This window comes from Centrocercus urophasianus, unplaced genomic scaffold, assembly GCF_019232065.1.
Source record: "Centrocercus urophasianus isolate 14NV4802_14NV808 unplaced genomic scaffold, USGS_Curo_1.0 seq_15, whole genome shotgun sequence".
Lineage (NCBI taxonomy): Eukaryota > Metazoa > Chordata > Aves > Galliformes > Phasianidae > Centrocercus > Centrocercus urophasianus.
Window position 1 is genome coordinate 36,252,626 of NW_024884697.1, and position 144,179 is coordinate 36,396,804.

General features: G+C 41.3%; 2 protein-coding genes across 2 annotated transcripts; one reads left to right on the forward strand and one right to left on the reverse strand.

Moving 5' to 3' along the window:
* The first annotated feature begins 22,839 nt into the window (after nt 1-22,839).
* Nucleotides 22,840-87,015, forward strand: ZDHHC17 (zinc finger DHHC-type palmitoyltransferase 17). Its single transcript, XM_042815715.1, has 17 exons — nt 22,840-22,927; nt 39,720-39,823; nt 47,624-47,746; nt 50,622-50,699; nt 52,047-52,191; nt 57,727-57,791; nt 58,534-58,696; nt 62,885-63,010; nt 64,263-64,405; nt 66,884-66,984; nt 74,378-74,502; nt 77,373-77,435; nt 78,279-78,372; nt 81,514-81,597; nt 81,986-82,143; nt 84,243-84,337; nt 85,722-87,015. Exons 1-17 carry the CDS (start codon nt 22,865-22,867, stop codon nt 85,858-85,860), a joined length of 1,869 nt encoding a protein of 622 aa, XP_042671649.1. The 5' UTR covers nt 22,840-22,864; the 3' UTR covers nt 85,861-87,015.
* A 5,306-nt stretch (nt 87,016-92,321) lies between these two features.
* On the reverse strand, nt 92,322-100,461 carry CSRP2 (cysteine and glycine rich protein 2). Its single transcript, XM_042816219.1, has 6 exons — nt 100,401-100,461; nt 97,319-97,437; nt 95,639-95,807; nt 94,531-94,663; nt 93,779-93,872; nt 92,322-92,617 (listed from the first exon to the last, which is right to left on the reverse strand). Exons 2-6 carry the CDS (start codon nt 97,428-97,430, stop codon nt 92,541-92,543), a joined length of 585 nt encoding a protein of 194 aa, XP_042672153.1. The 5' UTR covers nt 97,431-97,437; nt 100,401-100,461; the 3' UTR covers nt 92,322-92,540.
* Nucleotides 100,462-144,179: the final 43,718 nt, after the last annotated feature.

Genomic DNA, 144,179 nt, shown 5'->3' on the forward strand with positions numbered 1-144,179 from the left:
GCAGAATGCTGCCAGGAGCTTTTATAATTTATTGGTGTGACCACGTAGAGAACTGGGGCCTCTGTATTTTTAATGCATTGCATATTCTCCTCTTATGTAGGATACCTTGAAGTAGGTATCTGGATGAGTTACTGAATTTAGGATTTGACACTTCATTTTTGATTTCTTGGTTTTCTGGAATGTTCACTTTTGCGTTACCATGACTTTCTGGAAGGGTACAAAATACTACTTTTGGCAATTTAGCCTTAGGTCATCCAAGCTTTTAATCACTGATTAATAAATTACTTTGGGTTATTTGTGGTTCATCTTGGCTTTTGTTATGAGTAAGCATTTTGGCAGAATGGTAGAAATCCTGGGGAAATTGGTTCAAAAAACTAACCATATTAACCTTAAATAAAATTCCAAATCATAGAATCATGGAATGGCTTGGAAGGACTGCAAGGATCAACTTCCAGCTCCCCTGCCACAGGCAGGGTGGACAGACAGTAGATCAAGTACTAGATCAAGTTGTTGAGGTCCCCATCCATCGTATCTGTTAAGAACCCCATTGTCAGACCTTTACACTAGGAGTAAAGCTGTGATAAAGGTAAATAGTATTGGAGGAGTTGGATTAATGCTAAACAAGGAGGAAAAGAAGAAGAATGAAAGGAAAAGGAGAAAAATGTTAGGCAACCTTGCAGAGAAATGGTGCACTGTGTGTAGGTCTGGGCCCCAGTACAAGAGAGACATGAACATACTGCAGAGAGACCAGTGGAAGGCCACCAAGATCAAGGGACTGGGGCACGGGCAAAAGCTTCCCAGAGAGGCTGCAATGACTCCTCCCTGGAGATCTTCAGACATCACATGGACATGGGTCTGGGCACCCTGCTCTGGGAGTCTCTGCTGGGCAGGGGTTGGAGCAGATGGACACAGAGAATCTGCCAATCCCAGCCATTCTGGCACTTTGAAATTACACTGCCTAAGGTGACTCCTGAGTTTCCGGCTGGAATATTTCTAAAGACATGGCAGACTGTGTTTTCAGCAATGATGGCTTTAGGTCTTCACCCACGGCTTTAGTTGAATTTGGGTTGAATTTAAACTTGGTATTCATTCAAGCAGTATCGAGCGCAAACGTCTACAGCAGCAGCTACAGAGACCGCCTGACTGCTACAAATACCACTGTTGCTGCTAAACACAGTCTGATAACTCAGACAACTAAAAGCCAGCTGTAAGCATGGTGCCAAAAGGCACTTCTGTTCACTGGAGAATGTCTCTGTGTCACATTTCAGCTGCACTCTCCATGCCTTTGGCTGTTAGATCTGTGCAAGAAAGGTTGCTCTAATTTTCTGGAACATGTGACTCATCAGATGATGGTGACCAGATGCTCCCTTGTGCCGAGGAGCAGCAGATAGAGCAGAGACACCCTCCTGCAGGAGCAGTGGTGTGAAGAATGGAGGTGGGGGAAGAGCAGTGGGGGCTTTGTGTCAGGAAGGGTTTTGGTGAGCTGGACCTGTTTTGTAGTTGCTGTGAGCCCTTGTTCTCTTTCCTTCCTTTCTATAAGGAGCAAGAGAGGTGGCACATGGGGTTAGGAAGCACTGCACATACTTGACAGGCAGTCCCAGGACATGGCAACACTTCCTTCCTCTGAGTATGGAAACCTTCACGTTCAGAAGATATCTATGCTAAGCTTAAACCTGTGGCCTTGCCTCCTTCAGCAGTGCTTGTCTCCTGGACTTCTCTGAGAAAATATGCATGAAAGCCTCAGAGAGTCTGACGAACCCAACTAGTGATTTCTTGAACAAATCTGGACCAAGGGAGATGAGAACAAGGGATGGACATTTTTGCAATGATCCCCCAAGGAATGGAACAAGAGATCAACAATGAAATGACTTGCAGAATGCTTTTTACATCTCACAGTGTGAGAACTGCAAAGTGGGGGGGAGGGAGGGTGAATTATACAGCTTCATTTCATCAGTAACCTGTAGAATTACACCGATGGGAGAATTTCTGAGGTGAATAAAAGCCAAGAAGTGCATCCTGTAAGGAAAAGGTGAGAGTGGCTGTTGGCATTACCCATCACAGTGAGTGAGTGCCTGTACTGCTCCAGGGAGTATGGGCTTGTGGCCAGGCAGTGCAAGCCCGGGGACCAGGCTCTGCATAGGATCCATGCTTCAGGCTGCTGCCACCATCTGAGGTGGAGACAGAGACAGGTAAGTGTGTGCTGGGTGCAGGCTGTCCTGAGGGATGAGTGGAGTTCTTAATGCACAGGGAAGAGTGTGGCGTTTGCACCAATGCCATTCTCCAGATAGCAGTCAGAAGGCAGGCTGTTTTGTCAGCAGGAGGCTGTAAGGGATGGGGAGGCTGGTGTCAGCTGTAAGGCCACAGTGCTCAGCAGCAAGGGATAACCAATAGAGAGCAGAGGGAAACACATTCAGGTCCTTTGCCAGGGGTAAATTAATGCCCAGGGTCAGTGAATCATCTTGCCAGGATCTAGGCCCAGCGGGAGAAGGGCTGCTAAGTGCGATTATCAACACTCACCAGCTGCAGAACAGCAGTTTTGGAGTCATCAGGTTTGCTGCAGACACAGAAGTGGTGTCTCCAGACAGCTTGATGCAGATCTGCTGCCCCTCTGCTCCTGGTGAAATGTATACCAGAAGGAAAGGATCCCACAGCTGTAAGGATGTGATAATTACTAAGATTTCAGTGATGCCTCAGTGGAAATGAGTGCCCACACACTCCCATCCTTAGCAGAAATGGCCAATTAGGAGTTTGGTTCATTTAGTTAAGCTTTTCCTTGTCCATGTGTAGTGAGGCAAAAGACATAGGTTGGAGTCTTGAGAATGACGAACGCCATATGAATAACAAAAACTAACTGGGAGAACAGTGTAAGGCAACACTCAAAGTTCTTTGTGCTATCACAGTAACACGGAAAGGCTGCAGTCAACAGAAGGTTTGGACTTAGCCTTGGATTCACCCAAGGCTTTGGGCTCAACAGTGCTGCACTCTGAGGCTGAGGGTACTCAGGCGCTGGAACAGATTCTCTGAGTGTTATGGGCTTTTGTCCTTGGAGATGTCCAGGAGGGGAATCAACTCTTTGAAAGGGTAGATAACAGCAGGACAAGAGGAAATGGTTTTAGGTTGAAGGAGGGAAGATTTAGGTTGGATGTCAGGGGGGAGTTCTTCACTATGAGAGTGGTGAGGTGCTGGAACAGCTGCCCAGAGAGGCTGTGGATGCCCCGTCCTGGAGGTGTTCAAGGCCAGGTTGGATGGGGCCCTGGGCAGCCTGGGCTGGTATGAAATGGGGAGGTTGTTGGCCCTGCCTGTAGGGGGGGGATTGGAGATTCGTGATCCTTGAGATCCCTTCCATCCTGTGATTCTGTGATTAAATATCCAAGACCTGATAGTACCCTAAACAGCCTGCTCTTACTCTCTTCCCTGAGCCAGCAATTGCACCAAGTGACCTCTAGAGGTCCCTTGTGACTTGAGACGTACTTCCATTTTTCCATCCTGTCAGAAAGTCCCTCACTGCTGGATCCCCTTCAATGTGCACACTGATTTTAATTACAGGTAAATAAATAAAGAACAATGTTTTTATTCCCTTATTTGTTGGAAGTATCCTTGGTTTCTTGCAAATATTTCTCTCAATAACAGATGAATTTTATCTAGGCCCACTTATAGAGTTGTCTAAATACAGCACCAGAATAGATCGTTTAATTTCACCCCCGTATGCAGATCCTCTGTAAGGTGGTGCTGGCTCTTCTAGTTTTCTCCATTACCAAGGCTTGTGCTTATGTTCCAGTCTATCTAATACAATAAATAAAGCAGCAGATGAGATTCTGAAGAAATCCTTGGCATTTTAACAGCAGTTAAAATGCAGTGGAGTTCCGTCTAGGGTAATGCTGGACCTATTTCACTATCAGCTGGAGAACTTCTCAAACCAAGACCCCAATTAAGTACACAGTATTCAAGAGCAATATCTGCATTGTTTATAGAATTGCTCTTCATTAGTAAATACAATTTTGTACCATGGTTAGTGACATTTAACATAATAGTATTTAACATAATAACATGACTAGATGATTGCTTCTGAGTTATAACAAAAAGTTACTCTGAGATTTGAGATAATGACTTTATTGGAATAGTACTCCTCTATTATTTTTTTCCCAATTTCCACTAAGTCCATTTTTATTAAAATACAAGGAAAAAAAGTAAATTAGTTGTTAAAGTTGTTAACAAAGGTGCTTTGGTATCACTGTAAGGGACTGCTAGCTTTGCTATGGCTGGGGGCTGCCCTCTGCTTTCTCTGTGTATGCACAGCACAGATCCACCTCACTCATCCAATTTTATCAGAGCCACCCATGTGATTAAACTTCGTCAGGTGATTTCTCAAACTGCTCGCAGTCACATTTCATTTTAGATGCTGAGGTCTAAAGTTTACTCAGCATTTCCATGGCTTATTTCAGTTTACAAAATAAATGATATTTCCCATCCTTTCAGCAAAAATAAATCTTCATGCACCCCTGGTTTCTCCCTGTTCCGAGGAAGCAATCCTTAATCTGAGATCCTTAAAACCAGTATAAGCAGTAAGCCGAAGCCAGGGGTAGAAGTTCTAAGCACATTTTTCATGTTCTTTGCTGGAGATTCAGGCCACATTCCCCTTTTTGCTTTAGTCAGCATGGGGCTTACTTGAGGATGATTCATGGTATGTTTTCAGAATGACAAGCTGAAATCTTTCATCTCTTGTTTGTACACAGCCACTACAGCTTGTCATAAGCAGTTTGGATGTTTCCCAATTCTTGCAATGAAATGTCATCATTTACCATGTACAAATAATGGTATGTTAATTACATGTGGGTTCCAAGAAGTTTGCTCATTTTGATTCCATTAATTTCTCCCCAGCTTAAAAGTGCTGTTTTGTTTTAATTATTATTATTATTATTTACATTTCAGATCTTTAACGCCGTCTTTGTTGACTATAACACTATAACAGCCAGTGCAGCAATAACAGCAAAGTAGCAAAGTTTTAAGCTACAGCAAGTGACGACATGCTTAAATACAACAGTGGACACAGAAACAAAGAAAAACCTCTTCTTAGCCTGAAAATGTTTCAGCTACACAGGGATCTGTAACAAGATAACCTCACCTCCTCTGCCAACTCTTAAACAAGGCCTGGGATGGGGTGGATCCTCACTCCACCCTTCTGGTCACTGAGGTGCACTGCATGCACCTGAGCTCCCATGGGTTGGCCCTGCCTTCCCACTAGGTGCTCAGTCACTGCTTCAGGCTGTGACTCAGCATTTCTGCTGCATTGGGTCACCTCTTAACCAAGCCATCTTTTCAGTTTATTGCTTAGTAATGCTTTGTAAGTATTTTCTTTTCCCCTTTTCTTGAGCTAATGCAGTGGAAACAAAGTTAATGGTATCTTTTAGTTTTCTTGTCAGATCACTTGGGATGTTCATAATGGCAACCAGCAAGAGAGAGGGAAAAAGCATAGGCTACTTTGATCACATTTTTGCTACAGGTACTTCATGAGGAGATAGTAAAAAAACAAACCAACCAAACAAACAAACAAAAAAACACAACAAAACAAATCAACCTCCCCCACCTCCCCAAAAAAAGCAACATTTCAGTTTGGAGAAGGAGAGGTCCAATGCATACCGGTGGATTTGGGAGTAATTAGCACAGAGACAATATTCAGAACGTTTTCACAAGTAGTTGCTCAAACTGCACCAAACTTTGTGGAAGCAAAGGGTAGGAACTTTTATTGCCTAGGGAAAAAGTGCACTATGCTTAGGTGTTAGAAGCACTTATCTGCAGTATGGTGCTGTTTGCTGAGATTTAATGTACCTGGTTTCTCAGCAGAGCTAATTAGCCAGTGAGAACTCAGGATGTGCTCTATGCAGCTGGATCTGAGTCCACAGCAGCACACATGCACCACTGGGCTGCTCAGCACCAAGAGACTTCTGAAGGAGCATCTGAGGGACTCCCTAAGGGGATCTCTGGCTGAAAGCAAGCGCTAAAAGAGATGATGCTCCACCACAGGAGAAAATGCAGGAATAATCTGGAAGGAAAACACAGAGCTTACATGGAGTGATACAGAAACCCTCTACAGGGTTTTGGAAACAAGGTTATGTTTAGCGACTCTGATGGGTGGTACTTGCTAATTAGGGCCAGATACAAATATCTAATGTCTGTATATTCCAGTTTAGTAGAGAATAAGAGGAGAAACAGACTGAAAAATGTTCACTCTCAGAGTAAAACAGAGCATCCTATCAGTGCTCAAAAGGCTCTTGTGCAACCAAGAATATCCATGGAGAATGGAGGAGCCATTAGGAAAGCACCATGCTTTTTGGCAAGGAGGGCAGCAAGATGATGGAGGTCTGTGATCCAAAAAATTGTCATTGCAAACAATGATACACCTGAGAGGGAGAGAAGGAGAGAGATTGCTAGGGTTGTACTGTTCTTAATACTGCTAAACTGGGGGAAATAAGGCAACCAAAACCTACCAAAAATTCAGTGTGGAAGTCGTACTGGGTGGTGCTTCCAGTATATGGTCTTCCTGCTGATGGAGAGGTACTTCAAACAAGATATAACTCTCCCAGTCTGATTATTTATCCTTTGATAGGAAAAGTGCAGGCACAAGGACATCAGTTAAGTACATAGTTAAGAACAGAGACATGGCTATTACTTTCTTAGTTGCTGTTTTGCACCAGAAGATGATAGTTTCTTATGAATCCAATAAGAAAGTCTCCCTATTAGAGTTAACAATATAAAGAAAGAGAAGGTAGTATAGCTAACCACATGTCCCTTCAGATGCTGGGAGCTCCAAACCGTGCAGCATCAAACAGGACTCTGATCTGCCATAAAGACCCCAACCACGGATGAGTTACACCGTTTTCAGCCAGTCAGTCCAGTTACATGATATTCTTACAAGAAAACAACCCTATTCATCATTTCTATGTTGTCAGCAAAACATCGGAACATGTTGCTGCAGTTTTAGATAAAGGGAAGGACATGCAGGTGGTGTAATTGTGGGGACAGTGGAGGAACTGTCTGCAGGCTCCTCTGGTAAAGTCATTTGTCTTCAGCTTGTCCTGCAGCCAAGAGATGAGTGCAGTGTGGCACATGCCTCTGCCTGTTCAGGCAAACTCTTACATGGACCACCAGCTCCTCAGTATGCAGTTGTCTTCTGGTCAGGAGCACTATGGCTGGCTGTGTCTAATTTCCCTACTCAACAGCTACATTAAGCATTTCTGTTACCATACCTTTATTTAACTTGGTAACTTTTATGAGCAAACCAAATAAACCACGACCACAAATAGAAAACACTGTATATTAAATAGGGAAGGTATTTACCTAAGTCAAGCATGCATTTTGCTCAGTAGGATGATGTAATCTGCATGCATGGAGAGAGAACATTAACTGAACCATTAAGGCTGGAGAGGTTAAACATCTGAAACATGGTTGCTGGCAGGATTGGATGATTTTCTCTGGAGACCCTTTAGTAAAATGCTTCATATATTGGTCTACTTGTGCCATAAATATGATAACTGAAATACAAGTTAATTAGGAAGCACTTATTCTACTTCTCCAGAGTGTATTAAAATAAAGAGTTTCACGTTCAGGCTACAACTTCCTCCTTTCCTTTCCAGCTCCACTCTTATGCTTTTTAATTTCTGAGATTTTCTTCTCCATTCAGTGACAGGGCAGTGCATCTAGCAGGCGTTCCAATGGAGATCTATTTCTGTGCTGAGTAGAAAAGGTCATTGCCTGGGAAAGCAGAAACAGAAGTCCTTCAGGAAGTGTAACACTGGTTTCTTCATCTACCCTATCAATTTCCTCTTGGTCCCCTTCCTTTAAGTAAAAATACATATCTCCTTAAAATACAGAACTGGTAGAAATGGGCTACCTCCAAGTAGAGCTACAGGATTCACCTAATGCAGAACTGACATTAATTGTCTGCTAGCATTATTAACTGCTCCCTGCTGGGAGCCTAGCTCCTCTATTGCTTTGTTTGGTGTGCCCAGTAAATTTGAGCAGTGAATTTGCTGAAGAAAACAATCTAGAGAGACCACATAAATGTGTTTAACGGCAAGCAAGCTGCTTGGAAATAGGATGGTGATGGTAAAGAGTGACATGAAATTACATCCCATCTTGGCATTCTTTGATATTTTTGTGATAAAAAAATGGATTTCTCAAGTTCTTATAATAAAACCAAACTCTAGTACAGCATCATCCTTGTCTGTGTCTCAATTACTGAAGTGATACTTCACCTTGGGCTGTGATCATAGCTTAAATCTAACATAGACTTGCTTGAGCTATTCCATACAAGTGAAATCTTGGCTCCATTGAAGAGAGTTGGCTTTTTACTTCAGTCAGAAAAGTGATTGCATGCTGATTCTCTTTCTATTCATCTGTACTTGTAACCAACAACTCATCTTTCTTGTCCTTGTTTGGATACCACAATTTAGGGAAGAAAAATGTAGGCTTGTGTCAGGCTGGTCTGTCTGATTCTCAAACTTTCATATTTTCAAATCTGGAGATCTGGAAAGGACTCTGGCCTTTTTCACTATTCTTAGAAGTTACGTATCAAGAGTGTGTTTGCCTTTGGAGCTGGAGGGACGATGTTGCCAGTAAGAGCATTAAGCAAGACAGTTTTCAGACTGGATTAAAGGGCGAGCACTGGAATATGTTACTTGGACAGGTGTGATGGGTGGGGAATGATGGCCTAAGGTGAAGACAGATGTTGGGTTTATGGTTTCAGTTTTGCATGTTGAGAACCAAAGGCTGTGACTGCCCATAAAAGAAGTATGGGCTGGTTTTATTTTATTGGATTGCTTGGGTTGGCTGGGATTGGTGTGCAAGGTAGATTTTGATATCTGAATTAGAAGACTCCTGGGTAAGTGTTGCCATAATTTAGTCTCGAGAGAACTCTGTTAGGAAGCTTTCCTGCTCCCAAATGACCAATTAGGTGATGGGGAAAGGGACACAGACTGTCTCAGGTGTAGTGTTGGTGCAGCAGTCACTGCATCATCGATCATTTCACCAGGACAAGACTTTGGCGCCAAAGCACAAATCTTCCACTCCCCTGCTAGCCTTATGAGAGTGCTGCAGCTCACACGTCAGATCTTGAACAGGAGAGAAGGAGGCAAACAAAGAAAAACTTTATCTTGTATATGTCACAGAATTTGAATTCTGTATTGCTAATATCCTCTATTAGGCATATTAGGCAGTTGTGATGCCAGGTATGGGCAGAGAGAAAAGTCTATGGATCTGCTTTCTTAGACACGTCATATATTGGCCACAATTAGAGCTAGGTCAGGGCAACAATCTGACAGACTTCTCAGGTTGCCAGTTGCCATATCTTGTTCATATTCCCCGGGCTAAGCAAATTGACAGATTTGGGGTTAATGTGAAGATTAATCTTTTCCTTGGTGTCAGATTGGCAGAGACTGAACAGCTTTTCCTTTCCTTTGGGGGCATGATGCGGAGTCCATCTGCTCGAAATTCTCCAGGGATATTTCAGCTAATGGCAGTGCTGTGCATGTCTTCTGTTCACTTTCTGAGCAATAGTGAATTTTTGAGGCTTTCTGCCTGCTGTACTAATGGCGTTGCAGTTTCTACATGCTATCAGAGACTACTCTGCGGTACGTGATACAGGTGGAGCAGCAGACACTCAGAGGATCCACCTGAGCCAAATGTCAACATCATCACAGCATAACTGTGACGAGCTGCATTCAGGGACCCTGGAGCTTCCCTCTTCCCTCCAGCCCTACACTCTGCCTCATACCAGGTCAGCTCAGACAGATGATTTGTCACCCTTTTCAGTCTTATTCTCCTGTCTCTCTGCTACTCTTTAGTTTTCTCTTATGTGGATATATCTTCTTCTATCTGCTTATGAGACAACCTAATAATATATAGGCAGTAGCCATTAAAAACTGGTCAGAATTGAAGTGAATCAATGTGAGCAGAGAGGACGTTAACAAAAGTAATGTGATTTTTATTTTCAAAATCTCATGAAGCACTTGGCCTAGAAAACAAACTGCTATACGCCTTTGGAGGGACGGGATGGATGACTAGCCTTCTTGTGACATGAAGCATTGGCTTCCGTTCCTACTGATCCCAAATCAATAATCAACGACTTCAAATTAGGAAAACTTTCAGGCCTTTTTCTGGCTGGAGCAGATTTTTTTCTGCATCTCATGTACCTTTAGACCACCTACCTGACATTATTCATGTGAAATAAATCCACCCCACAGGAGTAAATAGAATTTGAAGAAAATATTTTTTGTTCTCCTAGCGTGGGAGAGTAAAAAATGCAGCCATAGACGCATAAAAGGAACTGTCTGCATGAGGCCTTCTTCTGAAAGGCTCACACGTGGAGCGTAAAGCTCTTCTTAATCACTCACTTCTCAGGCGATGGTACAAACCACACACTGTGCACACAGTCTTCAGTTTTGATAGCATCAAGCGTGGGTAAAAAGGAGGATCTGTTGCTTGATTTTCTAATCCTGCCTGCACTGTTTTTGGAAACGTTATTTCTGCAGCTCTGGGGAAGAAAGGCAATTCTTTTCTATTTTTTTGAGAGCCTGGGATTTGTGAACCCTAGAAACAGACCAAAACCTCGATGCCATTTTTGACATTCCTAAGTCAGAAAAGCTCAAATACTGCTTAGTCAATGAAAGAATGAGACCCTGTTGCTTCCTTGCTCCCTTGCCCCAGCCTATAGGCTATATGCATCGTGTGGGAGAAGATAGAGCACAACTCAAAAATTAGATTAAATAACAGCAACTTTACAATTAACCAAAACTTGATAAAATTAAACATTTTTCAAGGGATAGTGAGTAAGAAATGCCCCTTTTTTTTTCTCCACCTACCTTTTGCTTCTTTAATAACCTCCTTTCTTTATCTTTACTGCCTGCTTTGGGTGGTAAATTGTCCCCCTGCCTGCCATTCTCTCTCTGTTCCCTAAATCTTTACTGACTCATGCTCTTTCCTTTCTACTCAGAGCTCTTTTTCAGTTGTTTTTTTTTTTTTCACATGTTCCCAGTCACCCACTCTTTCATTTTGAACCTTGGCTTACTCTGTTCCTATTTCTACATCTCTACCTCCATATCAAGGTTGCTGCCAACTTAAGACAAGGCTCTGAGCAAAGGGCAGGACCTGGCTTCACTCCACGAGTGAACTCTTGAAAGAATGAACGGTTTGGGAAGCCAGTAGACTTCAGAAATCTGTACTATGTCCTTGTAGACAAAGTGTTGAAGTTCCTTAGTGTCTAATGCAGTAAGCACAAATACAGACTGATAACACCACTGGAGGAAGATGGGAGAAAAGGCTGTTCACAGTGTATGGAGTGATGGAAATTTTCAATAATCCTATTGCTATTAATGAACTCATACTGTCTATTTCAGTGCTTGCAAAGGTACCAACAATACTCACTGCTCCTTTCTCTTAAGAAATGATCCCTGCAAATACTGAACCTGATTCACAGCTATTTTTGCTGAAATTTTGCACCAGTGTAAGTTTGTTGCTTTCATTGGAAACAGGCCAAGCTTAGCAATACAAATGAGATCAGGAGTAGTAAACCTAGCCCGTATATTTCCCTCTGAATGCCTTCGAAAGTCTTCCATTGTGTTTTGAGAGTCTCTGCGTTTCCACTCAAATTCAATTATTCATGTTTGACAGAACTTGCTCCAGCACTGTTGTGCTTTAAAAACTGGAAACTCCTCCAAGGTATAACAGAAAAAATACCCTCCCCCTATTGTCCTTGAAGGGAACACTGGAAGGTTGCTGGTTCTGTTCTTTCAAGCAGACTGATGGATTTTCATCCTATTGTGTCAGTTCATGGTTGCTGAATGTATTCTAAAACATCTCAATTACTTTCTACTATACAGACGTTTTTATTAGATCTATAATCTCATGCCTCATATCCTTAGAGCGTCCTCAGTGTTCTGCCACTGCTAAGCAATTACCAAGGGGATGTATTTTTTCCCCTGACGGATTCTAAGCTTTTCTTCCAGAGGCTGAATTTTATTGTAGATTTTATGTCAGGACAGCAGAGGCTTACTGTTTCTTCTTAATTTTTCCCACTAGAAATCAAAAACATAAATACAGAAAGAACAGCCAGAGAGATAATACAGGCAAGAGATAGAGTGGTTTTAGATGTCCAGTATTCTCATAAAAATTCATTTCATGTTCTTGCTGACCTTCGTCTTGTTAACTCATGACAGATAACGGAATGCTCCTCTCATTTTTCTGCTGTTGTGATGCATCACAGAGGCCAAGCTCATCTCTTACACACTATCTTTACTACAGAATAACAAGCTACAGGATGGCAAAGAGTTTTGCATATCTTCATACTTTGTTCTTTCTGCCCTATCTCTATTAATTCAACCTCTTTGTATCCTGAAAAACTTCATCTGCTTTGCACTTAGGTGCAAAGAAACATACAAACAATTTCTCAGCCTTACAAATATGGCCGTTATGTATGTTTATTAGCTTTCTAATTAATCTCCAGTTCCAGGCTTTGCTTCCTATTTTTCTTCTGGCCTTGAAAATCAGGATGCCAAAAAATGGTAGGAGAAATTTTCTTTACTCCATAGTGAAGTAGCAGTGTAAAGAAATGCATGAGTTCTCAGGAATATTGCATATGACATTCTGTGCATGTAGTGGACATTCTCAGATATTTCAAGGTATACACACATTAATGAATTACAAGGTAGCAATTGAAGGAATAAGTCTAGATTCATTGTATTATGGGAGATATCTTGCCAGCTGGCAGCTTTGGGTAACCAACTCACTGAAATTACAGGCTGCTGGTGTGCTTTGGTCTGAAAGAAGAAGGAGTTTTGGGAAAAGAATGAGCAGCTCAGCTGCAAGGCTGAAAACAGACCTGCTCAGTTAATACCAGTGGTTCCTGAATTCGGCGGACTCATGCACACAAGAGGATAGAGCGAGTATTTTCACTAAATGCTGATCACTACGACGACTTCTCTTATTTTGGCAAAAATTATTCTGAGATCTACAGAATTCTCACAGTCTGAATCAATTTATGTATTTGTTGATTCAGCCATTCTGAATGCTTTCTTCCCCATGCATTTGACAAGCACTTGAAATACCACTACTAAATAAATGCACATGAATTCAAGCCAGCATCCTTTTGTATAAATATAGTACTTCCAAAGATTCTGTATCATTTAGGAGCCAGGACAATTTTTAAAATGGATCTCAGATATCCAAGCAATTCAGATGCCTTGGAAAGTGAATTCTAGGCTAGATCAAAGATAATGTCCACAAAAATTTCTTACAAGCACAAAACCCACAGAGAGGCAACCTCTTTAGATGACTACAGGTGTGTTGTGCTTCTACCAGCACTGCTACCTTTCCAGAATAAAGCAGAAGCAGCTGGGTCCTTTCAGTGTATTTTCCACTTCTGCTTGGCCTTCTGTGTGGATTTACCCACAGTTTAGAACAGGAAATGAATATTTGCAAAGGGCAAACTATGAGCATGGAGTGACATTCCAATTAAACAGCACTATGCTTATACAATACAGGTGACTCCTGGTCATTATTGTGTGAGGCAACTCTGGATTTCTGTCTGCGAAGTCTCTTCATTTTCTTCTTTATATCAAAGACCTGTTTTGATTTGTTGTCTCTATCTACAGCAATTGTGTAAAACCAGCACAGTAAAAATCTTCAGAGCTTGGCTCTAGCATACATCTCTGACCACAGGCAGCCTGTGCTGCATGTTACCATCCCCAGCTGGGAGGGGGCTGGATGCACATGCTGTGTGCACTGATTCTGCTCACCCCAAAGCCTTAGGATGCTACGCAACCTGCGCCTGCAAAGTACCAGGGGCAATCCCCAGGCCCACATGTCAGCCACAAGGCCACAGCAGGGCTCCCCACGGCCTGCCCAGAAAGCAGCAGCTCTGCTCCTTTGCCTCAGCACGCAGAAGCTCTAAAGCGTGGTGCTAAAAAGCATTACTTAGTTGAAAACTAAGAACACCAGACATGAGCAGTCAGGAAAAAGGAAGACATTTCTAAGAAATTAAGCACATGGTGCTGTGGTCTGCTTTATTTCTCATTTCATCATTAGAGAACAATGCTGCATTTCTCTCTGAAACCATTAGTGTTATACAGGGGAGCTCACATTCATACAGCATGGAATGGGCTCACCTACAAATGCTGATCTGCAGTTCTATAACTGAAATTGATTATTTTTGCTGTTAGCCCCCTCCTTCCCTATTAAAATTCAGTGTTACGGTGCAGCATTCCTGATAGAAGTGTTCTGTCATTTTTTCCCAAGCATGCTGGAAGCATGTATGTGCTTCCAGCAAATGCTGAAACCTAAACTAAAAGGCTTATGAATTAGCAGTGGCAGGCTACACTACAATAAACTGCTTAAGCTTTTGTTGCCGTATAACGTGTGACCATTTGTAACAGTTTTAAAGCCCAGCTATACACCCATCTATTAAATACCATTCTGCCTGCCAAACCTTTTAGTTCTGCTGTATTAAATGTCCTTTTTTTTTTTTTTTTTTTTTTTTTTTTTTTTTTTTTTTTGTATGCTGATAAAAAAGTCAGCAGTAAATTAAGTCCTAAGTGACCAAGGTCTTGATCCTGCTAGTTCCTGAGCACTGCACTGCCCATTAACATCAAGCTGTGCAGTTAGAGTGCTGGGAAGTCTCTCTTTCAAGAGACATTTTGGCACTTTTGAGAACAGGGCCTTTGCAGCAATTCAAGGGAAATCTGTGTTAATGCATCATAGGAGCCATCTATGCTATTTTGTTTGTGTTACCTCAGCATATAAAGGAAATAACAAACTCACTTCATTTAAAATGTCTTAGCATCTAGAGACCCTTTTTTTTCAGAAAAAAAATGGGGAAGAGGATTAAATCACCCACCTTTTTGGAATTATCTGCATTCCCAACATTCTGTAATGTTTCTGACCACGTATGATTTTTTATTTTCATCTGTACTTTCAGAAAGGCAGCCTTGGAATAGTGCATCTGTAGGTTATCATCCTCTCCTAATCCCAATATTTGTACAGCAGATTAGAGCTGTGCAACAGCACTTCAGTCTTTGTATGACAGCTTCGTTCTCTCACATTTATTCTAAAAACAGTTCATTTCTTACCGCTTCTAAGCTTGATTATACTGGCTATACACTGCCTATACGTGTCTCTAGTGAGTCCCAAGCATGCTGTCTAAATGTACCACTCAGTAGTCTGCATTTTTTATTTTTAAGAATGAGATTTCATGCAAAAGTTTAATATACTAGTATAATATACCACTAATACTGAATATCAATCATAGAATCATAGAATCATAGAATCATAGAACGGCTTGGGTTGGAATGGACCTCAAGGATTATCAAGCTCCAACCCCCCTGCCACATGCAGGGCAACCAACCTCCCCATTTAATGTTAGACCAGGCTGCCCAGGGCTCCATCCAACCTGACCTTGAACACCTCCAGGGATGGGGCATCCACAGCCTCTGTGGGCAGCCTATTCCAGCACCTCACCACTCTTTTGGTAATCATGCACATGAAAGCTTGAGTTTGGAATTCAGATTGGCCGTTTTCATCCAGTAGTTGCTCTGCATTTTAATTTAAAGCCTAACTGTGGGGATTTATTCTTCATTTGGTAGCTTCAGTAGTCTGGCAGATGTTATAAGAATATAATACAGGAAATTCAACCCTAAAACCTCGTCCATTCTTCCCCCTGCTCTATCAAGGAGACAGTGGAGATTGCTGCTCCCTGCATATCCTTGCTTAGTCAAGTACAGCCACTGGTTCTACCCCTCTGTCGACTGAAGCATAGCCTAGATCACATCAGCACCCTGAACAGAGTACTTGCCTGCTTGTAACAATTAATGACATTAATAAATATTTATTCATCACAAATCTAAATAAGATGGTAACTCATGCAACACTTTCCATCACAATTTTGAAGCTTTTCATGAATGGTGTTGGCTTCTTATTTACTGTTCTTAATTCTAGTGATATAATAAATCTAAAATACCTTCGTGGCATGATTTAAATACTTCAAACAGCCAACAGAATTTAAAACACAGAGAAATAAAGTATCTCCCACAAAGAGCAAATGGACAATAGGAATAGCAGGAGGTTTCTGGTTTCGATTTTTCATTTTCCTAATACTTCAATGAAAGTATTGATCTTTTATATTTTGTTCCTGATGCTATTCCTTTTTTTCTTTTACACGAATGCAAACAACCTTCCATGCTCAATCACTGAGCAGGTTCATCTCTGGCAATATGCTGCCTCTCACAATGGTCTTTAGATGTTTATCTAGATGACTGTCATGATGCTCATGACTGCAGTTCCTGATTACGTGTGTTACAGAAAGTATTCCATGATCATACTACTTATAAAATTGTCTTATTATTGTGCCCAGCATGCCCAACAAGTGCAAAAAGAGTTCTGGGATAAGAAATGGACAATGAAAAATAGCAGTGGATGTTTGTGAACAGTAAGTCAGCCTTCAGCCCCAAATGTGTTCATCTTGCCTTACTAATATTAAACATAATCCAGTATCAGCTGTTGCACAGGGCTGGTGTAGGTTTGCCCCAGAGAATGAGCACAGGCAGACATTAGCAGAACAAACTGATATCTGCAGCGTGTTCCTGGATGTGTTAATAAAAGAGCTGCAGGGTAAAGCTCAGAGGAGACTAATAAGTACATTAAAAATATATATTTTAGTGTTCCTTTCAGACATATTTAAGAATTAGGCAGTCTAAGCACTGAGAACATTAAGTAACAGTAAGTTTGGCTACAGTGAATAAAGAAAAAATAGATTATGCTCTGATAGCAGCAAAGCCATCCATGAATATGATATGATATCAAGATCAAATGTTCAAATTAAGATGAGTGGGAAAGATATGAACACTATCCTAGAGGGGAAAATAGTCGCATAAGAATGCTAAATAAGATGAAGCTACCCATTTTTCTATACTTCTAAATCACTATGAATCACTGATGAATTTGTCAGCATGTGGAGTACTACCAGCAAAGGCTCCCTTCAAGTGAAACATGTAACATCCTTTAACATTGAAATGGGATTTCCAGCTTCTTTTAAGACTGCATTCTCCTCAAGTGTTTCCACGGGAGAAAAGCAGACTTCCTTGGGCAGATTTTCCCTGTTTCATACTTACAGTCTTGCAGAATACCTGTTACCTGCAGAGCAATAGCCAAATCATGGCTTGCTTTCCCATTAAAACAAGTTTGCCTCCAGCAGATTTGCACAGGGGCTGTGGAAAAGAAAGCAGCCATCTCTGTTAGTACCATTGTCCATGTCACAAATTACCATTTACCATTACATTTCCAGTGGTTAACAGAGCACAGACATCAGATAATAGTTAAGCTGAGATTTTTCTACCATTTTCCCTCTGTTCTGGGAGGATCACTGCATGGTATCTAAAATTGCCCTGTATGAAATGTGGTAGTGTATGGGAGCTACTGAAGGTAGTATAGACATTGTATCTGACTTTCCTCTCTTCGCACCATTGTAAATCAAAACAAACAGCATTGAAATTCAGAAACCCATCACTAGAAAGCAGGTGTAAGAGAAGTGCCAAGCTCTCTGGCGTGATCTGCAGAAACGAACAGTCTGCCACAAGTGCCTAGTGCAGCCACTGTGACTATTTCTCTTTGCTGGCCGGGCAGAGAAGAGGAGCCTGACAGTGCATGGCAGTAAGGCAAAGCACAACACTCACTGATCTCTCACACTCAGAACTTTGACTGACGGACGGTGGCACATTGCAGTCACACAGCTGAGTTGCTACTGTCCCCAGTCATCCTCACCAACTCTTTGATTTCTGATATGAGTGAGTTCTGGATACTTAATATCCCCCATAATGTGCTTGCTTTGAGAGCATCCTCATCTGGGTTATAATCCTGAAGGCAAATTCCATGGAGCTGTTTGGGCAGAAGGAGGCTTAAAAAAGTATCTTAATTTCCCCACCAACTGTGGATTTCACTTGGATTGTTCTTACAATGACTGGTTCTAATTTGAATTCAGATATAACTCCCTGCCCAGTACAGGGGAAGAACTGTTTGTTGTCAGTTTAAATATTTTTTCTGATTTATTAAACTGTGCATTTCGCGATATCGCAGCCCATCTTAACTTCAGGAAGGTGTGAAAGGAAATTCAGTAATACCAGCATGATCCTGTCTGTGACATTCATATGTAAATGGCTTCTGCTGATCACTAAAGACATTTCTCCTCAAAAAGAAAAATGCTCATACCAGATTTGTCCATGTTGGTCGGAAAGAGGTCACTGACAAGAGATGAATGGAGTTTTTTGTTGCTCTCTCTCTTATTGAAAGGGGCTCACTAATTTCATCTGAAATTTCCCTGCATTTATCTCCTGTTACACTGAAGTAAGATCTAGCAACTTTAGAGTTTCTAAAAAATGTGAAAGGCCTACAGCATGGGATTCAAAATGAAATTACTGAAGCAAGTTTCACTGTTTGTGCTAGGCTGGCTTTTCAGTAGCAAAAACTGAGATGGGAGACATTCATGAAAGTAAGTATGTTAGGTTTTGTCATAGCCAAGGGAGAGAGACAGATGCTAAAAAAAGGAAAACGTGCTGATCCTCACAGAGAAGGAAAAGCCATACAGTCTTTAAAGAATGGTGTGATTTTGAGTCCAGCATGTACCTAAACACTCAGTAACATGGTAGTGCTGGATAAAGGTGGGTAAAGAATTGGTTGGATGGTTGGAATCAGAGAGTTGTTGTCAATGGCCCTGTGTCCAGGTGGAGGCCAGCAATGAGTGGTGTCTGCCAGGATTCTGTCTTGGGATGAGTGTTCCTTAACATCTAAAGCATGAGAGCAGATCCGCTGAGAAGAATTTGGGGGTTCTGGCGGACAAAAAGCTGGACATGAACCAACAGTGTATGCATGCAGCACAAAAGGCCACCATTGGGCTGCATCAAAAGAGAGGTGGCAACAGGGGGAGGGGATTGTCTCCCTTTACGCTGCCCTCATGAGACCCCTGCTTCCAGGCCTGGGGCACTCAGAACAAGATGGATGTGGAGCCATTGGAGCAGGTCCAGGGGGTGGGAGGGCTGGAGCACCTCTCCTGTGAAGATCCAGCATCCTGCCCACGCATGAGAGTTGGAGCCTGATGGTCTTCAAGGTCCCTTCCAACCTGAGCTATTCTATGATACTATGATTCTGTGATGGTGTGCTGCAGTAGCTTGCCCTGTAGAAGTACCTTCACAAAGGTTTCAGAGAACTAGAGCCCTGAATATCTGAAAAAAGGAGGGCACCTGGGAGTGGCTGTACTTACGGGTTGTTGGTGACCCAAGCTGGTCAGCACTGCTTGAGAACTGGGTGCTTTCCACCTGGAAGTGAACACTGAGAGTAAACACAGACTTGGAGAAACCCGAGCAGAATGTCATGTTTCACGTGTTCATCCACATTTAGATGGGTGGATGTAGTTATCAGTTGAGAAAACACAGAGCACACAAACTAACAAGATTAGAAAACGCACTGCAGAGAGCTAATAACAAAGACGTAAAACATAGGGTCACTGCAGTGCTGAGGATGTCACTCTGGCAATATTTCATTTTTCCTGTGTTAATTACATTACTCATTCTGATCATAGCTGCTCTGCAAACACACCCAGAGAACAGGAATGCGATAAGTCTTACGCAGATATTTTAGCCATTGTCAGTGAAACTATTTTTTTGGATGACCGAGGAAAGGGACATTTCAGAGAGGCCTCAATATGGCGGTAAATCCAACCCACGGTGTTTTAATTAGAGTAGGATTGGTGAAAATTACAGGTGAAAAATGAAGGACAAATGCAGTTCTTTTAAAGATATTCATTCTTGTAGAGTTAGGAAGGGTATTCTTGACTTAGTACTTATTTTTGCAATAATGCATTTCCAATATTTTCACTACAAGTTTTTGCCTGCCAAGAGTGCAAACATTTGCCTTGAGCTGTGGTATTTAACTACAAATATAAACACTGTTCAATTGCACTTTTAGTCATTTCAGTCATACAAAAATACTACTAAGACATATGCGTTTTATTTCATGTTTCAAAGTTTAGCAGAAGATACACTGTAAAATACCTGTACAGTCATCTATAGTGACAGGAACTGTATCTGGATGCTTATTTTGCAAATACACTGTGACTTGTCTCTGCCAAAGATTTTTTATTTTTTTTTTCTAATAGCTAATTCCGAAAATTGAAATTCATGCTGTGTAATAGAGAATCATAGGAATTTGTGCTAATTCCCAGTTAAGCTGGGAAGTAGGGAAGAAAAAGGAAGATGGAAGAGAAGTTGTGGGTCCATGGTATTGATGAATTGTGTTTTCCCTTCTTTTTTTTTTTTTTTTTTTTTTCAGACTAAAATCTAGAAGCATTTTTCAGTGCACACCATGTTTGGTCAATATTATAGACTTGTCCCTCCTTCTAGAAAGTAGCATTGGATAAAATCTTTGGTCAATATGGGAAACATTTCACATATCAGCAATTGATCATTCTATGAAACCAACCAGAATAGCATTTTCTGCTATTGGTCAACAGTAATTCCTGGCATTTACAAGACATTTTTAATCTGAGAATCTTGTATTGCTCTGCAGTAACCTTCTAGCCCTCTACATTTATGCAAAGGAGGTGCAAGTTTGTTACCAAAGCAGGTCATTAGGTTTGTACCTGCTGCTCAGTTACTCTACATAGTTGTTAAGTGTATCTGCAGTGACAACATAAGACAGTAAAGAACCGTGTTTCTGAGCAACCGTATTAAAGAGTAGGAAATGACTGGGAATAAAAGAGAGATTCAGTTCTGAAGAAGGATATAATGGGTGGCACATGAACTATATACACAGATAGAGCTTTAAGTGCAATGGCAAACATTCTCTGTGCAGATATCCTTGAGAACAGAATCAGTTACAAAAAGTGTGGATCTGTGAAGAACAGAGTATAAATAAGGAAACGTCAGGGCTTGCATTTAATCCAGTTCAGAGCAGAAATTGAATGTGCCATGGAGTGAAGCACAGGTTCTTTAGACTTCTGGAGAAATACGACATTTGTAGTAAAAATGCTATCAAGATTTTTGGTTGCTTTATGATCCTTTCCTTTATTATGCATAAGAACAGCAGTGATTTACAGGATTTCTGTTTCTGAGGTTTGCAGAAGGTTGAAAACCCTTTTCTTTACACAAATCAGATTGCAAATTATATCTAAACTCCCATACATTTAACAATATACACAGTTAAAAAAAATCCTCTTCTGTATATTGTGCGTTGTGTTCTGCTCTTTCAGCACTTCAGTACCTCAAGCTTTAAAGACTATGCTTTCATGCTCGTTTCATAGTTCTGGTTTCTAAATCTCATGTCATTCTTCTTCTTGACAATTGCAAATTTACCTTTATACAGCAAAAGGATATTTACAGCTTAACATTTTAATAACGCTGTAGTCAAATTTTATTAGTGATTCTCTGTTACATTTTATATGAGACAGGAGAGTAATCATTGCGAGTTTTTAGGCTTACAAGCTTAATGTAGTATGATATAACAAAATGTATTATATAAAGTCCCTTTCTCAGGAAGGCAAGTGAGAGCACCATAGATATGACAACATAAAGCTGCAATCGAACCAGCAATAACATTCTGTAACTGGAAAAACATTTTTTATAAAACATTAAAGGTATAAAGGCAGATAATTTTTAAATAAAGAGCTTTCAGATTGCCAGCATTGGCTGTACGCATATTACACAGGTAGTAAGAACAGAGAATACAAATAAAACAAAACCTATTGCCTAGCAAGATCTAATGTGGTCTCCAAATCTGCAGTAGGCAGCTTGTCCATCTGGATAATGTATGTGACAGGATGTAAGAAACCAGCAGTTCATCTCAGTACCAGCAATCAGAAAGAATCCTTTGGAGACTTTCTTAGAAAGGTGAGGAATTTTCAGTAACCTTAGAAATCACTCTTGATTTCTTCCTATGCTCTCTTGGCTACTTCTAGCCATGAACATAACCTCCAAAGAGAGCTGGACAAGCATTACTTTGTTTGGAAACAAATTAACATAAACCACAGAGGAGTCCTTGTTTTGCTTTCATTACAAATTAGAATGAACTTAATTAAGTCGAAATTTCTCCCCAAACCTAAATTACAGTAAATATTCCTTTCAAAAGCACCGGCATGAGGACGTTTGCCTCCCCTCAGGCATGAAGGGCAGCCGGCTGTCGGTGTGTGCTGGCAGCCACTGGGACAGGCCTTAAGGCAGGCAGCCTAAGGGACAGCACACCGGAGTTCTTCACCGCCAAGCTGGCTTTGAACCTGTTGGCAGGTTCAGTCCACGGAGTGGCTGCTTTGAGCCTGTTTGGTCACTGACTGATTTTAAGGATTGCGTTGGAGGAGCTTTTGGTTCCCGGTGGGCACTTGCACATGTGGCCAAGCTGCTACAGAGAGTGGCAGAGCAGGCAGCGAGCACTGCCACGTCCGGGCAGCCTGTGCGGCAAAGCAGGAGCCTGGTGGGAGTGAGATGTGAGAAGCACCGCATGGAATGGCTGTCATGAGCACCACACACTCATACTATGGCCATTGAAACAGCAGAAGAATATTTGTTTCAAAAAATGAAAAAAAAAAAACCCAAAACTAAACACATAAAGAAAACGCCACAGGCTGGCCCCGACGCCTGACGCCGAGCAGAAGCCCACAGGGCGCAGCCGAGGCCTGCGGGCTCAGGCCGCGCTCCGGCCCCGCACGCCCCCGCAGCGCAGCGCGGCGCAGCGCACCCTGCCTTCGCGCGGCCCCGCCTCTTTCCCTCAGCCGCCGCCGGGGGCGCGAGGGGCCGCGCGCGCGCAGTACCCGGCATGCAGCGGGCGGGCGGCTCGCACCAAGATGGCGGCGCCGCTGGACGAGTATGAGAAAGAAGCGGGCTGCGTCCCCATCCTGCATCCCGAGGTGAGGCCGGGCCCGCCGGACGTGGCGGCGAGGTGCGGGCTCGGGGCGCAGAGTGAGCGGCGCTCGGCGCCGCGGGTAGACGAGGCGGGCGGGCCGGCCGAGCGGGGCGCGAGAGGTGCGCGAGGTGCGCCGCCGCCCCCCGCTCCCGGCCCGGGTGTGCGCGGCGGGGCGGGATGGGGCGGGCCGGGTGGAGGAGGGCGCGGATGTCCCTGTGCGTGTGGTGGAGAGCGAGGCGCGCGGCGGGTCCTGCGCGGAACCGGGCCGAGGAGGGGGGCGAGGCCCGGCCGCCCCCGGCCCGCTGCGACCGAGCCGCCTCTCCTCGGCGGCGCCGCCCCGCGCAGCCCGCCCGGCCCCGCCGGCCCGAGGGAAACGCTCCGGGGGCGGAACGGGCGCTTCCTCTGGCTCCTCGGCTCTGCCTGCGCGCCGCTCTGCTCCCATCCAGCCGCCGGTGCGTGAGTTTATATAGGAGCCGGCCTCGTTCAGTGCCCGGTGTGTCGGCCGGGCGGTGGGAGGAGTGCTGACAGGTAACGTGCAGAGGTCGTTTCGTGTCGTGTTTTTCTTCTCCTTTGTGCCACCCGCCTTTGTCAGCGGCACCTATGTTTTCTTGAGGACTGCTGTGATTGTTTTAAAGGGTGTTTTGAACGGTTTCTAAAGCCTTATATGTGAGCTTCTTACCTGATAGTCCCTACCATCCTCAGCCTAATTTTTCAGCCTACAAACAAGAGGAGTGCATATGCTTGCCTCCACTTTCTGCTAAACAGATGGCAATCTTTTTTTTGTAAACAACATCTTAAAGGCACTTCTAGTTTCCTTGATGACTGAAGGGGCTCCGTAGGCATCTGTATATGGTTGTATATTCTCTGCCTCTCCAAACTGTGCATACTTAAGACTTTGAAATACAGCAGTCTATTTGAAGATTGATGCATGCACTCCTAACGTGGCTGGATGGTTTCTTAAAATTTATTTTGAGTGATGTGCAAAGACTGGTGCTGTGTGTTTCTGTAGAGTAGCAGGAGAAATACTCTCTTTTCGTGTTTTTCAGAAGTGAGAGAAGTTGACAGTAACCATCCAAACTGATGTCTTTATTTGAAAGAAGATGTTCTGAACTTGTTGAAAGCTTAGAGGGGAGGATGAAAGCTATAAAATGGAGTAACAAACACATAGCGTGTTAGAAAGCCTCATTGTTTTTAAGACTGAAAATTAGTATTCAGTAAATTAACTTTGAGTAAGGGCTGCAGAGTGAAGAAGTATCTTAATGTAAACTGATGGAAAATTCTGGGTGAGGTGATCTGGTAGAATGTGATGTTTATATACTGAAGGAATATGTTTATGATAGATGAGGAAGGAAGTTAATCTAACATATTGTATACCACAGCACCAGCCCTGATTTGTTAATGTGCAATAAATACCACTAGTCTAGAGTTTTTATAGATGGGTCTGGCTGGAAATGCTGAGCATCTGACTATACTGACTGCATATCTGACTATCTGACAGCACTGAAGGGGAGTGTTTGCATAGATTTCAGTGGGTGTTCCCTTAGCCTTAAAATTCCTTTATGCAGATTAACTCTCAAAGAGGAGGATGCTTTCAATGTTGGTGGTGATGGTTGTTTAAAGTGTTTCTGTTTGATTAATTTTATTAGAAACTTGAGGATTCTGTCCCATCACAGGGCTGTATTGTTGCAGACCTGTTCAGTGAACAATGTAGTGCCATCTGTGTTTTTTCTTCTGAAGTTCAGATGCCTTTGTACTCAATGACTTCCACTTTTTAAGGAAATAGCACCATATCCTTATGTAAGTGGTGACGTTGGAGCACATAATCTGTTCTTACGTTTGTATACACAGAAAACGATGCTTTTTATAGGACTGTCATAACCTTTCCCACTTTCTCATATTTCATGCTAGTGTTAATCTCAGCGTCATGCATCGTTTTCAGATATCTTTTTGTGCTTTCAAATTTCCCTTTTTTTTTTTTTTTTTTTTTGGTTTTTTTTTTTTGCTTAATTTGTACTACTTTCTAAGTTTAAGGGGCTTTTCTGAAGAGTAAAGTATTTTTATGCAAATAGTTTTGCATTTTCCTGTGAGGTGTTTTTGGACACTGTCTGCGAGTGATGTAGGAAAGGTGGTCTTAGAAATACAAATTACTTAAATACTCAAGTGCTGAAAGATGTATTTATTTGTGAAAGGAACAGCAGAAAGTGACTCCAATAATTTTTTGTTAAGAAGGGGTAAAAACCACTCTGAAAGTGTGACTGCTGGTGATGGGATCTCTTTTTACATGGATGTGGTGTTTTTTTTAGGGGAGGTGATGTGGGTGTTGGAATGGGGAGGGTATCTTGTTGACTGTGTATAGGAGCTGTTGAATCATGGCCTGAACCTCTGATTGATCACCTGAGGTGAGCACTGAGTCAGCTGCCGGAGCACAGGTGAAGGCGATTCAGCTGTGTGACTGGAAGGAGTGGAGCCTGGCTGCCCCCCTCCTAGACCCCATTGAAGGGCTGACTGCCACAGAGGAAGGATCCCTTCCTGGAGATTGCTCCCTTTGGGATTTTCTTGGGAGCCCAGGACACAGTGAGCATTTTCATTTATTTTCGATTATCCTTTTCCACTGCAATGATGTTTCTAGCTATACGATCTCAAGATACCAGCCTAACCACACCATTGCATTTTTGTTGATTATACACTATCATTGTGAGTCTCCCTCCTTCACTAGAAAGGCGGCCTGATTTTTATCAGGAAAACTTGTTTCAATGGACGTTCTTTTTTTTTTATTATTATTTTTATTTTTTTTTAATAATCAAAGTTCAGATCAGTGTTGCTGTGTGGAATCATGGAATTGTTTTAGGTGGAAGAGACCTTTAAAGGCTGTCTAATCCTACTCCCTTGCAATGAAGACAGATCCCTACAGCTAGGTCAGGTTGCTCAGAGCCCCATCCAGTCTGACCTTGAGTGTCCCCAGGGATGGGGCTTCCACCACCTCTCTGGGCAGCCTGTTCCAGTGCCCCACCACCCTCACTGTAAATGACTTTTTCCTTACATCCAACCTAAAACTGCCTGGTTCCTCTTGTCCTATTATCACAGACCTTGCTAGATTCTACTCTTCTGCTAACATAGTTATAAAACTAATAATGCAATAAAGCATATAAACATCTTTTTTTTTTCACAAAGTATGATAATTAATATTCACTTTGCATTGTATGAGCATTACATGATCCTATAGCAATAATAAATGGATGGAGTTGGCTGGCTAACCATAGCTTCTCAGAAGTGGTTGAATAGAGGGAAGTGTTCCTGAAAGTCTTATGGGAGCAAATCTACTAAACTTAGGACATTTTTATGAATAATTTGGGAGGAATTACAAAATTATCACTAATGCAACTTGCAGATGAACAGGGCGGGTAGATATTAGGCAGTGAGGACAAAACAATGACACAAACCCATCTAGAACCCATGTTCAAGCAAAGTCCATCTTTGTGCAGCCATGTTCTAAATCACATTGAAGGTGAGGGGTGTGGGCACGGGGCTGTCAGGTGGTGCTGTAACCAGGTGGATGTAGATATGAACAAGCAGTGCAGTGTGTTCTGTGGTTAGTTTTAAAGGTGGTTTACTGATTAGGAACAAGGTGTTTTTTGGCTAAGTGTGTAATAATGCAATGAAGTGCTGCACTGAAGATTTGGTTTTAATGTTGTGTTACGGTGGAAGTGTTGGAAAAACTGTGCATGCTATTAGAAATAGTGAGAAGTGACTTCTGTGCAGCACGCTTAGTGAGATGCAGTGTTTAGTGTATACTTAATAAGATCAAGTGGCTGGAAAATGAAAACAGATGGGATCAAACTGAAAGGCACAAGTAGTAAACAGTGAGGGTGAGTGACAAAGAAAGAAAGGAAACAGTGCCTTATCCATCTCTCGATGCTTTCAGATCAAGTTTGCATGTCTTTCTGGAGACTAGATGCAGTCTGTGAATTTGGTACATGAATAACTGGTGTTTCAGATCCGTGGCTACAAAGGAGCTGTACCACTATGGGCTGGCTCTGGTTCTCTGAGTGAAATGTCACTGCTTTCATACCCATGCATCCTTCAGCGTGGTCCTGGGCTGTGAGAGCTCTTCTCTAGGAGATGGGATGTGTGTGCAGAGCACCCTGGACAGCACATACATGGTTGGAGCAGGCCCTGCTGTTTTGCCTGCACCTTTCAGTGTTCACCTTACATATGGCTGTCACAGTGGCAAGCAGCTCAGCTTCCAGCTGTGCCTGTAGCTGTAGTATGGGAATGGTTGTGCTGTTTGTACTGAACGATTGTAGTAGTCCTTCTGACCTTAAATTCCTTGGAACTTCTGATGGTTCTTGGATCCCTGATTGGTTCTGTAGTAGGTAATGGTAGGCTTAAAATAAAGGAACTATGAGGGAATATTTAGGAACTGGCTTTTGTTTTTACCATTCCTTCTCTTTGTTTGCAAAATATTCTTAGTGTGCGAGCTGATGCTGCCTGAACTGCCAAAGGTATTTCAGCTGTCCAGGGCTGTACCTGTTGTCAGCTGATGGAGAGGAAGCTCTGCTTTGTTACTGCTATGTCAGGTGCTTTGCAGCTCTGTTTGTGCTGGATGTCTGTGAGAGAAGTGGAAGCTGTCAAGTATTGCCAAATTCCTTTGGCACTGGGAAAGTCTTGACTGTGAATTTAGATTATTTGTTGTTTAATCTGAAGTCAGAGGCAAATCTTCCTGCGAAGTTGAAAGAAAATTATAAGAGTTGTGTGTTCTGGTAGATATTATCCCAGTTGGAAGTATGTTATGTTTAGTTTAGTTTTTGGTTTTTTGTTTTGTTTCTGTCCCTGTGGTACGTAACAAGGTAGGAAGTCAGAAGCATGGAGGTGGGTAAACCTACTGCAGCTAACTTTGGCTCTCCTTTTTTCCATCTTAGGAAATAGATGATTTTCACAGTCCGAGTCTATTTGCAGTGAGATTTGGTTAATGTCATTGAGGCTGTGCTGGGGTGCTCGTTGTTCTTGCTTGTCCTGTAAATGAGTGGAAATTACTCCTTAATTTAGTCAGGGACTCTCTGGGAGCTAAACATCTATTTGTGATCTTATTCAGACCAGTTATTATTTATTGTGTTATTTTTGGGAAGAAAATGGAACCATGAAGTCTCAGGCAAGTTAGCATGCTTAATATTGAAAGTAATCCTGTCTTATTTAATGTATCACAGTTGGCTCATAGGCTGTGAGGCCTGAGGGGACTGAAAATCTAATCTGACCTTCTAACACAACCATTGAAAGGTTTTCTTCAAGGAAAAAATTCTTTTTATAACCAGGATACTGCTGCTACTGTGAAGAAGAAAATAAACACAATTTTACAGTAACAGTTATTCCTGTATAGCTGGGCAAATTGCCCCTAAATTTAATTATTCTGTTAAATACTTCAACCTGCCTTTAGAATGAATTAAATTTATTTCAGATCACTTGGTCTTGAGTTATATCTGTCCAAACACAGATCTGTCTGTATGTAGTTACTACTTGCATGATTATCAGATCCCGAATTGCAGTTACGGTCTGCAGTCATACTGAATCTCCTGAGTATCTTAAGATTAGAGTGTTTTTTCCTCCTTCTTTAACAGTTTTCATAGTGTTGTTCTTAGAACAGTCTGGTAGTGGACTCTGGAGCAGCAGTGGGTTTGAGAACAGAGCACTTTCCTGGCATTTGCATGGGGCCAGGTGCAGCTGTAAAACATCTTCATGTTCTTGCTCGGTATGTATAGGCCATTGTAGCAGTCTTGTTGGAAGCTTGTGCAGGTGATTTCTGACTGATTTGTTATCAGTTCTTTTGCTCACCATCAAAACTTGCCTGTAAGTTGTTTGTTCCAGGGTTGTAGAGAAACATGAAGAAGAATGGGATCAAAATACAAATTGTAAAATGCTTAGTGCCATTTAAGTGTTTTCACATTGGCGTTCCATGGAAGGTTTAAAAATATGTATGAGCTGTTGACCAGCCTTCTTTTGGCCCACACAGTTAAGGACAGTCTGTATAGTACTCAAAAAGTGAGCAGTAAATCTCATTGATCTAGCTTTGAATATGTATGCAACATTTTTGTGTTGACTCCATTTGTCTTTGTGTGTTGTACACACTCTTAGTCTCTCTGATTACATGTAATTCTTGTCTTTCAACAGCATGTATTTCACTGTGTCTGTGTACCCTTCTGCTCAGGAAATCAGTGGGGCATAAAAATTTGGGAGAGGGTAACACTAGGGTAAACTTCACAGAAGTTTAGTTTAAGGGAATAAGGTGGAAAACGCTTAAAAGGTTTGTTGGTTGCTTAAAAACTAGCTAACATTGTTATTGATGCTGCCATGTTTAGATGTCAGTGTTTGCTCTATCCTGTGCTGCTTTTTAAAGATGATATGAAATAAGAATTCAACTTCTATAGCATCCCTGTAGTTGAGCAAGACTCTAGAATTTGTTAGAAAGGAGACTGCTCAAAAAACTTGTCATGTTAGAGGGGGAGTCTGTCTGAACCATACCCCCAGGCCTGCTATGTGATATAACATTAGATTACAATTTGTCTCGTACAATCTTGAGATCTAGTAATTCCTTCCTATGCTCCTAAGATGCCTGAACAGATGTCTCTGTTCAGGAGGGAGGTACCAAGACTGGAGAGCAGTGAGAGGCTGCGGTCAGCTCGGAGGGCTGCTCGGGTCACATCCAGGGGAAGATGACTCAAAGGGGGACAGTGGAAAGGGAGAGAGGTCAGCAAAGCGTGCCTTGAAAGCCCCTATTGCTGTACTGTGCTTAAGCTGATCTAAAGCGCAGAGTGATGCACACGCAGTCCCTCGTTCTTCCTCTTGCAGTGTGTGGTCAGTAGGTGAGCTGGGGCACTGATTGCTTTATGGGTGTGTGGTCTGGTCCGACTGTGCTGTAGGGAGAGGGAGGGGTGATGGAGAATGGGTGGCCAGGACCATGAGTGAGCACACCCCATCTGGTGGCAGGGCAATTTTAGCTGGACTTAAGTCAAGCTTGCCTTTAAACAATTCTGGCTGCATTCCTCTGTGTCTTTGACTTATCATAGAGTGAGCTAGTTCTGGGAAGTAAATTCAGAGAGGTTTAAATCCATACAGTTTAAACCGAAAATCATGAAAAACAATGTGAGTTCACTAGTCCTGTTTATTGTAGAATCATAGAATGGCCTGGGTTGAAAAGGACCACGATGATCTCAGTTCCAACTTCCCTGCTATGTGCAAGGTCACCAACCAGCAGACCAGGCTGCCCAGAGCCACATCCAGCCTGGCCTTGAACGCCTCCAGGGATGGGGCATCCACAGCCTCCTTGGGCAACCTGTTCCAGTGCATCACCATCCTCCGTGTGAAAAACTTCCTCCTAATATCTAACCTGAATCTTCCCTGCCTCAGTTTAAAACCATTCCCCCTTGTTCTATCACTATCCACTCTCGTAAACAGCTGTTCCCCTTCCCGTTTATATGCTCCCTTCAAGTACTGGAAGGGTGAGATGTGCTTCAGTACTGATAGAAGAACGAAGGAAGAGTGGTGTGACCAATTTGGAAAGTGAGGAGTTAGTGAGACTGCCCACACACAGCAGCACCCCGCAGATTTGTTGAACTGTTACATACCTGACCTCTGGCTACCTACCAGACTGCAGGTACCTTTCCTGTGCTTCTTGCTTCAAGCAGGTGAATTGGCCTGTGCTTGTTGTAAATGGGAATGAGAAGTTATGCAGCCATAGGTCTGAAGGTCTTTTTGCTGAGTGAGGATTGGCCATTTGAAGTTTTCCGTGAGGGCTTACTGCATGTTGTACTAATGGTTTTTTTTTGTTGTTGTTTTCTGGTATGTGCTAAAGAGAAAAGAGGAGGTTCACAGCTGGGCAGATGGCTGGTTCTGTAATGCTCGCTTGCCAGTTTGGTAATCCTTGATTTATTTTTTTCCCTGTTTCTCAGAGATGAGTTAGTTACAGACTCACTAAGTGGCATCACTTACATTTGATGTCTGTGCCTTGGCAGCCTGTTGAATAAGACAGAGCTTTCAGTATGCTTTTTTTTTTTTTTTAAAAAAAAAAAATGATTTTTTTATGATGTAATGGTAGGAGAGTTTAATAAAGAATCAGAATCATAGAATGGTTTGGGTTGGAAGGGCCTGTTATGATCACTAGTTCCAATCCCGTGCTATAGGCAGGGACACCTCCCTCTAGACCAGGTTGCTCACAGCCCTATTCAGCCTAGCCTTGAATGCTTCCAGGGAGGGGCATCCACAACCTCTGTAGGCAGTCTGTTCCAGTGTCTCGCCACCCTCACAGTAAAGAATTTATTCCTGATATCTAGGCCAAAAGAGTCTAAAGAATCTTCTGATTGCTCCTTTCGGGGAATTTTGAAGGGTTGTTTTTCTCTAAGTCGTTGAGTGTCAGGATTCAGCTGCATATGTGCTTAAGTGCATTTATGAAATTTGAACTTGGAGAGTAAAAAAGGAGAATTTTTTGTTGGTTTTAAGTTACTCTCACAATAGCTAAATACTAGCGCTGGGTCTCTGGGGTGTGTTTGATGTATGTTGTGAGGCCTGCAAACTCTCATGCTCTTGAGACCTGGATATGTTGAAATTACTTGGAAAAATATAATTTCATTTCTGTTAAAATGTTCTGGTGGTGGATGAGAATACAAAGCAAAACTTTTTGAAAGGAAAGCCAAGGAAGATGGAGGCATGTTTTAGTAGAAACTGCTAAGTAAGGCAGCAGCTGTATGGACTTACCTTGCTAGGAGGAGGAAAGGAGTTAGAACTGGTAATATCAGTGGACTTTGAGCTGTGAGTATCTGTAGTTATTGCGGTCTTTAAGGCAATTACGTGACTTGATACACAAAACAAAGAAATTGGTAGCTCAGGAAATCCTTATTCTTTTCAACATCTTATTGCCATGTATTTATGAGAATCTTTGGTTATTGATATGAAGTCCTGTAAGTGCATAAATGTAGCAGGGATCCAGAGAGGAGCTTCGAAGAGTCAAGTTTGAGATGAAGATTTCAGCATGCATCTGGTTGTGGCCCAACCTCCTGTGGCACCACTGCTTCTGGTGGTTATTGCTACTGAAAGGCTTCACTATTTCTCACTGCTAAGAAAAAATGTTTAGAGTAGAGTATGTAGTCAATTTAACATTTCCTAGCACTCAGCAGTTATATTTTGCCTGGGTTTATTCACTTTCCTAGCATATACACTGGATTTTTTTATTCTGATTGAACAGCCTTCTCTCCAGCACACTTCTGTTGCTGGGTTTAACTGGTGGTGGGACAGTTTCATGCTGAATACTTTATTAGAGAAGCTGCTACTGCTGAATGGCAAAGACATTTTGTTTTCATAACTTAAAATGACAGAAAACTCATTTATTTGTAATACGCTCACCTATAGAAGGACTGAGGAAATAGAAAAGCGTACAACTAGAAAATACCACAGAATGTGGGATATTTGTGCTGTTCAGATAGCTCCTTACACCTGTAAGTAATGTAGCAAAGCACTTCAACTCACACTTCTCTTAGTAAGTAATAATTTGTACGTACCCACAATTGGAGCTGGTTATTGGTATGGGGTACCTAAGAATTTCTGTACTGTCAATAAACCTGTTGTATGGGAACTGTTGAGTCACGGCCTGAAGCACTGCTTGGTCACCTGAGGCAAGGACTGGGTCAGCTGTGAGAGCGCAGGGGAAGGCAAATCCTAGACCCTATTGAAGGGCTGACTACCACTGGGGGAGGAGCTGTTTCTGGAGATCCCTCTTTCCTTCGTGAGCCTGAATCTTTGAATATGGGTTAGCATTCCCTGTTTCTTTCTGTTTCTCCACAATATTCTTTCCAACTGTAACGCCTGTGTTTACTGTTTTTGAGAACTTAAAGGCATTTGAATGGGTAATAGTGTGATTAAGTATATTTTAAATGATATTACTGTAAGTTTTTAATCATTTTAACTATTTCAAATGCTAGTAAACCTGTCTGTCTTCATGCTTTCTGATGACACAACCTGTGCAAATGGGAGGCGTTCTGATTAGCCTCTGTGTGAAGCTGATGTGGACAAAAAGGTAATCATCTTCAATTCAGAAGCACCTGTAAGTAAATGAGGAGGAAGCGGCTGGCTGGTGATGGACAATTGCTTTATGCAAACAAGACTGAGCTGTTGCCAGCTGTGCCTTCAGTCCCCAGATCTCTGACCTCTGTGCAGTGGTTGGATTAAAGGCTCTGTCTGAGCGGCTCTGGCTCCTTGTTACGTAAAAGCAGAGGTTTGCATTGGACTGTGTGGGGTTATTCACTCGCACGATGGCTGGCTGTTGTAGGTGGAACTCTGCAGCAGCTTCACTCTTCTGCAGCTGCACAACTTCGTTGTGTTTGAGATGAGGCTTTGCTCAGTTTATCTCCCCTTTTAAAGAAAGCGCCATCTTCAACTGTAACTTGCTTTCCAAATACAATCAGAATGTTGTTTTAGCCTCAGGATGTTTTTCCATTGTGTGTTAATTCTGTAATTACCTTCTCTGGGGATTTCCATAAGTTATCTCGCTTTCTGTGGGCATGCCAAGGATCCATGCAAATGGGGCAAATTTAAGAAACCATGAAACAGACTTAACAAGATGCTGTCAAATGTGAAAAGTAACAGGAAACGGTGACGGAATTGGCATTGAGTGGAGAACTTTTGTCAAATCACATGAATTTTGTGTAATTTAATGCTGTTTTGAAGGGCAGTGAGAATCCCAAGGTACACTGTGCGTGTCCAAGTAAAAGATGGCTTTTTTCTAAGGTGTTACTTGGCTAGTTAAGGTTCACGTGAAAGTGGCATTGAACATCCTCTCGTGGGCAATGCAGACTGGTTTGGATGAGAGTTTTCTGGCACGTATTATCTGAATGGAAGGCGTGTGCACACATCACCCCAGCTCAGCAATCAAACAGCTCATAGTTGTGTCCTGCAGCAGATGAACCCGTACAGCCCTGCAGGCTATTCTTGTCTGGGTCTTCATGTGCATGAATGTAAGAAAGATGAGGCTCCTGTTTGATGGCAGTCAGCAGTTAGGTTAGCTGTACACCTGCAGTGCTAGCACTGTTTCTGGAGAAGAAGAGACTGTGCTGATGTGATTCTGCCTGAAATCAAGGCACCGTGACTTCAGTCCCTGTTTCTGTGACTGGCAGCATTAGCTGAAGGGGCAGGGAAAGGAAAGTGTCACCTGTGTCTAGAAAAGAGACTTGCAGTAAAAGTCTTATATCAGCAACATGATCTTTTTTAGTACTGTTATTAATTGATTTGATTTGATTCTTTTGTATTTTTCTGTTAATGTGTGAGGGGCTGGCTAAGGGGCATGTGTTAAGACACCACTGTGAGTCTGTATGTGTTACATGCAGTCAGTTTCAATCTATTGGTCTTCACAGATTCCTGCACTTAACAGTGGGAGGAGCATTGCTGTGAAGAAACTTTCCCAGTGCATTCTAACGAATGGAGAACATAGAAGTTGAATATATAATGTGGGTGAAGGAATTCATTAGTATTAACTCCTAATGGTCTGTATTAAATATAGTAAACACACACAAGAGTTGGTTCATTATTTAGCTACCCTGATTGCCTGGCTGCTGTCTGTGATTTTATCAAGATTTTTTCAATTGCAGCCACATACAACATGTGTATATATAAAATATATCTGACTGCCTAAATGTTATGGTTTTTTTTCTCTTTTCAATTTAAAAACACAGGAAATAGCACACAGTATTTTATTGCTGGTAATGCTTCCATTTCTATGTTTTTATTTTGGACCTTGTTAGTATTTTCTTTCCAAGCGTCTGTTAATTAACTTGGTTCCCATTCAGAATTTGACTGGCTGACTTCGATCATTATATCTCTTCCTTGCAGCAATATTGCATAATGTTAAAGGAAAAGCAGCCCTAGCCATCTGCTGATGCCTACCATAGCCATATGCAGCAACTATAAGCAGCAGTGTTTTTCTCCCTTCCTTATGTCCAAACAGGCACACTGACCTATTCGTATCCTCCTGCTAAATATAATTGAGAATTAGGAGACAAATCAGAACAATTCCATCTTTGTCATCTTATTTTTTCACACATAATTTTTTTTCCCCTGCAATTACTGTTTTTGGAATTATCTTTAAACTTATGTCACGTTTGTTTTTTTTAATTGGAAGAGATTAAGATTCAAGTACTGAGGGGAAATTGGCATAGCTGGAGCCCTTGGTGATGAAAAGTGAGCAGGAATGCTGGTAATGCTTGCATTTGGGAGTCATCCTCCCTCACCTCCTCCTTCCCTTCTAGCCATGTTTTCCATATTTTGCTCTATTTTCTGTTTCCCCAGCTTATTGCTCCTGTTTTCCAGAGGAGATTCCCTTTTCTCTCACACCCTGTTTTTTCTCTGCGTTATTCTTTCCTCACCCTTCATTGCTTATGTATCTGTGCATGCAGTCTGCACAGTTTGTGACTAATGAGTAATGACAAGCTAACCACAGATGCATGCGAGTCATTAGGGTGCTGTCAGAGGACACTCATTGAAGTGGGAAGCTCGTCTCAAATAAGTGCCCCTTAGAAGTAATGAGGGAACTAAGTTCAATTATAAAACAGAAATCTGTTTCTCTTGCATCCTTCCCAGCCGATCAACTCGTTCTTAGATGCAGCATCGTTCTGTTCATCCTGTCAGCCCAGTGTCCTTCAGTATTTCAGGCTTGTGTAAGGTCTCTGATTGCTTTGTCAGATACAGAGTGGCAGCTGCCAGTTGTGCTCTTGGTGCCTTCTCTTTCCTTGTTTCTAACCCACCAGTGGCTGTGGATCTTGTATCTACAGCAAAAAAGGAATCAGCATGCTGCCCTAGGAGAAGAATCAAACAAGGAACAGCAGAATCGAGTCTGTTTTCCTCTCATAATGGCACTGGCTGATTGTGGCAGTGATGTGATGGACCCAGGCTGGCTGAGTTGGGCTCAGGGAGTGCATGGCCAAGAGCACCAGGGAGGCTGGATGGAGCGTTGATCTTTCTCTTCTAGAAGTGCTGTCCTTCTCCTTTGGCTCCAGTCTCTCAAGTCCAGCCCTTGGAACTGGCTGCTTAAAACAGGGTGCAGTAGAGATGTAGCATTTGCAGCCTGCTTATCTGGAGGCAGTAAAGTCAGGCCTCGTCTCTAATACCTCGCATTTAGCTTTCCTGGCATTCAGGCTGTGTACAGTGGGAGATGGGAAACCTGTTGACAGTAGATAGCAAAATAAATATAAAACAAAATTTCAGTCATGTTTTCATCAGTTAGTTAGCTGATAGTGGTTTTTAAATGGATATTAATACAGTTAATGATGTTTCTTGAAATAACTGTATATTACTGTTACATATTATTTTACTCTCAGTCTGTCATGCTTAGAAATGATTAAAAAAACATTCTCACTGCAAAACAAACAAACAGCTGTAGTGTTTGCAAGGATTTTATCTGTTTTTGTTTGTGAAGGGAAATGACAGTGAAAGGGATAAAACAAAATGTTCTATGACGTGCATAATGTAAACAGGGCATCATTTTTCACTTGCTTTAATGGTTTTTCCCGTTCCTTTAAAAGTGTGTAACTATATCAGAGGGGGATTTCTAATCAGAGCTTTCTCTTCCAACAAGTCAAAGGAAATAATCTGTATTTTTATGCGTTTTAATCTTCTTTTGACCTCCAAAAATAGATGTCTGAATACCAGGACTTACGATTTCTTCTATTGTAGAGTGACTGGTGTTGGGAAATTCATCTCTGGTATACCACCACTGTAATCAGTCTTACCAGGGATGAGCAGGACATAGCACATCTTTATTTGAAATTGGGTTTTATTTTTGCCCTCCCTGATCCATTTATATATTGTCCTTATGAAAGCAGAGGTAGCGTGGTTGAGTTCTGTTGGTCAGAGGTTGGAATATCACAAGTCAGGAAATCTGAGGTGATTAAATACAACAGCTTATAGTTTCCTGAGAAGTTAGTGTTCAGTCTAATGACGCACTGGAACAGGCTGCCCAAGGAGGCTGTGGATCCCCATCCCTGGAGGCATTCAAGGCTGGGCTGGATGTGGCTCTGGGCAGCCTGGTCTGCTGGTTGGCGGCCCTGCACACAGCAGGGGGGTTGAAATACGATCATTGTGGTCCTTTTCAACCTGGGCTGTTCTATGATTCTGTGATTTTAATGAGTAAGCAGAGACGTACAGAAACCAAACTGTTCACTGAAATGGCTGAGGCTGGTAGTGAGTGCTAAAGCAAAAGGTGGAAGTCCAAGGGAAGCTGTGTTCAGTAGACTGAGGCAGTCCGTGTTCATGGGTTTTGGGCTCACCTGTTGAAAACAGTGCAGAAGGAGATACTGAAGATTAAATTTCCAATGGTAACGACAGTGTCCTTAACATTTTAAATGCCTAGTAGACCTAGTAGGTAAGTAGGAGTAGAGGCTAATAGATATAATTTTTCACTTTATTTTTGATATGACATTATTAATAATTAATATTCAGGCTTTTGCTATGTGTTTATAAACCTTTTTGTGAAAGCATTAGTATCATAAGGCTGTGGTTTCATGGTCACTTGGGGCTGACACAGTCACCACTTTTAAATGAGCAGCTCTCTTGTCTGGTGTGGGCTCAGGGGATGGGAAGCCTGATTTGTGTGCTCAAAGTGCTCGGGAAAATGCAGCTGAAGAGAAATAGGAAACACCTAGTAAACTCACAAATGTCTGAACATAAGTTTCTCAGTTTGCTTTTAATACCTGCTGCATAACAAGATGGCAGACTTATTTTTTTTTTTTTTTCCCCCTTTTCAATATCTGTGGAAGGCTAAGAAATGTGCACGTGCTGTAGCGGGCCTGCTTTGCAGGGGGATTAGAACTCGTTCTCTAGAGGTCCCTTCCAGTCCCTATAATTCTGTAATTCTATGAAATGTGTCTCATCAGGGTATTCCAGGACAGCAGATTTCCTTTGTTCTGGCCTCTGCCTGTTAGATTTTTCCTTTAGATTTTAAAGATCTGAGAGTTGTTGTTCGAAAAATACTGGTGTGATTTTATAGTGTAACAGGAGAACAGAGTTGGTACAAATCCTGTTTTTTCTAATATGAGGAGAAAGAAAAAATTGCATGGCACATAATAATGAATTTAGTATGCTATTATGTTTTGCTTTCATTGTAATATCTTCTGTTTGGTGCTTTTTGCAGCTTTATTTCAGAAGCACGCTGGCTTATCTAGTAGCTGGAGTGGAGTGGGTTTGGTTAAGCTGTTGCTGCCTTAAAATGAAGCAGGGCTTTTGGGTAGTAAGAGAGTTGGTTGTGACTTGCAGTTTGGATGGCAGCAGATGCCTTGTTACAGTTTTAGGTTTTATCCTGTAGAGATGGCAACAGAGCAGCCTTCCTGCTGGGCTGGCAATGCTTAAGTGGTTAATCTAGTTAATTTTCAGGCTTAGAAAAACAATGAGAAGATTGAGCACCACGGAAAACATTGCTGTCGTGTATAGATGTTCTCTGGTTGTTTGAGTACTGAGGAAAACTAAAGAAAATCTTTCTAAAAAGGATTTACTAAAAAACAAAAGTCTATGAACAGGAATAAATCTGTTTTGGTAATTGCATATAGAGGTCATTTGTTCTTGAGATGATACTCCTGATGCAGTCAGTGGGTGCAGTAAGGAGATGCTAATGCTTCATTTTCCAGAAGTAAGTGCAGAGATGAGAGAGTGTATGTAGTAGCAGAGCTGCTCATCTTGATAGCAGCATGTCCCCAGGGCTGATATATCTTCAGTCACTTAGATTAGCTGGAGAATGTTTGTTTTCAAGAAGTTTGTGGAGATTTGAGACTGCAGATCTTTCTGTTAAGTTTAGGTGTGTTGTAGCATGATTGTCTTGGCTCAGGACAGCTTTATTTGTAAATAGAAATCTGTCTCGTGTGAAGAAAAAGTCAATTACCAACTTTAATAACCTTTCAAAAGGCATTTCAAAGTGTCTCCGTGTAAATACATTAAATAAACAATTTCTGCTCATGTAAATACTTGTGAAGAGAAACTGAATAAAAGTACAGGTATAAGAAGGAAATAACATTTTATTAAAATCAGTTCAAATACATTTTTTGAACTTTCAGGGAGCTTACTACTCTATCTGAATGCCTTACTGTCCCAGTTCTCCTATTTTATGCAGCTGTGCTGAACTGAACAATTGTTACCCAGCGCTACCAATTTATGTGTTACTTGTAAGATACAGAAAACTGTAAACTGTATAAAATCCACTCTATTTCAGCTTGCTGATTTGTCTGAATTTCTACATGCGTTCAGCTTTTAAGGAAAAATGTAATGTTGCTACTTGAGTGATTTGTCAGTGCAGTATTTTAATGTAAATTCCACCAAGGGAAACGTTAAGGGTTGAAGTGTTTCCATTCATCAAAATAATTAAGCAAACAGGGAATGCTATGTGACAAGGAACTTCATACTGATGCCATCTATTTCTGTGCTGAGGAGCCCTGGCAAAGTATTAAATTCCATTCTTTATGTTTTGCATCAAAAAGGGACCTGTTGATGAAATGTGCACGAATGACCTCTGAAGCTGGGACTTGAGCTGAAGAATCAGTGAAGTATCAGCAGATTCTAGGCACTATTATTAACTGTTTAGTTAGTATTTAGCTTACAGGAGATACTTGACTGCAATTCGGTGTCAGTTACAAAATGAAGAAATTTGAGTAGTCATCTCCCAGATTCTGGTAGATTTACAGCATGTATAGGGTACTACTCGCTTATATTTCATTTTTTTTTTTTAAATGATCTTTTAGCTGTGCTGATTTTGGTGTCCTAACAACACATTTCTTTTCTAGGAAATAAAGCCTCAAAGCCATTACAACCATGGATACAGTGAATCTCTTGGACGAAAAAGCCACATTGATGATTACAGCACTTGGGACATTGTCAAAGCCACACAGTAAGCTTATTTTTGAGCTTTAGATTTGTCTTTCTGTGTTAGTTGAATAGTATTTTTTAACGTGAAGGCAGTTCAAGGCTGACTGCATTTGTGTATATAGTAATGCAAGATCTTGTAAATGAACTGTATTGTTTAAGATCTGTAAGCACTGTGTGAAGCACTGGCGTTAACTGTAAATACAGGTGGTTGCTGGGAGGATTGTTGGAAAAGAAAGCAATTTTTTCATGTTTGTGCTGGAGTTTTTCTCTAACTGACGATTAAAAGGTAGGTGGGCAACATGTTGATAAGCAGACATGAGGATTTCCTTCATTTCTTGGCATCATTTGTAGGTTCAGATATGTTACGTACAGATGAATTCTGTTTCTTATTTGGCAGTTTCAACACTGCTATGAAACTGAGTTATTGTTAAGAGAAAGGACTATAAGAACAAATGGAGAGAAAATCTAACTTACAATTATTTTCTTATACAGATTTGTCTTCTGTAAAGTCCTGTAATAGTTCTTATTTGCAAGACATTCTGAAGAATTGTCATTGAGCTACCTTCCAACTTTCCATTATTTACTGTTCAGAAACTACCAACATCACTTCCATCTATCTTCTTCAGTTAGCTGAAAACATGATAGTTTTACAAAAAGAAGTCTTACATTATTTTGAATGCCTGCATGATAATATATATTGCCAAGCTACTTGCCTCTTATGTATATTTTTATATACATTTCCATTTATTTCCTAAAAATTATTTTTAATTAGTACATTTGCAGCTCATTTCCTGACTTATGCCACATTTAGGTGTAGGAGATGTGTGCTTTCCTTCACTTTCTGAATGGATGGGAATTTTTAACTTCCTGATATAAACGTTGACTGAACCTACGATTGTAACTCTAAAGATTTAAATAGTAATACTAACCTGTAATCCTATTAGCAGGGGATTCCTTGAAATGAAACCATTGGTATAACATGAAACAAGGTGCTTCTTAAAGACATGGGACTGTGACAGCAGAAGTGATAATTTTGCAAGTTACTTTCTTCTGTTTTTCTGAGCTCATTATATGCTTGAAAACCCAAAACACATTTGTTAGTTATCCATTAAATTTAGGTTGATCTGTGCTTACAGCTAATGGATTTTAATTCTTTTCTGGTCTCTTCTAACATACAACTGATAGGCCTGTTAATTGTTATCCTCCTTCACAGTACTGGTGTGATGAGGTTGGTGAGATGTCTATATATGCAGACTGGGGGATGAAGCACTGGTGAGCCACTCTCACCAAGTAGAACATGAGTCAGCAGTGAGCCCAGGCAGCCAGGAATACCAGCCATGACCTGGGATGCATCAAGCACAGCATCACCAGCAGACCAACAGAAGTGACTGTCCTGTTCTTCACTGCACTGGTGTGCGCTCATCTGGAGTACTGTGTGCAGTTTTGGGAGACTGAGAGAGCCTCCAAAGGAGGGATGCAAAGATGAAGAGTTTAGAGGGGAGGATGTATCAAGAGCAGCTGAAGTTCCTTGGTTTGTATAGCCCCGAGTAGAGGAGACTGGAGGAAGAACTCGTTGCAGCTTATAGCTTTTCAGAAGGGGAGCAGAGGGGCAGCACTGATCTATCTGAACTCTCTCTGGTGGTGGTGATGGGACCTGAGGGGGTGGCATGGAGCTGCATCTGGGGAGGGTCAGGTTGGGTGTTACTTAAAGGTTCTCACTAGAGGGTAGTCGGGTACTAGAACAGGCTGCCCAGGGTGGTGGTCATGGTGCTGAGCTTGCCAGAGTTCAAGAAGCATCTGGACAATGAATTCAGTTGTGGTCTGATTTTTTTCAGGTGGTCTTGTGTTGTACCAGGAGTTGGACTTGATGATCCTTATGGGTCGCCTCCAATTCAGTGTATTCTACTATTCTATGTTCTCTTACCTGCAAGAGAGGATTCTGTTTGCCATCATAGCTCAGGGATAGGTGGCTGTCAGCATGGGTGTATGATCAAGTTATGTTAGTAGTATTCCAAGGAAACAATCGGACTAGAGGGAAACCTCACCTCTACTTTGTCTTCACTGGGTTAAGTTTTTACAGCAGTTTGAAAGCCCTGTTACATAAAATGTGGGAAACTCTGAAGTTTAAGACAGAAAATAAGCTTACCAAGTATTGTAAGGCTTGGAATAACATAAAGCTGCTACTACATTAACTCAGTGATAACTTATGAGCAACAACCAAGTCTTTAGAAATACGGTGTCCGCATTAGTATCGAAAGTGAAGTTTCACTTGATGAGCAGCTATTGGGAAGAGGTGCAGCACTGATATTGAAATGAACAGTCTAGTAACTTTAGTAGAAATATAACCTCTCTCACTTGAATGAAAATAGATGACCTTTTCTTCTAGCGCTTGTCCTCAAAACTCATTGTTCATTTTGATTAAAATAAGTGGCTTAGTTTACTTTTCAGTTCATTGCTAATGTGAGTTAGATGCCACAAAAAGCTTTGCTAAAAAGTAAAAATACAAAAGAATGCTTATCTGTCTTCTAGACCTTCTCTAACTAAATCAGTAAGTTCAAGGAAAAGGTAGCAAAACAGAATAGGATTTATTTTCATTCGTCTAACTTCTGGTGGTGGTTTGCTGGCTTTTTTGTGTTTTTTTTTCTTTGTTTTCATTTCAGTGTTTTACATTGAATGCATATCATTCAATGCAAGTTGGCAGCACATTTTTTTTTTTTTTTTCCCTTTCAGAACATTTTCAACCTCCCCTAGAAGAATGTTATGATTTTCATAGCATGATAACATTGAATGATAGCTGGGGTGCTTACTGTTAGTGGAAGAATTTCAATTGCTCTCAGGACTGATTGGATAGCTAATTATAATACAGTTGCATGTCTTGCTCTTTCTTTTTAAAACAAAATAAAAACCCACAATGCTTCAAAAGACAAATATGTCATCCGAAATACTTGACATTTAAAGTAAGGCCGTTGAAACTGTAGGGTTCTTGACAGATGGAAAGTGCATTTCAGTGTAGAGTATAACTGTTGGCTCTCAAGTTTGTGATAATCCATGGAGAAAGCAGTCACAACTTCTGAGTAGCTAGTCAGTTATTTAACTTACTGTCAGTCGTTGTTCATGCTGTTTTTCATGTACTGCACTATTAAAAGTTTCTGCTGTGAAATCAGCTGTTTGTTATTGTACAAAATTGAAATGAGAAACAGCTCCTTAAACTACAAAGTTGATTAAAAAAATGAATGAAAATGTTTTAGTTTCTCTGTATTCTATATATGCTGTTTGTAAAATTTGACTTTAAAATGTTGACTTTCTTGACTCTTAACTACAGAGAAATAAAAGTGTTAGTAAAATGATGCATTCAGCAGGTGAAAATGAAAGCCAAGGAACCACCTCTGAGACAATTTAATCCAGCTATGCTGGAAGTGTGTTAAATAATATTCTGAACATTAATGTTAAACATTAACGATATTAAGAACTACTTTCCTGGGTTCTACAAGATGGATTCCTTGTTCCCCAAGTATGATTTTCCTATTGCAAGATTAACTTAGTTTTAGCACTGAGATCATTCAAAATGTGATTTGTGTGCGTTGTGAAATAGTGTGGTGCAATGCTTGCAGAATCTGTGCTGAAGCTTCCTGGGGAAAAAAGAAAGTTGGATATATTTAAGAACATTCACAGTATACTTAAGAAAGAAAAAAAAATCCTCCAGAATAATGGAAATTGGTGAGGGTTGGCCAATGTTACAAATATCACTGTTATTTTCAACCATTCAGAGGACAGGATGGGCAGACTTTGACAGAGGCATGCACGCGCTTTACCTGCTTGTTGTTTTAGCCTGTGGATTTTTTTTTTATGTGTATATACCCATACCATTTTCAGCAATATAATCAAAGCTCAAATGGAAGGGTGTGAATTTCCTGTTCTGTAAACCAATTACCAATATAACTACAACTACCTACCCTCTCTGAGACTTCGGAATGCATGCAACAACTGAATTTCTCATTTGTCAACATCATTGTTTGTGGTTCATTAAGCAGCTCTTGAGTTTGCTAAGGAGCAGCTTTGCTGTTGAAAACAAAGCTGTCTTTCTGTTTCACATATTCCTATATTGTTTGTGCGTTAATAACTGCCATCATTCATGGAACGAGACTTGAAAAGATTAAGGGGAAAAAATGATCGTTTCGTTACTGATTGCATTTCCAGCTAAAATAGCTTTGATTGAATTTGCAAAGATAGCAAGATGAGGGAGTAAACTCTTGGCTTGGCATAGTGATGTGTTCTCTGAAAAGAGATTCCTTGCTAGTATTGTGTACTTTGTGTTGATCTTATGGCAAAGCTGGCAGTGTCTGTTTCTAAAACTGTGCTTGCCGACAAAAATGGATTCCATATTTAAAATGGAAAGGGATTCTACAATACTATTTTTGAAATGAGTTTCTAATTGAATTTAGATATCTTTGACTCATGAAAAATGAGATATTACATTAGTTACTGCTGACATTAGACTGTAATAACGAAATGAGTTTATGCAATGTTATTCTTGCTCTAGAAGAGCTAGTCAAATTTTTCCCAAGAACAAGACGAGCTTAGTAATATACCTTCATAATTACACTCCATTGATATTTACAAATATCATCCTCTAGAATTCACCCAAGCGCAGAATTTGTTATATTGATGTACAGACCTCTTGTGAGATTTGAATTTTTTTCCTCCTTCCTGTTTCTTGAAAGGAATTGCCAGAACAGGTTGTTCAGAGAGATTGGGGATGCCCCATTGCTGCAAGTGTTTAAGGCCGGGTTGGGTGGGGCCGTGGGCAACCTGGTCTGGTTGTTGATGTAATGGCTGGCAACCCCACCTGTGGAAGGGAGGTTGGGACTTTATGATCCTTGAGATCCTTTCCAACTCGAGCCATTCTGTACTCCTTTATAGCTACATTGGGAGTGTGGTGAGTATAATGTGCATTTTGTAATCTAACAGTGTGTCATGAACTTTTGCAGAAGATAGTGCCAGGTCAACTGCAGCAAACTGATGAAAGAAGACTAGCTGTTGTGTAAGAGAGGGGTGCTGTGCTTCTAGGGCAGAGCTCAAGAAGCCAGAACTGCATCAAATTCACTGTTTTCTTGTGGAGAGCATGCTTTTTCAAGGAACAGGAATGAATTGCTGTAAATTCCTGATCTTTTCTGCCTGGTGATTTTTGTATGTTTAGAACCTTACGACCTCTTGTGACAATAAATTATAGAGTTACTAAATCACTCCTCACATTAAATCTTTTATAATCAGTTACAACCTCTGAACGTTGTAAAATGTCAGTGTGAGATAAGCAGCTCTGGGAAATTCCTAAAGCATGTTGAAGACTATTTCCTGTTACAAGTACTTAGTGAGCTAACCAGGAAAGGTGCATTCCTACATGTGCTGTTTGAGAATAGAGAAGGCCTTACGGGAGATACGAAGGTAGTTGGCTGTCTTGGCCACACTGATCGTGAAATAGTTGAGCTCAAAGTTTTTGATGTAATGAGAAAAGAAATCAGTTGAGTTGCCACCCATTTTAAGAGAGCAAGCTTGAAACTGGTTGAGGAGTTAGCTGTAGGTGTGCCTTGGGAATCACGCCCAGTGGGTTTGCAGGTCTCTTAGAGGATTGCTTTTCAAGAAACACCTTTTAAAAGCCCAGCGGTTTGCAATCCCACTCTGCCACAAATGAAGCAAGTGGGGTAAAAGACTGGTTTGACTGAATGGGGAACTCTTAGAACAAGGGCAGCGGAAGAAAATATGTATCTGGAAGCAAGGTCTTGCTTCACAGGGGCAGTACAGTGCTGCAGTTTACCTCTTCTGGGAGAAAACAAAAGAAGCCAGAGCTCAACTTGTCAGTATAATGTCAGACAGTGAAAAAAGGCAAGGTCTGAGGAAAACATTGGACTGATTCTGGATGGTCACCTAGGAAGTAAGGATGAGTAAAAGGCAGAGGCATTTAATGCATTGTTTTTTTTTTTAGGTTTTTTTTGTACTTCAGTATTTAACATCAATGACTTGGGATGCCTGGTCCTCTGTGCTGGAAGACCATGGGAGAGAAACAACTTTTCAGCTGCAAGGGACCATCAGTTGAATGTTCGTGGGATCTGATGAGATTCACCCCATAGTATTGAAGGAGTTAGTGATGTTTTATAGCTGGATCCCTCTCAATGATTTACTGCACCTCTTTGTAGGCTGGGGAGGTTCCCACTGACTGGAAGTGTTCCCTTCCAACTGCCCTATTCAATTCTATATACTGCCCTTACGACCAGAATTAGCTATCTTGCTTTCAGAAGCTCTGCTATCACCCCTCTTGCTGTTTTTTCACTAATCTTCATTTTTGGCTGATTTGCCTGTGGTTACCATAAACCTTTTTCAGTGGTGTTTTTGACTGCATGAACATCCAGGAATTGTATCTTAACCCATTTGAGCAATGACTTGTCAGGTCCCATTTTTTATCTGGACTTGAACTTCAAAGATTGGCCAGACTAAGAACCTTCTTGATTTTCTTGGCACGTGTCTGAGTATGTGTTCTAACTGATTGCATACTTCTGAGTCTTCATAAACCACGCTGTCCTTCTGTGCACCTCCTTCTCCCCCCACCTGATTGAAAACAAAGATTTATTGTCCAAATTATTCATGGCGTAGCTGCTTTTCTGCTAGGTCTGAGGAATCAAACTGTATCTGGTTGCAATTAGTGTGTGTGGCAGGCAGTGATCTTTGTCCTGTTCCTTGGCAAAGCTTTCGAAAGATTAGAGAAATGACAGTAGTATCTTGTTTTTTATGATTTCCAGTGTAAGTTTCCCTGAGAAGTTGAGAACAGCATGCTTTAGTAGGTTCTGTCTAGTACTTCTTTTTAATACTTCTTTTTTAATACTGTCCAGCTGTGGGCTTGGAAAGTGTTACTGGCTTTGACTTGAGTCAATTGAAATGTCACTGTGGCATTAATGTCTGGGTTGAAGATCCATTCAACTGTATTAAAGAAAAAGTAAGAATGGTAATTACCCTAAGAAAAAAAGTCTAAACAATAGTTAAACTGGCTGATTTAAGTAGAGCAAAGAGGCCTTCTGTTGTCTGTGTCATCTCTAAAAAGGAAAATGTAGAAGCAGCGTAAGGAAAATGTACTTAAATTCCAGCTTTGAGAGGATGTTAAACTTCTGCTTCAGCAGAAGTCAGATATTGCAAGGAAAGAAAGGTTTGGACTTGATTCCAGGTTTTGCTTTTGACTTGGGAAATCCCTGTGGGTTGTACAAACATTCCAGTGTAGTCTCTACAAGCCTTACTACATTGCTTTTATTGCCACTACGAACAGGACAAATATTTAATATTAGAGTTAGGTGCTCTTTGTTTGTTATCTAAGAAGACAAAATGGTAAATGTCTGAAATATGTTTGTTATGCTTATAGCTGATCTGATGATCTTGTTATCTGCTGTACTGATTTTTTTGGAAGATATTTTCATATTGGTTGGTCTAATTATTGAGGCCTTCCAGAGATGGAAAGGAAGGAAAACGGGCCTGTGAGAAACAAATACAGGAGAGTTCCTGGGAGGAGTTTTATTTTACCCTTCTTACTGATGTGTATTTCACCGTGTTCTGCTCTATAGCTTCCTGTGGAGAGAAGTCCTTCGTGAAGTCTTGAGTTGGTTCATGTAACTTCTACAAGTGGAAAGCTGTTGCTGCAACAGATCTGTGTTCACTTAGAAACTGAATATTTCTGCTTCAATTCCATTTTGTTGAAGATAGAGTATCATAATCGTTATGGTGTTTGTCTAATTCATTTTTTTCCCAAGATAACAGCTTTGAAAATAATATTTTCTTCTTCAAGGTATGGAATATATGAACGATGTAGAGAGTTGGTGGAAGCAGGTTATGATGTGCGACAACCAGATAAAGAAAATGTGACACTTCTCCACTGGGCTGCAATCAACAACAGGATAGATCTGGTGAAGTATGTACTATATATAAGGATTTATATAAACTAATTACATTCTTTAAAATGCTGATTTTATTTTTTTTTTAAAGACCATTAGGTGCAGTGGCTACTTCCAATAAACGTGTTGTCTAGTAAGCTTGGTATCACATAGGTGATGTTTAGGTCTAAGTGACCCTCTCTTGCAATAGCAGATCTCAGTGCCCATCTTACTAGCTGTGGACTATTTTAGGTCATCCCGACGAAGGAGTTTAGCAGTTTGTATGTGGAGAGTGCAAACCTGGAATTAGGCTTCCCTTGTTTCTTTGTGTTCTTCTGTTGCAAAACTAGGGGTTCAGCCTAGGTAGGTGTGAAGTCCATGGATGCTTTGTAATGAAAACTATGGAACCCTTTTTTATTTCTACAGGATCAGGGAAGAGTGTTCCATAAGTGTCAGACATCTATAATGTACTTCTGTTTAAATGACTGCACTGATTTTTTTTGTTTGTTTTTGACTCAATGTTATGAGAAGGCGAAATTAGCCGTATACCTCTACAGTTACCTAGTGACTGACATCAGATGCTGCCTTTAATATTCTCCAGACAAGGATCTGTCTTCTGCTTTTCCTCTTTCTGCCAATAGCAACTGCATGCACTTTAATTCTGCAGCTACTGAATCCAAGCATAGGCAGTTGTCAAGTGCTTGGCCAAGACTTAGTGATTCTAATGCGGAAATCACTGGAAGTATTTTCTTCCTAAGCCAACCTATCATAAGATCTGCTTGCTTTGAATGTAAGTAGTTTGCTTAAATAAGACTTGCACACCTGGCATGGATTTCTGAATGACTCAAGGAGAGTCGAATCATTTAGTTTCTCCTTTCAATAACATTCTCACCAAGCACAAAATTGGGAGATTTACCTAGGCAAGATCAAGTTATTTGATTAGTTTTGCAAAAAGCTCACCATCTATGTATACTGAAGTAGAGTGATAAATCTCAACTTAGTCTAGAACACCCTTAAATAAACATAAGTTATTTCAGTGCACCATCTGGCAGGAGATAGTTGCCTTATCTTTTCCCCGTTGTCAAACTGTAAGTTTGTCATTCTAAATAAAATGTACTAGCCAACAAGCAATGCTGCTGCTCAGTAAAATCTGAACATATTCTGCATTTCTGCGGGGACTACTGTTTGAAAGGAAACAATCTGTTTAATGTTCACCTCCCTATGAGTGGCTGTCACATCAGTGAGATGGATCCAGGCTTTGCCTGTGAATTTCTGTGTTGTCTTCTTCTCTAGACAGATTGTCTTGGAAGCTTCTTCCCCAAATGGACTAAATCTGCTTCTTGGTGTCTTTTTGAAATTTATATGTTGGTGTCTGAATCTTGCTTCACAATGAAATGAAGTCCCTGTAGCTTATGTAAGCTTTGTCTATTCACTTACATAGGACCAGGTCTTTCAAAAAATCCTGCTTGTTCTCGTTGAATTGTCCAAAAGCTTCAGCAGGGAGATACTGCAGATTTGTTCCTTTAGTGTCAGAAAGCAGTGAAGTGGACTGTACTGCATTGGTCAGGGTTAGGTAACCTGTTTGTCTGACACTGGCAAGTCTTTATATCTGATACCTTTAAACCTGCTGTGTAAAGGACTCTGCTTTTTAGCATGGATATTGTTAGCTGATGCATTCTTCAGTTACTCTTTCTGTAAGTATCCTCTGGACTCTCTTTGAAGCTTCAATCTGAGAATTGATAAGCACTTGAGCAAAAGAAGGTAGTTGCTTTGAGTAATGGTTTTCAGACTGTTATGTTTGTTGTCCTCCTTGCCATCTGCCTTGAAATACATACAGAAAATTGAGGAGTGAGAAACTCTGTGCTGAGGATTTTGAAGGACGGTTTGTGTGGGTAGAAGAGTAGGGTTCACACAGACCTTGAAGGTATTATGCTAGCAAAAAGTGTACAGGCACAGGTACCTGCAATGTGCAGGCACTTAGAAATCTGTAGGTAGGTGGCACTTTTCAAAAATCTATTAGTTGTACCTCTTTGCCAGTGGCACTTATGGTACTGAATGAAGAATCAGTGTTCTCAGCCTTACCGGAAAACTGTTTTTAAAAAAACATGAGTTTTTGTAATGTGTGCATTTTCTTTCACAAAGGAAAAATAATACTGCTGGTTTTGTGTGCCAAATAAAACAGCAAGGAAAGCAGTTTGCAGAAACGTTACAAATGACTATGAATATGAGTTGCTACAGTTAAATAACGGATTACTTACTGTGTTCTTACAAGTAGCTTGTCTGTTTTAAAATGTTCTGGAGGAAGAAACGAATTTTAGGCTGTCGTTTTAAAGTGTTTTTAAAGTACTCAAATATTTCTGTTCTTTATTTAGTATTGTACTTCAATAGAGAAAAGTGTAAAATCTTAAGACTTGGTTTAAAATGTAGCTTAAGCAGAAACTCTTGGAGCAGTGACATTAGCAGGGCTGTTCCAGTGGTGATGATACGTGCTGTGAGATGAATTACATATAGCTTTGTCATCTTTGCCAAATTTCTCTAAGTATGCTAGTCTTCTAGCAGCATTTCTTTTACTATTAATTCAGAATTATTTTTTATCCTAGTGAGCACCCCAACAAATTTAGAAGAAACTTTTTTTTTTGAGGATACTTATATGGTGGCATGGTTTTTATTAACATACATAGCAATTACTGTGTTTTGCTTTAGAACCTAGATAAGAAAGAGCAGCATGCTTAATATACAGGAAGAGGTATACCTATTCTCCTCACCCATATCAAAAAGGCAAAAAAAGGAAGTTTAAATGAAGACATGGTGTTTTCCATAATGTTGAACAACATGCCTACTGTGTGTCCTTTCTTTTGAAACAAGATGAGCATTGAAACAAGATTAACATTTACTGTTTTTTTTGTCATACAGATACTATATATCAAAAGGTGCAATCGTCGATCAGCTTGGAGGAGATTTAAATTCTACCCCACTCCACTGGGCAACAAGGTGAGGAAGAGTCTTGGGATTTTCCTCCGTGTTTTTCTTAACTTGGTATCCACCACGGATTGATTTATACAGTGGCTGTATTTTATGGGAATACTTGTGCAGGGATGAACTCAGTCACTGATGACAGGGAGTGCTGTGAATGTGGCATGTTTGATCTACAAGAGCTTTCAGCACGTGGTTTGGTTTTTTTTTTTTTTTTTTTTTTTTTTTTTAATTTTTTTCCTTATCTCTTTCTGATGCCGAGGAAGATTTCTGTGACAGGAGAAAATAAAATAAAGTTAGAGTCTGTAGTCACTTTGCTTTATTCTTATTTTGAAGATCTTTGCTTTATCAGTCTTTGGAAGATCAGTGTATGCCCATCTGGGGCTTGGGTTGATTTTGTGTGACACTGTCCTTGCAATTTTCTAGTATGTGTGTAGATATTTTAAGAGGCACTTTAAATCAGTCTTATGGTGTAGAAGGTGGTGTGAGGATGATGACTGGCTGGAAGAATTGAAGTCAGCCTTCAGTAGTGGCAGACAATTCGTAGCAAATAGGCAGGAAAGTAAAGAAGATGTAGAAAATCAGTTTGTATCAAGATAATTTCTTTACTAAAGATGAGAACTTTCTTATTAGACCCCTTTAAAAATCTTAGCTTGGGTATTTCTTGCTGGTACAGATCATATCCTACTTTCTATATGTTAATACACGAATGTTTGATTGCACTTCCTGGTATTCATAAGTATAATCTGTTCTGTGAAGCATTGTGCAAAGCTTCTTCTGACACACACAGATTGTTTTTTAGCTTATGTCGGTAAGTGTGCTCATAATTGTACACCCTATCTGCTGGAAGAATAAGTCTATCAAATAGATGAGATTCAAATGTATGGAGAAAAAGTAGGCTTTTTTCTCCTGTGCTGTTTTTAAAAGTAGAAAAACGATATATACTGCAAAAAAAAAAAAAAAACACCCCACAAATATATATATATTTATATATATAATCTATATAATTATATATATATATATATTATATATATAATCTGTTTGGCATCTTTTAAAACAACAGGTTTCAGATGTGGATGGGAAGAAGCCTCAATAGGCTAAATATCTGAGCTAATAACTTTGTTGTTGCTGACTGACCTTTTACAACACACCTTAGCCAATTGCATGTGATCTGTGTGTTGGCTGCATAGAATTTGCTCACGTGAAAGGATTTAAAAACTTGGTTGCAGACTCAGGTCATGGTGATCACTTTTGTCCAAGTATATATTAAAGGTCATGTTTGTTGTTTCAAAATATTTTAAAATTGCATGGCATACCTGTGTATAGTTATTCAGTTGTTTGTTTTCTGTGTTCTGTTGCATTTAGGCAGGGTCACTTATCCATGGTTGTACAGCTGATGAAATATGGGGCAGATCCGTCGCTAATAGATGGAGAAGGATGTAGCTGTATTCATTTGGCTGCCCAGTTTGGACATACTTCAATTGTTGCTTACCTGATAGCAAAGGGACAGGTAAATTTTAAATAATATCATTTTAAAGTAGTTTCTACTCAAAACTGGAATAATGAAACAATTAAAAATTGTATCTATCGGTCAGAAAGTGCAAAGCGTTCACCTGACTAAAGATGAATCAGTATCTTTTACTGTAGACTGCTGTATTTTACCTGATGCACATGTATCTGTTCACTTAATTTCCTGGAACAATGGTACCTTGGCTTAAATTTACATCTTACTGTAATATATGCAAATTGTAGAATGTATTCCTTTATCATTCTTTATTTCCAATTAAGTTAGTATTTAAATATTAACCAGGACTATTATAGCAAATATTTTTTAAATAGCATATATATATATATATATGCTATAATATAAATTAAATAGCAAATAATTTTAACAGAAACATCAGCTTAGGCATTGGTAAAGAGTTTAATAACGAAGAGTTGACATACATATTTAGATTTAAAAAAAAACAATCTTGATGCCTCTTGTATTATTGATAGATACAGAATCACAGAATCACCCGGGTTGGAAGGGACCTCAAGGATCATGTAGTTCCAACCCCCCTGCCTAGCAGGGCCACCAAACACACACATTCAGATCAGGTTGCCCAGGACCCCGTCCAACCTGGCCTTGAACACATCCAAGGACGGGGCATCCACAACCTCCCTGGGCAGCCCGTTCCAGGGCCTAACCACTCTCCTTGTATAGAACTTCCCCCTAACATCCAACCTAGATCTTCCCTCCTTCAACTTGGATCCATTTCCCCTAGTCCTGCTGTTGTCAGCCCTTCTGAAGAGTTTACTCCCCTCGTGGGTGTAGGTTCCCTTCAGGTATTGATAGGCTGCAATGAGGTCACCCCGCAGCCTTCTCTTCTCCAGGCTGAACAAGCCCAACTCCCTCAGCCTGTCCTCATAGGGGAGGTGCTCCAGCCCCCTGATCATCTTAGTTGCCCTCCTCTGGACCCTTTCCAAAATCTCAATGTCTATATACGTAAGATGTGTATGTATAGCACATGTGCTCACTACTCTTCACATTGTCTCCCATCTTTCATTCTCTGTGCTCAAAACATTATTCATTTTTTTGCTACTTGCTCTGCATTATTCTTCATAGATTTACTCAACCACAGGTATGTTCCTGAAGCACAGATTTTATTTTCTTTGTAAGCCATATAGAGAAGTCAAAACCCTTCTCTCTTTTTACAGTCCTGCTAATACTGTTCCAGTTCTGTATTGTACTTGTTCTTTCAAATATCAAGTGAGGTACGATCCAATGCGTCTGATAGAGTATGAGTATGAAATTAATTGATTTAGGTCTGTTTTCAGCTGCAAAGTGCTACTGTATTGTAAAACAAAACTAGATTTGCTACAGGAAGTGATCTGTGTGTATACAATTTTAAAAAACTGCATTTTGCAACAATCATTTTTCATCTTAAAATTGTTTGGTGAAACAGTGTTTAGGGTATGGTTGAGAGTAAGGTAGATACAAGAGGAGGCCAGTCTTACGTAATCACTGTTTTGCCAGCTAAATAATGCTCTTACCTTATCTTTGCAAGATAATAAAAACTCTTTGGTCAGGAACAAGTTTTATATTTTGTTCATAAATTATCTAAAATGAAAAACCCGTATTCTTACATCAGAAAAACCTTGCAAGTGCTCTGTATTTGCAGAGTTGTTTAAAGCATAGCATTAATGAAGTATAGATATCCCTTGTAATATTTTGTCATTATTATGAAATCTCACTGTGAATGTTTACTTGCCCTGATGTTTATATACAGACTTGCCCTATTTATTTATTTGAGCATATAATGCTTCACTATGAGAGAAGCTGTGTGTGTTGTGTACATGTGTGTGTACATGGGTGCAAAAATCTTACTTTAAAATTTGAGTCCTATTATCTTGGTAACAGGTTTCTTGACAATAACTCTTTCTTTTAAAGATAAGTCTTAATAAATTCCCCCCAGTGTAATCAAGCATGATTTCAGTGTCCTTTGCGTGCCTTTCAATGTTTGAGTTAACACTTCAAGCACTTCAGAAAAGATGAATTAAAGTTATATATTGATTTGTATACTTAAAATAAAATAAATAATATAATTATAAAAGATATAAATAACACTGTAATAACAATCCCTGAACTCAAAGTTTTCTAGCTATACTATGGTAACTGTTCAGCTTCTGTAGAGGCTATGTGAAACACATGATTTTACTTTTTATTCTTTAAAAGTGCATACCAGTTTGTTAATCATGGAATAATGGAATCGTTTGAGTTGTAAAGGATCATTAAAGGTCCTCTCGTCCAACTCCTCTGCAATGAACAGGGACACCTACAGGTAGATCAGGTTGCTCAGAGTCCTGTCTAGCCTGATGTTGAATAACTTCAGGGGTGAGGCGTCAGCTGCCTCTCTGGGCAACCTATTCCACTGCTTCACCACTCTTAAAAAAACAAACAAAAAAACCCAACTTTTTCCTTATATCCAGTCTGAATCTCGCCTCATTTAGTTTGAAACCATATTCTCTTGTCCTATCACATCAGACTCTGCTCTTTGCTGACATGAATATTTACTTCCTTTATAATGTAATGATTTGGATTTGGAAACTTAAACTACTTTTGCTCATGTAGACTTACCCTATTAGTCTTGTAAGCGTTTTTCCTTTTTCCTTGACAGAGATTAGGCTCTCTTACATTTCTGAGAATAGGCTTGTGTTTGTTCTGACCCTAACTGTAGTATCTGGTGATGAAAGGCACGTGGGTTTAAACAGAATCATGTTGGAAGGACCGTCTGGTCCATCCTCCTAATCAAATACAGACATCTAGAACAGGTTGCCAGGCACCCAGTCCATGCAGCTTTTGAATCCACAAGGGGGATGATTTCACAACCTCTCTGGGCAACAACCTGTGCCAGCTCTCCGTCGCTTGTCAACACTGAGCATCATTCTTGCAGCAGCACTAAGGCCAGAGGAAGCTGCTAACCAAGCGTTTACTTCCTAAACCTACACAGGAGTGCATTAGTTACAGAATTCTGAGGCCAATTATGATTCTTCTTTATGGCTGTTGAAACAGACTGATGAACTAGGCTCAGAGCAGACCTCTTGTGCAGAAGCAGCTTCTTTTGTTTGCCATACCTGGCTTGTTAAGTTGCCTGTCAGTCTGCACTGGATTTGTTTTACTAGAATCCTATGAAGTCTTTTCTTTTGGAGAATAGCTGGTACATCTTTCACAAATTAGAAAATGTTTTCAGTTGTACCTCCACCTTCCTGATAAATTTTCTTTACTATTTGCTTTTATGTATTCTATTTCTTTGAGAGTCTGTTTCATGTTCTCTGGCTGACAGTCCATGTGAGAGATCTTTACCTTGTTCAGATTCCTATTCTTCATAAACATATGATGGATCTTTTTATAAAGCCTATGAGATGTGAAATAACCAGTAATGTTTCTGAAGATGATCAAATTTCCAGTCTGTTTTTGTCCAATTCAGTGTATTTTTGGTTGGAATCCCTTTATGCTTTTTGTGCTTTTGAGAAGGCTGTATTCTAACACAGGACTGGCTTGAGCACCACTATTAAAAAGCCCTGGTAAGCAAAGTGTTGCTGTGATCTCTAGTGACTGTTCAGAAATCAAACTCATCAGCTGTGTTACTTTGGAAAGTGGTGTCAAGCAGCAGAATTAGTTGACACAGCTCCTTTTTATGTAAGAAGCTGTTTCCTCCCCTGTGTTTTCTACCCTTCTTGTGGAATCCTGTATTAATGCTGTATAACTAAAATCTGGCTAATCTTTAAAGTCGTTCTCTTTCAGAGCCAGAGTTATCCTATTTCAGATACATTTTAAATAATAACTGGTGTTGGTCTGTTGTGTTCTCTCATTTGAATTGTATACATGGCATATAAGTATACTTTTTATCACTGCATCACTGTATTTAGTATTGAAATCTGCCTCTTGTAATGCTCAAATTCCTGCCTTAGTAGCATGGACAGCTGTCCAAGAGCATTATCAGATTGACCTGTCACCAGGAGTTAACAAGAAGTTAATGCTGAGATGCCTGTTGGTTCACACAAGAAAAGAACAGTCTTCTGATGCATTATACGTTGTTTACTTTCTTGTTTACTTTTTTGCCTCAGCATTCTGATACAGAAGAACAGAACTTTCTGAAGCTTACTTTTTGTTGTATGAATGTAGCATTCATCTGGCAGAATGACGAATTTTTAATAGGAGCTTTGATAGACAGCATCTCTTCTGTGCATGTTGTGCATCATTTTATCATGCACATAAAACTGTGTGCGAGTCTTAGTTTCTTTTCAGTTGCTACATTTCCTTTGAAGAGGGATCTGCCTCAGCCCATGTTGGAGCGTGGTATGAGTAATAGATATAGCCTGCTCATCTAGTATAGTAATTTGGAGCTCATCTTCTTTTTTCCTCTTTTAACTGTAACCTAGTATGCAAGACATAATCTCAGTTTGTCTGGTGGTATCACTGAAGGAGTCTTTTTTTTTACCTCCTTCCAAGCAATCAGGTGTCTGTTGATCACAACACATTGCATTTCTGCATATAATCTAAAAATTAAGAGAGTGATTGTTTATGTCTCGTTAGCACACAAATGTTTAAAAACATGTGGTTCACACAGTGCGACCTGTGAACTGAAGTCATGCTTCTTAAGGATGAATGACCTTGAGGCTCAGCTGTGGTTCTAATTTCCTTCGCAATCTTGGCAACAGGAGCTTGAAGGGAGCGAATGCCAACAGTTGTGTGGCTTTAAGAGGTTCTAAAGAATACAGTCTATGTGCATACATAGAGGAAATAGACCTAAATATTGGTCTTAGTATGTACAACTTGTTTCTCAATATGCTGGGCAATCAAGTAGTGGTTTTCCTCCCCTCTTATCAATCGCTTTTTATTTCTGATTTTTTAATTTTATTATTTTTAACTTAGCAATTGAGTAAGAATTCTAAAATGCACAGGTATCTACAATCTGGCTATCTTTTAAAAGCAGTTATTTAGTTATTTAATAGAACTAAGTTGGATTTTCTGGATAACTTTTGTCTGTTTCAGGCTAGTAGCACAGTGGGTGGGAGTCCCAGACTGCTGAACGTTTGGCAGATACCAGAGCAGAGAAGTGGCAAGTAGAAAGCTACTTCTATATTTTGAGTTTCTCTCAAGAATTTCTGAAGCAAATGGTTTTATTAAAACACTTTCAAACTAATTTTCTTAGTAAGGGCTGAAGGAAATAACATAAGAGATACTGATGTAGCTCTGCCACCTCTAAGTACAATTGTTGCAGTCTTGAATTAAATTTAGTTTAGAGTAATTTTGTGCTGCCAGGCTGTGGAACTTGCTTGCATGTGCTTGAGGGTCTGATCTGGCTCTGAATGTATATAGGAGCCACCAACTTCCTTGCCTCACTATAGGCGGAGATCTGTAACAGGACAAAACACTGTATGTAGCAGATGTTTTCCTTTCTGATAGAAGTTAAACATTTTATTTCAGATGTCCTATGTACTGCTGTTTTATCTACTTGAACAAACATACTTATCTCAGCAACTTTTTTTTTTTTTTTAGGATGTAGATATGATGGATCAAAATGGAATGACACCTCTAATGTGGGCAGCTTACAGAACACATAGGTAATTCATATCCTCGCTGCAATTTTTACTTAATCTTGGTGTTAACTACATACATTGCTTGGAGTAATGACTGATTTTGAGTTTTTGAGAGTGCTTTGGTTTAATTAGTCAGTGTACTTTTCACAACTGCCACTTTATCTTTCTTAATTTGTGATCTGTTCCAGAGAGAAGGTACTATCCAGATATACTCAGTATTATGATTTTTTTTTTTTTTTAACTGAGTAGGCCTTCCTATGGAGACTGCTGGAACAAATTGGTATAAAAAGGCAATTCTCCAAAGAACAAGTTAGTTTGGATTAGTTTCCTGCTTGGAAACTAATTTGTCTCCTTTGTTTTTTGAGTGAAGCATAAGTAAGTTTTTGCAAATACTGCCATTTGCCACCAGCATTTTTAATGTGCATCTTTTGGAATGTGAAAGTCTGAAATATTTAGAACTTTGATATACTGTTTGATACAATCGTTTGTTTTCTTTTACAAATCTATGTTAATATTGTTGAGAGGCACGATAACAGAATTATGTACTAAATGTATTGCCTGACATTTCAGAAGAAACTCCTTTAGAATTCAACAAAATTGCAGTTGTTCTTTGGTGGGAGTAGAATTTGAGCCATTGATAATCAACAAATATGTCATTTCTACATAATGTCAGTGATGGATATTCTGTATAGAAGTTGAACTCAATAACAGGAAGTTGGAATGTATTGAATTCCTTTGTAGATCTAATAAGACTTTTCTTTTCTAGTGTGGATCCAACCCGATTACTACTTACGTTTAATGTTTCTGTTAATCTTGGAGACAAGTATCACAAGAACACAGCGTTGCACTGGGCTGTTCTAGCAGGAAATACTACAGTTATTAGTCTTCTGTTAGAAGCTGGAGCTAATGTTGATGCTCAGAATATAAAGGTAAACAGTCTGTTTTTATTGTAGGTGGTTTGAGATAGAAATCTGAAGAATAAATTATTCTTGTGGGTATGATGGGATCATGAAGATGGAGCAAAAATCATGCCATTAACTTTTATCCAAGTGTCAGTGTTTATTAACAATGATGCCTAACTACTAAATCTGAACCTTCAAAAGTACCCATGTAGACAATTTGTGAATGGTTAAGTACAAATATATTTGGGGTGGGGTGCACCTTTAGATGGCATGCATGATGAGCCATTTATTTGGATGAAAAAAAAATATCTGGCTGAACGTATTCTATGAAGTTTTGGGGTGACTATCTTTTTAAATATATTGAGATGTGGGAAAGTTCATTTCCCAGTGGCAAGGAAATCGAAGACTGGAAAATACCAGTAAGAGTAGATTACAAAAATGGGCTCTTTCTTGTATTGGAACTTCAAGTTGCCTGGTTATTTTGCCAGAAGCACTTCATGAAAATTGGTTCTGCACTAACTTAACCCATCCTTAGTATGTGTTAGACCAGCCACAAAGCTGCTAGGATTTATGTGGTAGGCATGGAGTCTGTAAGAGAAGCTTCTCTGATGGAGGGTGGGCCTATTCAATCTTAGCTCTGCAGTGTTTTTGTCCAGAGCCTGTCCATTACTGTTATGTATAGCAAATCAGATGTACTTTATCATCTAAGTTCTTTCTTTTTGTGTAGCAAATCAAATGTACTTTATCGCCTGAGTTGTTTCTTTTGTGGTGTCAGAATTCAAATTTAGAAAAAGAATTTTCCACTACTCCCTTTCTCTTCAAATATTTGTATTTCTCACGTAATATTAAATGTTAAAAATATTATAGGTAGACTGCAAAAAGACAGGTCCACACCTGCATTTATAAAAGATTAAATATCTAATTAATTTGACCTTTCACCGTTTTTCCTACCAGTTAAGATGGCCAGGCCTTACTTTAGTTGGAATAAGTGATAGAAATGTGCTAAAAACAAACAAAGCTAATCATCCATTTTCTTGAACAGCATGTAACAGTGTTTTTAGGGATGCATTTTAATTTACTTATAGCTTTCTGGGTTCTACATGCAATAGTTACGTATTTATGCAAATACTTTTCCTAGTTTGTAAGATCAGTTGTGAGACAAATCGTAATTTAGCCACACTTCTTGCAAACTGTTAAGAAGCTCAAGCTCTTCTCTGTGCCACCTAATGGTAAAAATTAGTAAGTAGGGTTTTTTTGTGGAAAAAAGATCAGTGTGTCATAACTTGCTTCCCATGACAAACTGATTAGTGCACCTGAAGTCCTCACCTTATCTACACTTCTGGACTCTTGTGAAATCTGTAACACAAGTTGATATGTTTGGCCAACTGAAATGATACCAGCTAGCCTGCAGCAGTTACGTTATTGACAGACAGCAGCAGTCAGTAGGAAAAATAGGCTTTTGAACCTGCTGGATCATGATGTCTTTCCGGTCATGCCAGAAGAGACACGTGCCTGGTTTCATTATCTGCAGTGGATTCAGGATTACTTGTATGCCTTCCTGTTGGTTTCTAGGATCTTCAGATGTCAAAATCCTTCTAGCAGAGTTGGTTTCACCATCCTGTCAGTATTTATAAAGGGTGTTGATTTGGGTGATTTAGTATATGTTCATCACAAGCACATAATAAACATGAAATTGTTATCAGCTCTAGGCAGCCTATGTTAGAAAACAGCATGTTGCTGGCTTTCTAGTTTTGGAGCAGGTTGGAATCAGTCATCTCAGTAAGGTGCTACTTCTGTGTTGCATGAGAGTTTGAATGCTATAGTGGAGAATTAAAGGAAAGTACAATCACACTATTATTCCAGAATAAATCTTGATAATTTGGAGGATAAAAAAAATAAAAAAAGAGAAAGAAAATGTGCATTCTGGAAGTAAAATTATATAAATCAGCAGTGTGGATTATTAACACCTAAACGTGTATATATCTTTGGTACGGTTGTTTCAAGTTAATCAAAGTGGATTTGTCCAGTTCTTGTTATTTATCCTATTTGTATTATGCTGTGCAAGAAAATAAGAATTTTCTTTTGGTATTAAGAAAGGGGTTTTTTTTGTTTTTTTTTCTTTTGTTTGAGACCCAGATTACAATTAGAATTGGAAGCTTTTTAGGAGTCAGGGGAGAGTTGTGGGTTTTTAAGTATCTTGCCTTAGTAGCAGACAGACTGGGCAGATGAGGACAGGATTTCACAACAACTCAGCTCATAATTGGAATTAAATAATTAAAATCTGTTAATAAATTGCTGAGTAGATATTAGGTGTAGTTTGTTGATTATGCAGCGTATCCATAGGTTTGACTGTGGAAGTCTACATGTAAAGTTCCCTATAGTAATGATGCTTCAGATTATTCTTTCTGTCTAATCACTCAAAATATACACTCTTGAAACCTTATTGCTTTCTGTCAGTCCAAGTTGTTTACTAGACCGAGATCCCTGATTTTTTTTTTTGATTGCTTTTTAAGCAAGTCAGCCATCCATCCCTGTGAATACAAGGAAAATATTAAAATACCCAGATGATTAGACACATAGTCAAAGATTTCTTTAAAGCTCCCTCAATCTTTTTGTCTAGGCAGTTCCTAGGTGTCTCATGGCCCTCTAGTGGAAGGGATGCTCAGCTGGACCCCAAGACAACTTCAGGATTTACTTGGGAGATGAGCTCCCAGAGAGAATTGCTTGTCCACAGGTAATCTTTATGGTCTGGAAATATAAAGTGATATTAAGAAAAAGAAAAAAAAAAAGAAAATTGCGTGATGTCTGGAGTTTTCCAGATACTAGCAGTTCAAAATGAGATGCCATTACATTTTGTGATGAAGCAGGCACCATAGTTTGATTTCAGGCATTTCTGCTGAGAATCAAGAGGCCTCAGTCTGTTTCTTAATTATCTATCAAAAGGATATTCTTTTTTTTTTTTTTTTTTTTTTTTATACCAATTTTGGTAGTTGAATTTTTTGGACAGGCAGCCTGCAAGATCCTGTTAGTCAGCAAAACACTTCACCTCATAATCTGTAGCTTATGTTGTTTGCCCTTCTTTTAGAGATCTGGAGCAGGATTTCAAAGGCAAGGATGACAGCTAAGTCTTTCTGTGCCATATAGATAGCTAACTGTCTTTTTTGTTTTTGACACCTCTTCTGTCTATAGTAATGATTGCCCTTTGTGGGTAATTTCAGTTTCTGGTACCTGTCTCACTTTTTTTTTAGGAAGGGGCCAAGCGATGGAGGATTCAGCCATTTTTCAAGCCTCCATGAGTGCTTTGTTTAGGAGGGGATTTAACTCCAGTAGAAGAGAGGAGGAGTGAAATGCAAAACTGAAGCTGGAGGTACCTGCAATTGGTTGTCTCTTGCCTCCTCTATAATTTTAGACCCAGTCAGTAGCTTTCATTTAGTTCTCTTCCTGGAAGTTTAAAAAGTAGTGATATCAAATCAGTCTGTTAGGCTCCTTTGGCCCCTGTATCTCTCTCTCTCTCTCTCTTTGCTTTGTCTGTCAGTTCTCTTAAGGTAGGGAATGTGAAAGCATGCACTGTTGCTGGCTTTGCACCTGAAGTATGTGAAGCACAAGCCAAGCATCAAAGCTCAGACTTATGGAATAAGTAGTACATGAGCAATCAGTTAATTCTTTCCCATTTTCTTCCTTGATCTTCATTAACTAGACAAGCTTAGAACAGTAAACTTTTGGAAAAAAAAAATCCTTATTTAAAAAATTCTATGTATTAGTAACCTCACTCTGCCAAGAAAGCAGAGAATTAACTCGAGTCAGGCTTTAGGCTGGGAGAGTTTCCGTGATCCAGTGGGTTATGAGTTCTATTTCTTTGCTGGATTTCTGCTGCCTGTCAATAGCTGAGGAAGAAGCACAGTCTTTCTTTTACAGACTGGTGGGCTGTGTATAGAGCAAGGAAACAGATATGTTATGCCAAAGGCAACAATTACTACTATGTCAAGACATGTATTGTCAGAATTATTTAATGTTCTGTTTGAACACTTGTATAGTTATGAGAGTGTGAAAAAGATCAAAAGGGATGATGAATGAATGATGATTAGTGTCAAATATGCTGTAAAGTAAAAAAAAAAAAAAAATAATAAAAATCAATGCCATAATTCTGTTTCAAAAGTGCACTGAATGCATTTTATTTTTAAATCGGATTTTTTCCCTCTTTTATGCTCTTGGCAGGGAGAATCACCACTTGATCTAGCAAAACAGAGGAAAAACGTTTGGATGATCAATCACCTACAGGAAGCAAGGCAGGCTAAGGGATATGACAGTCCATCCTTTCTGAGGAAACTTAAAGCTGATAAGGTGAGAAGTAGTATAGCATTTCTGTAAGTCAGTGTTACTGCTGACTTGGGTGGGAGGAGGGAGTCATGTTTGTTGACTGTAAGCAATTCAGTAATGTATGTTCCCCGTGTTTTAGTTCTAGGAAATGCTGTCTTTTTACACTAAAAATAATTACAAAAGAAAAAATAAAACAGCAGAGTAAACAACAACAGCAACAAAACTGCAACCCACCATAAGCCTCCACAGTAACCTTTAGCTTTTGTGCAGCTTAAACATTAAGGAAGTGCCAAGCAGTTCTGTTGGGGCAAATCCAAGATTATTTCAAAGCTGATTCTCAAGCATGTAAGAGAAAACAGTGTTTTATATACCCAGATCACTGATCTCCTCACTGTTATGTAGTATTTTGTGTTCAGTGATTAAAACAGTTGGTGTTGACAGTCTTATAATGTCATGAAAATCTTTAATGCGGAGGCCTTTTTCTGCTCAGGTTAGTATCTGATGCTGTGGAGAGGAGGAGACAAGAAATGAGGGTATAAAAGGGCACACTAGTGTGAGGAAATTCTGTTTGCCCATAGTCTGAGGACTTGTGTACTGTTAATGTTTTCTTATTGATGAAAATACTGTGCTGGGTATTAAGTGTTGCTGTAGTTTGTAATTGTTTCTTGATTTAAATAGACATTGCATCTTGGTGGTTACGGCACTGGCTACAGCCTCTGCTGTAACGGTATGGCCATACAGTAATGCAGCAGCTGGCCCTTATGTGATCTGTGTGTTGGATTATCTACGTGTGTGCACTTTCAGTGTCCAGAAAAAGTTGGAAGTTCCTTAAACAGGAACTGCACCTCCATAATATGACCTATCTTTCTTCACATAGTCTTCAGTTTGGCAGTCTCTTACAATACTTTTTTCTAGGCAGTTTAACGCGACCTGAGATTATCTGCACTATAGTCTATAATATCTCACTGCATTCCAGTGCTTTTAAAAAAGAACTGCTATTGCCTTTATTGTGGATTAGTAAAATCTCCAAAAGGTGATTCTTATAAAACAAATAGTTATTTTGTCACAGATTACAGGAAATTTTTTTTGCATATATGCTGCAGATACGCAAGTATATAATTATTATAAAATAATATAATTATTATAAAAAAATATAATTGATTTTTTAAAAAAAACTTGGTACAAGTTTTTGTGTCTGTCTTTTTTTATTATAGAATATTATTTTACTGCCTGTTCCTAAAAGCAGAATTACTTACAGCTATTTGTTTCTATGTAGGAATTCCGTCAGAAGGTGATGCTGGGGACTCCTTTCCTAGTTATTTGGCTTGTTGGGTTCATAGCAGACCTAGACATTGATTCTTGGCTCATTAAAGGGCTGATGTACGGTGGTGTTTGGGCTATGGTGCAGTTTCTTTCAAAGTAAGTGTTTTTGGGCATCTCATTTGTTGGATAGATAATCTTAAATTTGTCTTTCATGTGTGTTTTTAGATATGCTACTTTATTTACTTATTTGTATCATTATTCCTTGGAATGGACTCGTGCAGCTTTGCTCCACTGTCTTGCAGATACATATGGAATTACCTTGGTTGGATTACATTGAGTTTATAAAAGCTAGCAGCAAAGCAGAAATTCAATCATTCTCCAGAGGAGGGTGCTGAATGTCTGTCTGACAAAGAGTTACCAGTGTAAATTGTATAGAAAGCAGTCAGTGGAAAAGCTACAGGGACAGAAAAAAGACCTGTGCAAGTATACAATCAAAACCCTGTTTTTCTGCAAAGAGATGGCTGAAGAAAATGGCTGCTTTTTAATAGTGTTGATTTGTTAACTGATCTTAGAGAGCTTTAAATGTTTGTGATTACTTAAATGACTGTAGATGTACATAAATGTATACCTGCACAGGTACTCTGTAGATTTTCAGGATCTTTAGACTTCTTAATTTGTGCTTTGCCTTTCTTTGCCTTTCTTTGTCATGCGTGGTGTCTGTAGAAGAACCTGCTATATAATTGTACTTACAAGCTATCTCCTTTTCTGGCATTGAATATCATGGGGTTTTTTTAGAACCACTTGCTCTTCCTTCCTTTCTATGTAGAGGAAAACAAAATATTTCTGCTCCACAAAACAAATTCGTGGAATCTATATGTTAATACATATGGGAGGAGTGGTCATCAGACTCACGCCTCTGAAAGATCTTTGAGAAAATCTGTTCAGTCTTTTTGTTATCTGAGGCTGTTCAGTCTATGACCTCCTTCTACTGCTAGATCCCTTGGTAATGCAGATCCTCAACCACACTTCCTACAGGCAGGAATGACGTTTCAGTTTCTCAAGATGTGCGTTGGCATCATTTCTGTTCTATTTTTTATCTGCTTGATACCTGCTCAGGATTAACATTATTTCTCTTATCTTTTGCTTAATATTCAGTTATGCAGGATTTTCAAAGTGTTTTTCATAAAGTAGAGATTTGAATGAAACTTTTGCTATTATTCTAGTAATATTTCCTTTGCCTTTTTAAATTTTAGCAAATTTGCTTATCTCTGTTTCTTTTCCTCTCTATTCACCAAAAAAAAAAGTGTATAGGGATCACTGAAGGAATAATTACTGCTGTGTAACTGCTGTTTATCCAAATTTATATTCACGTTTTATTTGCCACCTTAACTCATCACCTTAGCATTTCAAGATTTTCTCAAAAGATTTAAAAAGCTTATATCAAAGGAGAGAGAGCTACTACAAAGGAAAACAGGAGTAAAATGAAAACTATTAAATGTTTGTTAGAGGAGAGTTACTGCAAGGGACTAAAGGAGTAAAATGGAGGCTGTGCAGTGTGCAGATAACCATGGCAGCTCAGAGGCACTGTCAGGACAGAAAGCCAAAAGCTTCAATGTAAGGATGTTTAAGCAGGAAGTGGAAGAAGTTTTATTTCAAGGAGTTAAGCAGTTTAGAAGATGAGTTTTCATATGTTTAGCAGCTCTTGCTTGAATATGGAATTACCAAGTCACTAACATAGTTTGTCCCAACTAAATTCAAATTCTGTGCAGAATATTCTTTAAAATGCAGAGAATGAGAAGGTAAGAAGAATTCTGATGGCTTTATTTTTGCTTTTGTTAATGTAGTAGCACTCAGGCTTGCAAATTGGCACATCTATTGTTATGGGAAATGCCTAATTTTCCTCTTATTTTCTAATGGAAACTCTTACAGAAGTGGAAGATTCAAGAATCAGAAATATTTCTAGTATGTAGGCTGATAACACCAAAGTCTCTTAAACCTTTTCCTTCTTGAAGTAATTTTAACATCTATTTTCCATTGTGTGGGTTTCTGAGTGTTTTTGGCATTGGAATCTTGTGTGTAAATGCAGCCTGCAACCGCCATCCATGATGTAGGTTAGGAATCTCACAGATGTGTAACTGCTATCAGTGTAGTTTTAGGTAAGTAAGCATTTCACATTTCTTGTGTAATTCTTGATTGCTGCAGTGCTGTTTGCTTACAAAGCATTATGCTCAGTGAACCATGGTACCTTCCAAAATAGCAACAGAAAAAACATGAGTTTTTCAATATTGTGAACAATTTCAAAACCAACTGAAGACTTTTGTTTTCCTGTTAAGAAGACCGATCGTTTTGATTTAATGTGTGTAACGAAGATACTATTTTTAAATCAGATAAGGAAATATTATGAGATTATATTAAAGTGGTGATGAGTCATTATAACCTAAGAGTTACTGATAGATTTTTCTTAAATCAACTATTAACATCTTATTTTTTAAAAAATACATATTTCTGTTATGGCTGTTATCTTGCCCAGGGTGTTCAAATCAGGTTTACCTCATTTATCTCGTACGGAGGTTTACTTAAAAAAATGAATGTACAACATTCTTATGTACTTATGACATTGCTTCTGCTTTACAGGTCATTCTTTGATCACTCCATGCACAGTGCATTGCCTCTTGGAATATACTTGGCAACAAAATTCTGGATGTATGTGACGTGGTTCTTCTGGTTTTGGAATGATATCCTTTTCTGTGTACAGTAAATTTTCTTCGTGTTAGTAGCATGAGGTAAAGCCCAGGGTTATTCTTCATGAAAGAGTAAGCATACGGCTTAAAATTTTGGAGGACCTGTCTTCATTAAAAATTGTTTTGTGTCTTCATGGTAATTATTTTTTTACTTTAAAAAATATGATATTGCTATGCTTCAGAAAGTAGAAGATTTTCCTCAAAACTGCCTTACTGCAGTCTGCAAAATCTCCTATGCTTTGCCAGTTTAAGTGGGGAAATGTAAGCAAGTCCATAAGATACGCCGTGGCTGTGAGCTGATGAATTTTAACTTCACAAAGAACAGTAGGCAGTAGATAAATTTAGTTTTAACTATTTTCAGTCTTTGAATATGGATGCATTAGCAGTACTAGATTACAGATTACATTACCCATCTTTTTATGTTTTTGAGTGTCTGCCTAGATATGAACTTACGTTTTCACTGGGGTAGAAATTGTTTCAGAGTTCAATGAAAAATGTCCCTTAGCCCCCTAAGGAAACATTGAAATTCTTAAACAACTTTCTTCTGTATTTCAAATACAGTAACTTAAAAACTGAATAGATGTTTAATGTTTTTTTAAAATGTTTAATGTTTGCACATAGTTGAAGTGAATTTTACATTTATGGTGGATATTGGTCATAAGCTGTGCAGTTTCAGGCACCATAATATAAAGACTGGAGAGCATCCAAAGGAGGGCTACAAAGGTGGGAAGAGGTCTGAAGGCAAGATGTGTAAGGAACAGCTGAGGTCCTTTGGTTTGTTCAGCCCAGGGCAAAGGAGCTGAGGGGAGGCCTCTTGGTGGCATACAACTCCTCAAGAAGGGAGCAGAGAGGCAAACTGAGCTCTGCTCTCTGACAGCAACAAGGGAATGGCATGGAGCTGTGTGAGGGGAGGATCAGGTTGGAGGTTAGGGGAAGGTTCTTCACCGGAGGCTGGTCAGGCCCTGGAAACAGGCTGCCCAGGGCAGTGGGCATGGCCCCAAGCTGGTGAAGATCAAGGAGTGTTAGGACAGTGCTCTCAGACATAGGGTTTGATTTTGTGTGGTCCTGTGTGGAATTAGAAGTTGTGGTGATCGTGGTGGATCTCTTCTAACTTGGGATATTCTGTCATTCTGTGATTTCCTGGAAAGGGTTTTTCTGCTTCAGAGAAATTATACCACGAAACAAGGTAGTAGCAGTGCAGTCATTTTATTATCTTCTCAGTATGTTCTTCAGTCTTAGCTGATAGTTTTAAGATGGAAGTGTAATTTTCCATGTTTGACAGAATGGAGTAGATAGTCTAAATACACCATGCCTTTAGAGTGAACTTGCTTTTTCTGTTATTTTTTGGTGAGAAAACATGCCTGACTTCTGGCAAGTAGTGAAATGGAACTTTCTCAGGCAGGTTTAACAACTGCAGCATCTCATTTCTGATCTCTCTATACCTTGTAGAGTTTGTTTAGGAACTTGTGGTTGAGTAGCAAATGCTGAGCTACCTTGAAAAGCTTTCTTGTGCTAACATAACATCATCTTGAACTGTATGTAAGTATGTGCTCAGTTTTCAGTCGGAGTCCTTCACTGGATTAGAATTGCTTCTACAGCTGGCATGGCATGGTGATGGCCTCCATCTTGATGTGAAAAGCTGTGTCTTAAGGCTAGCAAATTATAAGATATTTTTTCTTGGAGTGTATAGTTTGTTCATATTCCAGTGAAAATTGATGTCTTTAATGTGTACCAGCTTGCTCAGATTTTTATTTCTGATAGCCATCCTGGTTAATGTAACTTGGCATTTGTCTCTGGGTAATGTTCACTAGAAGTAGTGAGCATAGATAATTAACTAATCTGAAACTGTGACTTGAGAACACTGATAAAATACTGTACTGCTGCTGTAATTTAAGTTTGTATCAAAACCTTTGCAAAAGCTTTTTTAGACACAAAAGTAGTCTGAAAGATTCTATTTCTACTGATTGCATTCATTAGAGCTGACACAATTCTGTGTGACAAGCAGCTTTGGAGACAGTACTTGGGGCCATCTTCCTTTAATTGATGATTTTAAATTGGAATTCTTTGTAATAAGATTCCAGATCCATTCTTCTTCTGGAAAATTGCCCTGTAGCTTTATTAAAGGGAGAAAAAAAAAAAAAAAAAAAAAAAATTGCATGCTTGTTCTATTTTTATGGCATGAGGCACAATGCTGTGGTTGGGGAAAATATTCTTCTATTTTTACAGCTTTATATAATTACTTACAGCAGACCAGAGTACTTCTTTATACTCTGTAATGTTCATCCGATGATGAAACCTGTCCTGGTCATTTCATGAATTGTGACAATATTTTGCTCAGGAAAAATGTTTTGAACTTAAAACTGTCAAGTAATGCCTTCCTGGAACTTCAGATGTAATATTACAAATAATATAGAAGTCGTTATTGCTGCAAACATTACTTAAATATTCAAGTATTTGTTAAGAGTTCTCTTGTTAAGAACTCTCTTAACAAGAGAACTTTAGCAAGAGAACTCTTGTAGATTTGTTGAAGGTGTCTGAAACAGCATCCAGTTTGCTGGTTTTAATCCTAATGAGTCAGGAAAGGGCAGTAGAAGCAGCGTATCATAAAGAACATACAAAGCTGAAGTTGATCAGTGTAATTTCTTGAATTTAATGATTGTTGCATGGAAAATAAGGTCTTCTATAAGTTACATGACTTAGTGATCTGTCAGTTAAAGCCCAATCTTGAAAGTAAATTTGAACAATTTATATGACTGATTTGCTTAATTTTGTGCATGTTTCCTTTCGATTGAATTTTCCTTGTGATTTCTGAGACTGATTTATTTTTTAAAATAGAATACTTCTCTTTATAGGAGTGAAGAAATTCCTGAACCGTGCATTTACACTTCCCTTCTGCTGTTTTGCCTGTAATGAAGGATAGTTGTCCTATGCTCTTAGTTTATCTTCTGCTGTTTGTGGAGCAGGGTTATTATTAAATAATAATAATAAAAATCCTATACACAGAATTACCGTATTTTAATCTACTTTTATTTTTAGGGGGGAAAAATGCATTGAAATTACACTTACAAACAATAAATCTGTAGAGTATTTTATTCCTCTCCTTTAGCATTTTGTAGGTAGAATGCACTCTTGTGTCCTATAGAAATTCAGGGCACACGTATTGAATTCCTTTGTCAGTTGTTTATGCCATCTTCCAACTACAGCTGAACAAATTGAGCTTATTGTGTTGGAGGTTTTTTGCTGCTCTGGTTTTTTGTTTTTTTTTTGTTTTTTTTTTTTTTGTTTTAAGATTTCAGGGATTGCTATAACCCAAAATAATCACAGGACAATTTTTTTTGTTCTAATGCTTCCATTTGATGCAATTTTTAGGATGTAATTTTCTTTCATTGTGCTCCTTTGGTATGGCGTACCATTTGCAATGCTGAGGTAATGAGATGCAAGGCAAATTCAAAATTGTTAAAGAATTGTCGTTGACCTTATTGGTTATCATTATGACTAATGTGCTTCATGTGTTGATGTTTTTTAAGTGAAGGAAAACATGATTTCAATTAAACAGTTGTTAAAACTTGTTCTAGGAGAATGCATGATTATTTTCATGCTTTCACAGAGCTGTTACAGTAGCATACTCTGGAGGCCCTGAGGCACTGGCACAGGCTGCCTGGAGAAGCTGTGGGTGCTCCATCCCTGGAGGTATTCAAGGCCTGGTAGGATGGGATCCTGGGCAGCCTGAGCTGGTGTGTGGCAGCCCTGCCCATGGTGGAAAGCTGCAACTGGATGGACCCTGAGGGCCATCCTAAGGGGATTTTTCTTTATCAACAGAGGATGGAGGTCAGATGTAGAGGCCTTGCCAATCTTTAGCTGGTAAACATGGATATCATCTAATAAATATCTAGCCATATGAGACCTCTTGTGTACCTGTAGGTGTGGATCTGAATGTACAGCTGTTACAAATTGGCAGATTAATTAGCTTGTGTTGATCTGACATCTGATCCTAGCTGCAGATCTTTAGGAGAAAAGAATTTATTATTGGCTTTGTAGCTAGTATAAGGGAGCATCTTGCTATATAATGTGCACTCTGGCTTGGTTTCAGTCTATTGTACGATGTGTAACTGTGATACCAGGAATTGGCATTTGATTGGGCCATTCTAAATAGGCTGCAGGTCAGGATAAAATATTAGCTGATTGTGTATTTGCATCACTCAAGGGGTTTGGAATGGGATGGGGATTACTTGTTTGGTTTTGTTTCTTTCTAATGAGGCACTCTTTAGGTTCCAAGTGGTTTCCTGGAATGATTTTCAGCCTGTTCTTGTTCTTAAACAACCTTATTGACTGTGACTGAAGGTAGGAAGCATTTTGTGTTTGTTTCTGCTTCATCTCTCACAGTGTAAAGTGGGGAAACCTTACAAAAGGCAGAAGATTAGTATGGTGCCAGAGGTAAATGTTGTATCATGCTTTTTCAGCCATTAATATGGTAATGTTTTTTTTTTTTTTTTTTTTTTGTACAGTTGCAAATGAGGATGTTAGGTCAAAATGAGGCACTCTCTGGAGAGTCAATTCTCTACTGGGTAGCTAATGCAAAGTTACAAGGATTTTGTTATGTATGGAGAATTTTGAGAGATGCTTGTGATACAAGTTGCTAAGATCTCTTTGGCAGTAAATGTCAGAGGAGAATTCATGATTTAAAAAAAAAAAAAGAAGAAATTGTATGGCACTGCTTGTCTGACTTAAGGGCCTTAATGCTGACATTAGGATGTGGCTTTACTTTCTCTTGAAAGGTTCCTTCTAAACCCCTGTGCTTCTCTATGTTGCTGAGTGATTGAAGGTAGGTGAAGTGAGTCTCACGATCTGAGTTGTTTGTCTACATGAGATTCAAGAAATGTATTGGAAAGTACAATTCTTAATTTTCTTTCTCCTTCAGGCTGTGGCTGGTTTGTATCCCTGCTCCCCAGTTTGGTTTAAAATTTATGAGAAATATCTTGGGTTTATTTGAAGGTGCTGGTTTTCTTTCAGTCTTCCCAATTTATGTACTAATAGCTTGCCTGTACATAAATCACCTTTCTCATGTGATCTCCCAGCATCTCCTGTCTGTGGTATTTATCTGCCACAATTTATATCTGTCAGCATTACATTCATCTCATACCACCATGGTAGAAGGCAAAATTTAGAATCTGAGTTAGAGTTTCTTAGGCTTTCCCATGTATTTTATGGGGTAAGATGTAGGAAGGGCAGATGTAGAAAAATTCTGCATGCTGAATTTCCTGTGGCTTGAATCCATAGACATGCCACGCTGTACAAATTGTGATCAGTTAAAAAAAATTCAAAAAACCTTAATGTTATAAAACCATTTTACTAGATAGAAAATAAATTGGTTTTTCTCCTATCTTTTTTAGAAGTCTAGACATGACGTACAGTAATTAGGAATGGTCCATAACTTTTTTTAGTTGTACCTTTATTGTTTATAACAGCTGTCTGGTTAAGGCATTTTTAATGTGAAGTTTTCACTGTTGCAGCAAATAAAACTCAATGACAATATGAGTATTATATAGAAAACTTATTTTTTATAGCCTTAGAGAAATTAAGTTGAACCAGCTTAGTTTTGGCAGCAGGTAAATTTAGAAAAAAAGGGAAGAAAGTAGATGGTACGTATACTAAAGTCAGAGCTTTTCATCTGTAATGTATCAAAAAGAACATTGTTCAGTTTATAGTACAGCTGGTCAGTTGTTTTTTTTCCCTGGAAGCAGCTGTTAGAGGAAAGGTGAGTCTTTAATGAGACTCCACGACAAGGTTGGATGGGGTTTTGGGATACCTGATCTAGATGTCAGATCAGGTATCCCAAAACCATGATCAAGGAGATGTCCCTGCCTGTGGCAGGGGAGTTGGAGCTAGATGGTCTTTAAGGTCCATTCCAACACAGACCATTATTTGATTCTACGATTTCGTAAGTACAAAAGAAGTCCTAATTGCATTTACTGATATTTCAAGGTTCTTCCATGCCACCAGAGTGTTGCAGAAGGATTTGAGAGGCTTACTGTTATTCTTCAGAACTTTAATTTTCTTTCAGTTAATATTTGCTTATATCTGTGCCGCATAGATTTATTTACAAATGGTTTTTATAATACTTTTCTAATGCTTTTTAATGCCTTTCTTAATCTGTTTTTCCAAGAATACAAACAGAATAGAATACATTTATATAGTGGAATATATTTGAACATCTAGGTTCAAAATCAATTTTTGTAAAGCTTGCAAAAATGCTTTTATTATGTTGCTTTTAAAGCCTTATATACTAGTTCCATACAAGTTGCCACATGATGTTTTCAGCTTTATAATGCTTTCTGCTTGTATGCAGAGTTTTTTTTTTAACACAAACAGTTCCATATTAAGCTTTAATTACGGAAGTCTCAATGACTACCAGAATAGAGAGTAATATTCATCCAGGTAACTCAGAGTAACAAAATAATTTGTGCAGTGCTTTCAGATATAGCATCACGTTGCATTTGTGAATAACAGCTGGCAGGTATCGTTAGTGTTGGTGAAGTACTTCATAGGGTCACTGAACAGAGTAAATACTCAGTTTTAGGGGCAGAGGCATATCTGAAGGATTTGCTTTTCCAACGTCATTGCTAAGAAATGTTCTAGTTCTGTGAAGAAATGTCAAATGTTGCAAGACTATGCATGTTATGGAGAATCATTCAACACAGGAAATATATTTTAAACCTAATGGTTATTTTCTGCCTTAATATGGTAAATTGACTTTATAAACACTTCCAGGGACCTCTGAGTCTTGTGGTTGTTTTCTTTTTTTTTTTTAAGCATTAGATATATTAGTATGTTAAAGATAACTTTCATTGGTGTGAAATATGGGTAATGCCTTATGACAGGACCAGGTTTCAAATAGTACCTTTCTTGGAGATAACTGATGGTTTTGACATGATTTGTGATCACAGTCCAGCATTGTTCTATTTAGTACTGTTCCTTAAAAGGCTGGAAACAGGCGTTTTTGTCATCTAGCTGGAATTTCAAGCCAATGAAGACTTATTAGTCCAATGATGATTTTATAAATAGAACTTTGAGATGTTTGTTGTGAAAACAGGAAGTACTTTTGAGAAGATACATTTAATGGAATTTATTTAAAGAGGAAAATACTTACAAAAACTTAACTATCGTTATTCATTTCTAGAGAACTAAGTACTTTAGAAGTATCTCAAAGAGAGCATTTTACGAGTTTGGGATTTTGAGCAATAGAAAATGCTGAGTACAAAAAAAAAGATCAACATTGTGTATTGTTATTTCAGACAAGGGCATCATCTTAATTTCATTTCAGAATTATTAGTGGGTGTTTTCAAGAGGAAGTTCGGTTTTAAACTTTAAATTCCTTGACTTCAAACACATCTCAATTTTTTTTTCATCCATCTTCCATTCCTTGCTAATAGCGTTGCACTTTTCTACAATTTTGGAAAATCCTGGAAATCTGATCCAGGAATCATCAAAGCCACAGAAGAACAAAAGAAAAAGGTAAAGCTGTGAGCATGTCAGACTTGTTCTTCAGGTGCCTTCTGCCAGTTGGTTGGAGTATGCAGTATAATCCATGACTTTTCAATGAAGTGTTGTGTAAGAAAGAATCTGAAATGTTGAACATTTCGCTTGTCTCCCAGGTTTCTCTCTTCTGTTCAGAATAAGCATTTAAGCCTAGCTGCATTTAGGTTGTTCTCAGCGAGAAAAAAAATATATATATAAATTTTCAATTTGTTTTCAATAGGAAAAAGTTTAAAAAATCATTGGATAAAAATGTAAAGGTTTAGAATTTTACCTTTACTGTAAGAAGTGACTCATTATGGGTTAAGTGTTGCTGGTTTGATGCTATAAAAACTTTCCAGACTTTAAAGCACTTTTCTTTCTTCTTGCGTTTGTAATTAAAAGCGTGAAGTTGTTGAAGATTTCAAGTATAAAACAGCCCAAACCACTGGCAGTCTTGCTTTTTAAATAAATAAATAAATAAATATTAGAGGAATTATTGATGATCTTATGAGATCTAATGTTTTTCATCACTAATGACATTACCTCTAATTTCTGTGCATTCTCGGCAGCCAAACTGAGCACTGACCATGCCAAATGCACCAGAAATGTGGTTGTTTTTTTTTGTTTCATTCTAAGTTTTCTGGAAGCTCACATATCACCAAAAGCTGAGCTCTGTGTTTCTATTTTTTGCTCGCTTGTGACAACAGCTGTGTGGATTACCATAAAGCCACCTGGAGTAATGGCCTTGAGAAGTGAGGAGATATCAGCGACTTTAAAAGATGGTTGTGATGGCTTGAATGATTTTCTTCTCATAGACTATTACTGAATTCTGTTGATCGGTGTACAAGTTTTCTGTTATTGCAAATTTGCCAAAGTGAAATCCAGGCTAAATTCTCTTTCTTCAACAGGGCTAAATTAAGTCCACAATTGCTTATGGGTTCAGATTCAGCAAATTGCACAAACATGCAATTCATTTTATCCACGTGCACCAGTGGTTATACATGGGTATGAAAGCCTTGTTGAACTGTACAGGAATTGTAAAAGACAACTTCCTCATTTAGATGCATATAATTGTTAATGTGCTAATGCAACTAACCCAAGTGTAAACTGATTTATTATTGGGGGCATAAACCTCTGTAGGATATGTCTTAATGGAGTGCACTGTAGTATTTTCTCATACTTTAGTACTCATAATTTGTCTCCAAGTGTGTTTACACTAAGTTTGCCTTTAACTTTTCAATAAGTAAGCAAAAAATTCTTTTAATTCCAGATGACTGAGTTAAGGATGTTTGGAAATGTTGCTGTAAGCAGCATTTTCAGATGTTTATTCTTTGGATGATATGTCTTTTTTTTTTTTTTTTTTTTTTAGCATTTCTATATTACAAAATAACCTGAGTTTTTCTTAAAGTAAGTCAGTCACTTTTCACAATCAAATGTTAAAAATTTGAAAGCACAGAAGGTAGACCCCCAGGTCTCATGAAGCACAAAAGTATGTTTGTAACATCTCCTCCTGGATCTCTCTGTGTTGTAAGTTCAAAGGAAAGCTTGATTTGAAAGCATTCTATATGACCTTTTCAGCTCTGTTCTCATGAGTTTTAGGATGTTGCTTGTGGCTATATTGAACTCCAGTGTTGATCATCGCATGTGAATTCCTTTGTGTATCTTCTCACTGGTGTGTAGTATAGTGCAAACTCCCACTGAAGTCAGAGGAACTACTTGTGGTTGCGTGGAGTGAGAGTCTGGAAGGTTGCTTTGATGGAGATGAATTCTGCATCAAAAGCAATCGAAGCACAGCAAGCAAAGCAAAAGAAAAGTCAAACTTCCAGAGCTTAGTTAAGAAATGTTAGAAAATTGTATCAGACTATTCCTCATTCATCTGAGATCAGCAGGAGAAGCGCTAAGACACTATTTACCCCTGGACTGTTGACTGTAGCTTTTCCCATCTAGTTTGAGGCTAAGAATCCCATAAATGTTCCTGGCTAATTAAGTGTAGTACTGTGGGGAAAGCTTCTGCACCTTTGGTCAAGTTAGTGCTTGTCATCTCATTAGGGAAGTGACAATTCTGTTGCTGCGATGAAATAATACTTGTAAGAACCATATTACTCCTTCTCCAATGAGAAGCTACGTTGATGCGTAAGCTATGTGTTGTTCGAAAGGGAGCAATAGATCTGTTTACTGTTAGGCAGTTTATGCTGAGTGAATTCCTTCTGGATCAAGGAAAGCTATTTTGGCAGAAGATGATTTCAGGATATTTTCCATATGTGACAAGCATCATTTAAAAGTCTCATGTGAGACAGATTTCAGCTGCTGAATTTTGGAATTTGTTGGAAAACGTATCATGGAGTTGAAGGTTTCTTCTGTTCTGTGAATGAAGCAGATACTGAGGGAGTGCACTAAATAAAAAGTTACCATTTAGTGTGAAGGAATAGGGATGCTTTAGCTGATACCTCTTTATGTTCTTCAGTTAAGCCATGAGTATAATATAATATCTGCAGAAGGTTTGGTTTGTGTTCTTTTCTTTCCAGAAACTTCAAGGTTTGAGGAAAGGGGTAAAGGCAGATTTAAGATTTTTGATGTGATACCTCTAGAAATGGTCTTTTTTAGACTAGCTGATCCTGCTACCTTCCTGAAAGGTCTTCATTGTGTTCCCCTGTAGAAATTTAGAAATCAGGCTTGAATTAACATTGGATTAACAGAGTATGTTTAAAATCAGTTTCAACTGAGTTTAACTTACTCCTGTATGTAAAGAGTACCTGAAATTCATTAGAGTTCACAGCCTTTGAGTCAGACACATTACAGTTCTTGTCAACATTTGTTTGTATGCTAAATCCTATTTCATCCTCTTTTTTCTTTTTTTTTTCCTGCAGACAATAGTAGAACTTGCAGAGACAGGAAGTCTGGACCTTAGTATATTCTGCAGTACCTGCTTGGTATGTATATATATATATATTTTTTTCTGTGCCAAAACTGGATGATCCCATACTGAACACACTCTTGTCTTTACTAATTCCATATAAAGGGCAGAATTTATTTGCAGTCTTTGATTCATGCAGTATTTTCAAGGAACAAAAGAATTCACACAAAAAGCCTTATGCAACAATAAGGAAGGAAAGTATTCATGGTAAATGAATGTGTTTCTTTTTTAAAAAAGGCAACTTCCTAATTATCAGGGCAGTCAGTATTGCGCTTTAATGATCTGAGCTGTGTAGAACATGAATGATGTATAGTCTTAAAATCAAATTTGGAATATGATAGACAAAGGCAGCAACTTAAAATTGTGTGTGTATCTGTGTATGTCTCCAAATAGTTAATATCAGATCTTTTTTCTTCGTTGCTATTTTATATTTCTTTCAAAACACGGACTTGAAAAAAATAGTTGAGAGTAATCGAGAGTTTTGAGTTGCAGTTGCTGAATAGCATTCCTGTCTTTAGAAAATAAGCAGAACAGTTTAGGGCTTCATTATGAATACTGCTGACAGAATCGTGGAACTGGAACTCGTTCTGTACATTCATTGCTGAAAAGCTGAAATGAAACTGGTTGCTGTACAAAGCTCGAGCTGGAGGGGATAGAAGAACTTTGGGGGGAAAAAAAATCCTTTATGTAAGAAAATTAAGGTTGCAGTCTGTGTGTTTGTGTTAAATAACATGTAGGTTTAAGACTGATAGCTAAGATTGAGTTAAAAATTGAAGCTATCTGGGGAGTTAACAAAATAAGTTATTTTGCATTCAACTGTTCTTTTGGTGTTGTTAACAAATGTTAATAAACATTTCAGATACGGAAGCCAGTGAGGTCTAAACACTGTGGTGTATGCAATCGATGTATAGCAAAGTTTGATCACCACTGCCCATGGGTGGGCAATTGTGTAGGTAAGTAATCTGTTGAAATCTGTAATAGATCAAGAAGGCAAAACCTTCTGGAAATGATCCTGTGTGTTGTATGGGATTTGGCCTGTTCTTCTTTCATGGTGGAAGTGAGTTGGCAGAAAAACCGTAGAGGACTTTTGGTAGAAGGAAGATAATTTTTAATGTTGGTCTTAATTTTTCTTTCTACATCTGATTCGATGTCTTATTTTTACCTGTAGTGTCTGTTGTATACCCAGACTCAAAATTGTTTTCTGTCTAGTTCAGTTTCTTGTATGTTTATTTATACTAACTTAAATTCTGATAATTTAAAAGGTTAGTTAAGCTTTTAATCCTTTCTACACTAAGAACATCTACTGATTCCACCACTGACTGCTTATCCATTTGCCTAATATAAATTTTTTGATCTTTCCTAAGAATTTTCTAGTGGGAAAGTGTACATATTAAAAAATGCAATTGCAGTACAGATACAGAATGGCTTACTACTGAGATATTTCTTTTCTTGACCCCCTCACACCTTCCACCCTGTAATTCCCAGAATAAATTCATTTTTTCTCCCTAGTGGTAATATAGAGAACTGATACAGAACAGGAATCAAGTCTCTAAATGCTGCAATTCCCTGTCTTTCTTCTTGAAAAACTTACTCGAAAGCCATTATTATGCAGGGGTGTCAGAGTGAGAAAATAAATATAATTGCTTCATTTATTTACTTTTTTAAAGACATGAGTGGAGATAACTTTAATCTTGGGAAGGAATTAGGACCTGGATTCATTAACAGGAGTTTCACTGTAGTCCCCTCAAGTATTAATAATAATAGATAGTCACTGTAGTTTGACTGTTCTTAAGGGACGGGGCAGTGCTGACATTTGAATTGTTAACAAAACACTAAGATCTCATGGAGATGGGCTCGGGTTGTTCCATTCTATGGAACAATTTTTTCCATATTTTTCATTTACTGCTATTGTCGCTCTGTGAGTTACTTTTGATTTATATTTTAGATGTTTTACAGTGAAGAACTAAGAAATCATTAATGAACACCAGCAAAAAGGCAGAGTGGGCACAAGCTCAGATTTTGCAGACGCTGCTGATGACAGTTTGGTATTTGTTTTGTGAGAGTGCTGAGAAGAACTTGTCAATGGGACAGAAAGATCCAGAGTTTTAACCAGTAATTTGAAAAGCAGAAAGATTGGGTGGGAAAGGAAAAAAGAGGCCTCTTAGTTTGTGAGTAATGAGAGAGTACGTGTGTAGCAGGATTGGGTTAGAGAGAGGTAATGTAATGGACTTTTTCTTGGTGTTTTTTGGGGGGTTCTTTTTAGAGTGGTGGTGGTGATTTGTTGTTGTTTTTTTTTTCCCCCCCCCCTAGAAACAGTAGATGAAAAAACAGAATCTTCTTGGTCTTGAACAAATCAGGATAACTGTTGATAAAAGTAAACATTAGGAAACTGGAAAATATGCTGGGGAAAAAAAAAAGTCACACCATGAGAAGGGAATGATGGTCTAATGACCTTATATGGCTTTTCTGCCTCCAGTTCATAGATGGTGACTATGAGCACAGGATTACAAAACAGAATCCATTCTTAAAACTGCATTCATGGCATGTTTCCCAAATAGGGAAACATGAATTGTGATGGAAAGGTTAAATTTGGAAATGTTTTGTATAGTCTTGAAATGTGTCGAAAGGACAAGAATTTTACTAAAGATAAGGTTGAGGAAAGAGTGTGTACAGACACTCTAAAAATAAACTCTTTGGGCTTTGTTTGCTATGCAAACAGATGAAAAGAAGGACAGGCTTCAAAAAAAAAAAAGTTTGGCAGTAAGGAAAAATTATCTTTAGCATATCTGCAACAATGTCATTAATGTTGCATGTTGTGAGCGGGTCTCTGACGGTGATTGATTGTAGCTGTCTTTCTAGTGGAATATCAGAATGACAATACACGTGTTTCACAGGTGGTTATTAACTAATACAGTTAAGCAAATGCCATTTCAAATGCAAACTGTGGACTTGTAACAGAAATGTAGTTTTCAAAAAACAGCACGGAAGAAGCGATAACCAAACTTTTTCTTCTACTGTTATGACATGAGTTGTGCTGCCATAGAACTGAGATGTTGCTGAATGGAACATTTCATTGAATACCTATCAGTTGGGCCTCTTGGTCTGACCATTTAACTTCCTGTTTCTGAATTTGTTTTTATGAAACCAAGCAGTTCCAAAAGTGGAAGTAGTACCTTACGGGCATTCCCAACACTCCTCCTTATATACTCTTAGTTGATTGAAGGCAACATTGCAGCGTACTTTACATCCAAAGGAACTTGTTTGATTTTCAAGGAAATGTCTTGTAGTCAGTCTAGCTTGCGTTTATGGGTGTTTTTCCTCATCTCTTTTTTATGTATAGTCATTCAGTTTGCTTGCAGAAAGCACTTGATTATTTTCTGCCTCCAGAGGATGCTCTTTATTTAGCAGGCAAAACATCTGATATAATGAAGTAAATATTGTGCTTGTAGATGATGACAGCCAAATCTTTGTAGCCCATTACAGTCTTTGTGGGTTTAACTTACAGCCTAGTGCTGTTAGGAGGTTAAAGCAGTGGACGTATTTTATAGATGGAAGGTTGAGTCCTTCAGAATTAGGACCTGCTTGTGTAAGAGACATCATCTTAGCTGTACTAACATTTACAATAGTGCGTTCTTTTTAAAACTGATTTTTCTAGTTTTTAACTCCAGTTAAAATGTTGTACTTGTTTTTGTGCCGTTCATTATGTTAGCCAGTTAATTAGGCCTTGTCTGAAGTTTTTATCTGACTTGTGCTATATGTTTTGGTTGGGCTTAAACTCACTTGATGAAGCTAAGCTTTGAGTTAATTTGTTCTCGTCAGAGATGGTGTATTTTTTCATATTCCCGTTCATTTTAAGAACTCTGCAGTCTGATTTTTTTTCTACTGTCATTCTGAAGAAAATTGCATACTGATGTGTAATTCCTCATTGTTCTGGGTTCTGTAAAGCTGTTAACGACATTGTTCTAAATATTGCATATTAATAATTGTGTTAACTCATGAGAGAGGATGCCTATAATAGGAAGTTAAGCTTCCTGATGTGTTTTGTCTTTTGAAAGTGGAATAATTTGATCTCTGTTGTTTTTGTGCAACTTTAGGAGCAGGGAATCATCGCTATTTTATGGGATACTTGTTCTTCCTGCTGTTTATGATCTGCTGGATGATTTATGGATGCATCTCTTGTGAGTAGATGTGGGGGGTTTGTTTGTTTTGTTTTTAATTACTTATAAATACTTCATCTCCCAGTATGGATTTCTACAGGGTTTTGCCTTATCAGAGTTTTTTATATTCTTTATGCTGGACTTGAACTGCATATTAATCATTTCCCATGTTAATTTAACTTAAAAGATCTTTTCTTGTCCTGTTTTTTTTGTCTTCCTCACAACCATGTGTGTGTCTATGTCATATATTCAGTGATTTGGAAAAGGAAGCCAGAACAAGTAAAACTCTTTTGGTACACTGCTGTTTTCATATTCCATGTAACGCGTTCTGATGTGAGGTTTACATTGATGTATAGTAAACATATCTTAAATCTTCTCTATGGTGTTTGTTGCTTTCTTTTTTTCTCAGACTGGGGTTTCCACTGTGAGACAAGTTATGCAAAGGATGGATTTTGGACCTATATTACACAGATCGCTACCTGTTCTCCTTGGATGTTTTGGATGTTTCTAAACAGTGTTTTTCACTTCATGTGGGTGGCTGTGTTACTCATGTGTCAGATGTATCAGGTATGGAAGGGCATTTCATTTGGGACTGCATAGGTATATCGGATAGTTGTTGATTAAATGTTCATGTTCATTATGCAAGACCAAGTGCTCAGTCTCAGCCACAGCTGAAGGAGGGAGGCATCTGTTGTCTCTGCATAATAGAAGGCATCACTCGCTTCTCATTCATTTGCACTTCTTTTATTTTGTGCAAGGGATTAAAATACTTACCTCCCACTTTCCATTCTCAGAATGACAAAAAGGCAAAATAGACCAGAGAAAGGCAATAAAGACTAATAGAAGCCTAGAGGATAAAATCTGTGGGTAGAAGTAGGAATAATGCAGTATGTCATTAGCTGGGTGGTAACTTCAAATGGGATGCAGTAATTTCTTAAACTGCTTCAGGGTGATTCATCATCACATGACTTTACTGTAATCTGACCAAACCCATTTTTTTCTGTATCCCTTTTAATGAAAGACAAGTCATGCTGGAAGCCTTTCAATATTACTTGTCATTAATGAGCAGCCAGACACTGATTTGATCTGTCCACAGATCCTGGAAATAAAAATCACACTCTAAAACTTAAGTACAATTTCTTAGGAAATTGGGGTTTTCTCCTCCTTTCTGTTGAATGTTTATTAACAATATATGCCAATTTCAGAATCTTGTGTATGTGACATTTGTCTTGACCAGCAAAAGACCCTTAGAAAAACAAATGAGCAAAAACCATGTCATTTCATGTGGCTTTCAAGCCAGTTTGAACCACAAGACTTCTGTAGCAAATGAGATGAGTGTGTAACTTTGCAGAGAGCCTTCTGTCATATTTGTCGTGACCCACTGAGCTCCATGTTGGGAATCCTTGTGAATATCATCTGTGTGCAGATGAATCTTTGAATTATGCAACACTTGGAAAAACACATTGCATTGTATTTTGTATCTTTAGTGTAATTAGGCAACGTAGTCTTAGCACTTATTTATTAATCCTGGGAAAATAAAATAAAAAACATACTCATGTTAATACAGTGTTGCACTTAGAAAACTTAGGATCTTGTTTGACAGATCTTTCTGTCCAGTCTGACATAGGAATTGATGAAATTATTCTCCAGATTATTTCTTTGGCTGTGCAGCTACACAGTCTCTGCTATTGCTCCTTGTTTTTTCCCTCCATTATCAAGTTTTTACTTGCCCTTTATATTGAACTGGCTGAGACTCCTGCCAAAGTACTACGTATGAAAGAAAAGTAATTAAAAAACTGTACTTCAACTTCAAAAGTTGGCCATTAACACCTCATTTATATATATGGAAATGAAACTCCACTGGGTTTCATGGAGGGAGAGAAAAATGCTTGAGACAAGTAAATCCAAATGAGGCAAGCAAGCCCAAGTTTAATTTTCTCAGTGTTCATGTTTTTGTAACATGTAGCAGAGTTGATTTGATATTCCACTGGGAATTATAAGATTTTATCTTGCTGTAGACTATTAAAGGATTTCTCACAGTTCTGTTTCCAATTACACCACATTGCAGTAAACTGCAGTTTTATATGTACCCTGTTAGGCTGAAGTAGTTGGAAAGTTATTACATAAAATTGTATTCTTTTTAGCCAAACGACTGTGGTTTGAAACAAACAAACAAAAAAAACCCTTTTTCTAGTCAACTTTTTGTCTTAATGACAGAAAAGTTTGCTACAAAGTTTTAAATGAGAGGGAAATACAGCACTGTCATAATACCATACTATTATGAGAATGTCAGGAGGAAAAGAAAGTGATTCAAATGCTGTATACACTAACTCCCGAATCTGTTATTTACAGTGCACTTCAGTTGGTGATTAATAACAGCATCTCTACCCTGTGAACTAGCAAGGCACAGTTTGTTCAGTGATCATGATTTATTTCTGATCACTCTTAAATATTTTGCACAATCTGGTACAACGGATGTATGGCATTTTATGTTGGGATCCAGCAGTTTCAGCAGGACAAAAATTGTTCTTCAAAGGAACAAATGTAAAAAAAAAAAAAAAAAAAAAAAAAAAAAAATAAAATTATTTTTCTGCCTGTCTGACACAGGGCTTGTTTGCCTGTTTTTATGTTGGCTAGATTGCTTACTTTATTTTTTTTGTCTTCAGATATCTTGCTTAGGAATCACTACAAATGAAAGAATGAATGCAAGACGATACAAGCACTTTAAAGTTACAACCACATCTATTGAAAGCCCATTCAAGTAAGTTTTCAAGCGTAAACGTGCATTTCTCACTTGTGTTGTTCCTCATGTTTGAATTGTGCAGCTTTTTGAAACGGAACATAGCTAAATACTGCTGGGGAGGGGTGCAGGATGTCCCAGGAGCTGAAGTGGATGTTGTGTAGGTAAGAGACAGGCTTTTCATTATCGTGAAGAGTAGAGTATAGTGAGGTTCTAGTTTCTGTAGTGAGAAGAGTGCAAGCTAAGAGAGGAGAGCTACAGGATGGTGTAGCACTGGGATGTTTGCTCTTGTAGGAGGGGAATAAGGCAGAATGGACAAGCTTGTAGATCAAAGCAGGAAATAAATGAAGGCGTGAAGCTGGAATATTGGTGGGTTGAGGACATATTATGAAGGAGCAGAGAAAGGGCAGAAGCACATTTCATCCTGCAGTGAATGCTGTCAGTTCTGTGGGAGCTGCTGCTCTTTCAGAGAGTACCTGAAGGAAGAGCAGGTAGAAGTCCTAGTTGTATGTAGTTTGATTTTTGTGCTGGAATAGAAGTTTGTATGATTCTTTTAATATCTTTACATATAAAACCTTAATTGAGAAAAAGACAAGCACCTCTCTATAGTTGACATCTTCCCATAGAAAAAAGTTGTAGCAAAACCAGGTAATTGCATTTTCTGAAAAAAGAACACAGAGCAGTGGGCAGGATAGGAAAAAAACTGTTTTTATCCCTATATTGATATCCAATTCACAAACCATATTTGGTGGAACAGCTGCTATTATAAAAAGGACTCATAAAAATTAACACCATGTATCTAAAATAACTAATTGCCATCACCTGTCAAATGAAGGAGTGGTCATTTTGTTGTTTTGACCTTTTCTGGTGTGTTATTACATAGGCTTCTCTTCCAGAAAATCATGAACATATTCAGCCTGTGTGCAGTTACTAAAAAAAAAGTGTTGGAGTTCTGATGCATGCATCTTAAACATATGATGGTGAACTAATTCAGCAGCAGAAAGCCCTTGAACATGTCATCTACTTCCTTAATGCTTCCTTAATTTTGTGTTGTCTAGGAACTTAATTGATCTTAGACCCACAGCTGTGAATTAGGTATGACAGAAATAAGTACTAGGAAAGATAGAAGTGATTCTGGGTAAGAACAGTGGATAGCTGAAGGAATAAGAGAGCAGGTAGCGAAGGAAATGTAGTGTCATGATTGTGTCCAAGGACAAAAATTCATCAGTATAATGACTTATTTTAGAGCTTGTTCCATCAGCAAGCACTAAGCCAATTTTTATCTGAATTGGTTCTGTGCAGTTGGGAACTTAGGGTGAGAAACTGAACGTGTACAAAGAAAAAACAACGTACTTTGTTAGAAGAGCTTTGCTGTTACTCACACGTATTTCTGTTCTGTTTTTAGCCATGGTTGTATAAGGAACATTATAGACTTCTTTGAATTCAGATGCTGTGGTCTTTTTCGGCCTGTTATCGTGGACTGGACGAGGCAGTATACGATTGAATACGACCAAACGTCAGGATCAGGCTACCAGCTGGTGTAGCACCACCTTCATCCTGTGAGCATATCATATCTGAGTGGTGCCTGAAATTTTTCTTTCTCTCTCTCTCGAAACCACATCCCTTGAAGAGTAGCATGCTATGTGTAGGGCTGGTGATGAATCTTAAGGTACCTTCTCTTCATCAGAATTTTATTAACAAAAGTAAAAATGGACAGAATAAACTGCCAAACCTGATAAGGAAGAGGAGGAAGATCAAAAAGGGATTTTAACAGTTCTTAACATGAGAATTATTCGCAACAGCATATTCACAGTATTTGTTGCTGGTTTTTTTATTTAAGATCTTTCACAGTGGAGCATGACATTATTGAAGTATTGACATAAGTAGTTATGTTGTGCTGAGCAGAAAAATTCATTTCCCAATATGAATAATTCCACTGAAATGAGAATCTAGAATATAAAGCTAAATTTCATGGCGCAAAGTTCACTGATTGCTTTGGCGTAGTTCCTGTAATGTGACTTTTTTTTTTTTGTTTTTAATTACAGATTTTCTGTAGTATTATGTACATTGAAAAATGTGCTTTTCAATACTGTGATAAACATCACGTGGCGGGGATCCCCTGTAATGTTCAGTTATAGCAGTAATGCACATCTGGTAATGCTAAGAAAAAAATACATTGCCCACATTTTTTGGTGATTATTATTGTCACCGTTTACTGGTACAACTAAATACTTGTGGAAGCCCTGTTCTGAGATTGTATAGTCTGAAATAAAAGATTGCACAAATAAGGAAAGCTCTTCTGTCAAAGTTGAACCCGTGCTTAAATGCATGATGCACCTGCAGAAGTAGGTTACACTATATAATGTTCAAGAAACAAAAAAGTAGAAAATCATTATCTTTGAAGTAAATGGATAAACGTTTCACAAACTAGCAGTGCTTCAGTACTGGCTTTGGTCCCCAGACAGCACAATGTAATGTGGCTGCAAATGTGTTCGAAGAGTAGTTGCATGGGGGAAACCAAAGATGTGAAAACAAAAATCTCAGTTATAAAAATATAAAGTAAAATAGTTTCAAATCAGCTGCAAATGCAGAAGAAGCCACAGTCATCTGAAATGATTCTTTTGTACGGGCGTAAAATAATGGAAACCAAACTTTAAAAAGAAAAAAAAACAAAAACAAAAACAACAAAAAAAAGCATATCTCCAAAATAACACACGCACATAGAAAATGTATTGCAACATTCTGAAGAAGGTGGTGTACTGGCAAGTGGGAATCACCCGTAGTGTTTTTAAGTTCTCATGCTACAGAAATGTCTGGAAGGTAAGGAATCAACTGAAATGGCATTCCAGGGGGGCTTTTCTTGAATGTGATGCACTGATTTTTGTTATGGTGTTTTCATATACTCATAGTGAATTGTTCACTGCTTCCTTAACTATTGTTTACAGAGAGACTGAGAATCAGGTTAGTTCTTTTCTAAGTGCTGTAGCAACCTAGTGGTTCGAGAATCCTGTGAGGGGAGTCTGGGGAGGGGACCTGAAAGCCGATGTCTGAGACCAGTGTAAAGAATGTGTATCTGTACATAAATAATTTATCAAATAGTTTTCTCTCTGTGAGTGTGTGTTTAGTATATTTAAAGCTGCTCATTTTCATTTTATTCAACCAAAAAGTATAGGAAGATATCTAATGAGCTTTTAGTGATGTTAAATATTGCTGTTAATAGGCGTTACGCCCTGCAAATTCACTGCATGTTTGATGCTTGGCAAAATTAGCGTTTTCTGTAAGACGCAGATTACAGGTAATAAAGCAATCTAGTGGTATTCCCGCCCCTTGCCTTAGTAAGAGGAGCAGTGAAACTGTAAATAGTTGATGTTCAGTATTTGCAAGTAAACATTTTTTTTTCTGTAGTAGTTTGTGGATCTCGAGACACACGCTTAGTTTGCAAGTACCAGATATCAGGATTTACAGAAGTGCAGCATTAAAGTACTTGAATGTTTGATACTGGAACAAACACCATCATCGTGGACACAGTTTGGATGGAGAGGTGTGGGTACAGGGGAGGCAAGAAGCTTTGCTGTTCTTGTCAGACAAAATTGTAATCCCAATTCCATTTCAGTGAAAACAGTTGCTAGCAGTTCCTCATCTTTTTTCGTAATCTCGAAACAAAGCTTGAAGACTTTGCAACGTCATTTATTTATTTATCGGTAATGTTCTGCATACTTGTTCACTTCTCACATTTCTGTTGGGGTTGGTTGACTTGAAGAACTGAAGTCCGCTTTGTTGAAAGCCGCCTCGCACCAGAAGAGCGGTTCAGCATGTGGTACAGGTTTTGGTTTTCGTTGTCCAGTAGCATTAACTGCCATGGATTGTCACGCAGTCCTTTTAAAAAGTTTGCAGAGAAGGTGATCTTTGGTAATACGTGGTGAATTCTGCACTTTTCACTTGGTAAGAACTCTCTGTGACGGTTTTGTGAAGGCCTATAGAATTGGAGCAATATTGATTGTTATTAATATTAACCTGTGTGTGGCTTTGGGACGTGAAGTTTCCAGTGCAGACTGACTTGTCTTGAGTAACACTGAATTTTTGGATCAGGAGTCATAAAATTGCGCAGCGGGGGGAGCCAACTATGCAGCATTTTTCTGTCAAGTTATCAAACTTGCAATTCATTTGTTGAACCAAAACTGCACTGCTTCTGAAACTCGATGAAGCTCATCCAGACCAACAGCAGATCAGACCAGCTTGATCTGATCCAGGTAGAATAAATGGGAATTTTGTCTTGGCCCTAAACATGTGCTGTTCGTTTGCAGGTTTCTGTATTCTTTGATGTCCACCAGATTATTTTTTTTTAATTAATGTGTAAAACAGCATCACTGCATTTTAAGCTATGGATTTTTTTGTATATTCTTTATTTATAACTGTGCCAAGTATTATTTTAATACTGTCAAGATCTTGATGTATTACATTGTGAACAATAAAATCTGTAAAATGTTTAATAAATTAGCTCTCCTTACATAAATTAAATCTGTTAAATTTTGTAAGTTATTAATCAAATAAATATTGACTCTTAGATGCAGTGTTTGTCTTGACTTCTGGTGTGGTTATGCACAGCACTGGCTTTGTCCATTCTCAGAAGTCTTTCTGGAAATGGACGTCACTGAGAGGAAGCACTTCCATCATGTAACAAGGCTACAGAAAAGTGCTACTGTAGTTGTCTTTGTGTCCTCAGCTGTTGGGGATGGATTCGGCTCCTAAGTTTGAGCTGGCCCAGTCCAAGTTACTTTGAAGTGGGGGGAAACCTTGTGCCTGACAGGGGACTCTTCGGCTGCAAAGGCTGCATTGAGCACTGCTCTGCCTTTCCCTCAGCCTCTGCGTGGTGCAGGAGGGAGATGCAGTTTGCATCTGGAATTAGTCTTCCTTCTTCTTGCAACTGTTTGCAAGGGAGCCACATCTATCGCAGGTATCTGGATGGACTGTTTGTTGCTGGTCAGTGACAGGCAGAGCTGCTGTCTAGAGCTGAGGCAGAAAGCATCAGTTCATTATTTCCCCTTCAGTGTCTTTTTTTCCTAAGTATCAATAAGGCAGACAGCATAGTGTCAGTGTTTTCCAGTTATGGTTCCGATCTTAGTTGCAGTACTCTGTGCACTGTATTCTCTGAAATGCTTTTGATGCTCTGTTTGGTCACTCTGAAAAAACCTCAGCTGTGAAATGACCTTATGAAACTGGGGTCTGGTGAGGAGGAGAGGCCTTTTCAAACTCATCTCACTAAAGCAGGCCGTGCACACAGACGTCAGCTGAAGCAGTGATGCTGCTGCACACCTCCCTGCGCTTGGTTAGAAATAAAGAGAACAAAGACAATGAAAGTCTTAGCAGTACTGCAGGATTTTAGGAAGAACACACAGCATAGCCTTTACTGAGCTAAGTGGAAAGAGCTTGTAGAGATTTCTGAAATAAGTAGATTTTGTGCTGTATTTTTGGCCTGCACACGGTGACCAAACATTGTTTGTTTTTTTTTCCAGTATAAGTGTGAGCATAAATGTATTTAGGAAGTTTGATCAATTTTTTTTCTCTCATTTTGTTGTTAGCTCTCAAATTCGCATGTGAAGAGTAGCTCTGTCCTCAGTTGTGAGACACTCTACACATTTGAGATGGTGGCATCTGAACATGATGGCTACAATGACAAAACCTGCACTAAGTAAAATTTCATTTAGGAGCAATGGCTTATATGCTATTAAATGGTCGTAATTTACAAGAATTTACTTAAGAATGTCTTTCTAAAGGGCCCTGAGTTTGTGCACTGAAAGCAGTTTCTTGTGACTACTGTATATAGTAATGCAAAAGTCTGGTAGGAGCTTATATAAAAACTTAGGATAAGTTACGATTTAACTACAGGAATTCATTTTGAGTCACTCTGAAAGTTTATTTCAACTTTTTTTTTTCTGTTGTGTAATGGCCTTCTTCCCCTTTTCCCAGAGGCCAGCTTCTCAGCTCTGTGGTTAGCACAAGGGCAGACTCCCTGGAGGCCGGTGATGGCGGTGGAGGTGTGAGCCTTTGGTGTGGTTGGGAGGGCTGGAGGCGCAGGAGCCTTCCTGCACGAGTGTCAAGTCAGCAAAGGAAAAAAATCACTTTGTAGCAGAAGAGTATTGAATTCTTCACTATGAAGGACCAAAGGCTTGCACTGGTGCTTGTGCTCTCTCTGCTACCCCAACGTGTGCTGCCTGTACACTACTGGTGTCTTTCTCAGTTGTAATCTTTCCCTGTGTGTGAGCCATGCGAGCTCTTGGCTCACATTTTGATCTGCCTGTCTGCTTTTCCTCGTATCCACATTGTTCCTCCCTAACTCGTACAAAATTCTCTTTGTGGATTACTTTGACTAGGACATATTTTTCTAATCAGGCAGTTGGCTGGCGCTGCTGCACTACCTCAGACTGGAGCGGTAAACGCTGCTTGAACCTCTGCCTGAGCCCAAGCTCACACACGATTACCATTTTATTGCAGCATTCCTAGTCTGCATGAACTCACTCTGTAAAGGCTTTTTTTTCCCCAAAGGTATCAGCCGGCTCCCAAAACCAGACGGTTTCAGCTCTCATCTTTTCTGTAACAACTTCTGTTGGGCAGGATGAGAAGAGAAACAATGTCCCACATCTGCCCCAACCACTGCTTGGGCTGTAAGTGCTGTAAGTCGAGTCTGCACCTGACTGACCTCCTTGCTGTGCAGGAGTCTATTCTGCACTGGAAGGGATGGGAAGAAGCTCCTCCTGCAACCTGTCACCTGCTGCAGCTCAGGTGTGCTCCTGAGGTACAGAGTGTGGGATAAGGAGCTGATTCCCAGATCCTCAGCATTTCTTCCCTCCAGTAGGCAGAAAGTTTGTGAAGGGATGTAATGATGGCAGCCTGGATGAGGATCCTGAGCACACCAGTGAAAGTGTTTCTGGTGCTCAAGGAACGCAGATGTTTTTAAAAACAAAAACAGCAAAGCTATTTCTACTACTGCTGATTCCTTGCAGGAACAGGAGGCAGCTTCCCTCAGCCTGAGTGACTTCTGCCTCAGTTTTAGTACCTCATTCTCACATAAGGCTGCTGTGTTGGGCTGGACCCGGGGCTTCTGTTGAGGAAGTGACCCCTACTTGCTCTACAAGAAGTGAAAGTTGAGGTGCTGTCAACTCAAGCCTAGCAATATCAGTGGGAGATGCTCCAGCCCCTAGGAGTAGCCCATCTCTTCTGGGAGCTTTTCACTTAAGATGTGACAACAGCACAAAGTAATTTCAGTAAGCCTTCAGCAAATCCTATTATGACATTTAGCAGATTCAAAGACCCTGGCTGACTGCAGGGGCCTTCACACAACTGGAATGATCACACTAAATCTAGGCTACGTGTGACACATTTATTTGTCTGTGCTCTTCGCCCAGCCAGCTTGACCCCCATGTCCCACTGTCTACCCCAGTGCCTGAAGGCAGAACTGTTCTGTTGTGGCACCGCAGCTGCAGACCCCGAACAATCCTCCTCTGGCCTGAGGGAATGGAGGACTGTAAAACTACTGGAAAAAGGTCAAAAGCTTCTCTTAACATTGTGTTTCACATGTTTGTCCAGCATGTCATCAGGGGTAGGGGTGGTACTCATCTGTGCCTGTTAGTGCTTTGCAACCATGCAAACCCTGTACGTAACAAGAACTCAGTACCAAGGCAGGTGTAATCCCACAGAAGGTTCTGGTGAGCAAGGATTGCTTTCTCCTCCATAGTGAATCCAGGGCAGGGACAACTGCTCACTTACGTGTACAGCCAGTTAAATTCAGCACACTCAGCTCTACACCACTGCTTGCAGCAGCAGCAGATGAATGTCCTGTCCTGCTGTTGCATCCCTGTGGTAGTGAGGTGGTTACTCACCTCTGCAGCTTCCAGTCCTGCTAGGCTCTCAGTGAAGCAGTTGTCTCTCTATCCAGCTCCCCCCAAAGCACCCCAGTAACAGTATATGTAACAACCTTTTCACAACTGACAGCAAGATAACATTTGACTTTAAGATATGTCAACAAGCAAAGCTTTATTGAATTGATACACAGTATGAAAAGTGTGGTACATAAAGCAAGGAAGAAAGCAGTGCTTCAAAAAAAACCATCTAAAAGTATGGCCCAAACACTACAGTCAACTAGCATCTGTCTCACAGTAGTTAGTAACATTTTGGAAACTCCTTTAGCTGAATCTGTGCAGAGCTGTGCAGGCTGTGCTGTGCTCCATCACTGGGCATGAACGAGGGCTCCTGCTCCCTGACCATAGCCAAATCCTTTAGGGCCGAAGTTCTTTGCGTAACAGCCTGCAAGAGAGAGGTGCTGATAAGAGCTGAGGCTTCTGAGCTGTTCATGAAGAGCTGCGTTTTTCAAGGTTAAGCCACTTGGCCACTTTCTTTATCAGAACACTGGAATACAAAGCAACCCCTAACAACCTCTTCTGGGTAAATGGCATGGCTGAACACCCACATCTCTTTCATCAGGGTAGCTCCTGATTTAGGTGATGCTCAGTGAAAGCATTTCACACGCCAGCTCTGTGACTGAGTACACATCAAAGCACGCTGTCACCGAGCCATGGTGTGCATCACCCATGGTGTCACAGGAGGTATGGCATGGTGACTGTTACAAAGCCCATCCTCTGCTTTGTTCCTTGACCTGTCTAAGGGCATGGGCTGCTACTACACAGCTACGTATGTCCAGATCCAGCAAGGTTTTCCATACATATGCCACATTAGCAGACTCAGAACTAGCACAGTGCTCAGCTCTGCTGCTGTGACCTACAGACCATTTCTATCATCTTGACAGAAGCCCAGAAGTTTCTTGAAACAGGAATAAATTCTGTCTCTGTCCTTGCACTACATTACCAGATGTGTGAGCAGCAGGTCAACGCAGGTGATTCTGCCCCTTTACTCTTGCTCTCATGAGGACAGTACCCTACTTGGAGTACAGCATCCAGTTCTGGGAGCCCCAACACCAGGAGGTCAAACTGCTGGAGTGGGTCCAGAGAAGGGCCACAAAGATAATCAGAGGGCTGGAGCACCTCCCGTACGAGGACAGACAGAGAGCTGGGGCTCTTCAAACTGGAGAAGGCTTCAAGAAAACCTTATAGTGACCTTCCAAATACCTGAAGGGGGCCTACAGGAAGGCTGGGGAGGAACTTTTTGTAAGGGCAGGTAGCAACAGGATGAAGGGAAATGGCTTTAAACTGGAAAAAGATAGATTTAGACTAGATATCAGGAAGAAATTCTTTACTGTGAGGGTGGTGAGATACTGCAACAGGTAGCCCAGAGAGGTTGTGGATGCTCCTCCCTGGAAGCATTCAAGGATGGGGCTGCAAGTAACCTGGCCTAGAGGGAGATGTTCCTGCCTATAGTGGGGGGGTGAGAATAGGTGATCTCAAAGGTCCCCTCCAACCCAAACTGTTCTATGATTCTAGGATTAAACAATCATCTTGTTTCTTTTCTCACCTTTACAGTAGATTTCTCCCTCTTTTTCAGTTAGGGTTGTAGATTCTAGACTTTTCCCACACTTGGCACATCGGAAGCAGTTCTTGTGCCATGGCTGGGGGGGAAATGGAAAAGACAGTCTAAATACACAGAATGCCTCAGTTTGTTTTTAAAAAGGCGTTCACTAAAGATGACTACATCAGAATTGTTTACTTATACTGGTGCAATGAAAACCAGTCGGGGTGCACGCACCAGTAACCCGTTAGGAGTGTCTGTATTTTTGGATGGCACAAAGGCCTGAATTCCACACTGCTTCCTGCTTAAAGAAGTGTTTTGAGAGGTCCAAGCTTGCCCTAATCAATTCTGATCTTAGCTATCGAATAGTGAGCCAGACAGCTGGCAGAATGCATCGCACAGTGCTACACGGTGCTTGCAGAGAACATGCCCGTTCTGCTGAACATTCAGCCCTTCCTGAGCTCTATGAGAAAGAAAAAAAAGCATCGTTCCCTCATCTGGAGGGCTCCGGTACTTTAAGGAGGTACTGAAGTTTTACTTCTGAAAAACAAGTTGAGAGCTCATTACCCAGCATTTCCATTTCAAGTTCAAAAAACTGAAGACTACATTGATTTGATCATTTCCAATTCTGAGAAATGCAGTGTTAAGGACTGTGCCACGGTCAGTTCTGGACAGCACGCTCCAGGAAGCCTTCATAACATACTGCACTTACTTTGGAGTTCATTCAGCAGATAGATAGAAAAGTCACATTCCCTTACCTTTCCGGCACCTATGACTTTCTCCGCCGCATAAACAGAATCCCCACACCGAGAACATTTCTCTGCACCTCCAAACTTCTGAGCGAATTTTGAAGTATTTGGGTTTGTGGTGGGTCGGTGAGGAGAGGGTGTGCTGAAAAAGGACATTTTGTTTTTGTAGTTTAAGGGCTCTGGCTCTTCCCGACAACACTAACCATGCAACACACAGAACAGAATACCATACTTTTTCAAAACTGAAGAGATGCTTACCAAGCAAGGCTTTCTCTTTTTTTCCTAGCTTCAAAAGACCCTAAGGAGCTACTGGAAAAGATACTTTTCCAAGGGCCCTTCCCCTTTTCACTGCTAGAAGCATGCTGATACCAAGGCCTGTATCAGGACACAGATTTATTTTAGCTATAGCAAGCTAGAAACAATTATGTTAAATTTCTGTCATCTGATCATATCTGGATCTGATCAGTGACCCTAAGTACAGAGCTATTTAGCATCTCTGGATTTGCTCTGGCAGGACTTCTAGACAAAGTCAAGCAACAGTTTGGGAACTTGCATAAAATCATCTGTGAGGCATAGCTCAGGCGCTTTTCACATGCTTTGCTTTATAGCAAGAACTTAATCAGATTAGGAATGTTTACTGTTTAATAAGCCATTCGGTTTGGCTATAATTAAGCCCAAACAGTTCTCCATTTACCAATTAAAAACTCATTCTTACAGCCCCAGATTTGCATCTCCCCTGACTCCGTCCCTGCACAAACCTGCTGAGCAGCTGCATTTGCAGCTTATTTAAGACAGCATCCTCAAAACCAAGAGGGTGCCGACCAGCCAATGTCTCCTGTAGAACCTTCAGTGGGTCAGCAATCCCATCCTATTGCATTGCATGCAGCTCACTTCTCACATCCTCACCTGTGCCAACACCTGCCCTAACAGGGCCTACCCAGAGCCACTATAGAAGGTTTGTGCATTGTTGGCTAACTGCCCTGCACTTGGTTACACTGGGGAATTTTGCAGCATTTCTGTTCCAGGAGGCACGAATTAGACAAAATCCAGCCTGAAAGATGCCTGTGAGTGCTGCTGGAGAACACAGCTCACGCACGCTGTGGCTTAGTTAACTCACCTCTCAGGCTTGATGCCTAGTCTCTCTCCCCTGTCCATGTTCAGAGTGCCTGCCCCTTGCCCATAGCCGTAACCTTTTGGGCCGTACTTCTTTCCATAGCAAGATTTGCAGTAAACTTCAGCATCGTGAATCGCGACAGTCGTGCTGTCCAAATTCTTCCGGCAGACCACTGGAGGGAAAAAAGTTAAACGCCATTGAGCGCCCACTTCCAGCAGCACATGCAGTAAGCCTGAAGTCAAGCAAGAAATGTTGACAGGGGTTTCCTTGTCCAGAATGTTTTGATTAGGCTGTGAGACCACTGGAGATTAGACGTAGGTTGTCTTTTGAATTGGTGAATTATGCGTAGCCTCGTAAAGGGCTCTGTGCCCTCCTACCTTTCCATGGCCGTGCTCAGAAACCAGCAGAGCGGTCAGCAGTTTCCCCGGACAGATGCCATATAGTACAGAGCAAATCTGTGCAGGAGAGTCCCCAGCCCACCCTCCTGCCCAGTGCTGGGTTGGGGCACAGTTGGTACTGTTTCACAGCTGTCACTAGAGGGGCCTGTCTTCTCTGGCAGTCGTACTTCAGCACAGCGTAAGCACCCTGCTCAAGGTTACAGTTGAACGCTGAACTATTTCCTGCTCTTCTTAAGCCGTCTTTTGTGACTCAACTGATGTGCTCTCAGTCTGCAACAACAGTTTGCTGCAATGAAGAATGTGGATTTGGGAAGAGTAAAATAAAGAAAACCTTACGAGTTTTGTCTTCAAAAAGAATTTAAGATCTTCAAAATACATGGCGGCCTTTGTTTATGGTGTTCATTAGCTCCAAGGCTCTTTTTATAAGACACAAATATCCAATAAGTAAATCAACTCATGCACATTTGTTAGAGCATGCAGACTTTAACCCCAGCAGAATTATCCACTAGGCAAAAGCAAACACAGAGGCAGACACACTAGAGCCATTGTCTGAATGTAAGTTCCAGGTTTCTTTTAATAGAAATTCCCATAAAAGGCTGAAAATGAGGCAGTTGAGACATCTGATTTTTTTTTTTGTGGCTGCTGTAGAGCAAAGGAAAAGGAGTGTAGGTGTGCCCAGGCTCCCATGCCAGCCCACTATGCTGACCTTATGCAGATTAATGGCAAACCAGACCCAGAGGCCCAGCTGCAGCAGCAGCTCATAGAGAAGGCTAAACCCAACTTCTGTCTGCAGGCACTGAGCACAAGCAAACAAGACAAAACAATACTTCATGTTTGTAATAAGGTAAAGTTCTCTGACTCGGTCAGACAGGCTGCTGGTTTGCAAAGCGTTCAAAACCATAAAGCGACCCTTTGTTTCTTTCATCTAATCAGAAGTCTTTTCAGCAGAGAAAGCTGTTTTCAATGCCTCAGTGGACTCGTTGGCTGGACTGGAGAACAGTGCTTTGGACTCCTTTCATCTGAAATAAGCCACAGGCCTCTGTGCCAAGAGAGCCTCGGCTTTCGGCCATGCCAAAGCTTTGACAGCACAGCAATGCCCTGGGCACATCTCACCCACGCTGTGCTGAGCAGGTAGGACAGCAGTTCTGCAGGCACATGGCACAGGCTCCCCTTGGGCACTGTGCACCTGCAAGTGTCCAGCCCAGCATGAGATGGCCACCACCTCACTGCCGCAAGCCTGAGCTCTGCTGGGGTGATTCTGGTGGGCCAGGAGGGCAGTACTTACTGCAGAGGAAGCAGCAGCGGTGGAAGCTCCGTCCGTCACACTGCACCTCCTCAGCATGGTAGACCGTCCGGCCACAGGCACCACATTTGTTGCCACCTCCCCAGTTCGGCATGGCGGCGCTGTGGGGAGGAGAGATTCATTAGTTGCACTGACACAGTGCCCTTCATGGCCCTGCCTCCACACTGGGATTTGGTGCTCCCTCAAACACAACCTGCTGCATCCAGCTGTCAGACACGAGCTTGGGATCTCACCAAGTGTTTAAAAACCTGTGCTTCCTCAGAGCAGCTTCTCAGCCGGAGCCGAAGGACCTGACAGGCCAGAGGGAACAGCGGCTGCTGCCGCCCAGCAGCGAGGAAAGCAGACACTGAGCCCATGAGATGATTCCCAGGCCATACTCAAGGCTTTCAAAGCTACGTAAACTGCATATGCACAAATTACACTTTCACGCACAAGGGTTTTACCGTACTTAGAGCTAACATCCCCCCAGATGGATGTAATTTCAGTTTCTATGCTTCATTAGCTCCAGGCTCCTCACTGGTGGAAGCAAACCAATTGTGCCAACAACAGCATTTTGTTTTACTGCGGGGCCCATCACTTGGGACGGAGCACAAGCCAAAGCTCAGCCCACTGGAGAACCACTCGCTGGGGCTGCAGGGGCATTCTGAACTCCTCTGAGACCATGCCTGGGCTTCAAAGGGGCTAAAGGAGGACTGATTCCCACAGACCCATCACTGTTACATGAACCGGCTTTAACAAACAGGTACAGGAGCCAAAAGCAAGTGTCTGAGGGCCTGCAGCTGCTGTAAGCAGCAGCAGAGCTCTCTCTCTCCCACATGATCTGCAGCAGGTCCAGGTGAAGAGGGACAGATACCCTTGACACGTCCAGCTGCAGCCCTAGCAGCAGTCTCTTACACAAAGACAGAAGCAACAGCATCCCATCCTAACTTGCCCCACTCCCCTCCTCATGCTTTCCCTCCATGTAGCTTGACTGGGATCTCCCTCTCCTTCTCAGCAAGTCTCATGAGCTGCCCTGGGCTGAAGCACCAACACAGAGCACCCTTAGCTTTTATGGGGCTTCCTCCCCCTGCCACCACCAAAGCTATGAGCTATTTGCCACACCCCCCTGGTGGCACTGCTCCCTCCTGGTGTACAGCCTGGTTCTCGTGGGCACCCAACTCCTTAGGTTCATAAATCCCAACACAAACTCTGCTAAGCCACAACAAAGGGACCCACCTCATCCATGCTCCAGCCAAGCACCCTGACCGGGTCAGCAGTTTTGGGTATGAGTGAGAGCTGCACGGTTCCCAAGCATGACCCAGTGCCAAGTGTCTGATAAAAGAGCTTTGTCCCAGATATGCAAGCAGCCATTTACGGCATGTGGGAAAATAAGATTAGTTTATTAAAGTGAATTGGGGCATCTCTGGTACATTCCTAACCAGAGGCTTAGGAAACTTCATCAATGGCTGAGCAGTGCCTTTTACAGCACTGACACTAATTACTGAGATATTCCTTTGTTCAATGCTTTCACAGGATTAACACCATTACCGCTTGTGGTTTAGCACTAATACTCTGACCGAGCTCATAAAATTAGTTTTATGACGTTTACCACTTTGCCTCAGTCATTCTTGGCACAATCGCACAGTCTAAAAATTAAGATTCCATTTCTTTTATTCAAGTGTTTGGCCGTGCTACCGCACAGCAGCTGACATCAATCATGGCAGACGGCGTCCTCAGTCAGAGGGAATATGGGCTGTGCAAAGCTTTGCAAAAGGAGACCATTAACTGGAAAAAGCAGAGAGGAGACTCCTTTCCACTCTGTACACTCTCCAAAGTAGAAGTGGTAGGAATTTGGCTCAAGAACTACTTCTGCCTTTTCCTCTCACCATCCCCACTCTCGTGTCCCTTTCTGCATTTACTTCAGCTTAAACTATTTTAATCGCTCCGCTAACAAACCATTATCTGGTTTCCACACATGCTAGACCTGAAAACCTGGCTCGGGTTTCCAGCTTCACCCCACATTTCCCGTGCAATATTCGGCAACATGGAGTGCGGCCCCTCTACCCCTCCCCAGGAGGACTGAGTCTTGAAGGATCCAGCACCCAGAAGCTGGCTCCAATACCCTGATAAGGATGCTGGGAATTCGTTAGACAAACAACAAAAGGAAACTGAAGTCAGTACTTCATGCTAACCTTGCGCTCTTCCACAGAATAGACTTCCACTCATCCTCCCCATGCTGTTCCCATGCCAGCTCACAGCAGCACCTTTTCAGTTAGCCAGCAGCAAAGACTGCCCCGCGGCAGCGATGTCTGGGAAGTGTGGGCATAGGACAGCACACACGCACGCGTGGCTGCCCACCAGCTGCTGGTGATGGGGCACAGCGGGCTCCACAAGGAGCAGGTCCCAGCCCCACGCCCTGCCCAAAGGCAGCTCCGCTCGCCAAAGGCTTCTTGGCTAGTCCAGGCAGGCCTCCAGGGAGCTCAGCAGCTGTAATTAAGCAGCCAGGTGATCTCATCGCCAGCACAAGCAGCTCTGACTTAAGAGTGCAGGCGTGTTGGCAGCCACTTTCCTGAGATAAGAACCCCCTGGCTTCTGCGGTGCTCGTGCCCAGCCAAGAGGAGGCCGCAGTACCCAGCCGGTGCTCTGCACGCAGCCAGTTACTTCATCTGCCCCGTCCTTTCCAGCGCGTTTGTTAGCAGAGAGCTTATATACAAGAACAGCCACAAGACAAACACTAAAGAATCGAGGTTATCCTTATAGTACACAAAATTGCATTTCCAGCCACCCGTCCCGGAGCCGAACAGCCCAAAGCTGCGTTCGTTCAGCAGGACATACCAAGCGCTGCCCGGCAGAGCACGGTGCCCCCGGCTTCGCCCCGCTAGCTCCCCACGCACCCGGGTCAGCCTCACCCTCTGCAACAAGCATCAGAACTGAGGCTAGAAAGCCGAACTGCGTGCCGCCGGAGGCCGTCAGCGGCAGGAGGGGGTGAAAAAGAGATGAGGGCTCCCTCCCCGACCTCCTTCGTGTCCCTGCACAAGCACCCGGGGCGGTCGACGGACAGGACCCGACCCACACGGCTACTTACCACGAGCTGCACTCCGCACCTTTCGGCGCGCCGCGGTCCCGCAGCCGCTTAAAGCACCGGGGCGGAGCCTCCGCGGGCCCGGCCCCCGCCCCAGCCCCAGCCATCTCCTTCCCATTTATTATTACGTATTTTTTTTTTTTCCATTGCAGTGGATTGTGAATGACGGACTTGTGCCCAGCTTGCGTGCAGCGCTCGGCGTGGGTTCCCGTGGGGTAGGATGGTGCTGGCTGTGAGCGAGGCCGAGAGGGTGACCGACCTCAGCCAACGTTCTGCTGCAGGTTCTGAGGGCGCACAGAGAGCAGCGGGAGCGATACTGACTGCTGTGTCGTGGGCTGGAGATAGCGCTAAGGGAGAGGATCTCTCCAGTTCAGGAAAACAGGGGGTGTATGAGAAGGAAATTCTCCCTGTGACTGAAGGACAGTGCTGCTACATCATGAAACTCTCTTTGGCACTCCACATCCAACAATTACTTTTCTTGTGTCCAGTAGTCAGCCTGTCAGAGCAGCTTGGAGGGACACACAGACATTGGTATGCCCACAGCTGTGGGAACAGTGTTAAGGAATCCATTGCTGCAGAGCTCAGGGGTCCCACCTTGGAATGGAGGAAACCAAAAACGAGAGGGGAAACTTCCACCACATGTTTCATTTCTATTGAAAATGACTGTTTCTATCGATGCACTTTATAAATATATATGAATATGCATAAATATTATGTCTGAATGCATGCATATTTATATGTCTATATTCTCCAAATATGCCAAGATCTATCTATGTATACACACATACTTTATCTCCTCAGCAGATCTCTTTTCGGTCTCTGTTCTTCCCGAGGCCGTTGTTCAGAACCACTTAAAGATAACACATACATCCAACCCTTCCACATTCCTCCCCTTGGCCCTGTTACCCCAAGCTTCCTCTTGCTCCCTGGCCAGCCCCATTGCCCCCATCCCTCCTCTACGCCCAGCTGGTGCCCACACACAGCTGGGCTCCTGGTGCCTGCCAGCTTCTTCCTGATTTGTGCTGTTTTGAGCAGGGCAGTCTGTAATCAGGTCAGTTTGTTCTGAGAAGCAGCACTGAGGTTTATCAACAACTCCCGCTTGCTTCTCCTATCGGTCAGTCAGCTCTGGCACGTGGGGCCTGTGAGCAGGGAGCCGTGCTTCTGCTTGCTTCTGCTTGGTGGCCACGTGCGAGCCTGCCGCTGTATGATAACCTGTCCTCCCCTCCTTCGTGCAAATGACCCAAAGTGTGTTTACCCACTGCTATCACCTCAAAACAAAGCCCACTGTTTTAGTCCTCTGTACTGTAATCTTATGTGAAAGTTGTTCACAGAATCACAGAATGGTAGGGGTTGGAAGGGACCTCCAGAGATCATTGTGTCCAACCCCCCTGCCAAAGCAGGTTCCCTACAACAGGTCGCACAGGTAGGCATCCGGGCAGCTCTTGAACATCTCCAGAGAAGGAGACTCCACCACCTCCCTGGGCAGCCTGTTCCAGTGCTCCGTCACCTCACTGTAAAGAAGTTCTTGCGCACATTTGTGCAGAACTTCCTATGCTGCAGTTTCCGGCCGTTTCCCCTTGTCCTGTCTCCACTCACCACTGAAAACAGTCCGGCCTCGCCATTCTGCCCCCCACACCTTAGATACTTACAGACCTGGATCAGGTCCCCTCTCAGTCTCCTTTTCTCAAGGCTGAACAGACCCAGTTCACTCAGCCTTTCTTCACAGGAGAGATGCTCCAGGCCCTTCACCATCTTTGTGGCCCTCCGCTGGACTCTTTCCAAGAGATCCCTGTCTTTTTTGTACTGGGGAGCCCAGAACTCGACGCAGTGTTCCAGATGAGGCCTCACCAGGGCAGAGTAGAGGGGAAGGATCACCTCCTTCGACCTGCTGGACACGCTCTTTTTAATGCACCCCAGGATACCATTGGCCTTTTCGGCCACAAGGGCACACTGCTGGCTCATGGCCAACCTGTCGTCCACCAGGACACCCAGGTCCCTTTCCGCAGAGCTCCCCTCCAGCAGGTCATCCCCCAACCCATAGCGCTGCATGCAATTATTCCTCCCCAGATGCAAGGCTCTACGCTTGCTTTTGTTAAACCTCATCCGGTTTTTTTCTGCCCAGCTCTCCAGCCTGTCCAGGTCTTGCTGAATGGCAGCACGGCCTTCAGGCGTGTCAGCCAATCCTCCCAACTTCGTATCATCAGCAAACTTGCTGAGGGTGGCCACTATCCTCTCATCAAGGTCATTGATGAAGATGTTGAACAAGACCGGACCCAGCACAGACCCCTGAGGAACACCGCTGGTTACAGGTCTCCAACCAAACTCTGCACCACCAACAACGACCCTCTGTGCTCTGCCAGTCAGCCAGTTCTCAACCCACCTCACTGTCCACTCATCTATCCCACACTTCCTCAGCTTTGTTATAAGGATGTCGTGGGGGACAGTATCAAAAGCCTTGCTGAAATCAAGGTAGACTACATCCACTGCTCTCCCCCCATCCACCCAGCCAGAGACAACATCATAGAAGGCTACCAGGTTGGTCAAGCACGACCTTCCCCTGGTGAACCCGTGCTGGCTACTCCTGATAACCTCCTCTTCTTCCAGTTGTCTGGAGATGACATCCAATACAAGCTGTTCCATCACCTTTCCAGGGACAGAGGTGAGGCTGACTGGCCTATAATTGCCTGGGTCTTCCTTCTTGCCTATTTTGAAGACCGGGGTGACGTTGGCTATCTTCCAGTCTTCAGGCACCTCCCCCTCCAAGACCTCTCAAAGATGACAGAAAGCGGTTCAGCAATCACCTCTGCCAGCTCCCTCAGCTCCAGTGGATGCATCCCATCGGATCCCATGGATTTGTGAACATTGGTGTTGCCTAGGCGCTCCCGGACCACCTCTTCCCTGACAGAAGGGAGGTCTTCCATTCCCCAGATCCTCTCACTAACCTCCAGGGTCTCAGATTCCTGAGGGGGAGCTTTTTCACTGAAGACAGAAGCAAAGAAGGCATTCAGTATCTCCGCCTTCTCAGCATAGTTCTCCATGTTTTGGGCACTGAGTGGATGAGCAGACTGTCTGACCTCTGTACTGCACTGTCACACATCACTGGCCCCGGGCCTTTGCATCCACTCAATACTTTCCACTCACCTGGGATTATCTTATCCCTGTTTGATCTTGTTGGTGTGGTCCTGCAAGTCTGTTTACATCTCAGGTGATCTGCTTGCTCCCCTGGTGCTCCTTTGCTAACCCTTGCTGTTATGTTACATGCATTTCTTTGAGATGGTTCTCATTTTACTTTGCAGGGGGGCTTAGTCAAATTCTGTTACATTTTTTTCCAGACATCATTTTAGCAAAATGTTCATACTACAGACAGAGCTTTACCTTGGTTAATTTCTCATCCACATGCACCCTTAGTTAAAAGGGATTTTGAAATGAGCTCTGTGCAACATCAGCTAGTCAAAAGCAAATTCCTGTTCAGTTCCCATACCCCTGTTCTAAGAGGACATACCTATGTAATTAATTTCTGTGTTTAAATATTCATGTATCTCAGTAGTACTACAGTATTTTTTTCTGTTGTAAGTTCAACAATGATAACTTGATGAAGTTTGCACAAAGTAATGAAAATGCAGCAGACAATTGTAGAGTTTGCCGCAGCCGAGACTTTTTAAACCAGCTGCTTAAATCCCAAGTAGAGACCTCAGAGACGTTCAGAATGAGAAGGCTGTGCCGTCAAAGATCATTGCTTTCCTTATCATTAGCCTTGTTTGCCTAGCAGTTTTAAGAAGCAGCAGTTTGGTCATGCAATAAACAACACGATCCAACCTAGCGTTGTTTCATGAACCACAGCTACCAAGTCTGAGTGCTGAGGTTTTGCATGGCGACTCCTGAGAAGCCTAGCAAAGCACAGGCTCCATTCCAGTTGCAGCTCAGCAGAACGCTAATACCTGCACCAGTAATGATGTCACCTTCCTGGCAGGAGGCATAATCTAGGTTGAAAGTATCGATTTCTTTAATAAAGCTTGATTTATTCACAGTATGCTCATGCAGCTGGATTATCCCTCACATCTTGCCAGGGGAAAACCTGCAGATGAGGGCTTTGGTAATCCCCGAGATGTACAAGCTCTGCTGCTGACTGACAGTTTCATTAGTGCAGGACAGAACATGAGGACCCATGTGACTCGTTCCAATAATGCCACAAGAGCAAGGAAATGTGGTCAGTGTTAGACAGCAGACGCAGAGGGGATAACAAGGTGAGACAGTCTAGTTTGCTGCTGTTGCAAAGCTCTTCAGCCCCATTGGGCTGCTGAGGGATTTGCTGGTTGATGTTACCCAGATAGCGGATGGCAGACACACAGTCCATAACAAAAACAGGCAGTGTTTGGGCTGGGACAAGAACTCAGGAAATATTCCCCATCATCCTGTTCCTGCGGGCAGGTTGAGGGCCAGCACCCTTCTACAGCTGCCCAGCGCTGCTGCGTGTTGTGTCGTGTCCTAACATGGGGAGCTGCAAAGGCAAGTCTGCAGGTGGGACGGCTCTGCCTGCCAGAGCACTGGGGGCAGCTGTGCCATGCCCAACCCCAGCCCTGCCGGCTGCCACAAAGAGGAAGGGGGTGGGCAGGCGCTTCTCCAAGCGTCCCACTCTCACTGTGGAGATTCCTGTATCCTCGAAAGGTAAGCACTTCGGACTCCCCAGAAGCAGCCAGAGGTTGGTCAGTGCACAGATTGAACGGTATGCTGGTGCCTGCTGGAAAGCAGGATGATCCCATTGGTGCTACAAAATAGATCGTTAGTGTTTCTCCCCTGAGCACGACCTGGAAGATGCCTCATGTTTTCTAGGCTGGGGATGTTGGGTCTGAGGGGAGGGAGGGAAAGAAATGTTGGCAGGAAACCTGCCCAGCCCCGAGGGGAATGAGCTATTATGTGTAGTTGGTGTGCAGCTTCTAGCAGGTCTCTTCACATTACTGAGAGGTTTAATGGCACCGCCTGCCTGTGGAGGGGCTCCATGGGATTGTGTATTTTTCCATTTCTCATTTAAACAGAGATCGGCACCAGCCTCCTGCTTTGTGGCTGACTGTGATGTCTGAATGACAAACAGATGTCACCATAGGGTGGATGAGTGTGATGCAAGGTGTCCTTTTTCCAGTGGTAGGACAGCAGAGGACAAGTATCCCACACCCAGCATCTGCCCCAGCCTTGCCTCCAGCTGGTGCCTTTCCATGCACAGGAGCTCCAGCAGGATGCCAAGAGCAAATACTTGGAGATGCAGTGTGGTTGTACTGACACTGGAGTGCTGCTGGGCCCTTGGTCCTGCTGCTGCTCCCTGTGCCCATCCCTGGCCATGCCCTGTCCCTCTCACTGGCTGGAGCACTGATTGGGATGTCCGATTGATCCCAGCTCTTGCAGACTGTGCAGAAATCATATATAATGGCAGGGCTGGCTCCGGCCGGTCGTACAGCTACATCCTCAGCAACAAATCATTGCAAGGCACTCTGCTCTTCTGTGGTTTCTTTGGATAACAATTTATGACCTCCTTCCACAAAGAGTGAGTGAAAACAAGCTGTGCTTAAAGAGATCACGTTGGCTAGCTCTTGCACATCATGCAGTCTTGGCAACCGTCCATTTTTCTTGGCACAAACACAAGCACTAGGAAGCTACAGGGTGTCAGAGCCTCTTCTGCATGGTGCTGATGGTCAGCTTTCAACACTTGGCTTATTAATTATCTTTAACACAGCATTCACTTTATAAAAGCTACGGTCACATAATGCTCATCCTGTAACAGTGCACACGTAGCGGGGGCACCATGAAAATACAGATCACATTGCTGTTGTAAAAAGGCAATGAAAAAGCCTAGCAGATTTCTACAGATCTTTTATCATTTGGAAAAGAAGAGCAGCTTTAACAAAAGGGAAATTCTGAGATCAGGTCAAAGCCCAAATAAGTTACAATATTTTCCTTAAGTGGATTACAAATGTCACTTTTGGAGCACACTTAAAAATCAATTATTCTATTCTCCTTGTGCTCAGTTTGTTTTTCAGTGTCAGTTTGTTTTTCACCCTTCACTGAGCAACACAACAAAACAAGGCTGTTGCATTGCTTATTGATTCCACTTTGTGTTCAAAGCCAGTTTATCTTTCTAGATACTGGTCAACAATTAACTCTTGTTGTGGTTGTTGTTGTTGTTTTCTTTCTAGCCCACATGAGACAGTTATCAGCACTAACTTCAAAGCTGCAAACTGTCATTGTGTATCACAAGGTTATTTCCAGTCTTCTTGGAATGTAGATTCTTCCATTAATTAAAAGATGCATTGCACCCAACAAGAGATAGCACACATGTATGCATATCAGAAAGAGAACTTCCTGAACATAAAAGTCAAAGTGGGAGAAGACATACAAACAGAAGCTGAAGAGGATTATTGCCTGAAAGTTAGGAAGCAAGGAGGAATCTTGAAGAAAGGTTTCTGGAGATTGCTCATAGGCACAGCTGGGGAAAGCAGGACGAGCAGCACAGGAAGCGCCAAGCGTGGGGTGAAAAAGAGAGCAAAGAAGGGAAATGTGCAAATGGGGAAGAAAGATGAGTAGGAAAAAGGGAAACTGGAGCAGGGGTAACAGGGTAGATAACATGCAGCGTCCCCAGTGGATAAGGTGTTCTGGATGAGGACAAAGAGCCAACATCTAATGTTGTTTGAGACGTGAACGCTGAACAAGGTTTGTGGGCAGAGGTTATGCTCCTATCCCTCAGTTCAGAAGTGTGTTAACTCTGGCCTGGCTTCTAGAAGTAGAAATATGTTTGTTTTCTGTATTTCTTGCAAATCATGGCGCTTGTGCTATCTGTCCAAAGACTTTCTTCACAGTAGAAGACCACAAGTGCTCCTTTTCCGATGTTTGAAGGCTTTAATAAACAATTAACTGACATTTTATGAGCTAATGGTGTTTTTTTTTTCCTTACCACCAAAAAGCTTATTCCCAAAACTCAAATAATTTGTGCTTTTTTTTTTTAAAGGTAACAGGTTTCAAGTTTGAAATGTATATAGTCACATGTATGTAGGAATACATAAATATCTGCAGGGGAGCAACCTCTTTAGCAGGGTTTGTGGTGACAGGACGAAGGGAAATTGTTTCAAACTAGAAGAGATTTAGGTTGGATATAAGGAAAAAGTCTTTTATCATAAGGGTAGTGAGGCACTGGAGCAGGCTGCCCAGAGACCTGGGCTAACAGTGGGAGGCAGAGCCCCTCCCAGAAGGGTCTTGTGGCTGCTGTATGGCTCACGGAACCCTGGGACAGCCGTGGCTGAGGTGTGGGTCTGGTGGGTCTCCAGTGGTGCTGCTGAGCTGCCCTCAGTCCAGCCAGGGCTGAGTCAATAACCTGCTAATAATGTCTAAAAGAGGCTTGTGGAGTTCAGTGAGGCTTGAGCAGGCTTTCAGCCCTTTGTTTTTTTATAAAGTAGCACCCTATCCGGCTCTGGCAGCGGCCATGTAGCTAGCAGCCTTCTGCTGCACCGTGTGGGCTTCCAGCCTGGTGCCTGCAGCTGCTGCAGCACCTGTGTCTCACAGATAATGCTCAGCTCCCCGCAGGAACAACAGCAGGACAAAGGAGCAACAAGCACTGCGTGCTTCCAACATGTGAGATGCTGCAGTATTAAAGAGCCTTCATATTAATTTTGCATTCCAAAATCTAACCTTTCTGTTTGCTTCCTTGAAAGAGCTTTGTTTGCAGCCTGTGGTTGTTTGGTGGGAATCAGACCTCAAGAATGTTTCTTGGCACTGCTCATGTTTTTCCGAAACCAGCTTGTAATGTCCCACGGATAATTACACGGGGCTGAAATTCACAACTACAACTTTTATTTCCGTGTAATCGTTTCATGCGAGCAGATCCTGTTTTCAGTGCAGCATTGTGTTCCTAGCAGAAAGGTTAATAGAAACCAATGGCAATCAGGTCTTCCAAAAAGCAGTCATCTTATGCAAAACATAAGAGGAATTTTTTTTTTTTTTAATTGTGAAGGGAACAAGGCAAAATAAGATTATTTTTCAGGTTTGTGCAATTTTTGATGATTGATGGTCCATTCTGTGGTCTAAAATGAAGAGGAGATGGAACAACTCCACTTTCTGCTGCACATTTGGACTGTGGTACCAGAACCAAAAGGGAGATCAGCAGAGAGACAATGGTTTAACCAGTGGTGACACAGCTGCTGGTAATTACACATTCATGGTAACAAATGCTGGTGGTTTCCATCAGTCTGTGTTGCTTTAGTGTTCACAGGGAGCTTGACAAATTCGGGGCATGCACCAGGAGACCTCACACACACATCAGCTCTCTCTGTGCTCAGGCTGCTCTCACCCATTTCAGATTTCAGGAAGAGGTTTTCCAGTGTTGCTGTGATTCAGGAGTGCAGCTCTCATTCCAAGAGGTGGCAGGCAGACCAACTAGGTGTGAAATCAGATGCAACACTGCATCCAATTAGCTGCAAGCACCTGGGCATGGAGGTCTCAGGGCTCTCCACCAGCCTGGCAATGGGACTGCTCGTGGTCAGTGACACCATGCACTGCTCTTGCCGCTGCAGCCTGCACTGCCAAGCAGAATCCTTCTCCAATGAGGAAAGTCAGTGCTCCTGGGAAGTATTTATTTTAGCTACCATGACTTCATGTGATGTTCAGACCTGTATAAACATAATCCTTTCCTGATGTTTTCTAAGCTAATTGCCTCCATAATCCATATGGAGGTAGTTTCTAGGGGTTACCCGTTTGCTTATGCAAACACTTCCTGCTACTCATTCTGTTGTCATTGCCTCACCTGCTCTTGCTCTTTCTGCATGGAAAATGCAGGGCGCATCATGTTGCTCCATCCTTCATTCTCCCCTTTGCCTGGCAGTCTTTTTGCTGCCTCCACCCCAAAGCCTACATGCCCATCTGCATTTTCTAAACCATGCTTGTTAACACTGCTGGCACACCAAATCATGGAATGACAGAATCATTAAGGCTGGAAAAGACCTCTAAAATCACCTAGACCAACCAGCAACTGCCTTGCCCACTAACCATGTCCCACAGTACCACGTTTCCACATTTCTTGAACACCTCCAAGAATGATGACTCCACCTTCCCATTCTTTCAGCAGACTGTCAATATATTCTGCACATAAGAAATTTATTCTCATGCTGGAGTTGCTCTCTGCTTTACCTCATGCCCTTGCAGTAGGTGCACACTCCATTCCACTGGCAGCACTTTCCATCTTTCCATCATTTCCACAGCTTCTTTTTTACTAGAGAGCACACATCTATTGTCTTGGCCCTTGCAGATAACTCCTATCAAATTATGTTAGTTTGTCTAAGCAGCGTGTTTACCATTGAATTTATGAGGTATTTTATAGTTTGATTCTTTTTCCTTGCTCAACTATACTTAAGGGAAGAAGTTTTGGAATATAAATACAAAATAAAACTGTTAGGCGATGTATTAATGTTAGAATTTCATTGTGCTATAAATTATTCAATATATAAATAAGGAACAGACATTTAATGTACTACAGTCTGTCAGAACTAGTCATATATGGTAAATCTCTGTAAAGGGGTCGCATTCGACTGAAGGTGTCTATTATTGTTGGCACATGCTTTCCAGAGCTGCTAGACTCCTCATGGCACTGGACCAATTTGTTATTTTGGGAGTAGATAAAGTCTTCTTTAGCCTTCTGGCACTTGGTGTAGCTCTTAAAAATGGGTTTCTTTGTTTTGCTTTAGGTTTTCATTGCTCTCAATTCTGCTCCATTCTATAAAGTTTTGTCACAGGGGACCTGGGCCTGAGTATTAGGTGTACTCTTTCTTGGATGTCTTCCCAGAAGGTTTAATTTGGGGTGAGCAGGAGGGGGACTCTTGCAGATAATGTACAACACTGTACTTGTGCATTGTGGTGTCAGCATTCATGGCTTTGTTTAAGACCAGCAGCTCTCACTGCTGCTGTTATTCACTAGATGCCAGATAAGATATTTATATAACACCATAGCACCTGGAGTGCTTTGTGTTTTGTTTTGTTTTGTTTTGTTTTTCCTCAGTGTATTAGCACATTGTGTACAGTCTATGGATAAAAAAAAAATAAAATTGCAGTTAAATCCAAAAGAGGACTTGGACAGTTAGAGAAGAGTGTTTGTACCTGGCTGCAAAGCTCCTCAAGTTCCTGGTTTTAAGGCTGCCCCTTGCTGCAGGAATAGGGGGCTCAGAGCTGCCCTGTTCTTGGCATAGATGCCACCTTGGGGTGTAGAGGATGCCCAAGGCCAGCTGGGATCCTGTGCAAAATGTTCCTGCCCCACCTCCATTGCTGGGCTTTGTACACAGGCAGGATTGTTCTCACAGAAATGCTATTGCCAGCTGCCCTGGAGGCAGCTCTGTGCAGGATAACCTTGCAATTAGGGCAGCGGACAAGAGTCTGGGAAACCCAGAATTCATTCTCTTCCCAGGAGGATAGGATGAGCCTGCCGTGCTGTCCTCGCCAGGCTGCCAGCCTGGGACTGTGAAGGCAGCAGGTGGGGAGAGCCATCTGTCCTGCAAAAGGTGCTGCCTGCCCTGCTTTTCCTCATGCCTGGGCTGTTGTAGCTCTTTATACAGTGGGTATTTTTCAGCCAGTCAAGCCTAAGTAAGGTCCCTGGCAAAACACACTTGTTAGGATGTACCTCAAGTCCCTTCATCCAGGGGTTCCCTACGGAAGTGGTCATGGCACTGAGCTGGATGATGTTCTAAGACTTATGGTCTGATTCTTCAGTAGCCCTGTGTGGAACCAGAAGTTGGATCTGTATGGGTCTCTTTCTGTTTGGGATATTCGATGATTCTATGATTCTGTGATTCTGAATGAAGCTTGAGTTGGTCACTGAGTATCTCTCAGTTGCTTTGCAGCAGCAGGCAGTGGCTGCAGGACCTGGCTTTGCTCTCTGTTCAGGCACAGGAGTCGGTGGGAGGAGGAGGCTGGTGCCACCACAGTGTGGTCAGGCCTTGGAGTTGAACAAGGGGCTTGGGCTTTGGTTCTCCGAGGTGAAAATGATCCCTGGTGTGGATGTATAGCGCAGAAACTGCACTGTGCTCCTTGTTGGGGCTTCTGCCCTGCCATGTGTTCCAGGCAGCTCAGCAAGGGTGGCAGAATTGCAGTATTCATGCATTTGAGGCTTACAAAATACTCTGCAGTCCTCACCCTTTGGAGCCAAAGCACTTCCATATTTTCTCAAAGTGTGTATTTTAAACACTGACCAATAAAAATGTCTACAAGAATCCAGTTTCCCAGGAGATGGTTTCTTATTCATCTTGAGTACCACGTTATGCTACAAAAGGCCCAGCTCAGCAAACACAAACGCAGAGATTTACCTTAAGGTCCAGGAGAGCTACACTGTGTACAATCCCTCCTGGATTAATATGTGTTTGAAGAGTCTGAACGCAGACAAGTGATGCTGAAAATCCTGACAACAGCCTGAGCGTGTTTGTTGGGAAGTGTCACCTCAGCAGCACAGGGATGTTCCTCAGCCTGCAGGTGAGCAATCAGCTGGTGTTGCAAAGCTCTGTGCAGCAGGTGCTCTGGTAACAAGTATTTAATTGATTTCTAGAGGGGTGAGACACAGGGCTCCAGGTTCCCTGTGAAAGCAATGATGTTTCAGCAAAAGGTAACATCTGTCAGTCCGTTTGGAGTGAGATAGCTAAATATCAGCTTGCAGAGTTGTTTGAGATGTAGAACTGTGCTATGTAGCCCTTATTCAGCTGATACTTGGGGTTTGGGTATCTGGGCCTCCTGACCAGTCAGCTTAATGAGCTGATGCAGGTAGACCTGCAGCACAGCTGCCTACAGGCCTACAGGTGCCTGTTCTCTATAGGAAAGAGCTGCTGGCCCACATCAATCCTTTGGGCGACCTGAGAAAGAGAACACACTCCGCCCTCCTTGTGCATAGCTCCTTGATTCTGAGATCGAGACTTTGGAATTTCTGAGATGTCTTTTGGTTTATTTATAGTCAGGGAAAGTGGCAACACAAGGAGTGCTGGTACATTCCGCTCAATGTGGGAATAAGAGTGGTCATACAAAGAGCACAGCAGTCAGCTTGTGTGGGTGGGCTGGCAAGCAGCATACCCATGAGGGTCTGAAAAGCACATGTGCACACTATTCCTGGCTACATCTTGAAGTGCTCACTCTTTTATTTGCTCAAATAGGCTGTTAACATCAGAGAGACTGTCTGTATCAAGCGGAGGCATGCTCAGAGTAAGAGCAGCAGCATCAGATGCCTTGTGATGGAGAAGGGAATACTAGGGTTTTACAAAAGAATATGCTTTAAAAAGCAATCTGAAGGCCAAAGGGATACGAGGGGTGGGCAGGAAGCAGCCCTCTTGCCCTGTAGCTGGAGTGGGTTCTGACACAAGAGCATTGCGGGTACAAGGAGGCTGAAAGACACGGCTGCTTCTTAGTTCAGAGTTTTGGGCAGCTCGTTTGTTTGCTTGTTGGCTCCGTGGCTGTACTGGCTCGTTTCCTTGTTCATTGGTGACTCACCAATTTTGTTTAATCCTTTGTCATTTCCAAAGAGACCAATTAAGGCCATTTCCTTCAGCTTCATCATTAGGGACAGATTTCCGTTGTGTGCTCCGGTGACACAAATCTGGTGAAGCCATCCCATCCTTTGGGGAGACTTCCGAGGAAACTGGAAGCTGTGTTCCTCTTGTATCAAGTAGATCTTCACAGTCTTCTGCACAAAGATGGCTTTGAGTTTCTGGGAGCAGGAAGCGAGCAGTGTCCCACGTGGGGACATTCAGTAACACATACAACTTGGGTCTTAATTTAAGTTTAACCAAAAGAAAGGTGTCAAAATATTGATCTTTCCAGACTGCGTGCAGCATGTATGACAGCTGGCTGCAGAAGTGTTACTTCAGTGTGTATCAGGATTGCCGATGCTGATACAAGTTACTAATATAAATATTATTCAAAGGTTCATTTTTCTCCTTTAGTGTGGCTGCAAGTGGTCTGGAATTCTTTACTTTCCTATTTCATCCTGAAACGTTACTTTAAAAATACACATTAAATGGATTGCCTTTATGGCTTTACATACGCATACTTGTTGTGGTCAGTGATGTTTATGGAAGAAAGATAGAACCTGGGTGAAAGTCATGCCAAAGCACAAGTCCACTTCCTTTATGCATAGCAACAGGAAAGCAATGATGCAGGGATGTAGCTACTGTCCTGTAGTACCTGTTGATGGATGCAGTCTCCCGCTGGAAGATTTTCTACCATCTTATTTTTGTGAGGGGATGAAAAGTATTATTTTCTTTTTTTTTCAGATTGAATGAGAGATATATGGAAAATTTCCTTTTTTGTGTGTGCTGGGTACAAACATTATGTCTCTGGAAACCGTGATCAAAGAGCAGAAATTGCACTTAATCTTTGCTTTGTTTCTTAATGAATTAAACTAGTTATTTTCTCCTGTCCTGTGCCCAGGAGCAAGTGTACCTTCCCCACACACTGTGTACGAGCACCCTGTGGTCACCAAAGGCCAGTCCAGCTGTTCCCATCAGATGCAATCACTGGCAGGACTGGGTCTGGAGGAACCAAAGAACCTGTGCTTTCCTTTCCATCCATTAAGCAAGCTTTTGCTTCAAAAACTTAAATAAGAAGCTCATTTGACGGTAGATTTCCACGTTGAATAAATTAATGCAAGAAGAAAGGAATAGTATGCACAACAACAGAGGGGCTTATGGCCCAGAAGAAGCAATGAAAGGATATGGATATTTCTGCCCACTGCAGCATTATGACCCTCATTTATTGGGAGAGGAGAGATAATTACAGCGTGGTTGTGTCACCGCCAAGTTATAATGCGGGTAGGATGGTGTCTTTCAAGGAGACTATCAGATGGTTCAGTAGCATGGTTAACCAACTGTAGTTTTCTCTGCGCGATGACACCAAGCCATAATAACTGGCTGGGAATAACGATGCTATATTCTTCCATTAAATAAAGTTTCATTTATGGAACGTTGACTGATTTTTAAAGTAATGTAGACTTTCCTTGCTGCTAAAGCCCACATATTTAACACACAGCCAAACTGTTCTCTCTGAAACCACATTATGCGTGTTGTAACAATACTCTCCCACAGATGATGAACACCGAGGACATATTTTTCCATGTGACTCATCCATTCACTTAAAAAATAAATTCCTTTATTAAAAAAATGCAGCCATGTGACAAATTTTGCAGTTCCGTGTTCCACTTTTTCATTAGACTATTAAAAATTTATTGCTGTTTCAAATCATTTTCTGATGACTGCATAATTTTTCCTCCTTATTCCCCTCATTTCCTTTCCAAGATAATATCAAGCAGTTTCCACCTTCGATTTGCTGCGAGCACACTTAAGTAAAATAAATGACCAAGAACTGATCCTGCAGTGAGATGAATGCAAATAGATCTGCATTGTTTCCTTCAAACCAGCAGTCACACATCGACCTGAAAAGCTTCCAGTTGGCATTTCCCTGCTGAGTAAGGCCCCAAAAGAGAAATGCAGTTGTCATTACAATCCCTGACTCTGATCACTGAAAAATACAGACTCCTTGCAATTTTGTATGTTTCCTTTAAAACTAGAAGGTTAAGAGGGAACATGAAAAGCATATGTTGCTGCTGAAAGTCTGGTAGTCTGGGTCGGTATCCATTACCAGATGCTGTTCTGCCACTGATGATACCTCTTTTCATGGGTATTTGCTGTCCATTTAACAGCCCCAGATAAAAGGTAAACAAGATCCCAAGTTCTAGAAGTAATTCATTTGGATAATTGCTCTGCTGCTTTCTTTGTGCAATTTACTTCTATAAATATACACCGGGGGAATCATTTGTCTAGCATACCATGGCACAGTAATTTCCGATATAATTTCATCCAATTGCTGCAGGAACTCATTTGAGCAATTGTTAATTAATCATTAACAATCATTAACTTTGGGTAGCAGTTGATTGCTAATCAAGATTTCCATGCTTCATTTTTAATCTCTGAAGATTCACCATTAATCAAATTAGTAACATTTTTTGTTATTTGAGGAAAAGAAACTATGTGTCTCATCAATTCAAAGGAGCTCTTAGTATTATCTTTCCCTTTAAAATCATTACGTGCCTTCACTCAGGCTGTTGGAAAAGTCAGGGGCTTTTTTGCTGCATAAATTACTTGCAAATATTTTGCAGCTTAAATTAACAATGCTTTCCCATTGTTCATGCTACTGGCAATTAGAGTGCAAGGAACAGCCATGAACGTACTGACAGCACTCCAGCTCTTTCCATCGTGGTTCATCTTCTTTGCCCCATAGCACTGAACCAGCTACCAGTAATACTCCTAATGCTCTTTTTCTCCCAGTGCCCTATCTAATAATCATCTATTTTTCTGTGCCCACCGGCACTGCATTCATAAACGGTGTGGACATCGCTGCATTAAGATTTTTTGTGGCTGCCCAACAGAGGAACGTTTAATTCTCATTTCCTACCACACCGCAGTGTGAAGCCAAGTGATGCAGCCTGTGGACAGCAAGCAGGTGGGCATCTAAAGAGAGCCAACTGGGTGTCTGTGCTCCCTCTTCCATCGCAGGCTGCCCAGCCTGCACCTCCTGCTGCTGTGAGCTTATCGGGCCTGGCCTGCCCACCCCGGATTAGCTGTGCTGTGGGCGCTTACCCAGAGAGATAAGCTGCTCACAGCTCTCTGCACAGGGAGCTGTGTGGATTAAGGTGCGCCAAGTCTCCTGAGGGGGAGAACGCCAAGATGGGCACTAGCATTTTATCGCTGCCGCTTGCTAATGCTTGCTATTACGTCTGTTATTAAAGCTCGTTTCCCACAGAGCCACGCGTTGCGGGGCCATGAATAGCATCGGGCTGAAATCAGGGTGATCTTATTTCAAAGAATTCCAGAGGAATGAACGGTAATTTGCCACTAATTGCAAAGAAGCTTTGATAAAAACTCTGAACAGATTCCCAACAACACATATTTTCCAGAGCCCGCCTGGCAATTTTCAATAGGACCCAAGAACAATATGACCATTAACTACTATGTTAAATGTCATCCAGATTTGTTCAAACCGTTCTTCACTGCGCTGCGTCTTCTGCGTCTTCTGTGCGTGTGTGTGTTCATAATGGATGGTGTGAGGCCACACGTGGGCTCGCTCAGCAATACATGTGGGGGAAAAATGCAATGAAGTTCCAACGAAGCCCACCAGAGAGGGGTGATTACCTTCCCCATTTGGCTTTTCCTTAGAGTTACGTTTCAGCTGGTAGCTTCATCTGCAGACAGACTGCATCTCACAAAACCTCTTACATGGGAAGGTTTAAATGCGCACAGCAAGTATTTCCTTGAAAGGAGAAGGTCACCAGCAGTGACAGAGTTTGGATCACACCATGAACTGTAAGGTGATGGTTCGTAGCAGCATCTGCAGACTGTGTGTGTGCACAGCTTTCTGAGTGGGTGCTGGGCATGGCAGGACCAGGGCTGAGCCCCAGCCTTGTGGACTGCAGGCGGGCAGGGCGGATCGCAGAGCCTCAGCAATCCCACTGGAAGTGGGTGCCACTTCCAGCCACTCCTGAGATGTCTGACTTAGATTCTTTATGAATATGTTAAGCAACACACTTTGCTTATTGAAAAAAAATCACCTGTGCTTGGCTCAGCTGCTTGTGTGTTTTAATAACTGTAAATGTTCAGAAAGGTAATGGTATTCTGAAGGCTTCCCCACTGTAACAAAGGCATTTAATTATTGTGAGTGCTTGTAAAAGGGGCAGGTTGTTTTTGCTTAAATTTGCTGCTTCTTCATGTTCCAACAGCTGTAATCAATACCAGATGACTCGAGTTAGCAGCCAAACAAGAAGACTTGGCAGATAGTTGAAACAATTTGTAGTACCTCATGGGAAAGTTATTTGTCCAAATTATTCAGCAAATATTGCAAATTCACAGACAATTAGAAAATCTTTTGAATGTTTTGTCGTTATGAAAGATCTATGTCTATAAAGAGTATTATTTTAAATTAATATTTCAACCACCTCATGTTTAATTTATCCTGCATAGCTGGCCTGGTTTTGTCCTATTGACAGAGGAAACAGCAAATTTATGAATGTTCTCTGTTTCCCAAATCCCCTATTTAATAAAATATATTAAAAAATTAAGAACAAGCTTGAAGGCACATCCCAGTGCTCCGCTTGTTCTCCTAAGAAGATGAGTGGATGCGATGGCATCGCTGTCCCCGCTGTGCTGGGATCTCAGCTGCTGGGCTGAGATCTTCCCTCATGTACACACAAGGCATTAAAAAATATGTGTTGGTATTTTATGTTGCCTAAGTGAGGAGATGTCAGCGCATGATATTCATTAGGCTGAACCCTCTGTTGACGTAAAACCTCCAAAAGAAATGGTATAAATGAAACTAACTGGCAATCTGGAAAAGCCTTCAGTATAAGATTTATTGTGTCGAGACAAAAGCAAGCAAACAGGGCATTATCTTTTTCTGCTTAAGTACTGAAGGACAACTCAAATGAAAGCCTTTGTACCTCATCGTACTTGCTAACAACTCGGGTAAGAGGCAAGGCTCTGCTTGAATGTACCCTCTGCCTCACCACCCTGTGTGGTCACTGCTGTGGCCACCATTGCCACAGACTGAAGGTACAAAGGGGAAATTTTGAGTGTTTGAGTCTCTTTGTCATAATTTAAATGCACTCCGATCTGAAATGCTGAATATAGTGAGATACCGATGTCATTTTCTCAGAAAGAGCCTTCTGAACAATGTGATCAAGCATGGCTAAAACTTGACAGTGCTTCATATGAAGTGCACTTCTCAAGAGCTGAAATAATAAATGCTCAGGAAATTACTATTTTTTTTCTGCCACTGCCAATTAAATCCGCGGAAAGGGAACAAACACACTGAAAAGTTGCTTAATGACCAAATGCCTTTTGTGAATGGTGACGTGGCTCCTTCAAGCAGAAAATTTCATTTGGCAATTTCATTTGGAAACCACTGTTATAATTCCCACCTTTATTTATACTTTGCCTTCCATTCTGCACATAATCTTTCCATAATTTTCTCCCAATATTAAATATTCTGTTTCCACCCCAGCAGGTGTTGTAAAACCAAGATATCAGTTGTCATTACATTTAAGAAACAGTTTTTCTATAACAAAGAGCTCCAAAACAAATACTGCAATCTGATGTCTCCACTGTAGGTAACTAGTATTCTTCCAAGTTTTTCATTGTTTAATGATAATATTCTATTCTTTTCCTGATTTATACATTTTGGCCCTTCAGAATACCCTCCATCTTTCAATTAGTTTCCCTGTTACATCTATAATTAAAGACAAATCAGATTATGGTGATTAGCATAAATTATAAACCATTTTACTAATTTCTGCGGGCATATTTCTAAAAGGGATAACATAGAAATTAGAAGACTAATTAGGCCAAAATTACCTTTGCTAATGAATCTAAGTAGTAGCTAAATCCTCTAACAAAAAAGACATTTTTGTGCTTTGGAGGTTGAAGGTTTGATTCTCAGCAGCCACCATTAGCAGTAAATCTGTGGAGTTTCAAGAAGATTTGTGAAGGGCTGAGCTCCAGCACACCTGAACTAAGTCTCTGCAAATCTCCTGCCATTAGGACTAACGGTGATAGCTTCAGACAATCATACTACTATAGAAGTCTGAGGGAAGTAAAGAAATCCTTCTCTGTAGCGCAGTTCTTTCCACTGTTCTGTGGGTTCATGGGGACAAAGTGGGAGGTTTGAGGAGTTAATGCCAGATTTTGTGTGGGGTGTGAGTCTACAGCCAGGCAAGAGCAGTGGTGAGCAGCCAGCGGGGTCAGCTGAGTGCTCCTTCCCCTGGTTCTTCGTGGAGACCCAGAGTCAGACCATCAGACCATCACAGACACACCATTCCTGTTCAGCGGTTCTATTTTCAGGTACTAACTACCTGCTGAAACTTTCAGCCTCTGAGCTGAGTTTTTTTTTTTTTCCTCTGGAATTCATTTAAATGTGCAAGCAAAGAGGCTCATTTATTTTTTGCAGATGGGGAAAATATTCTCCCTTCACCTGATGCAAAAAAAAAGGGAGGGAGGGGAAGGGAAAAGCAATAGATTGTTTCGTACAGCTCTGGTGTCAAAATGGGTGAGTGTAAGGAAAGAATGAAACTCTATAGGAAAATTGCCCTTGGAGAGGCAATGGCCCTTCTGGTATTCCAGTGAAGCTAGCCAAGGCCTTGGGATGATGGTTTCCACATGCACAGTGGGCTTGCACAACTGTTTCCCCATATTCTCCATAAGGTAAGGCAGAGTTGTGCATGGAGATGTTGCTCTTTGTACACCTGAAAATACCTCGCTTCCCTGTTCAGTGGGCTGTGCTTACTTTGCTCTGGGGGTGTGGGAGGAGGGGACACGGAAAGAGAGGGCAAGTGGAAGGTTGCAGCAGAGAGGTCCCTTGGCGGTGACTTGTTTGTCAATCCTGGCACAGAGTGCTTCCCCCAAGAGAGCAGCTCCAGGTGTGTTCCCAGGAACCTTTGGCTCCTCTCAGCTACATGATGTCCCTGTGTCTCTTCTTGTATCTCCTGTCCCTTTCCTTAACTACACAAGGCTCTGGGCAAGATGGCTGGGAACATGGCTGGTACCAGCACGTGGCCACCTCCCTGCAGCCACAGCTACCAACTCCCGCCCGTCTGTGCCCACTACAAACCTGTTGGGACCATGGCACACAGAAACCAGTTTCCTTGGACAAGGAAAGGTCAAGATGCTGGGAGCAGCTGGGCAAGATCCAGATGTCTGGACCTAGGGCCTGGCAGTGCTGCCAGGGAGGGCAGGATGAACTGCGTGAGATAGGTATGAAGGAAATACCTGCAAAATGCAGGACTGACACAGTGATAATGCAAGGTGCCTCTCTGATGTGGAACAGAAGAAAAACTGAGCCTGAACTTAGAACTGAATTAGTGCTTACCTGTACTCAGCAGTTGCCTATGCTGATGAGCTGAGAGCAAACACTTTAGAAAACAAGGTTAAAAGTAAAAAACTACAGTTCTCTTCAACTGTGTAGCAGGCAAGCTAGTGCAACCCAAACTGAAGTGGGAGCTTTAAAAACCAATGCAATAAAAGCTATAGGGCATGGGAGCACGCTGCAGGGGCAGCCAGAGCAAGCAGGTGAGCTGCCTGGCCAAGGGCAGGCCACGGCGCAGGGCAGGGTGAGCGGTATGTGGTGCCTCGGGGGACAGCACCCCGCACAAACCGGAGCACCCCCAGGAGCAGGCTGAGGTTACACCCCACGCTTCCTGGAAGCATTTCCTTTTGGCTAGCTCAGGTTTCTGCCCCTTACTGATTCTGCTTCCTTCTGTTCAGGATGGCTTTCTGTTAAGGCAAGCCCCGGGCGATAAGCTGATTAAGTTCAAGTGTGCCTATTTATTTATTTTTTGCCTTGGGAAGAAAGCTTTCCCTCAACAAAAAGTGTAACAATTAATAACATTTTTCTTCCCTGCGGCACTTTCAAAAAATGTAAGCATGAAGAATTATTGCCAAATATAGGATTTGAGACACAAGGAACTTTAAATAATCTTCCAGCAGAATTTATTGTGGGGGAAGCAGCAGGGGGTGGGAGGCAGGGCTTCTCTCTGTGTTTCATTTTCCTCACTGGGTGTGACAGCAGCCGTGTCAGCGTGACTTTCTGGTGAGCATGCTCACAGGGAGCTGGAAGCTGGCTAGACTGCTATGGATGCTGCCAAACCTCTATTGTTTGGCTGAAGATGGGTATTCTGGAGTGCCTTTGCTTTAAAAACAGCTGTCTTCCAAACTTTCTGTTCTATGCGAGGTTCCAAAAAAATTACTGGTGAGGCAAGAATCATGGGAATGGTGATCATGGAATTAATGTAAATCTACCACTCCTCTGAAATATAGTTAATTTAAACTGAAAGACAAAATGCATTCAGAAATGCTTCCATGCCTGGGTGAGTGTTGCTGAGGAGATCCCTCTGGAACACTGTGCTTCAGGAGAGGATTCACCCAGCAGCATGCAGCCGGCTGTGTGCGGCCATGGCCTGCCGAGCTCCAGCCAGGCTCACTCTGAAGGTGCTGGCAGCAACAAGAATGTTGGCTGCTGGACAGGCATGTGTTTTAGTATGGAACATCTGTGCCAGCAAAAGCTGGAGCGGAGATGCAGTTGTGCTAACAGAAAGTGCTCTGGCAGCACAGCGTATACGAAGTACAACTGCAACAGAGAATCCCTTTCCAGCTCTTGGCATCTATGTGAGAAGCATCTGCTGTTCCTGTGCAAGCTGAGGAGCAGAAGGCTCAGCGGCTGCTCTGTGGCTCTGGGCTAGGTGTAACACACCTGCCAGAGGGGGCTGAATTCTGAGCAGCTGCAGAAATCGGCAGCTTTCACTGGCAGAGCACGCTGCACTTTCAAATGAGGATCAGCTTTGGGTGTGCAAGGAGCTGGCTTCATGTGTGCACCAGTATGCCTGAACTAGAGCTTGGTCTCCGAGTGCTCAAATCAGGGCTAATCCCCATTATTGATAAGTCCTTATAAAAATCCAGCTATGAGCACAAAATCTCACTAAAACGCCACTTGGCAAAATTCATGAGCAGCTGGCTCAGGCAGACGGGGCTAAATAGTACTGACAGTTTCTTCGAGCTGAGCACCCTCAAGGCACTGCAAAATGCACCGCACTGACACCTTCCTGGGGCCAGCACAGTGCAAAAGCCAAGGGGCTCTCAGGAAGATGAGACTTCGGCTTTGCTTGGGAGCCCCGTAACAGCAGCTTACTTTGTCAGAGGCCACCAGGTGCAAGGGGGAGGGGATTTACGTTCAGGAGACAAATACAAATTCCGTTGAGGAGATTAAACTCATAAGAGTCTTACGGAAAATAAACATCCTGGTTAGTGAGAGAGACTGGAAAATCAGTGCTAAGTGTAACCACTGGGTACTTGGACCTCAGACAGCACAGACTGTGTTAATGGATAACTTGATACCCGAGTGCTGAGAAAACCTCAACAGCCCGTTTGAAAGGAGGTACATAAACTCTGTGTATGTGTAAGATAAGAAAGGAGGCCAACAAACACAGTTCTGTTTAAGTCACACAGCGTGATTGAAGAAATGGGAAGAGGATCCTAAAAAAAGATAAGGCTGCAGGAGACCCTGCTTCTCAGAGTAACAGGATTCTGATTTTCCTGACCTGAGATGCAGGATATAAACAGGAGAAAAAGAGTTTATTCATACTGAACAAGTTACCATTTGTGTAGATAGAAGCAGAGGTAGAGCTGTTCACAGACACAGCAGGTAAGAAGGTTATGAGAAACAGTCAACATGAATTGCCCTCCACAACACTGTGACTCGCTGTGTGAGAAAAGTGAGACCTGCTGATGTAACACTCCTTGACTTTGTTAATGACTTTGATGCCATCACTCACAGCACTGTCATGTGGAAGCTGAAAAAATACAGGCTGGAGAATGGAATAGCTAGGTGGACTGAAAAGCAGCTGGACCTCTGGGCTCAAAGTGTGGTTCCCATCTGGTTGGCAGCCATTTATGAGACAAATTGTTTAATGTCTTCATTAGCAACCTGCTTGGTAATGAATTATTACCAACCTGATGGTAATAAACCATCAGCAAATTTGTAAAAAATACTTAATTAATATATGTGGCTGACGAGATGAGAGGTAGAGCTTCAATCCAAAGGATCTTTGCTATACGAGAGGACTAGGGCAACTTAAACAGCTTTAAAAGTTTAAGAAGGAGAAATGCCAAGTTTTGTACCTGTGGCAGTAGCAGGCATGCTAAAAAAGCCCTGGATATCTGCGGTGGAAGGTGCTGACAGGACACCTTCCCTGCAAAGAAAGCAACCAACATTCTAGGCTATATTACAAGGAACATTGCAGCAGGAGTGAAGAACTAAGATATACCTCTCAATCAGCCACCCTTGTCCTTATGGGTGACTGCAACTTGGCAGACTGGAAGTACTGCAGAGCCAGCACAAATAAGTCCAGGAGATACCCAGAGCTGGACATCAGGAAGAACTTCTTCACAAGGAGGGTAGTGCAGTGCTGGAGCAGGGTGCTGAGAAGCATTGTCAAATCTCCATCCTCGGGATAGCAACAGTCCTGCTTTGAATGGAAAGTGGGAGTAGATGACCTATACCTCCATGTTCCATTGTCTTCCAACCTATGGTTCCATTTTCTTATGGCTTCCAATCTACATTTCCATTAACTTGTGGCTTCCAACCTAGATTTTTGTGTTCCTATAGCTTCAATCTCAGTAGCAGCTTAATCTCTGAATAACTTAATATTTTTCTGTTATTGTTGTGTTCTGTTTCCCTTATCCCAGAATATATGGATGAAAGGTATACATCAGTGTAAAAGTGAGACAATCCTTCACATTCTTGTGCAGTCACCTTCCTCCCCAGACAAGAACACTTACTATGAAATCATCGAGTGGGCAGAATTCTGGTCAGAAATGTGGTGTGTGAAAGCTGGCAGTTGTGTCAGTTGTACTCCCACATTGGCTATTTCTGGCTGGCTTAAACTATTTGCTTTATACCTCAATAAAGTGATGCTTATTGTTATGAATCTTGATAGGTGGGAGGGACTGGATAATAATCCTTTCTTGTTTTCATTACTGCTCTGTATAATTGCTGTTAATAAAAGTGGTGATTTCTTAAAATGTGCTTTGTGCATTGCAGCTGCCCTCAGGCAAGAGGACAGTATGTCTGTTTAAACACTCAGCCTTTAGAGCAATAACAGAAAGACTGAAACACGTAAGAGAAAAAAGAAGTACATCCCTTGCTGAAGGTTTTGAAATTATATTCTCCATCTTCTCTTTTTCCCCAAACTCTTTTGGTACATTCTATACACCCACTCTCCTAAACTGAAAAGAAAATGGAATGCTCTGGGCTTTTGGGGATTAGTGACTTCAGCAGAGCCACTGGGATGAGATCAAAGGCTTGTGGGAAAATGATGAATTAGCTTTTCTCCAAGTAGAAACACAGCAACAGCCCTCACTCAATTCTGATATTACAGTGCCGTGAACAATTTTGCCCAAATTCATCCCATCTCATTTTAGGCACTCAGTGAGGCACCTCAATTAAGGGTTTCATTGTCTTAAGTTCTCTGATTCTTGTAGACAAGGAACTCCAGAACGCAATTTAGTCCTTCTGTGATCTAAATTACTTTCTCAGGGTGCCTGTCTATCTCTGGACTTCAAGGAAGCTGCAGGTGACAAATGTAGGCACTTGGAGCATTTTTGTTTTGGTTTGTTTGTTTATCAGTGCAGAGGTGCAGAAGTGAGGGTTGTTGTTTTTCTTTTCTTTTGCTATGTAGAGCTTACAAGCTGTGATTAATTCTGCTGGCTGGCTGCTTCGCTGGAGTGCATCAGCTCTGGTCTGACACACTGCTGACACACAGTGCTCAAACAGTCTAGAGGACACTGCAGACAAAACAAGAGAGCCATTAACCTAAGTGACTCCACTGTAGACAGAAGACAAGTAAGATAAGAGTAAAGTTTAAACTTGAAAAGCTGTTTCACAAAGGCCTTTTTTTTTTTTTTTTGGCAAGGGAGCCATCGCAGCAGCTAGATACTGACAAGATGGGTTCTCTTTTCTTCTGGAGACATCAAGACTGCAATGAGGATAATATGATTTGTCATGTTGGTCTGTACATTCATAGCAAACATACATCCAAGATTTCCGTGAGCTTCCTTGTGCAGGTACCGAACAGAACATATAACTCTGACTCTGTTGTTGTCTGGTTGAGAATTGGGAATGTAAATCTAGGTGGAAGAGGCCTGTCCACTGAGGTCTGAAAACAATTCATCTTCCCACCTCTCTTTTTCACCTATGCCTGCTTCCATTCTCCCTGGAAGATCCCATCCCGCTAGAGAGGGAGGTAAGCATTAGCTGATGGTTCTCTGATTCCCTGAGTTTCCTGAGTCTAAAGCTGCCATCAACTGAGCTCTTGCAGAAGAGGTATGGCTTCCTTCAGTGCATCACTTCGTATATAAATGCCACTGTAAGTTAGTTAGTGGTGTTGTGGGTAGTATTTAGCCTCTCCATGGCATTTTTGGATTACCTCCTGTTATATATTTCTGTACTAGGCAACTATCTGGGATCTAGCTGCAGCGTTTGAGAAAGTCTGTTTCAATCATATTATTTCTCAGCAGTTATTTCTTAGAAATTATTTCTTCTTCTTCTGGACATGCTAATTCTGTGCTTTAAGCAAATGTCTATTGGCAGCTTATGGGTGGAAATAGAAAGGGGCATCACAAAGACAAGTTTCAGCTGTGACATCAAGACAGGTTTTTCAGAGCTGTGGCCTGGATTCCTGCCTCTTCGTGTCAGACACTTAAACAAGGTACCAAAGAGCCTAACCAGTACAGCTGCTTCCAGGTTGCAGTTGTTTTTCGGCTTGCTTCACATACCTCCAGAAAGTGCCCATCTTTCTCTGTTGTCCGTCTTCCCTTGGCCAGGAATGGACCATGCTGTGATTCCTGAGGTGCAAAAGGTTGCCTGCATGCTGGAAGTCCTCTTTCCTGCTGTAAGCCTGGAAGATACAGCCCAAGACTCAAGAGTTGTTCCTACGAAATGAAGGTGTTTGTAGCCATAAAAGATGTTGGTTTTCCTGTTCAGACATCAAAATACACATTCAGCTTTTGTTTCACACAGTTACCCACTTGTTTGAAGTTAAAAGCACATGCTGAGTGTTAGTTTCCTTCTTTTCAGAGCGTATACTGCATTCCTGTATAAAAGTATCTTTAAGTGTAGGAAAGCCTTCTTCCTCTCATTGTCTGCCTACTGGACATGCCATCCATTTGTGTAAACACAAACTTCATTTTATAGAAGTAGAAAAAAACAAGTGCTTCACTGGTTTAACTCATTTTTTACCTTTCCAGAGTTTGTATTGATTTCATTTTGCAAAGGGTAAGACTCCCAAACTTTCTGCGTGTCCCTGAGGTACCCAAGCTCCCTGAGGGACTCCAGGCATCACACTGATCAGTGATGCCTGGTACTGCTATGTAAGCCTGGCCACAGAGGGAGGTGGGTTCCAGCTCCCAGGAAATCATCTTTAAGATGGACATTGTTAAACAGGCATACAAACAAAAACAATTTTTAATTTATGTAAACAGAAACAATTTGTACATAAGTAGGCAATTGTTCCAGCACTCAAAAGAGCTGTTCTGCAAAGCATGGACTCTCTATACACTGGGGTAGCTAGCAAGGTTGTGGGGAGCTCAGGAAGGCAGTATTTCCCCAGGTAGGGCTCCCTGCAGCAGCATCCCACCTTTTAACCATACAACACAAGAAACCCTGAGTAGTTCTGCTCCTAGCAGCTAGTGCAGGGCTGAGCCAGACGCTGCTTCATAGGGTTACAGCAACAACACGGATTGTAGAGTCGAGAGTTTCTGCATGACTTTGAAGTGTGTTTATCCATTTTTATAAATAGATAGCTATCTTGTTTCCCTGAAGAAGAACAGAGCATGGATTCTCTTCCCAAGAACATCCATGTGGAAGGAAGGAAACATCTGTGGAGGTGAGCAGGAGTGGCTGGGAGCTTTTGTTCTGCACTGCTTTGTGGGAGCTTATCGCAGGCCACTGTGAGTGCTTCATTGAAAGTAAGCAGTGTGCTCATGTACTGGCACTCAGCAGTATTTCAAGACAGGGGTCTTACACTTGTTTTCTGGACACGAGATGCCAGATAATATTAATTGGAGGGGTGATAGCTGCATTTGCACTGAGCCCGAATGGTGGCCTGCAGCCTGTCTGGAGATCAGGTCTGTCCCAGGGGATGTGGCAGGACCTGGAAGGCATCAACACTCCATTTGAGTTGGCGCCCACACTCCGTCTGATGCTCTTTGTGACCCACACATTGTGTGACACCATCACACCACATTGCATGGAAGTGGGTCCAGGACCTCTGTGCATTCCCAGCCTCTTCAATCCCCCAGGAGATGTGGGCATAACTAGGGCATCTGTGGGATAGTGGAGGATCAGTTCCTCCTTGTCACTATCTGCTAACAGTTTTAGCAGGCAGTATTCTGTGGGGGAAGGTATATAGTCACTTTATAGCTGTTGGAAAGGTGGAGCAGGTGAATAGCTCAGAGGCTATCAGCTTGAGAAACAGAAAGAATCCAGAAAGATGTAACACAAAACTGCTGTTATGATGCCAGCTGTTCAAGCAGTTTCCAAAATGTGGTTTGGAAACTGATGGGACCTTAGGCTGCAATAAACCAGAATTTAAAAAGAAACAGGTTTTCTTCTCCTCCTTATCCATTAGACAGTGATGTTGATCCAAGATATTTACAGTGCCAAAGGGCCTATCCAAGATGATAAGGACTTCGAAATCTACTTGTCAAGATTGGGTCTTAAAAGAAGTCTCCTTGAAACTAGAGCTATGGGCCTAATCTGGAGACTCTGCTTTGGAGAGTGTTGTCAGTAAAAGGATGGCAGGAGGGTATTCTGTGGCATTTCTAATCCCAGTTGCTGAAAACAGTAATAGGATCTGTAATGCTTCAGTTGTTCGGATGCATGGTTGGCAATTGCCTATTTTTCTTGGTCTGGCATTTCCCCTTCCCTTTATTATCTTATTTTTTCTTAGTAGAAATGCATATATTGGAAAAAATATTGTAGATTATGGAACCAATCAGAATCTGGACAAAAATCCACTGATCAGTTAGGGACTGACCCCATCCTGCAGCAATTCCAGAATTACAAATATTTCTTGGTTTCACCTTGCTCTCCCTTCCCCAGGTCTGGCAGTTCTGTAGGCAGTTTCTTCATTTCCAGAGTGTAATGTTTGAGATTAAACACTATTAAATATAATTAATCACGTTTAGGAGATGCAATCTGCCATGCTGCTGATATCTATAATAATGGAAGTACTTAAAATGGCACTAAAAAACAGAACTCCATTTTTCCAAATGTAGGATAGTGGTGGTGGCTCAGTGCTGGTTCTCTCAAACCAAACCTCCATGCCCTGCTGTTACAAACTCAGCAGCTGGAATTGTACTCATTTCCAGATTTTTTTCTCTCTGTCTGAAAATGGTCTCTAACTGTTCTATAACAATATTAAAGCACACCAGAAATGTATTTTCCTGCATAGCTAGCCATTTTGACTTAAGAATATGGAAAAACCAGATGGAACACATTTTCTCTTACTTGTTCCAAACATTTCAACAGGTGGATTATTTTCCTTACCAGCAGCTGGACTTCCCACTGTTCTTAATAGGATTATTTTGGATAAATAAACGGATCCAACCTTGGCCCTTTATTAATCATACACCTGAGGCAGAACATGCAGAAGTTAATGGAAGGAAAGGATGTCTGGTCTAGTAAGAAATGAGCTCATGTTGCTTTACTATAAAAAGGCATCAAATTGCCAGTTTTATTTCTGTTACAATTAGATGAACACACAAAAAAATGAACAGGTTGGAACGTAGCTTGGGAGGATAAAAGAGAAAAGAATTATTATAACTATGTTAATGATTTACAGATGTTTCCAGTGGTTATATAGATGGCTCTCTTTCGGAGACGGCTCTGTACTATTTTACCAATGTTCAAACTCATTTCTCCCTTTGAGAATGTATACCTAAACTACAGTTGGAGGAAAATAGGCTGCAGCTTAGGATGCAGCAAAAATGAGATAAGAAAATCAAATAATGTCAGTAATCATGGAAATGCTGAATGATGGAAATAAAAGCCGAGCAGTGCTGTAAGTCTGCAGATCAGAGAAGAGGTGTGGGTTAAACTCCCACATGTCAGCTGTAGATTGCTGTTGTCTTCTTCCTAATCTGTAATCGTCGAGGGATTGAAGCTGGAGTAAAAAGTTCTGAGGAGATGGATTTAGATTTAAGATGAAATAATTGGAAGATGGGAGTGATGGTCATGACTGCAGTGTTCTGACATGCCAACCCGTGTAGCATTTCTTGCTTTCTCTTTTGTACATCAGATGTGGGATTATAGGTATAGTGGGATTGATGCTATAATGGAGCTGAAGTAGTAGTGGGACTGAACTCCCCCTCTACTCTGCTCTTGTGAGGCCCCATCTGGAGTACTGTGTCCAGGTCTGGAGCCCCCAGTACAAGAAAGACAGAGAGCTGTTGGAGAGAGTCCAGAGAAGGGCCATGAAGATGATCAGGAGACTGGAGCACCTCCTGTATGAAGACAGGTTGAGGGAGCTGGGCTTGTTCAGCCTGGAGAAAAGAAGGCTGCGGGGTGATTGCAGGGTCACTGCAGCCTTTCAGTACCTAAAGGGAGCCTGCAAACAGGAGGGGAATCAACTCTTTGAAAGGGTAGATAACAGCAGGACAAGGGGAAATGGTTTTAAGTTGAGGGAGGGAAGATTTAGGTTGGATGTCAGGGGGAAGTTCTTTACTGTAAGAGTTGTGAGGTGCTGGAACAGGCTACCCAGAGAGGCTGTGGATGCCCCATCCCTGGAGGTGTTCAAGGCCAGGTTGGATGGGGCCCTGGGCAGCCTGGTCTAACATTAAATGGGGAGGTTGGTGACCCTGCCTGTGGCGGAGGGGGATTGGAGATTCATGATCCTTGAGGTCCCTTCCAACCCGGGCCATTCTGTGATTCTGTGATACTGTGATACTGTGATTCTGTGAAGCATCCCCTGTACCTGATGACTGAAGGCGTAAGAGGCATTGATGTGTTGCCTCAGCATGCAAGTAACAACTGCTTGACCCTATTGGACTGCTTGGCTGCTAAGGACTTCACATGGAGTTGACTATTAGTCAAAATCCCCAGACCTCTTTCTGCAAGAATGCATTCCAGCCACTTGTCTCTTAATCTATGTACATCCAGGACTACACAGTAGTGGAAGACTATTCAGAGACCATGCCTGCAATCTCTCTCAATTTCTTTTTCTTCCTGCTGGGCCACCATAAGTTTCTCTTTTTGCTCAGATCTGTTAGTTGGGCTACTCCTTGTAGCCCTTTCTTCCTTGTATCAGTCCAAGTGAGATGAGTTAATACCTACAACTAGGATTGTTTGAACGAACAGAAGTGACTGAGGAAATAAACAGAGAGCGGTGACCAGTGGTTGGCAGCAAGGTGACAGCAGTGATCTCTTTGACTGGCACATTCTATTTGTCCTTAGTATCAAGTCTTCCCATGAATTTGGCCCAGTGAATTTATCACCCTGTTACAGTGGAGCTGATTCCAATCATGAATTTGAAGAACATGCATATAACTTTAATGATTTTACCAACTTGTTCAGTTAGAGCATTAGGACAGTTAGCTATGTCACATGAATAAGCAGACAGATATTTGAGAGCAGGTTTTCTCAAGTAATTCTGTTATTTACCATATAAAGTACTTAATAATAATCAGTCAAATTGTGGAAGACAGTGTAGGTAATAGTACTGTACTATAATTTCTCTGCAGATTTATGTGCTATGGAAATCAAACCAAGCAGACTGCCATACTTGACAAGAGGTAGAGTAGATGATTCTGCACAAGGTCATTTTGTTTCTAGACAAAGCATTTGTCACAGCTGCGGAACTGTTTGGGTGAGAATGGTGTGCAATACATTTTTCATTAAATATTTAAGAAACTAATGAACACTGTGTACTAATTTCTATTAATATTGACTGTACTTGTGACCTTGTTTAGATTACTGCATCTCTTTGTAAGTATCCGCATTTATAGTGTCTTCCTCATAGGGATGTCATGAGGATGCAGCAGCCAATGTTTACGATGTGTTTTGAAGTCATAAATACTGCTACTACTTTAATGACTCTGAACTTCATGATGTTAAGAGGGCGTCGTATCCTTCACATCCTGCTCACCCATCAGGGACAGCAGTAGCCATTTCACAAATAAATGCACCGTTCACATCAATCTTTATACATGCTGCTATTCACTTCTAAATTTCTTTATAAGTCTACGTGATTGCTGGCTGTTTGCTGTCTGTGAGTGCCTAATTTTTTATGGCAATTAAGAAATAATTTACATTCATTTTTTACAAAAATTTTACACTGAGATAAACAATTTTTGCATGGACTAGTATTTGTCACTCCAAGAGGCTACAGGGTGATTTTTTTTCAGTTATGGTTGATTCATACAATTGGAAATTCATCATTTCTAAGACAAACTGCAGAATCCTGTTTAGACCTGGGAGCACCATTAAAATGGCATAAAAAAGAATTACATGAGTTTATTTTACGTCTAAGCTCTGGAAGACATTGAAAGCTGCTGTTGGTTTGTGTTTTATTCTGTGCTTCCAGACTAATATACCCCACTGATGTACTGATGTACCTCTGTTTCTTATGCTGTATCCTAGAGGAGATCTCTCAAGCACAGTGAAGCAACAGAAGTCTTGAGTAATGGAAAAAGTGTAAATGCTCATGGAAATCCTACATACTGTTGAATCTCAGATTTCCACCTAGGGAAATAAAATCAGACTTTGTCCCAAGCTGACTGGTAACTTCTGTTTGTTTTGTTGGGTTTGTTTGTTTGTTTTTTTTTTTGTTTTTTTTTTTTTTTTTTTTGGCCTTTCTGGCCTTTCCATTTCAGGACCATGGAAATAGGCAGAAGTTGTCCTAACTCTTAGAGTTGTTCAACATTGCTTTAATTTATATCTTGATGTACAGTCCCTACTCTAATTTGTCTGTGCCTCCATTTCACTATGTTCTTCTGTTTTGCTTTTTATACTTAAGTTTGACAAGATAATTTTCAGCATGAACATGGGGAACAACTGCTAGGTGTCTGGCATGGCATGAAATGGGCTAAGAACTGGATGTGGCTACTTGCCTTCACCAGGATGAATTACTGGAAAGAAAAACAAGGAAAATCATTTTTTGGTTGCAAGACCAATTCTGAAGAGACAGGTCTTTTGGTTTTGCTGCCATCTAGCAGAAGATAGACAGTCTAACAAGCACTCACTCATAGGGTCAGAGGAGCGAGCAGATTCCCTAAGTAGGTGGGGAATAACGCTGCCCAAAATGCGAGTTTTGCTAGGTGTTAAAAGATATTTGATTTTGGAAGAGCAGTCAGTAGGCTGCTTGTGATTACTTTCCTTAACATGCAAAGACTTCTTCAAGCTGACAGTCATTCACACTGCTTAGAGACTTGAGTCAAGCTGCTGCTGCCACGACAGTCCAGTTATGTTGGAAGAAATGTGTGGAAACAGATAAGAGACAGAAAAGAATTCAAATACATCCTTTAAAGGCAAAATCTCTAAGCAGGAAAGAAGCCCCAGCTCTTCTTCCCACCACACAGCATTTTCAGTCCTGTTATGGTCATCATGAGTAGCCATGACACAGCTGCACTGTGGAGGTTTGGCAACTGATGGCCCTGGCTAGTCACTTGTGTTACCTAAGGATTCTTCTCTGTAGTTTTGTGAGGTGCAATGAGAGAGCAAATGCATTTGTACATCCCTGCTCTAAATTAGATGAGCCAGTACTCTTACAGGTTCCATGCTGCTGCAGGTGACTCTCTGAGGAAAAATTCACATCCATCAGTCTTTCTAACGCTAAGACCTGGATTTCCTGGAAAGGAAAGCGCTCTTGGTGTGTACGGAACACGTTTAAAAATAATTTATAAATAATAACAGTCATCTTGATTTGGGTTTGGTCAGAGTTTATATAAACAAATGTTACTTTCTAAAGCACTCCAAGCAGTTCATTAGTTGAGACTCAGTTTATACCACTTTATTATCTGAATGGTCATGAACAAAGCTTAGTTACATAATGATCATGTTAGGCTTCTAAATGAGTTTTCTTTCCTGCAGTCATTAATCCTCCAGCTTCCCACTTGCCTGCAATCTCATTTTCTCCTGCAGTGTATGTTCCTTTCACAGAGATAGATAACTAGATCTCACGGACAGTCATTTATGGTCTCTGTTCATTAGTTCATAGGCAAAGGAAGCTAAGCAGACTCTACTCTGACTTTTCTTTTGTCCATTGGAAGCTGGACATTTATTATGGTTTTGTTGCTGATGGAAAGTTCAGTTGCTAACATAACATAGGCTAGAAATTCACAGAAAGACAAATACTTTATGTTCAGGAGTAACTGAGCTCGCATATATTCTCAAGGGATGGAAAAACCTACTAGACATGAGTTGAGATTATTGAAATGTGCCTTTGAGGCTAAAATTCATTATGAGCATGTTGTAGTTTGCTCAAACTAAAGACTGAAAGTTGTGCTTAAAGGAAACTGAGATGAGTTAAGATACGGGAATACGCAGACGGATCATCCAGATAACTGTAAATCTACCCAGAAGTGGTGTTTGATTGTGTTCATTTCACAATCAAAAATAAGTCCCCTCTTCTGCAAGATCATGTTAGACTGAAATTGTGTTTGTTTGTTTTAAATACAGTAGAAGGTTTACATGCCTTTTTTTTTTTTTTTTCTCTTAGTGAATCATATTTTAGTGAAGGTCATTTGTCTGAGGAATATCAGAAGCAATGAGCCCTACACTCAGCTAAGTTTCCGGGCTATTGCTTTTTCCTAGGCCTCATGAATTCAGCACTAAATGACGCTGCAGATCTCTAAATTATCGCTTAGAGGAGAGAGCTTTGAGCCACACATTCATAACATTCAGAGCCATGACTCTTGTCAGAGCACAATTTATCAGGGTGTCATTGATCAAGGCTACTGGCTGGGGTGCACTCCACATCAGCACATGAGGATCCACCCTCAGACTGGCACGGTGATGGGCTGGAGAAAGGGAGCTACAGAGTGCAGGTGTTTAAGTCATCATCATGGCCCACCAGGACGGGAGGAGGCCCCTGGGAGGAAGCTCCTTGTGCCGTGGGACACTGGAGATACCCAGTTCATGGGAAGGAACTCACCAACCCTCCTCTTATTCCTCCTTTAATTAGGACCATAATTAAAGTGTGATTTTATCATACAAACCTTCTTCAAATATATATATTTTTTTCATCAAGCCCAGTGAGTCAGAGACAAATGTTTTCTCCACTCAGATGTTCAGCAGTAACCTTCCCTGAAGGGCTCTCTGGAGCTCATATGGTGTTTGCTGCATGGTGACACAGCTACCTTTTGTCTTACATTTAGTGGTCTAAAGATGTACCATGACCAAAGGGCAAAAAATAAGGGAGTCTGGCAAGTAGGATTTATACTCCTCAGTAACTACTTGACACTACAAAAGTGTTTGTGCTTTGACTCCAGATTTTATGTTCCCTATCTGTACCACTAATTCACACCCTACCTATGGTTCTCTTCTTTGGGCTGTTGGGCTGTGACATCCCGCTCCATCCTTTAAGAGCTTTATGGTTAGTCTCTGTATGTAATTAAGAAAACAAACATTTGTGCATGCTTAGGTAAGATTAATGACCATAAGCACAAGAGAGGGTAAGAGAATAATTTAAACTTTAAAGCAAAATAGCTTTCAAAACATGTCCTCATTATCACCCAAATAGTCTTTATAAGTCCAGTAAGTTAAAATCAAATAGAGTTAAGTTTGTAAAAATAAAAATGTCTCATGTACAGAAACATGCATTTGTCATCCAGACAACACTATTGAGGCAGTACCGTTATGACTGAAAAACAGATTAGAATAAACTGATCTTTTTGCAACAACCTACTGGCAGATTTACAATTATTGCAGTCTTTCTGAAGTCTCCTCAGTGCATGTGTTCACGTGGACTGGGAACTCTTAGGAACTTCAGTGAGTGGTCAGGTTTTATGCTCATCAAATCCAGGCTGGTTGAATTAAGAATATATTTGCAGTGATACTTGCAATCCAAATCTCCCCTCTAAAAGCAAAGTTTCTGTAAAACTAAATTTCAATCAGTTTCAAAGAAGGTAGAGTTATGTGCCTGCTTTTTTATTATTTTGACTTACTGCTTCTTGCTATATTAAATCACTCGCTGCCCCATAAGCAATTTCTGTGATAATTTACAGCTGGTCTAGTGATTGGAATTGAGCATGTCTGTGCCAGCACAATCTTTTTAACTGCAGAATATCATTGGTAATCCTGTGAGTACACGGTAACGTGAATTACACTTTCAGGTCAGGAAATGTGTTTTTAGACATGTGTCTGTACAAGGTCCCAGGATGACTTTTATACAAGCAGTAAATGCAGTTAACTAAAGGGGGCCAGAGTTGTGTGTTTATTTTTGTGAAGAGCACATGGTATTGCCCAGGAAAGGACAGTTTGTCCAACCAGCACAGATTTAGTTAGTACAGATTTAATAAAATCCAATATTGGATGACAGATTTATATGCCACTGATAAGTGACCAAAAGCAGAAAATACCAAAGTTCCCCAAACCACCAGCATCTGTGTTATAAATGCTTATTGATACTCTAACATACATTAATAGCATTCATTCACTGTTCACTATGTTTTATTCATTCCTTTTAACATGACGTCTGTTTCTAACAGAGGAGGCAAAGTTGGACTTTTTATGTCCTCTTTGCAAGATGTTCATTTTCTCACTCACATCACCCATTCTTTCTGTGCAAATAACCAAGCGGACGGTTTTGCTTCCAGCAGTGATTTACAGGTTCAGCAGATGTCAGCTAGGCACATTCATGGAACGATGCTACAGGAACTGCAGTTTTTAAGCATGATATTCCCCTCACTGACACCATTTAGCCTGCCACGTGGAGGCTGAAGCTTTGTGGAAAAAAATGTCAGCAGCTATTAAGGAATATGCTTACTTGAAATTCTCGAAAGCTAAAACTTTATAAAAACATAAAAAGGGATTTTTAAATACTACAGAAAACATGAGGAATAGCATATTTCTCTCCAAGATGGAAACTGAGAGAACAAAGAGAAATGATTGCGTGTGTTCCCCTGCTGTTGAGATATTCCCACTCTCAGACTTGCTTGGAAAACTACTATTTATGTAGAACCAAAATAAATGTAAGGAAATCTGAACAAAACGCCAAGACAGCATCATGTGTGTTATTTAAGCTGATCACCCAGATACTGGAAAAAACACTGTGCTTTTATCATGCATAGATATAGCTTCTTGGATAGCAAGCTGGGATTGCTCAGTTGCTCTGTAATGCTGGGGTCTTGCATGGCAGAGACTGGCACTATCCTTGAGACAGCAGTACCTCTGACAGCGTCTGATACCAAAGACTGAATCAGGTTAGTAGCTATTAGCCTTTCACAAAGCAGAAGCAGAGTTCACCCCATCCAGTAAAATAAATGTCCAGTACTCAGGTGATACAGCACATCATAGACTAAAGCCTGAAGAGATATGTGTATCTATAATGGGGTAAAGTAAGGACAGGCACCAGCAGGTTGGCTGGACCCAGAGGCCCATTTCATTCTTGCAGCTGAGCTAATGGCAGCAGTGCTGTGTTTCTGGGAGCAGATGCTGCATGGAACAATGGTGACAATTTCCAGAAGTCCAGGCCAATGCAGTGACTTTTTGCAGGGTCCTTCAACACAGCTTTCACATGTAAATAAAAACATTTTGTTTAAAGGAGATGTGAGTCATAAGCGTGTTTGGGCCTTAGAGTACAACATGACAGATTTTGGTATTGAAGGCTAACATCAAGCAGACGTCACCTGGTGAGAATTGTTGTGGGTTTTTTTCGTGATACAAAACTGTGCGGATGGCTGAAATTGAGCAAGAAAAGTTTTGTGCTCAGCCTTGCAATTAGTATTTAGTTACAAACCAGCAAGATATTCATATGGAGAAGCTTTGCAGAACTTGAATAAGTCAGTAATTCTTGACTGAAGGTAGCTTCCCCTTGTCTGTCTGCTGAGATTCCCATTATGGAGGCTCTTTGGTGTCTTTTATAGTGAAAATAAACCTTTTTTAATGTCTCGTCTGTAGGAGATGTTTGGAATCTGAACCAACTGGAAGTGCACTAAGAACTGTGACAGAATAGCGCTGAATGGACGATGGGGAAAACTACTAGCTGTGCTGCTGGAGGCCATACCATTTCTACCTCCACATACTTCTCTTCCTCTATGAAATATCAACCCCTATGTAGTCAAATAGTAGTTTTATAAAGCAGCGGAATTTGCCTGTCTGTTTTAGCTAGAAAGTCAATTTAGCACTTTTCTCAGTTCTTCAGTACAGTGTGTTTGGTATGGATACCAATGTGATTTTCCTGGCCACAGTAGATAAGGCTTTGGGCATGGCAGCGATATATTCACAGCAATTTGTTGTTAAGCAGATATGCTGCTTAGTTTCATATCAACTGAAATATTTTCTGTGTGTATGGCTCCCATTCCAGGTGTGCATTCTGATAGTTATATTCAGAGGGTATGAACATATAGATACTTTGAATTATATTTGGCTCCAGAAGCAAACCATTGATAGGACAGAATTTCACTGTGATAAAGGAAGTGAAAAAAATACAATGAGATAAAACCTTGCTGCAGGCATTACAAAAATCTTGAAATGAGAAACCTTGGCTTAACTGGTATGTTACCAAGATGTTTTTCTTAGGCATTAATTTTCTCAGCATTTTCAGATAGATCCATTGTTCTGAATCTGCTTATACAAGTCACTCCTTTTCTCCTCTTTCATTCTACTTTTTCTCCAGAAGTACAAAGTCAAATCCTTTTTAGCTCACTTCTTAGAGGAGCTGTACCTGATTGATTCCTGATGTAACTAAGTAAGCGACTTAAGCACTCACAGATACATGAACGCCCTCAGTGATGTGAGTGATAGCCTCACAGAATTGAAGGCCTCAAAAAGCAAAGGTCAAAGAAAGCTCATTTTATAGCTTTGTGCTACGTGTAACAAATCATATCTTCTTGTATTATGTCATAATACATATACTGATGTCTCTTAAGTGAGATTTAATCCAGGTCTCAAGTGGGACTTTTTTTCCTCTGCATATGGTGTGATGGATGTCCATATGAGTGACTCAGTCATCCCTAAAATCTCTTGGAATTGCATCATTACACAACAGGATATTCACTGAAAAATGTGTCCCTTTACAGCAAACCAAAATCGTACTGTTGAGAAAAAGACTCATAAAATAGGAAGTGATTGTGGTAAGGCTGAACAGTGAACCTATTAAATGAAGAGATCGAAAACGACCTTCACTGTAACGCATACAGATATAAACAGATATTTGACTCATACTGTAACTCAGTGCATTAAGAGCAAGCACAAATAGAAACCAAACTCCTCAAACAGAATTCACAAATGTGATTGATCAATGAATTTCTGCTGACAGAGCTCATGAGTTCATCCAAACTAGCAAAAGTTGAATTTCGAAATTCCAGTAAAATTGGTGACATTGTAATAAAACAGAAAAAAAAAGCAAAAAAAAAAAAAGAAAAGAAAGATTCTTGCCCTTTATCTGTGGAAGCTCCACCATACTGTAACGAAGACTCAATTAAAATGTGGTAGAAAAGCTTCAGAGAGCAGACTGACACAGATTCATTGGATCCTTTAAAAATAATGCTTTTCTGGAGAAAGTACTAGGTGGGACAGTTCTTTGTTTACCACGGGGGACATGACTGAAAATGTCTCCAATTTTCAGACAAATTTTCTACTGCTTTTTTCAAGAATTGCTGCAATAAGCGTAACTCACCCTCACTGGTGAGTTACTCTGCATTTCCTACTTTTTAGTATTGTTAATTCCTAAATGCCAATGCTGTACAAGAAAGCAGGGATTGTCCCTGTAACAGTAATATAGTTCTGTGCTCCTTGTAATCCTCATCTCCAAGGGTGTGAATGTAACACCCAGGAGACAAGATTCTTTACCCCTCACTTGATTTTTGGGTGGTTCTGTGCTGAGACAGGAATTAGACGTGATGACCCTTGAGGGCCCCTTCCAACTCAGGATGTTCTATGATTCTATAGTTCATACAATGAGCTGTCTTGGAAATCCAGGATGTTGGTCAAGAGGGGTTTCAAACTCAGTTAATATAAACAGGCAGAGAGAGCACTGTCTCCAGCTGTTGTACAATGCTTGATGAATGACAAAGTTGTACCAGCTATTACAATCCTGTAGAAGACCAGGTGAATGGTTTCAGGGGGCTGTCATGAAGGAACATCATAGTGCAATATGCAGTAATGGACTACTTGGATTTGCTGATATTGCTCATTCTTTGCATAATTGTTTCCAAACCCGTGATCATTTTAAAGTTGCTTCATATTTCCATGCGTTTTAACGGCTTCTTTTTTGGTTCAGCTGCAGTTGAATTCCTGGCTGGCCCTTGTTACTGCAGAGACTTTTAAATTTCTTTCATTATTCTCCTCCACAACATCAGCATCTTGTCCTCCAAAGTGTTTTCAATGTCATTTTTTTCTCTCATATACATTTTCCAGCTGCTGTAAACAAACAACATTGCTGGTGAGAAGACAGGAAACAGCTTAGAATGGCTTAAAAATAAGCCCCAACTGAACAGATCTTGAGTATCTTCAGCTGCAGTAGGACAGGTATTCACACTTTTGGTATGGCAATTCTATTACTTCTTTGGTGTCGTGCTGATGGAAGTCACACGCAAACTTCCACCAGTTCTAGTAAATGCTAGCTACATTCTGAATCGGTTTGATAGAAAGAAGCTTTAGCCAGATGTGACTAGAAAAAATTCTCCTTGCACACAAGACCTTCTGTGGGCTGCCACTCAGTGAATGCTAGTGACTGTTGCAGCATTGGCGCTGCTTGTGTAACGGCACATCTCTGGTTGGAAAGGTGTTTAATACAGCTCACTATGCTGCTTGTCACTGATCCTAATATCCACCGTGTGCAGGACGACTGAAAGGAGAATATTCCTTTTACTCCCATCTGGTTTTAGCTAATCTCAGCCAGGCTCTCCTTGGCCAAGGAGAGGACCAAGTCAAGACAAGAATGGTCTTTCTCCTTCGTAATTACAGGCTTTACCCTTTGGTGTAACACAGGAACACTAGTAATTAGAGTGCAGAAATGCCAGAAGCTATACGTGAACACGCAGTCAGCTTACAAGGTGATATGTTAAAGCTGATTCAGGCCTGTACACAATCTCTTTTTCATTATGGAGGTGTAATTAATCACTTTGTCTTATTATCATACAATTGGATTAAACAATCTCTTTAACCTTCCTCTGTATCTTGGAATCTACTCTGGCACAACAGAAGCCAATTTCCTTTGGAAAATGTGATTGAGTTTCAGCATCTGTGTGGAGGTAGCATTGCAGAGAGTTGATTTTAGCTTTTCTATTCATTGCCTAAACTTGAAGAGCATATTAAAGTTTGTCCCTTTCTCTTTAGTAAATCAAGCTGTCCTGCCCTGTAGGCGTTTTGCTGGCTAAGCTGAGGAGCTCAGCTGCATGACTCCCAGGCCAGCTATTTGCTGATAAAAGCAAGAAGAAAGCTAAAAGCAGGGGCCTGCCCTTCCTATCCCCTGGAAGCTGCTTTCCAGCTGAGGCTCTACCTCTGGCCCCAGCTGGTCTACATCACAGCAGGGCAGCAGCCAGGACTGCCCCCAGGCCTCATTCCTCTGATTTTGACCTGGCTTGGCCTCAGGCCTTGCTTGTCACTGTGCTAGGTGATCAGTGGCTGCGCCTGACCCCTGGGCCCAGTCCTGACCCTGGCTTGCCCCTCCAGGTCCTGGCTCCTTGTTGCAGAAGATCCTGCCTCTGAGGGCCTCGTGCTCACACTTGGCTCCCTGTGCAGCAGGCAGCTCTCTGCTCCCTGACAGAAGCTGCTGGGACTCACCTAGGTCTGATAATGATGAGATTCTCTCCTTGGCCCAGTTCTGAGAAATGTCTGAATGCAGCTCCACCCAAGTTAAAACTGAAGAGTTAATGGGTAATTCTGAGAGTCATCATCTGAAATAGCGCCAAACTCTGGGCTTTAACCTTGTGTTTCATTTCAACAAGTCAAGATTTATTGTTGTGAGTCCTGCTTTCCTGCTGGTCAGTTCATTCCCCATAAGTTTTGAGCCCACTACTGAATTTCTGGCCCCAGGGGAAAACACGGCGTGAGCTGCCTCTCACCTCTCACCACCTTGGAGAGGTGATCGTGGCAGGAAACCTGGGGCAAGGTGGGCACTAAGTTACACTAAGGGAAGCTGACCAAGGAGAGAATAGAGGTCAGAGGAACCATGAAAAGGATGTAATAGGTTTATTGTAATGAGGGAACCCATAACATCACAAAAATTCACAGGGAGCCAGGTGTCACAGCTGATATTGCAAAGCAGAAACACGGTGATACAAGGCAGAGACTTGTGTGCAGGTTGTTCTTGTGTGTGTGTTTGTGTGATTTATGTTCTGTGATGTGAATGGAATAAGGCTTTGCACTACTTTCGGTTTTGACGTCAGACTCCTGCAGGCATCACTTAACCCAAATGAGCCTGTTGTGGTAATCAGGGACCGTGCATTATGGAGGCACTCCTATCAAAACATAGACCTATACCACTCTCCCAGGTACCACAAACCAGTAACACAGATGTTTGCATACTGTCCAGTATCACAGAATCACAGTATCCATCACTTAAAGCTGCAATAGAAATAAAACAGTCAGTAGTAGTCTCCTCTCCATTTCATTTAATCTATAAATATTTTGAGCTACAAACAGAATCCCACATTGTTGAGTAAGCATTTCAGTGAGTAGCAGGGATGGCCCTAGCTGGGTGCAAAATGCACACCACTGCAAGAAGAAGCCAGAATCCACATTTATGTCCTTCCCTCAGAGTAGCTTCTACTTCCTTCACAAATATGCTGTTACAAACACCCCATGGCCAACTGAGCTCAGAAAAATGGGGCACGAAGGGGGAGTGAATCCCATGTGCCTCCTGGAAGAGGATAAGGAGCTGCTCTTGATGCAGCTGGAAACCAGACCCAGATAAATTGGCAGCTGTGCTGGGTATGACAGGATGTGCCAGAAGGGTCAGGGATACTGTGATGCACTGATGCAAGCACAACCTGTGATGGCCCTGAGCCTCTGTGTGCTGTGCCAGCTGGGTACCAGAGAGCAGCCAAGGCTGCAAGTGAGTTCTTTGAGTCAGAGAGATTTTCCAGCAGCTCTGAGCAAGGGGGAATGATGACGTTATCAGGCACCTGGGAGGAGCAGGCGCTGTGAGCTACTGGTAGCAGAAGCAAAGGCAGAAGAAATTGGGATTTGGACCTCCTCTAGGAAAGGATTTCCTCTAAGAAAGGCACTTTGTTTCCCCTGCCCTGGCAGAAGAGGATTTTAGAGGCCGGAGATGATGCTGAGAAAAGGCAATGATGCTGGGTACAGTCAGAATTTGCAGAGACAAAGGCAGAGGGCAGGTTGCAGCAGAGAAACATGACTTGGGCCGGTCTGCTCAAGCTGTCTACAACTTATAAAATGATTCTGGAGAATGGATCCAAATGTCTCTTCTGCTCAGATGAACTTGAGAGTGTGTGGCCGAGAGCTATGCAAGCATCCTCAGTGCTGCCTCAAAATGTAACAGAACTGGGATTTGTATCCTGCATGAAAGCTCCGCTGCAGCAGTTGCAAATGTGCCGTCAGGGGGGCTGGGCTAGCCTTCCTGTCTACCTTAATCCATTCACACCTTTTTCTGAAAATGCTAAGATAGTTCTATTCTTCCTTTCTTCCTTTCTTTCTTCCTTCCTTTATTTCTTTCATTCTTTTCTATTTTGCCATAGGGGTCTTAAAGAACTCCTGCTAAGCAGCTGCCCACTGACTGATTGCAACATTGCATTTTAGTGGACCTCTATGATTCAGTGGAGCTTCCTAGCAGAGATATCTCGAGGAACAACTGCTTCTTTTCACTTCATCTCAGCTTTTCCTTTTAATTTTGCCATGAAGAATTCCTCCTTGAAAAAGGGATAGAAGTCTGAACTGATTTTGCACAGAACTGCAAAAACAACTTTCTTATATGCAGAATTATAACCCAGACCAAGATTTCCTGGGCTTTAACAGGCTTAAAACGTTTATGGACATCTGAGATTTGTTTTGCTCTCCTTAATTAAACTCTCCCCATGCTGCAAAAGGCAAAGGGAGGCTGTGGTCATGTTTACCTAGCAAAACAAGTGGCAAGGGCTTTGCTACAAAAAAAGAGCTGACAGGCTGGTACTTTCTGTCTCCTGGTTTCTCCAGGAGATAACAACTCATTAGGATCATGCAAGACTTTGCAGCATGCAGTAGCTTGAAGAAATGTCTGGAGAGACTTCAGAACTGGGGGAGGAGGGAGGCTGGCGCCTGAGTGAATCCTTTTATTCTCTGCAGAGACTCCTGGAGCCCAGCCCTAGTTACTCTGGCAAGGCACCGTGTAGTTATCTGATTATAGTAAAATGTATTCACTGATTGCATCTGAAATGTTCTTTCCTCTTTAATTGTATATGCTGGGAAGACTGAAAAAGCTTTTTCTTCCTCAGCCTCTTAAAATAATCTTTTATCTAATGAATCTTGAAGCATTTTTGTGAATGTCTGGTAGACATAATGGGCTCCAATCTATGTGATTTCAGCCTCAAGACACATGAACAGGAGTCTTAAATTAAAAATCAATGTCACATAACGGTCAGACAGTAAGAGAAGGTCAGCCTAAGACCATTAGGCTCATACTACATGGCTAGTGTGAAATGTGAACACCCAACTATGGCTGAGTTGAAAAGCCCTACATTATTTTCAAACTGGGGAATGTGTTTGCTCACCTATTTCTTAAGAAATAGCCTACTCAGTAGGGCTGCCCTTCCTCTCTTCAGCTCTATGTCTCTCCCTTTCCCTTTCCTTCAGCACAATACCTACACTTGTTAGGCCTTGTGAGGCCAGGTGATAGGCCTGACTGATTGTAATTGTTGTGGTTTTAGAGAAGTCAAAGACTGATTTGCTCAAAGTCATGCAGTACAGGACAAGCAGAAGTAAGCCCAGAACCAGGAGACAGATCTTTCTCCTTTCAAGCCAACACAAATCAAGAGCAAGTGCATTGGAGCCTCTGGCATCACGCTGATACTAAGGAAGACAGGAAAAGAA

Coding starts and splice junctions, on each gene's coding strand:
- ZDHHC17 (XM_042815715.1), top strand. CDS start 22,865: ATGGCGGCGCCGCTGGACGAGTATGAGAAAGAAGCGGGCTGCGTCCCC. Junction 66,985..74,377: donor GTTCTTCTGGTTTTGGAATG/ATATCCTTTTCT, acceptor GACTTCAAACAC/ATCTCAATTTTTTTTTCATC. Junction 74,503..77,372: donor CAGAAGAACAAAAGAAAAAG/GTAAAGCTGTGA, acceptor TTTTTCCTGCAG/ACAATAGTAGAACTTGCAGA.
- CSRP2 (XM_042816219.1), bottom strand. CDS start 97,430: ATGCCGAACTGGGGAGGTGGCAACAAATGTGGTGCCTGTGGCCGGACG. Junction 93,873..94,530: donor AAGTCATAGGTGCCGGAAAG/GTAAGGGAATGT, acceptor TTTCCCCCCCAG/CCATGGCACAAGAACTGCTT. Junction 92,618..93,778: donor GGGAGAAATCTACTGTAAAG/GTGAGAAAAGAA, acceptor TCTCTCTTGCAG/GCTGTTACGCAAAGAACTTC.